Source organism: Colius striatus, chromosome 9 (assembly GCF_028858725.1).
Source record: "Colius striatus isolate bColStr4 chromosome 9, bColStr4.1.hap1, whole genome shotgun sequence".
NCBI lineage: Eukaryota > Metazoa > Chordata > Aves > Coliiformes > Coliidae > Colius > Colius striatus.
Window position 1 is genome coordinate 15,110,910 of NC_084767.1, and position 143,790 is coordinate 15,254,699.

General features: G+C 42.8%; 2 protein-coding genes across 8 annotated transcripts; both read left to right on the forward strand.

The window, feature by feature from the left end:
* The first annotated feature begins 75,884 nt into the window (after positions 1-75,884).
* On the forward strand, positions 75,885-117,675 carry RASGEF1C (RasGEF domain family member 1C). Of its 3 annotated transcripts, XR_009819296.1 has the most exons (15): positions 75,885-75,945; positions 82,021-82,203; positions 83,759-83,881; positions 86,452-86,589; positions 92,359-92,571; positions 94,951-95,025; positions 98,188-98,283; positions 99,367-99,469; positions 99,568-99,647; positions 100,284-100,379; positions 106,130-106,225; positions 107,530-107,653; positions 109,590-109,662; positions 110,074-111,249; positions 115,345-117,675. XR_009819296.1 is itself a non-coding variant. In XM_010204429.2 (14 exons), exons 2-14 carry the CDS (start codon positions 82,027-82,029, stop codon positions 110,096-110,098), a joined length of 1,419 nt encoding a protein of 472 aa, XP_010202731.2. In that variant the 5' UTR covers positions 75,885-75,945; positions 82,021-82,026; the 3' UTR covers positions 110,099-113,297. The 3 variants fall into 3 exon arrangements, 2 of the variants coding, with proteins under 2 accessions (XP_010202731.2, XP_061858792.1); XM_010204429.2 differs by lacking the exon at positions 115,345-117,675 and having other exon boundaries at positions 110,074-113,297; XM_062002808.1 differs by lacking the exons at positions 75,885-75,945; positions 115,345-117,675 and adding an exon at positions 78,929-78,972 and having other exon boundaries at positions 110,074-113,297.
* Positions 117,676-122,427: 4,752 nt separating this feature from the next.
* CLK4 (CDC like kinase 4) lies at positions 122,428-134,592 on the forward strand. 5 transcript variants are annotated; one of them, XM_062002147.1, is made up of 14 exons: positions 122,428-122,538; positions 124,510-124,569; positions 125,174-125,334; positions 126,388-126,613; positions 127,793-127,883; positions 128,283-128,349; positions 129,932-130,048; positions 130,155-130,321; positions 130,421-130,515; positions 131,538-131,667; positions 131,990-132,072; positions 132,488-132,567; positions 134,059-134,146; positions 134,234-134,592. In XM_062002147.1, the coding sequence occupies exons 2-14, from the start codon at positions 124,516-124,518 to the stop codon at positions 134,369-134,371; spliced, it is 1,497 nt and encodes a 498-aa protein (XP_061858131.1). In that variant the 5' UTR covers positions 122,428-122,538; positions 124,510-124,515; the 3' UTR covers positions 134,372-134,592. The 5 variants fall into 5 exon arrangements, with proteins under 5 accessions (XP_061858131.1, XP_061858132.1, XP_061858133.1 ...); XM_062002148.1 differs by lacking the exon at positions 124,510-124,569; XM_062002149.1 differs by lacking the exons at positions 124,510-124,569; positions 126,388-126,613; positions 127,793-127,883.
* The last annotated feature ends 9,198 nt before the right edge of the window (positions 134,593-143,790 follow it).

A 143,790-nucleotide genomic window follows, 5' to 3' on the forward strand; every position in this document is an offset into this window, starting at 1 on the left:
CTATAGTTGACCTGTGCATCTATAATCTTGGCCATTGCTTTCCCACTGTATTAATTGATTTAATGAAAGATATTACTTCTCCCTGCAGACTTTGCTCTTCTTCTAGTGTTATAATAGCTATGATACTTCTATGCTTGGCACTAGAGTAGAAGACTTGAAGTCTAGCTAAGAATACATTTATTTTGAGTGTGAGGAGGCTTACAAGTATGAGAGCTGAAGGGATCTGGGAAAGGCTTACAGTAAATATAATGTAGGCAAGGCAACTGAAAATGCCATAAATTGGCATTTGATTAGTATCTGAAGGATTGCATGACGTGGGAGCACATGATAGCATAATTGTTGTGGCAGGTTGAGAGATTGTCTGCAGTCCTAAGGGCATGTGAGCTGAAATAAACAGACTGTGTAACATCAGTGAAGTGGGAAAAATCTGCATGAGGAACATCAGCAGATTTACTATCCAATGGTTTCTATTTAATTATTGATAGTAATCCAAGTACTGCTTACTGTATCTTGTACTATTTTGCAGTGTTTTCCTCTGTGTATTGAATGTCTGAGTTACTAAGAAACTATATGCCTTGGAGTTGGTCTAGAACAATGAATGTATTCATCAGCTTTCATATAAAGCAGCTCTAAGATCTCACTGAGGGAAGGCTTCAGCAAAGACTTAAATTTGAGGATGAAGGAGGACATAATAGAATTGTACATTGATTGGCACATCCATCTAATGTACTACGTAGGCTGTGTCATAAGGTTGGTTGTTTTGTTCTGTCTATGTGCTTAGAACTTACAAAAGGATTTCAGAAATTTCATGTCCATACCTAGAGTAAGATTTTGTCTTGCACTTGGGCACTGTACAAAGGAGCCAAGGTCTTGAATGGAATGCTGTGCTTAACGCTTTCTCTTTAGTTCTTCCATGGAGAAAAGCCAGTCATTAGCCAGCCAAGTGGATGAGGCTGTGGCCCTCCTAGCTCTCTGATGCCTGCAGTGGGAGAGTGACTGGCTGGAGGCTTTTTGGGTAATTACAGTACTACCCAAAAATTACTAGGGAATGCAGTGTTTTGAATTCTGCAGCAGTTTCCTCAATGGGACTGGATGAGGGATGGCATAATGCAGGGTAATCTTGAAAAAAATTTATCTGAGTTGCCAGACTTTTGCTGATGATAAACAACCAGAGAACATTAAAATATTTCAGTAAGTTAACCTCTGCCAGTAGCATCACTGGAAGTACCAAACGGGAAAAGCCTTCATGATCCTGCTGCGCTGCATTGATCCTTGCTCTGTATTTTAAGAGGTAGATATCTTGTCTTAAGAAAGGATTTACTACAGAGCCTCAATTTGTATATGGTTTATTGTGATACAAAATACTTCCTGCACTTATAAATTTGCAGGTATAAATTCTTCTTTGAAATCTTCTCTGAAGGGGTGAGTGATGGAGGAGCTGACGAAATACTATGGAAGACCTCACTAACTAAGCCTCCCTGGAGGAGTACGTGTGCTCAGAAGAAAAAGCAAACAAAACCTCTTCCCACATATTGCATGAGCCTAAACTCTGAATGTGGGCTACTCTTTCTGATAGGTTGAATAGGCTTGGGATCAACCCATGTGAATGGGAATGTATTCCCACTAATTATACAGCAATACTCTTGCAAGCCACTGTTTAGCAATAGTAGTTACAGAGCCATTGCAAACAACTGGATGCGCACAGGATAATGTTCTACTCTGTCCTCGGTTATCATTCTTCTCTTGTTGTAAATGCATCTGAAGGGCGTGATTTCCATTTAGAGTGCATTATAGAACCAGGTCAAACATGAGGAATTCATTTTTTACCTGCCTAGTAACCTGACAGATCACGTAGTTTGATCCTTGTGAAATTATCTGACTAGACGCAGTGCTCTTTGAAAGCGGAGGATTAGGAACTCTTTAGACAAAGAATCAGACAGGTGTATTAAAACACAGTGCTAAGAATAGTTGCTTACTCTAGCCTTATAGGGAAAGTAAAATTAATGGGGAAAGTGTTACTTATTCGACTGTGAGTGGGGGAATTAGTAATAATTGCAATAGTAATTCCTAGATAATGACATTGTAATGATTCTTTCTATTACAAGTGATAATGCTGTCGTTACTACATTACTCAAACTCAGATCCGTGGGGAAGCTCTGTAGGGTGTGCAGTGATTGAAAGTTCCACATTAAAATAATTACCCTTGATCTTAAATTTAGAATGTGTGATAGATATCTAATGTTTGCTAGATTTCTTAAGGCTCCTCTTCCACAAAGATTTTTCCCTATCTGCACTGGATTCTGGGTATTTTTGTTCTTTTTACACTAGTTAATTGTTCAGGACATGTTTAAGGATGATATTCAAAAATGAAATAGTTTTAGCATTGTTACAGTGGTGACAATCAATGAGCAGCTTATTTCTTATCTAATGTTGTGAAGGGAAAAATGTATAATTCCTTATCCAGAGCTTTTCTGTTCCTGCTGCCTCTTTGAGATAGGATTTCAGCATCTCAGCTGAAACCTTCAGCGGCAATGTGAGAAATGTGACATAGGGAAGTGCAAGAAATGTTAATCTAGCCTCACTTTTGTTATGAAAGCCCTGTTGAAGAGGGCTGAGGATGTGAAGGACTGTGAAAGGGCCCTTCTGATGAGAGTGGAAGGAAGTTATGGACTTGGGCTTCCATGCAGACTCTGTGCTTTTGTGCCTGTCTAGCTAACCCAGGGGCACCTCCAGAACTTCCTAAAGAGGGCATGGCAAGCCCTTTCCCTGGGAAATATTGTTAACTTACTTTTCCTAGGGGCAAGAAGCCTTCTTGATCTGGTATTTTAACTGGTATCTTCCATGCTACTTAAGAGTCAGCCCTCTGATGACAGAATGAGGCACATGGTTGTCATATACAGATATGCCTCGGTGCAGCATAGAGCACAGAACATTGCTGAAATGCAGGGAGAAAATAAGATGCATTCCTCTTCTTACTTTTCAGTGGTATTGCTGGTAGCAATGGGAAACTGCGCCACTGCTACGCCTTGCCCTCAGCTTGTCTTTCAATGGAAGGCTGTGGTGACATAAATGCTAGATGCTGGTGGTTTAAGATTGCTATTAACTTGTAGGAATAATTCTGAAGTAGGGTTTTATTCTGGCTTTTTTTGTTATCAAATGAAGCAGAAGGAAGCCCGTAAAATAATATTTTGTAAATTAGTTAGGCATAGAGAAACACAACTTGCTTCAAATGGGACATGAAGGAATAGCAGGAGCTGGACCATCTGCTTTGGAAGCATTTGCACTTCATAACTCTACTTCTTCATGACACCCTGAACAGCAGCTGTTGGCTGGGACTGCTGAGAGGGCTTGGGTCCCACATGAGGGTGATGGTGTGCTCAGCTGTGAGCTCTGGGGATTTCTTGATCTTTCGCTGCTTTTAACCTCAGTGACAATCTTATTCCCTTACTGAGCTTGTCCCAGTTAACTGAAATTATCTTGTCAGGATTCTCCTCTGGCTGTGAATTTTAGTCTTTGCTCTTCATACATATTCTCCTTTGTAGAAGCCTTCAGAATCTGAATTCTTTTTAAGTATTTTTTTGAACATATTAATGATATTGGCAATTACTCAAAGAAAAACACATAATCAATGATTGTTAGTCTGAGGTGATACATTTTAAAAATACAGTCTGTGCTTGCCTGAAATTTATTGCTTCAGGCAAGGTGATAGCTTTAGCAGTAGCTTTAGCAGTGCCATTTCCAAAGGCTTGCGCTGTGCATTTATTTTCTCATTAGCATCTAGTTTCTATTGTATATTTTGAACAAAGGTAACCTTGGAGTGGGAACACATTCCTTTCTGTCAGGAAGAACTTGTGATGCTGTTTCAAAGGTGCATGCATGATTGAGCAGCAATACATCATAAGAAGCTCTGCAAAGAAGATAATTCTCCATGGGCTGTAGTAGAAGAAAAGAAAAATCCAATTTTTAGATTACTGTACTTTGGGGGGGGGGGTTAATTTATGTATGTTGTGACAAGCTCTCTCAGATGGTGAGTAGACTGTTTGTCAACTCATAACTATCATTCTCCAAAATAGCAAAAGATTCAATGATTTGCATTTTAGTAGGTTTTGGTAAAAAATTATATTCCTTTTTAAATGAAGGAGGCTGTTGTCAGTGCAAACTATTTCAAAAACACAAAAATCCAGACTGACTTTAGTATTTTGAGAGAAGAATTTGAAACAGTGACTCAGCTTTCCACTGCAGCATCCATTGTACAGTGTAAAACCTCTGGTATACCACTGGCATTTAAAACATGCTTAGGGTGTATACAGTCCACACAGAGGTGAAAGTTCATGGTAGATGTATTTCTGAGGATCGAGAAGACATGCTGAGGATGTAAGGGAGGGCAGTCCTGTGGCAAAGCACTGAACTGGAGGGAGGGGAGGCCTCCTGGAGGGTGAGGAAGTCTGTGGTGGAGGGAGAAGACCATGTGAACAAGAATGCCAATAAATATCAATGGGACACCTGGAAATGGCCTCTTAGATGTTCCTGTTCATGAAAGCATCTGTGTTCCAGCAGCCTCTCAGAATATTAGACCTCCACTCAAGAGGGTAACTAGGTTCCTTCTGTAGCTTGGACCTGAGCTGGGATAATAACCACTACCCTGCACAGAAAGGACCCAGAACGTTCCCAGAAACCACAGGGCACGGCTAGAACAGATAAAAGGTAAAAAACACTGGAGGCAGAGCCAAGTATCGACTGGGATGCTAATCCTAGTATTCTGATTTTACAAAACACAAGCTGAGATCTTTAACAAATCTGCCTAACCTCAGACCCATCTATGTCAGCAGAACTGTGCATCCACATCTGAGGTGAGTACTGGCACAGAAGAGTGACTTCTGCCAAAAATCCACTACTAGTTGTGAAACCTCTCATGTTTGGAGAGTTCATCAGTGGAGCAGCAGCTGCCCCTAATGCTGTCAGGATTCTGACTTAAAATGCCAGCGCTGCAGCTAACAGTACTGTCTGCACCAGCGCCCTGGGAGCACCCTCAATGGCCTCCTATAGATTAGCTGAGTTGTCCCAGGAAAACAGAAGTACAGATGATGAACTGTGTAAAGAAAATAGTATTTCTTCAGTTTGCTGGTTTTGGTCGTTTCAGTCACAATGGAGATAGCTCTATCTGTGCTGAGGATGCTGTGCACTGAGTGTTAGACTGAGTACAAACAAGTTGCTCGGGCTCATTCTGCTGCAAAGAGAACAGTACCTGGGGAATTTCAGATATTAAAAAAAGGGCTGCACAAGCCAAAGCAGCTGGATGGTGGCTTTCAGCTCTTGCTGCAAGTGAGCTGTAATGCTGGCCCTTGCTCTACTACTTTTATGATGATGAAGGTATAACAGGGAATGGATGCCCTAGAGTTTCTTGCTTTCATGATTTTCCTGTGATAGAAGGTTAGAATCCTCAGCCTTTCTAGGGCATGTGAGTCACAATAACTTGCTTCAATGGAAAATGTGGCTATTCAGTTTTGTTCTAGGTTGATCCTAAAGGGTAAACTTCCATCAGACAAGTTACTGGTTGAAGGATGAGCTTCTGGTGGGGAGGCACTGTATAATCACAACCCCAAAAGACAGCTCTTGGCTTGAAGTGTGTTAGCTCTGTAGCCAGCTACAGCTGTTCTGGCTTGAAACATCATATTAAATGCATTGTCTGTTTCTATTCATAAAACAATGTTTTATGAACAATAGGAACTTTAATGTATTTGAAAGTGCCTTAAGTTGGTAATAATGATGAAATGCAAAGAATCACCCAAAAATTTTGTGTTTACTTTTATAATGTAAACAGCTCTGTTCGGTAGTGCTGCATGGGGTAGTCAAGATTTTTTAGCTGACAACAGAAATCCACATATGGCTCAGAAAAGTGTTGGCATGCTTTTGTGTGAAGTTTGTTAAAACTGTATGATAGACATCTTGTTATTTATAAAATCATTTTCCTTTCAAACAAATTTATTCTGTGGTTTAAAAGCTGAGTTTTAAAAGCTAATTGGACAAGACCAAGGATATAATTAGATTTATACTTATGCAGAATAGCCTTCTGAGGCTATTGTGTAAAAGAACGCATCTGAAATTGAAGTTAATCAGAATATCACAACTGGAAAAAAAAAGAATTGCCATCATCTATAAGTGACAATCCCAATTGTATGAGATTACTGATCCCAGTATCGAAGGCAGAGGTGATCTGGTGCCATTATTTGCTATCCATCTTGTCAAGCCTTCTTCCTCTCTCTTCTCCTGGGAGTGATGCTGACTGCCAAAATCATCAGACCTGCTGGTGGTGTTTGGTTTAACCTTTTTATTGCTACCACATTTGATCACTCACTGAAGACTGATTCATAGCTGTTAACAAGTGCATTTAGTAGTCTTATTTTTTTCTGACCATCAAATCAATCACACTTTTAGAAGGAGCAGAACATAATTTATTTAGTAAATAAAAATCTTCAGAAGCAGCCTAAACATTTGTCAGGGTTTTTTAGTCTGTCCTTCCCTTACATTAGAAAAGTTTCAAAAGAACATCTTCCAGTCTGCTTGCAGTTACTTCCTTGTGAAGTCAAAGATAAACAAAAGCTTGCTGAAGGCATCCTACAAAAGTAAACCAATCAAATCAGGCCAAGTTGAGTGCTTTGACTTTGTTAGGTGAATAACAACAGTATGATTTCTACACAGCTTAATTTTTGCCATTCAAACATGTGCAGCATGCACAAACATGACTCCCCTTGTTATAAAAATCCAGCAACAATATATTTTCCTTAAAGAACAATAAATGTCAAATGGAGGGCAGAAAATTCATTTCATTTATTCAGTGATTTAATTTCTTTCTGAAATCTTTGTGCCATAGGCCTATGAGTGGAAAACATGTATGAACATTACACATTGCAGTGCCTCAAACTTCAAATATGGGTAACTCGGCAGAAAGATTCCCTTTCTAAAGCTTAATGAAGATTATTCAAGTCATGTCTTACAACTTTGGTAGCAAGAATTGTTTGTGCAAATTCCTGATTAGGACAAAGATTTATGAGAGAGAGAAAGAGGGTATGGGCTACACAGGACTGCTTGAAACCTCCAAAGTTCAGATGTGATCTGCAATGTTGATTAGGTAGTTCCAATAAAGAAATGGCCTCCAAATGCATTTTCTGTGGCCATTTCTTTGTTAGAAATGGCCTCTGAAAATCTAAATGGCTTACTAGATCTCTGTCATTAGGGAGACAGCTAATAGGATGCAAATATACTAAATTTCTAAGAAACACTGTGTTCACATCCATGATACTCCTGATACTGCAAACATTAGTGGAACCAGAAAAAAATTAGTGTCTTGAGGTTTACTGAGTCTGGTCAATAATGAGTTATATCTATTTAAATGTGCTCCCACCACATTGACATGAAGGAGCTGCTGTGATAAAGGCTGTTCTTTTCTGTGCATGAAAGGGATGGGTTTGCCTGTCCTTTAACCACCTCCTGATCTCCTGCACCAACTGCAACTATATCAGATCTCAGGTCACTCTTCTTATCTCCAAGTTTATTAACTGTCCACAGGTTTCCGGACCTTGTGCTTTTCTGCCTGTGCCTGGATCATTTCATGCCTGAGATACGTCTGGTCTCTCCTAGAAACGTACAATTCCTATTCAACTTACCCTGGACTTGTAACTGCCTTTCCCACCTATGCTATAACTTGTTGGGGCCTCTCCATATGCTTTTACCTGCCTTGCTGTTATCACACATCAAAGATATGTGCTGCGTCCTGACTAAACAGAAGGCATGCTCCAGCATATTTCTCTGTAAAGTGCCAGGGGCCAAGTTCTCCCCTCAGCCTCTGTGCACGGCTCTGCTTTGATCTGGCAAGAGCTGTGTGCACAGGCACCTGGGGGAGTGGATCAGCTTACCTGTGGTTTACCTCCTCTCCCTCCCAATTATTACAGGAAGCAGTAGCTTTTACAGTGTAAATGAGACATTTGAAAGAAGCTGTTGTTAAAAGGTTCCTCCTAATTCCATGATGTAAATCTCGTATATTAAAGAAGTCGGCCCCCATTAGGTACACACTATCATTTAGCACATGGACATATCAGCCAATGGCAGGTATCCTCTCTTGCTAATATTTATACCATTCTATGATTCTATGAATATCTATGCTTTTGGGTAATTAGAGCTCATCTCTATTCTGAACAACTTACAGTTGGAGCTTGTATGCAAGACCAGAGAACTTCATGAACAGGAATTTTCCAGTTGTCAAATCTGAGTGGTTTTGTGCAAATGACCTGACTTCCTAGATTCCTAACAGAGTACTGTTTCCTGCTATCCAAAATTCTGTACAAATTGAGTAAACATTTTAGGGTTTCAATTCCATGAAAAGGCTGCAGGTCTTTGACAAGAATGATCCTAGACATTTCAGGGGTTTTGCTGAAAACAAAGTTTACTTTACTATTAAGCTGTACTTATTGTAGAATAAAAAAGATGGAGGAAATATGCCCTAGACAGCAAATGGACAAATGGTCTTACATGTATCCCCCAGGGCAGAAGGTGAATTGAATTTACAGGTCCTGAACACTAGCAGGGCCCTAGCCACAGAATGATCTTTGTCTCGTTATGTTAACATAATCTCAGTTATATACTGACTGACAATAACCCCTGAACGCTCAAAAAAATGAAATCAAATGCTGGAATCCCTTCAGTACTACTGAATTATTAATATTCACCATTTAAAGAAAAAAATGTCACTGTTTTAGATTAATAGCTTTTTAAAAAGTGTTTTCAAAGGACAAATGTTTATATTCATGTGGATTTTTTTTCCTTATCCATTCAATAACCAGACTGCAGGGAATCATTTCTGAGAAAGCTGCTTTGACTCTTACTCTGAATCTTTTACCTGTAATTTGCTAATGAATTTCAGCTTAAGTGCAGTTAAAATGTAAGAGTTTGACTAGGGAATAGATTGAAAATAATAATTTTCTCTTTTCCTTTTTCCTCTCTAGGCATTTGTTAAGAAATGTTTGAACCCAGTGAAGTGTTAAGAGGCTGAGAGCTTGTTAAAATAGCAGAGGGGATGCTCTTTGAGGGGAGGCAAAGAAGAAAGTAAGGCAGGAATCTGAAGAAACTTCCTTTCCAAGGAAGATTAAAAGCATTTCAATTTGAAGAAAAATAAATGTCCTTTCAGATCTTCCTGTTACACACTTTAAAATCAAATGAGCCAGAAAATTTGTTTGGCTGCTTCTATAAGCATCAGCCTTTAATGTCTGCACTGGGACACTGGACCTGGTGTGCACGTGTCTAGGCTAATTGCTTTGGTAATGGTCTCGCTGCAGCAACTGGATCCAAAACTAGAGGGATATTTAGGAATAAAGGATGCATTCATAGGAACTGGGACTGGCTAAACCCAGGGTAGATGATTCAAATATCTAGGTGGCAGTTGGTGATTCATCCAATTTTGATAAGGACATTTTACATGAAAAAGGCTTCTCTTTTCTCAGTAGTTAATCAACTTCTCTACTTATTGTTCAATAGACATTGCTTAGCTCAGGTTAGGCACCTTCAGGGATGGCTTCTCCTGGCACTTTTGCTTTTTAATATCATGCATTCCTTTCTGTCTTCTCAAATGCTGTAACCTATGGGATCAAATCAACTTTAAATAAAGAGGGCCAAGTCAGCCAGCTCCAACACAACAGCAATATCTTTGCCCATGGTGCTTGCTGGCTTGAGTAGAGAATGAGTTTGTGATACATCTTTTTCTAGGAGCACACTGCCAGGCTTCACAAGGCACAGTCCTGAGATGAACCAATGCACAGGAATGCAGCCTGCAGTTGACATATTGGAGTAACTGCAGGGGTCAGGACAGACATCAGCTGTTTTCTGGTGCAAAGGCAATAAATGGGATGTCTAGATGTGTGTTTGCTACATACGAAGGGACTGAGGCCTCTTCATAGGTCCAACACACTGGTGCCAAATAGGAAAGAACTGCTTAACCTCTCCCCTGTTGCCTTCTGCTCTCTCTGTCTCCATCTGATGCTTCTTAGGCCCTGCATGGAGCTGAATCAATTTGTTAATCCAGCAGAAAATTAACCTCCCAAAACCAAAAAGGTTGGGTTTTTTCTGAATTGACAGAGTTGGCTCATCACAGGATCTGATGAGTGTCAGAGTTGAAGAAAGGCAGAAAGCAGGTCTTCTGACTTTGGTGCTGGCATCTCAGCTGTTGTTGCCTGCCCTGGAAAGTGAAGTTAACAAGGAAGATTTGATTACTGTGAAGTATCTTAGTTTTAGTGAGATGATAGGATAACAGGATGATCTGTGGAGAGAATATCTTGTGCTGGGAGCAGATCTGACCTGACTCTCTGGAAAGGTGGTAAAACAGGGCTTAATGTGTGTACAATGTTAGTTTGTTTAATGATTTACAGGCATGGTGATTGAAAGCATTCAATTAGATTGTATGTGATTAAAGACACTTTTGCTGTTAATCAATGTGGATTAGGAGGATAGGTTTAAGAGTTTAACACTGAAGGGGACTTAAAAATACTTGTGAAATACAGACAGGCATTCATTCAGCTGCAAGCTTTTAGGATCCTGAGAAGCCCATGTTTCATCTCAGAATAGCATACAGATGGGGAAACTTTGTTTACAGATGCATGATGTTGTGTGAAAAAGACTTAGTGGGAATATTTGCCATGGACTTTTAGTATTACTCAGATATAGTTCTGGTTTAGCTTGGATATTAAGCAAGTTTGCCCCAGATCTACTTTTTTGCATTTCAGGGTTTACTTGTACGAGTGTGGGTACAGATTGAGCTAATGCCACTGAAGTCCTGCACAGGATGTGGGGATGCAGCAGGCACAGGGGCTGATCCCATCTCAGCTGGTGTGAACATACCACATATAGGTACACTGAACTGTACTGGAGTATCCCATTGCTACCACCCTGTTACATCCAGCTGGTCAAAGGAGACACTTGGTAATGACTTTGAATCCAGACCTTCAAATGAAGATACCCTGAACACTTAACCAAACTCTACAAAGCCGTGATTGCTTGGCTGATGTGCAGTTTGATAGGCAGATTTCCAGAAATCCAGGGAATTAAACAATATCCTGTTACAGACAAGTGTTGCTGGCTTTGAAAATCATAGCTGTATATTTTAAGGGACTGAATTAAGCTGATTGAAATCATCCAGCCTGACATGCATAACATAGTTTTCCTGCCTTACATTCTAATTGAGATAAAATATAGCTTTTAGATATAAGGACCAATCTGTCACATTCCTCCAAACAGGCTGTTCACCCGCAAACTTTCCTTAGTCTTAAAAGTGTATGTAGTGGTGCTGATGCCTCTAAATAGTGTTGGCAAGTCCATGGAATTGGCTTTGATATTCAGTCCAATATGCAAATTTGAGCCTGGACACTGAGAAGCTGGATTGCCCAGGTAGGGTATATAGGTTCTTTGTCTTGTCACTAGAATATGTATTCTTCATCTTTAAAAAACAAACAAAAAAATAAGAACAACAAAACAAAAGCAACAAAAAACCCCAAACAAATAACACCAAAACCAAGCTGGCAAGACTAGGTTTACACAAGACCTCAGCCAGTCTCTATATGGTTGCTTTAGTGTTGCTAACACAAGTGTATGGATTAGAAGCAGTAATTTTCTGTTAATACTTTTCCAGTTGAGCAATAAAATAATCCATGTTGGTGTGCAAGCACATACTTTTTAGCACACAGCTGAAAATCAAAATTGTCAATTAAAACAAGCCCAACCCTAGCCTTAAATTTGAAAGCCTATTCATTGGCATAACTCGTTAGCTTGTCAGTTTGTTAAATATTCCCAGGATTAAACTCTCATCCCCAGAAAGGACAATGCAAAATGCAGAGTTTTAAGAAAGCTGTAAGAGGTTTGGAAGTCCTTCTTTCTCTTGCTAATGTATTTCCAGCACTGTTTTGCATTGTTATGACTCTGGGGAACATAGGCTGCAAAGTACATGATTAAGCATTATCATCATGATTTCAGAAGCCATTCTGTTATATCAAGTAATAATTCACTTTCCACCATTGTACCCAGCAGTATTACTGTCTGAGCTTATAAGCTAGACCCTGGCACTTGCACAATAGGGGAAGAGAAGCCATAAACTAGCAATAACCATTGTGTATACTTTTTTCTACTCATAGAATCACAGAATGGTAGGGGGTGGAAGGGACCTTTAGAGATCATCTAGTCCAACCCCCCTGCAGAAGCAGACTCACTTAGATCAGGTCGTGTAGGAACATGTCCAGGAGGGTCTTGAAGACCTCCAAGGAAGGAGACTCCACAACCCCTCTGGGCAGCCTGTGCCAGGGCTCCCTCACCTGAACAGTGAAATAGTTTTTTCTTATATTTAAGTGGAACTTTTTGTGTTCCAGTTTCATCCCATTACCCCTCGTACTGTTACTAGCTACTACAGAAAAAAGGGATGTCCCAACCTCCTGACACCCACCCTTTAGATATGTATAAATGTTAATAAGATCTCCCCTCAATCTCCTCCAGACTAAACAGCCCCAGTTTCTGCAGCCTTTCCTCATATGAAAGATGTTCCATTCTCCTGATCATCTTGGCAGCCCTGCGCTGGACTCTCTCCAGCAAGCTCGTGACTTTTGTACTCAGTAAAGCCAAACAGGCCCATGGACTAGTCCTGCCATAGGCTTGGCAGTCTGGGCAAAACAGAGCTGTTCTGTTACTCTAAGGCATTTCAGTTTATGAGTATAGTTTTCTGTGGGTTTGCAAGACAGGCTTATGTTTTCCTGGAGGCGCCATTTTAATTTTGAGGGCAAATCGTGACCAATGTTACATTCGTTTGTCTAATGAGATTGCTCCAGGTAAAAGTTGTTCTTTGTTAATTAAAACATTCACTTGAACTCAAGACTTGAAGTACCATTGGGAAGCAGGAGAGTAGCAGCCCCTGGGCATGGATGTGAGAGGAGGCTGAAGCTGGCAGGAAGGTGGAGCTTGGGGGCAGAAAAAGGTGCATGAACCTTTATTCTTTTAATCCTTACTTTTTCAGTTTCATTGTACATCCACCTCATGTGCACTGAAATGATAGCTGTGATGTCAACACAAGTGTATTACAAAAGACTCTCACTTAAAATCCCCAGACACAAAACTGGAGACCTAGCCCCCATTTCTCAAACAGCGAGGAATGTTTTCATTACTATGTTAATTCAATCTTTCCTATAATAGTGATACTTTAATTGCTCCTCTGTTTTCCTCCAACATAATCCAATTCCCTTTGGCCTCCTAGTTTATCTACACATTAATTGGGTTATTGCCTTGTAAAACAGAAGGGCAAATATATCACTTAAATTTTATCACAGACAATTAATAAACATGACTGAGATTTTTTAAGTGCCCTAATGCAATTAGGTACCAGGCTCCCAAGAATTTCAGAGGGATCTGGATGCCTTCCTGTATCACACCTACTTGGAAATCCCCATCCCAGACACATAAGGAAAACTATGTTTCTTTACTGTACCTCAAGCACTTCAGAGTTTCTCCTTTTCAACCTGAATTCCTGATTCTACAGTCTTTAATCTTGTAAATCTGCTTTTGATTTTATATAGTAAAATTCCTTTTGATTTTTCTTGATTAGGTATTGCAGGGTCAAAGCCTTTGAAGTACAGCTGAAAGCTTCAAAGTATAAAAACAGGCAGACAGGGCTTTCAGGACTGGTAAAGAGACATCTAGTTTATCACGTTCAGGACTGCAGTCCATAGTGACTCCACACTCGCTCAAGCTTGTGGCTGCAGGACTAGTGTCCTGTTCTGGTTTAGCAAGGAGCAGCTTTTGGCTTAGTAACAGGGGGAGCGGGTTGCAGTGAAGGACCTGGTAAAAAGTTTGCGGACTCTCCCCCGGCTCCTGGGTTCACACCCACCTCCGGCCCGGCTGGGCCAATCTGGCGCCTCTGCCATCACTATTTAGGGGACGGGAATTTGAAATGCGAGGCAGGAGGTGTATGAGTGATACAAGATGGAGGTGACCACGCGGACCCTTCAGCCAGAGGAGGAAGGAAGGAGAAGCAATAGACCAGAGACTCCTCTGCAAGCCGAGGCGAGAATGCAAGCTGTGCCCCTGAAACCTGTGGAGATCCGTGGCAGGACTGAGAGCCACCAGCAGCTCCATGTGAGTGAGCCCGGACGGGCGAGGGACTGTGTGGGGAGACGGCCATGGCCCAGGCCGTGTTGGAGAGCCTGCACGCCGCAGAGCAGCCCCACACGAGAGGCAGAGAGGAGCTGCTGCCTTTGGAATGGGTGCACGTCGGAGCAGCCCGTGCAGGGCTGCCGTGCGTGTGAGTTACCCCACGGACTTGCAGGGAGGACTGGTGTGGAGTTCACCCATCCTGAGGAGGGACAAACGGCAGAAGCTATAGGGAACAGACTTACTGAAACCCCCACTGCCTGCCCCCCCGAACTGTTCAGGAGGGGACAGGGTAAATACCCCAGGATCAGGGTTCTGAGCCCGGGAAGAGGGGAGGTGTGGCAAGAAGGTGTTCTTAAAAAGGCTGGTTGGACTCTTCATTGATGCATTACTCTGTGTTGTTTCATTTTGGTTATGTTTTGGGTTTTTGGGGGTATGTTTTAGTTGATGTTGCATTAAATTGTTTCTCTGTTTTCTTCCCCAAACCGAGTGGCCTGGTCTGTTTTGTCCTGAACCTTAAGGGGCAATTAAGCTCTCCCTGCCCTTGAGCAATTCTCAGCCTCTTCAGTACTCGAGGCTAATCGTGGTCTTTGTTCCCTGATGGGCCTAAACCACAGACATGTCCTTATCCCAAAGCCTGACAAGGTTTCTGATTAACAGCCTTGTTCAGCAAAAGCTTTCCCATTTACTCTCACCAGCCTGTTGAGGAAAGGAGCTTATGCTGGCGTAGCCAGATCTGTGCTAATTATCTGACAAGCAGACACCTCTGAGCTACTTCTGTTAGATGGGCACTTTTGTCCCGTGAATTTTTATTACCTATGTCAAGGAACACCAGTCTAAGACAGCAGCAATGAGAATTGTGAGGAAAAAAAACCCAAGTGGACCATCCAGAATGGCTCCAACTTCTTTTCACTTGAGCAGTGAAACACCAGGACTGAGCGGTCCATTGAGATCTTACCCTCTTCATGACTGTTTCAAGCACCATTCACACTGTCATGGTAAGAAATACCCTTCATTCATAATAAAACTGTGCTCCCTGCAACTTCTTCAGCTGATGTTTCTTGAAGGCAACAGGTTGCAACAGAAAGGGAGATGGCTACTACATCATAGAATCATAGAATGGTAGGGATTCCTCCCACAAGTTCCTAGTGATGGCAGTATTAAGTAACAATGAACAAATAGCCACCATGGTCAGAAAGCTTTCATAAAGGAACCACATATGCTGAACTGAGCCCTCTTTATTGTTACTTATTTGGAGTATGAAGCAACCAACATAAAAGCCAGTAGTGCATGATCAAAGGGTGAATACCAATGATAAGAATATTACATTAAGTCATGGGATATCTCTTCCATACCAGCACTGGTGTTACAGCCATGCCCTACCCACAACTCGATTGTGTAGTAGCAATAATCAATTTTCTTCAAACTAGCATGAGAGAAATAAGAATTGCTAAAGCAACACACGTTTTGTACTTTCTCTTCCTATAAAATGAAGTGAACAAAGTGTCAGGGATCATTTTGCCTTGAGTGGTTTTCAGATGAAAACACTTTCCACCCAACCTTACAAAGCATAGGAACTGGCCAGGGAAAAACACACTTCATGTAGACCATTGTAGGAGTTACTAAAATTGAAACTAGAAGTAAATTACAAATGGTGTGATTGAGCTGGGGGCAAACACTTCTCCCGTGTAACTCCAGCAGGGACTGAAGACCCAGGGCTGAGCTTAGCTGGAGCTCGTGAGCTCTGGTAAATGTGGGGCAAGATGTGTCATAAATGTATTGCTAGATTACTGTGATAGTTTCTCTTGAGCTCTACCATACTGTACATGGTAAACCTTCATGCATCAGGGAAGAAACAAGTCCCTTACACTAAGGGCTAAGGGATCTACTGGGAAGGTATACTCTGTCTGTCTCATGGAGGGTCTTAAACTCTCCTCCAGAGGAGGCTGATATTGGCTGCTACAGGATGTTGGTTTGATTAAACCAAGAAAACCCAAAGCAAAGAAAGAGAATTTGGTTTGGTGCAAAATTATTTTCCTTATTAGATTCTTTCTCATCTAAAGTAATTTCTGTATTTGGAATCAGTCTCAAGCAACTTTCACTGACATGTGAATTTGGATTTTTCAGGTAATAACATATTCCAGACTTCAATGGACAGAGAAACAATGATTCATTTGGGTGCTTCATGGAGCTAGGCAAAGAATTTACTTTTGCTTGTGACTGAGGAAAATTGGCCCTATTTTTATCTGGGTTTCCACATGCCTATTGAACAAAAATTACTTCTATCAGGGAAGTTTCTCATGTGAGAATGTAGAGATACACTACTTCACGTGGGTTCAGAGTCTCTGGAGGTACTGGATTCTCCATCTGTTAGAGACAAATCTACAACATATCAAAAGTAGAGTCATTCAAACAAGCTGAGAGCTTTATGTGGTGTCTCTGACCTGTTACACTAAGTTGGTTATGACTGTCATATACATCATCTTAAAAGCTACAGACAAATCTTGTTTCTGCAGTTCTTCCATTTCTAGGAAGCTCCTTTAAATAGAAAGTCTGGGTAATTAAAGGAAGCAAAATGCTATAGCAAGGAACGTGCCATCCAGCTGTGACTGTGCAAAGTACCGATGTTTCCTTTCTCCTTTCCAAAGAAATTGAAGGAGTTACAATCCTGTTTCAACTCAGTTAGGGTTCCCAAAGTTTGCTTTACCCACTTACCACCATTACTGCTGCTGGCTGTAGGCATTCAGCTGTATGCATATCTAGAGGAAAGCATTCAGCTGCTTGGGTCATGTTCACAGACGACAGCTTGTGAGCACCTGAACTAGCCTGGCCTCAGCACAATACCCGACCAAGTGGAGTTGTGCCAGTTTGTCTGTGAGCACAGGCTGAGCCTTTCATACACACTGCTGCTCCTGCTGGAGTCTTCACAGTGTTTTTGCTGCTATTGAGCTACATGCTGAACCAGACAGCTTGGAGGACCGAGCTGTGGGTTTTCCCTTGGGAAAACTTCCGTGCCATTTCATTTGGAAAATAATAAAAAGGAAACACGGAGATTTTCTCTGTAGCGATGGATTTGGAAGAGAGAGAAATGACAGCAGCAGTGCTCTGTTACATGCTAACTGCTATGGGGGAAGGGATGCTGCCGCTGCTAAATTTGGGGTGGATTAAGACTCCCTTGTAGTATAGGGCAGAGCATTTTCATTTGGTGCTTGGAGTCCATCCAAAACAGAAATACAGATCAAGCTGCAATTCTGACAACTGCTCAATCCTATCCTTCTCTCTGTATGAAAAACTGCCTAAATTTTAGTCTCAAGCCTTTGGTCTTACTTTTCTTTTTGGCTGAGCACTTGTATCAGATAAATACTGCCAGACAAGCTTGTTCTTTCTTGAAAACTTAGAAGTCTAGAGATTAATTTTATGAGACTTTTTCTTCATTGTAGGCCTCAGAGTTTATATGAAGAGACAGAATGTACTTGTTTGGTTTTTCAGTTACAAAAATATCTTAAGGTATTTAATAGCCCCATAATCGTTATTTGTTGTTGTGCTTTTAAATACTTTTCAGGATTTATTAGCTGTGTATATAGAAAACACTAAAATCGGATAATCTGTAATATCTTTACTCAGACTGTTGAGTTGATTGCACTTCATAAGACTTTGTGACATCTTAAGCACTTCATTGAAGCTACAGTTATGATAAGATTATTGCTAGGTTATTAGCATTAAATATAATTGTAGCCACAAAGTTTTAAAATTGTCCTATGTGTTAGACATAGGATAAAATGTATCGTCTATTACATTGAAATTGAAATTTAATTACAATTCTTTAAGACAGCATTGTGCCCAGATAAACAGGGGGATACCCTGATCTTTTTGCTGAAAGGAAGCTAAGTGTAAGTTAGTTTAACAGAATCAGGCTCACAGAAACAGCCTAAGACAGGGAGATCAAAATGTCATACAAGTTGGCAGCTGATCTGCTTCTCATGTAAGTGGAAGGTGGGCTCCAAATTCAAAGTAGCAGAGGGAAGTATAGCACTAATCTCCTCAAACTGTTTCTCAAATGACCAATGAGTCACAGGGGACTGGGCATTTACCCCCCCCAGTGATTTTCCTGATCTGCTCCTTGAGATACGTTAGCTTGGCCTGATTCCCAGTAGAAGAGCTATCTGGATTGAATGGTCTAAAACCTCTAAGATCAGCAAGAAATTAGCAAGCACAGATGTGAAATTGAGTCCTGTCACTATCTTTGAACGGGCAGTTTAAGATCTCAGGGATAAACAAGAAGGCTTAAGGGAAATGTGGTGCTTAAGGGACTTTATTACTTACATTCCATAGTACTGATTTTGATTACTATTGCTCTCATACTAGAAGCACCACATCTAGATCAGAGGAAGCTCCACACACTAGACCCTATGCAGAGACCCTAAAGCTTAGTCTAAGGAGCACCATCATAAGAGAATTCCTCTGGTTGTAAATAATGGGATGGCAGAAAGAGGGCAAAGGTATTGAAAATGCAGGTATCTATTATCTAATAGGTCTGTTTGGTTAGGATCAACCATGGTGCATGCTGTATTTTCAGAGGTGTTATTCCAGGTTGTTATCCTGCTATGTCTGAATGGAGTTAAGTCTGGGGTGCTGAAAATTGTAATGTGATGCAGATTGAGCCTCTGCTTTGTGTGCTGTGATACAATTTCCCTATCCCACAAGGACTGTCCAAGGTTGAGAGGTTATTTGACTCCTAGGGATGTACAGACTGTTACTTTGCTGTCTACACTTGCTCTGTCACTCTGAAAAATCATCCGTTTGGCTGGCAAGAGATGTGAATTTCCCATTCGTACCAGCTGGTGCAACACAAGTTTCAGGACTGTTTTAACTGGAGAGATCTGTGAAGGTGGCAACAGCAGTTGAAGATTTATGAGTTTTTTTCAGACTTCTAAGTGAATGAATTGTAACCTTTGTTTATGACCTTGAACTGAAGATGACCACTCTTTTTACAGCCTCAGCATAAATCTTACTAGCACCTCGTGAGAAAAGTGTTATCCCCCTTTGAAGCAGAGCAAGCTGAGGGCTGTGATCCTGAGGTGTAATGCAAGCCAAATCCAGCTCTACTTTCCCTGGCCACAACCAGCCCAACTCCTGAGAGATTAACGAGCCAAATTCTCACCTGAGTTAGATTTGTGGAGTTGTCCCATATTTGTCCCAAATAAATCAGTCTTACCCTGTCCAGGAAAGCCAGCTAGGTTTTGGTCCCAATTAAGTCAATGGGAATGCTGCCCTTGACTGCATTTAGAGTTGAGAGATTTCATTTTAATTTAACTATTTCCTACTGGAGAAAGCAGTACAGTTTCAAACCTAAAATTAAATATTTGGCATCCTCTAAACCAGGCAGCTCTCATCTAAAGGTGCATTGCATTTCCCATAAAGACTGCTGCAATATTTGGTTGGCCAGGATGCTTCCTTTTCATGCTGAATCAACGGCTCTAATTAAGCATGATGACAAAATATGAGGACTTCTATGTAATTATGGCAACGGCACCACCTGCCTCTAATTAAGCTGCCAAAACATTTGGTCTAAAATGGTGCAATGAATAAGAAAAAAAAATTATATCCAATATTTTGGCAACACAACAAGATGCTGGCTTTCCTCACATAATTAGCTATAACAAAGTGTTGTTGTTAATCTGATTTCTCATTAATAGACTAGTTAATCTTATAGCAGTCCGACAAGATTCTGAGACGCCTCTAGTGTATGTTTCCATCGAAAAAGCTAAGTTCTCTAACAGTTTTAGGGGATATACTTATATCAGAAACATTAGATTTTCTTATTATGTTCATTCTTCTTCACGAGAGCCCCAAAGGTTACATTCTCTGAATTCACTGAACTTTTAAGTCTTTCATTAAATTGAAAGCCAGAGGAAAAGCTAATTTTTTTCCCCCTCTTTTTAACTCCTTGTACAGAGAAGTCACTGGTATGACTAATTGGGGGGAGGAAAGGTGCCCAGAAACCTTACAAGCTCTGCACATTTTAAAGCCGCTGGTGGGCTGGCAGAAAGTATCAGCTCTACGGGCTGCTGTGATGCCCTGGGGTGTTTGGTGGCTAATGGTCTCTCCCTAGAAATGCTTCTTGGGTTGGATTTAGTGACAATGAGGAGAGGAATATAATGTGTAACAACAACAAAGCAGACCAACCGCTTTTTCAGGACTTGTGTGGCCATTTGGGTTTCAGAGCTGCTAATGTAACCTGGCATGTTAAATCAGACATGATCAACACTGTAAAAGAGCCAAGCGTACCAATAGTACAGATGGGTGTCAGATAATGAAAGCAGCCATGGCTGAGCAGTGCAAAACTGCTGATCAAACTATGTTAATATTACATTTATGAAAATCAGCATTTGAATATACCAGGATGAAAACAGGGAACTATGCATTCACTGTAGGTGCCAAACCTTTAAAAACAAGTTTTCAGCAGCTTTCTTGTGTCCTGCCCTGGCTGCCTTAAGTTTTATTTGGGTATGATTTTTCCACTGCCTTGTGCCTCTTGTAACAATTGGTGACTCCATAAAGTAAATGTGCATAGTTTCTCTCAGCCTCAGTGTTTTATGATCTCTTGCCCTGTTGAGTCTCTTTCCCATAGTAGTATCTGGGCTGGATTATCTACTACCACTCCAGCTGCAAAGTTTTAACTAGCTTTACAATTCAGAGGAGTTTCAAGAACGTCTAAGAACTTGGCAGCTCTTGTCTATTTGTAAATATGACTGTTCATTCAAAAGATTTGTTTCTATTTTCTCAGCCTAAGTAAGGATAACAGCATTGTTCCTATATCTGATATATCGTGAGGACAGTGGGGAGATTTTTGCGTTTGAGAAAGGGCTTCCTGGTGCAGTTCCCTGGTCTGGCAGCATAGATTTGATGGCACCAACAATACTCCCTTTGTAGGTTAGACAGCCTTTATATCTGTGTGCTCACATACCCTTCATATTTGGGTGCAGAAGTCCATTTGTTATCTCTGGGCTCCCTTTGTGCAAGCAGTAGATTGGTTATGTAGTAAACCTCAACAGATTTCTTAAATCTTGGTTGACTGATTGTACCACGACCCACTAGGTGAGAAACAGCAGTGTAAAACCACCTCCAGTTTCTACCTACTAAAAACACTTGAGGTGTGGAGCATCCTCAATAAATGCTTTCTGTACAGCTGTGTGAGAAGAAGAAAAGATGAGAGCCAGAGGTTTCATTTCACGCTGATAGAGTGTGTGGATCAAAACTCCAGCGTGGTGAGTATCCCACGTGATCTGCCGAAGCAGTGGCAATTACTCACCATGCACCAGGACTCCAGCCAACAAAAAAGTCGGGATCTTATTAATTCCCAAATCTTGTCAATACACTGCCCTGCTACTCCAAAACAACAGCAACAACCCTTAGGTGACCTCACCTCTCCTACAGACTGGTCTAGCAGATTAAATATTTATGACTTTTTTTTCCTCCACTACCTTATTTATAATATGTTGTCAGATGCAGATTTGGGAATACTCTGTGTTTGCTTTTAAGCGTGCTTGGTAAGATTTGTTTTCTCAAGAGCTGATCCAAGAACTGAACAAATGAACTCCTGAGCTGATCTATATAGAAGGGAATAGCTTGGGTCAGTTTAATGTTTTCCATGATTAAAGTACACACTGCTGAGTAAATACAGTGAGGAATTATATATTATTTGACTAGTTGCTAATTACGGTGAGCTCTTCCTGACTGCACTTCCTTTATAAAACATGAAAGTCAGATCCCTCAAAATTCTCATATTTATTTCTTTTGGAGAAAATGGTCTGGTAAATAAACCAAGTATTACTGCTCTAGTTTGTCTAATGCTTCTTTTGCATGCTAATCCAAAGTTCCCTTGAGATAATTTGGCAAGGGGGCCATTAATGCAAATTTAAGCGTGACCTAGAAAGGATTTATTTTTCATGTACCACATTGATTCTCTGCTATTGTTTTTTGGTTTTCTTTGTTTTAAACTGCATAGTGTTTAAGGGTTGCCTTTCTTTTTGTTTCTTCCCCCCTCTTTTTTTTTTTAATCTCATGACCATAGTAGTGCAATTCATCTCAAAAGAAATACGTTATTTTCAAATAAGATACTAAAATGTTGCATGTAAGGAATGGACTTTATCTGGCAAATACTAGGTATAGTTTGGAAAAAATTGTCTCTGTAGTGACTTTAATTTCTTTTATGTTACTGGAGAACTTGTGTGGAAATTTGTGTATTAGATACCTGAGCTTTCCCAATAGATGTGGTCTCAAAGATCTCCATTGTCCAAACATGCCAACTGGCCAGCAGATTTAAGTAAATACTAACAAACCCCAAACCATTGCAGATAGCAGGATTAAACACCCTTTCTGTGGCTGCTCAATTTTGTTCATGTAACTTCTAGGCATAACATAATTTTGAGGGGCTGTATCTCTGACATTCATGTGAGATATCTAATGCAGAAACAAGCAAGGAACAAAACTTGAGAATCTCAACACTTCTAGGTTTGGTTATACGTTTGAAAGAGTTAAAAGGTCACAGTTACTTGCCTCTCTTTAGCCCTTTGCAGGTCTCTTCAGAGCTCTTCCTATTTTGGTAATATAATATATATGGAAATAAAGTACATAACCTTTCCCAAAGGGATCTAAAAGCTCTGTGCTACCTTAGAATCATAGAATCATTTAAGCTAAAAAAGACCTGTAAGATCATAGAGTCCAACTGTTAACCTAACCACTGCCAAGTCAATCATTAAATCACGTCCCTTAGCGCCACGCTTCTTTCACTAGGCCCACAAAAAATATGCCATTGCTTATAGCCAGGTGAAATAAATCTAGCTGGCTTCCAGATAAGATGTGTCCTGTCAGTATGTGTCGGTGTATGTGTTTGAACCTGTGTGGTTTTTCCCCCTTGGACTGCTAATGGCAGAAGAAAACCAGTTACTTCCTTTTCAGCTCCTGAGTGTGGTGGGAGGTTATTGCTGATAGTGGTGCTGGGAATGCATACAAGGGCGTGCACACAATTCGCTTCTGGGTTAGTTAATATTTTTCCCTTTCAGGTCGATATGTCTGTTTTATATTTGGCTGAAAAGAATGCAAAACACTTCCTCATGTGGCGCAATGGGTATCAGCGAGCAGTCCTGAGGTGGAGGGAAGTTAAATGACTCAAGGCTACAGAGTAATTGAAGCAAAGGCAGATGGAGGTGCGAGTCCCGCTGGAGCCAGGGCTGTGCCGCCAGCACTCCTGCTCCTCCCTGCCCCAGGAGCAACGCCGCCAGGCAGCGAGCTCTTGCTGACACCCTGCCAGCTTCTGCTGCTGGAGAACACATCCAGTGTCCAGCCCGCTTGACCCTCTGTCTCAGTAACTTGTTTTGCCATTTGTCACTGCCAAATGTTTCTTTATTCTGCCTCAGTCACTTGGTTTGCCACTCATTTGACTCCCTGCATAATTAACTTTGCCAGCCAATTGACTCGCTGTGTAATTATCTTTGCCAGTCACTTTGGTCTCTGCTTATTAATCACGGTGTCTAACGGGCCTCGGGGCAGGCTGCAGCTTGGTGGGGTGGGCAGCAGGTGCCGGCCAGCCCTCGTGCCCACCGGGCAGTGCATGGCATGGGGGACAGACCGGGGGCCACTGGTGCAGACAAAACCTCCCTGGACTGGGACTGCAGCACAGCCAGGACAGCTGCAGAGACACGCTACCACTTGCTGCTTCTCTTCCCTGACCCAAATTTAACTCTGCTTCCCAGCAGTGCCCCCCTCCAGCCCTGCCCCTCCTCATTTAATTACTCTCAATTAATATTATATCTGTCTGTCTTTGTCGGCTTCTCTGACACGCTTCCCCTGTGTACTTTACCACACTTGGGTTGTGCAGACTAGCCCTTCACTCCCCAAATGACATGCAAGGCATCCACAAATTCTTTGTTCAGCTTCAACTGGAGGGCTGAGTTTTTTGCAGGATGCCTTGGAAAAATTATCTGACTTAGAGTGACAAGTGTGAAGAGCAGTTGCAGACAGTTTATACATCCTCCTCGGGGAAAATAAACCTGCTAGTGTACGCCATATGCTACAAAGACATGGCTCTTGGCCACACAGCTGAAACACCAGAGCCTTTCCTTGACTCTTTGTTTGCTTGTCTATTTGTCTTCAAAGCCGGAGCCCCTTACAGCTGACACTTCTCCTCTGTCCTGTTTGCCAAATAGCTGTGGATGTTGTAAATAACATAGATAGAAGTTCTGGATGTTGTCGGGAATAAATAACAACATGCCTAGCTTTATCATCTAATAGCAGATAATGTACTTAGGAAAATTATCTTGCCTGCCTGCCTATCATTCAGAGAGGCTGGGTTTTCTCTGTTGGTGCACTTTGCCTTTAAAATCTCTGTGCTTCATTCCTTCCCTTCTGCCTAACTTCAGTCTAGTCCCTGTATTGCTTAATCAAATTCTGTACAACTTTGTTCCCCTTTGGAAACACTTCAGCTCTACAAACACAATCTGGCACCAAAACCAAACAGACTTCCAATCTAATTTTCATTGATGATGTTTTCTAGTTTTTCTGGGTAGATGAAATCTATTACTAGGATTTTGGCCTCTCTGTATCCTTTTATATTGACTGGTTATTTCATAGTCCAGTTATTCTCCATATAGATGACCTAAAACAAATTATTGTAAAGGGCTTTTTAAAATCCTTTCCCAGTGCTCAGTATTCTGCATTTGTGTGTCTTGCAGAGCTTATTTTTCTGAAGTATCAAAGAAGATAAATCCCCAAATGCATTTCTGAGATACAAAGGTGTGAGTCTATACTGTGCAATCAAGTGTGATGTTGTTATCTCACCTAATTTTGGTTCACGTAGCTCCACAAACAGGAGCTTTCCAGCTTCTGCTGTTAGTATGGCACTAATGCGAGGTGCTTTTGCCCCACTGTTCAGCCCCACACGGGCAGGGCTGTGCTTAGCTCATGGAGCTCGACATGGTGCACCACTGGGGATGACTGATGTGAAAATCTCTCTCATGTCAAAGGGAAGCGAGTATTCCTCCTCCTCTCGACCTGTCTTTCAGCCTACAGCTTTTACATTCCCTGACAAGTTCCTTGGAGAAACTGAATTATTGTTGGTAGTGGTTTTGTTTTGCAAGAGTAGGAGTTCTTTGGCTGACTAATGCACAAACAAATCATCTGTCCTGGCTTGGTCTTCCCATAACTTCCTCAAAACAAAAGGAAAAGGAGTGATCACATCACAGCTGTCCTGCGCTCACATGCCTGTGCTTCAGTCTGGGGCAAAAAAGGGTACTCTTCTGGGAAGGGATCTAAAGTTCACAATCTGGAGTTTTTCTTCTGAGGTTTAACAGGTTTTTTTCTTTTTCAGAGAAAAAAAATAAGAAACAAGAGTTCACTTGTGAAGTATGAGTGCTGTTTATTTTTAATTCTTCTTTCCTGAAACGTCTCAGCTCTGCCTCTCCTGACAGCTTGGAGCTGCACTAAACCCACTCAGAAATGCACAGCACCAGTTCTGACTGGTGTGGACAGTGCGGCTGCTGAAACGCGATTTCGGCACGGGAAGTGACATGACTGGAGCAAATTCCTCAGCTTGACATTTAGGAGCAAATATAACATCATTGGTGGTTTGGCTGAGGCTGCTGTTGTTTTGGACTAGGCTTGGGGTCAGTGGGAAACATGGCAACAGGGGGGATGTACTAATGCAGCCTCATGTTGCCTGCTCAGCGGGGGAGAATGTGGGGGACAAGGGGATAGCTTTGCATTTTCCCCAGGTCAATCCCTGCCTTTGGAGATATACAGATTCAAGGCTCTATGCACAGGGAACTCCAGCAGAAAGAAGGAAAGAAATACAGTCCTTGCAACAAGCTTTAGCTAAAGATTAACCTTGCTGACTAATTGAATGCAGGGAATGAAAAATGTTAAAACAAATCTACTAAAGGACTAGGCTTTCCATCTGCTGATGAAGGGCTGTGTTGCTACCTGTCTGGGCCAGCGTCTTTAGATATTATATAAACCAAATCTCCTCCTGTGATACAGTACAAAGAAGTTAATTCAGATATATTAGAAAAGTCTACAGCATAAAACAAGCCAATAATAGCTTTGAGAGTGTGTCCTTCGAGTTAAACTTCACACCCACCTAGTTCATGGAGATAAGAAGGTTTACTCTCACTGTGTAAGTATAACCCTCTGGATGACTAAATCAGAAAGCAATGAAATGCAGCTGCCTGCTGTTATTTCTGTTTTCTCTTTTATGTATCCATTTTTCTGTAAAAGTGCCTAGGGTCTGTGATCCTCGTCTACGGGAAAAGCAGGAGTACGTTCCCCTCAGGGAAAAGCCTGGCATGTGGGTCTGCTGCCCTGCTGCAGCTGAGGAGATGTGGAGGCACAGACTACTGCTGCCAGGGCATTTCAGCTTCAGTGATGGAGAAGGTTTGGTTCAGGACTCTTAGCTTAGCACTAGTTTAGCTCTTTCACTGTTGTCTGAATCTCTAGAACATCATTCTAGGAAAAAATGTTACCTGGAGTGTTTTCATAGTGGGGATGTGAAACTGTAGGGAGGCTGTTACTAGCAGCTTGGGCCTGTTGTGTTGGGTTCTCCATTATGCAGCCAGAAGCAGCTGCTGTCATTGGTAAGAGAGCCTGCACCTGAGCACAGCACAAGTACCCCAGGACAGCCTGGGGAACCATGCTTGCAGAGGTCCTGGTGTGATAGTGAGGTGCTCTGGGGAGGCATCTTAGGAACTAACTTTACATTCAAGACCATTAACCAATATGGTGTTATAGAAGGTGCTGGTGGGATGTCATTTCAGACAGAGCTTGTTGGGAAGTGATCCTTTGGCTGCAGAACACATGCCACTAGAGGTCAAAATGATATCAAATCCTGACAGTCCCCAAACTCAGTGCAGGATCTCTGTCTTTACCATAGCTGACCTGTAGTGATGACTGATTGCCAGAAGTGAGGGAGAAAAAAAGAGACAATAATGGAAGAAGGGAGACAGGAATGCTGTTAGAAATCACTGGCCTTTTAAGACATCCTTTCAAGTCTCTCTATTACTGCAAAGATGAGCTTGCTATAAACTCCTGAATGGACAGACAGAGCCTGTGATGCAAGAGAATGGGCCTAAGACAGTTTTCTATTATCTAGGAGATTTCTGTCTTAATAGAAGCTTTCAGAGCCAGCATGAGATTTGAGCTCTAAAATTATTCCCCCCCAGGAACAGAGTGTGTTCTGATGGAAAAGGAAAATAAATTGTGTTTTGTGATATGATATGGGACACACAGAGTATTATCCTGATGGCTCTCAAGTCACACTGATTCCATTGCAGACAGAGAGCCTGCATGTCTCTGTGACAAAAATACAAATCACTTTCTCTTCTGAGTTAAAAAATACTTTTTTCCTATGGAGTAATACCTGGTCAAGGTAGCTGCTCTGTTCCTCTTGCAGAGAGTTTTCTTCTGTGCTGCTGAGCCCTTTCTACTCTTGTGCACATAATTTTATTTCAATTTTTCTCTTGACAGTATCTATTATCTCAACCTGTAAGTGTAAAATTAGTATTTACATAATTTGAACCAGGTAAAACTAATTAAACTGTCACCTTCCAGGCTGGGCTGAAATGGAGACCAGTCCTTGCCCCTACACACACACATGCAGCCACCTGCCTGTCCCACAGCAGGATTAAATGGCAACAAATCATAATGCCAAGTTAGCCCATGTTTTGCCACCCCGCTGCTACTACGTCCCGTGATTTCTGTCACAGGAACAGAACTCTCTCCATGTTCAAGAGAGAACCTGTGGTTTATGTAGTAGATCTTTTTACTTTCAGTCTTGCCACTACTTTATTTACTTTACTACTTTCTTTCCTCACCACTGCTGGATGGCGTCTCCTTCAGGGACACTAGCCACAGCTTCTATTATTGGCTGCACTCTTTATCATAATTCCACATTATTTCCTTTTCTGCCAATGACAATCACATAAGAGCAATAGATTCTTTACCGCCTTTCAGTTTAAATATGATCTATATGTTTCAGCCCATCTTAATAGCTCTTCATATTAACTGCATTTCCATTTGAAGATTTGAACTGGATGTATGTTCCAATGATTCCTACAACAATATTTTTTTTTCTGAACAAAAAAAAGGGATTCAATAAAGAACCTGCCTTCACATTTTAGAGGTTTTTAAAGAGAAAGAATGTAACGAACCGTTTTCTGTGTTATGCTTTTGGGGTTTTTTTAATCTGCAATTAAGGGAATGTAATTACTTTTCACCTTGTCTTCTGTTTGCTTTTTGCATTCCACTTCTGTGCTTGGCGTATGAATCATGCTTTATTTCATGACTGGAGAGCAGGCATGGGTGTGCTGATTCTGTGTCTGGTCTATGTTTTTGGTAGAGACACTCGGCTGCTACAAATCAACAAAGGAGTCACTGAAGCCAAGTTGGCTTAGATGAGCAAAGGATATAACCTTTGATCTGCAAGAGAAGGCCCTTGACCCTACCTCTTTAAGAAATCTAATTTAAAACAATAAGTACATGACTGTCAATCAAACACATACTATTCTCTTGGTGAGGCTTTGCTCTGGCAGGCTTTTTTTCTCCTCCTAGGAATGCAGTCAATTGAATTCAGATAAAAACCTGATACCTAAGAAAGACCCTTCAGCAAAATGTTTGTCCAGCAGTGTTAGAACTTGCCCCTGGATAATGAGTTAGATCCACCTTTATCATTCTCTTGCAACTCTCACGCAATTTGGCAGCCAATTCCGGTGTCTGAAACTTACTATTATCAGCCTGTGTCTGCTCCTGCTGACAATCAGTTTTACACTGGTGGAGCAGAGTCGGCTTAGGCCCATCTCTTGCAGGTTGCCTGCCTATGTTCAGTACTTACTTTCAAATCTCATCCTGGATCAATGATGCAATAACTTTGTAAGCTCAGCTGAGCTTTCCCTTGAACCTGCTCTCTAATTAACCACTACTTTAAGTTCTTATCAGCAGATTAACCTACTGCAGAAACATTCTGCATTTCCATAGCTTCCAAGCCACATAGGAACATCGCTTCTGTCATCTTGCCACAACCTTGGCATTACTCAATACGTCGGCTAAAGTCTTAGAAGTCTTCCAGACCTTTTAATCTTTACTCCTCAGTTAATGTTGTTTCCTTCAAATAGATGTCATTCCACCCACAGACACTTTGCCCCATGGGGATCTGAAGCAAGCTGAGTTGAGTAAAGACCCATTTCACACATGGAGGAAAACATAAGAATGATAAAGACTCTTTTGTCCTCCTAAATGGAGGCTGATATTTAAAGCCTGTGCTTAAATACATTCCTGTTATAATTATTAGGGTCATGGGAAATATAGAAACTACAACCTTATTTGTACTTGATGTTGTACAAATATGGAATGAGGAGGAAGTGTTGTGTCCTGAAAGACTGCCTAGCAATGTAAGAATAAAGTCAACAGGGAGAGCCAAACAAGAGACAGGAGTATGGGAAACTTGACAAAACCTTTATCTACAAACAGATTCACTGGCCAAAACAAATTACCTGTTGAACAGTGCTGTGATTTCTGTGGGTACTATGGCATATCCTCAGCCCAAAGCACATATTTAAGTCTAATTGAAGAAATTAAAGTTTAACATGTGCTTTGTTGAATCAGGGCCATAATGCTGCCACCAACCATTTTAATGCTGGATGGAGATGAGTTAAAAATGTGTCTGGAATCAGTGAAATTCCATAGTAGCTCCCAAATTGGGTACGTTGTGTCCAGCCAGAAGAACTGAAGCCCCTTTCTACACTGTGATTTTCAACTCTGATTAAATCATCTCAATATGCATTCCTGAGGCCACTGATGTAATAGATTCCTTCCAGAGAAAACACTGCGTAGAGCAATGCTGCCAGGAAATAGGAGCCCTGACACTTGGTCCCTGTATTTATTGTAAATATCCTGACTGAAGTCTTTTGTGCAGTAGTTTGAGAAGCAGCTTGTTGTTGCCACCATCCTCAACTGAATCATTGTCCAAGTCTGTAAAGAAATTGGGATTTCATCTACGGTGAAAAAAAATCCATCCTAGAAAAAGAGACAAAAACCAGCAAGGGTAAAAATAGCCTAGAAATGGGCTTGCAGTGAGAAAGTAAGTTTCCTGGAGGTCTGGTCAAAATAATCCTCATCAACAAAGACTCTTAAATGCTATGAGATTTCAGCTTTTTTTCCCCTGTAATAGTAGATTCAAGACATCAACACTCATTTCCCAAAAGTGACGTTCTCCCCGACCCTATGGTCGCAACATGACCCTATGGTCTCAACATGACCCTCAGCCCCTTGCTTCAAACAAATTCAGCAGCTTAGCAACTTTGTGTGGAAGGAGCCAGCTCACCTTGCTCTTAGGCATTTCCCAGAAGCAGCAAAATTCAAACGGAGTTTTGCAGCTGAGGTGGATAAAACTCTTGAGTGTTTGTGCTAGGCACTCTACCAGGGCTGTACCACAGGCTCAAGAGCTCTTCTGCTAGAATCAACAAGCCCCTTGTCTCAGTACTCCAAATGTGCAAAGCTCCCTTATGAATTGAGCAGCTAAAATACATAGAAAAGAAGCAGCAAGTTTGTTGGCATACTGATAGTATTCAATGTCATTATACTCTTAAGCATCAAAGATACTGAACTTGGACCAGAGATTGGGGAAGGGCAGCACTAACTGGAGGTGCATAACTGCTGTTTGTACCCAGCTGCAGGTACACAACTGTGGCCCTGTGTAAGAGTATCCACATTAGTTTCAAACTACTCGTGAAACTTGTGGGTCTTCGTAAAGATCTTATTGCTTGCCAGATTCTCATTAAGAAGTCAGAGCTACAGACAGAGATTTGTCATGTAAAATGAGGAGGAAGGATGGGGCTTAGTCTCTTCATAAGGAGCTCCAGCCATTATCCCTAGCATCAAGGGGAGATGCTGCTCCTGGAATAACCCCTGTGGTGGCTGTGCATCAGCTGCAGGACTCACCTGGTAAAAATTACCACAACACTAACAAAAGGCAAAGGTATTTAGCAAAACTGGGAGGAGAATATCTTAGGCAGTGAAATCACATGGCTTACTGGGTGTGCCTTTCAATTTTTGATAAAGTCCTCAGTGGAAAGCTAGGCAATGTGTCACCATAGGTACTTTTCTAATTAAACTAAGAACATACCACATCTATTTCTCAATGTCCAGCTCTCTTTCTCCTGGGTCCAATTGACGGTGCTGAGTTTGATCTATGAGCTCCTTGCGTGGCTTTGTTAACGGCTGCCTTGGAGCGTGCTCCTTTCTCCTCCAGTCACTACAGCAGCAGAGACTGATGGGATGCTCTGTTGATGAGTCCCTGAAGCCAAACTGCTGACAGAGATTGGGGCGGTTCTGTCTCACTGGAATTAACTCCCTTGTTGAGCCAATAAAATGTGCATGTGGAAGTGAGCACAGAGTATAACACTAAGCAGTACGAGTGAGAATCGAGAGGCTGTTTATCCATCTTAACTAAGAAAACCAAGCTGGTGACTGTCAGAGGACATCTTTCCATTCACAAAAAAAAGTATGGATTGAGTCAGCTGCTGATGAAGAAAATATAGCCCTTTGCCACCTTTTTTTCTTTCTATCTGAGAATCCCATCTACATGTCAAATAATGATGAGCAAGAAGCCGATCCTTCCTTCCCACAGCCTCCTGGCAACATAGGAAATGCGGCTTGGTTGCCTAGAGAGACAGAAGTGATGAAAGTGTGAAACGTCAGAGGACCGGAGGCCTCTTCTCTCTGGATTCCTTCCATGGTGTTCTATAGATTCTACCATCCTCTTCCCTTGCCCACAGGAAATGAATTACAGAGTGGCAGGGAATGATGCACTCACACAGAGGGGTAAAGCTAAGGGGCTGCACCTGTGTGTATTAATACCAAAAAGGCCTTTTGTAGGAAGGCAGAAATAAGGAGGGATTGGGAGACTAACTCAAAAATATTCTTGAGTTTTTGTGGGTTTGTGATGTTTCTTCATTCTCCCAGGTGTCTCATTAAAAATGAATCAAAATGAGACAATTAGCTGCTACTGAGAATTTACAGTGCTGCTGCATCAAAGCACTTTGGAGTACTTACTAAATAACAGCTGAGTAATTGGTACCTCTCTCTACTGTCTGTCACAAAGACAATGGACATGGCGAGGGTCCTGGAGAGATATGTCTTTATTGAAGACAGGAAATGACTGTTGAAACCGGTTAATTATAAACAACAGATATAAATTTATGTGATTAGTAGTAGCTTGACTGGTGGGGGGTTTTTCTGTCTTTTTTTTTTCCTGTTTCCTTTCACACAGTTTTCTTCTGGATGGCTGTAGAATGGGTTCTTTGGTGACCAAATAAGAAAAGACAGAAAGAATATTCCTCTTCATAAAGATCACAGTCAAATGGCCCTTGTGCATCTTAAAAATGGAAAATATGGATGCATGTAAACTGGAAATCACTGCCTGACAGTAATTGCAGGACAGTTGCAGCCTTCTTCCACACATCCCAACCAACCTTGCCTCTTCTCCTCTTACTTCTCAAGCAGAATTCAGGTCTCGACTACTGTCAGGACCAAAATTATCAAGTCCAACATTTCCCATGTCAAACTTACCATGCATGCACCCCACCAGTCTTTGTGTGTGTGGTGCACACACATTCAGGATGAGGTCCCCCTCGGGCACATGCATGTTTGATCCATGCAGGAATAGCCACCAGCCCAGACTGTAGGGAGCCTGCCAACCTTTTGCTTTGAGATGTGATTTACTGCTTCTCAACATCTGCAACATGGTATTGCTGCTTTCGCCTCCCCAGCTCTCTGCTTTTGGGTGGCAGGATTTCACCCCAGCAAAAGGAGGAAAGAAACTAGAAGAGCAGTAAGCTAAGGCAGTGGCAGAAGAGAACTTCAGATAATTCTTTTTCACAGACTACATTTTTATTTGAGACTATATCAATTCCAGTTTTTGTAACAATGCAATTTTTTTTGACAAGTGCTTATTTCATTTCATGTAGTTGTTTAGTTATCACAATGCTAATGTTTCCAGCCAGAAATTACTCCCCAATGTATGAGATCCAGACCTTCCAGTAATTGCGTATGTAAATTGAGATTATTATTACGTTCACATGTAATACTACAGGTAACAAAATGAAAGAGCAGATACAAATTATCTACATAAAAATCTGCATAAAATATTCACATATGGAAAGTTAATTTTTCTTGTTTGTGTAAATGTCTAAACATGTAAGACCTATCAATCAGTCTCAGTTGTACCCATACAGCCTGGGAGCATGTCATATTTATTGTGTCAGTCCTAACACCATCTTCCAGTAGTTCATAAAATATGATCACTGCTAAGAGCTGATTGGAATTCACAACTGTGTGATTATTTAGTTGCCATTGTGGGTCTCAAATGTCTTTTTTTTTTTCCTGCTATGAATTTTTCTCATAGTCAACTGAAGTATAGTGATCTGGGAATTAGCAGCTGAGGACTGTTCAGCACTGCAGGATGCTTAATGCAATTAGCAAAGTTAATAAAATGTTGGACAGGTGCCTTATACCTGGGGGGAAAAGGCGTTGTTCTTATTTGCTCAGGATCAAACAGCTATGTTACCTTGTTTCTTTTAAGAAAGCATTTATTCTTAAAATGGAATGAAATAAAGAACAAATCAGTGATTGACCTGTTACTGGCTGAATTTTACAGTAAGCTTCCCTGTTTTCTGCTTCAGGAAACAACACGTACTTACTTACAGAGGGGTACAGAAACAAAGGGTACACTGAAATGGGCAAAGCCTGGAGGAGATTACCCTGGCATATTGAAGGAAAAAGTTGAAGCCAGGTCTGAAACATCTACCTTTAATAACTTGTCAAGGATAAGAAATATAACAGAGGTCAGAGAGCATACAATTCCTCCTCTTTTTGACAAAGATGATGTTTGGAAATCACACACTTATCAGCTTAACACCTAGGAAGATGGCAGAAAAACTACCAACAAGAGACCATTGAAAACTACTGATCTGTAGAACTAGGGGAGGAGAAGACTCTTACTGAAAGGTCCATGAAACATATGAAAAACAAGGATGTTGCCAATAAGGTAAGCATGGGAATTTACTTGTATCTTCACTCAAGAGCTCACAAAGTGGGGGACTCCCCAATTCAGCGTGAATATTTTCCTGCATCTGTCCTTGAGGGAAAACTAAACTAAGTAATTCTCTGAAGTTATTTCTAAGTTGGTTTTAGAGGAAGATTGAGAAGTCTGACTGAGAGCCTCTAATTACGATGGGTGTTTAAAATAAAAAAGTTAACATTTAGAGAAAAGACCTTAAGAGAGAAATTGCAGTCAGTCTGTCAGGCTGCTTGTTCTCTGGTTCAGGCCATATTGTTCCAGGTTGTGTTGATTTTGTATTCTACATTGATATCCTAAGAAAGATTCTCCGGTGGCTCAAGTGAAACTGGAAGAAAGGATAGTCAGCTTACCCTGTCCCGCCTCCTAAGCCACTCACTGCAGTGACATCTGGGCTCAGGGAACATATAGAGATGCCTCTGACAATATACCTTCCCCAAACCTTAGCTCTCTGAGGACCCCAACCAAACCAAAACCAGGAAGTAGACATATGAAAAACAGTGGATGGAAAACACAGCATCCCTTATATCTCTGTAATGATGTAAGCATCTCTGTCTTCTGAGCAGCCACAGAGGGTGAGCAAAACCCTAAATGGACCCAACAAAAGGCAAACCAAGGATGTCTCATACCATGCACAGCTTGTGAACTCCCTCCCCATCTGCTTGTGACTCTTAGAAATATGCAGAGCACAGTTACAAAAACAAGGAGCATTTTACTAATCCTGCTGAGAGGGCGGCAGAGATTCTTGTGCAAAGGATGGGTGTCTGAGTATGCATTTCAGCATGGCTCTAGCTGTCTTTAAGCTGGCCCTGCAGAGCCAGCCTCTTGGAGCTGAGTGTGCCTGGCTGGAAGGCTAGTTTGTTCCAGAGGAAAAACCTGCATGGGGACAGGCTCGGAGCATAGGCTGGAAGCCAGGATAAATGCTGAGGTAGTTCTAGTCTCAGCAGAGCTACTCCTTTACCTAGGTACAAAATGATTCTCAGTCCATAGTTGTTATCTTAGTGACACTGGTAAATGTAAAATGGGAGACTGACTTCTTGTGAGCTTGGGCTGAGAAGTTGGTCATTGCTTGAAAGGACTGTACTCATTTGCCATCACTTAAAAAGAAGTTGACAGATGATGTCGGGCAAGAGGAGTGGGCAGGACACACTCTCTTTTGGGGGTAGCTCACTTCCAACCTGCATTTTGTATTAATATGCAGGAATGCCCAACCTCTTTGACACTGCCCAGCCTGACACATGGAAACAGATGTGCAGGCTGCCTGCTGCTCCCCTCTGAAACCCTGGGCTAGGAGAACTCCCTAATCCTGCTTATCTGAAGTATTTACACTCCCCGTAGTGCTCAAGTGTCACCACGTTTCAGCTTTGAGTCATCAGGTGAAAGAAGAATGGTCTGGGGCCTGTAATGACTAGAAATTATTACTATGAGTTGGCTGCTTATCCTCTGTAAGATGAATTTGTGGGCTTGATCCATTTTCCCCACATACGTGCATAAAACACCCACTCACCTGACTTGTATTATCGTGTCTTCATTGGCAATTTCTCTAAAGACACACCAATTTGGGCAGAACTGGAGGTCTCCTGGCTAGTTGAGAACATGGGTTCGTGGAGAAGCAGAGCCAGGTGATGCTGATCCTGCTCATCCAGCCAGGAAGGACATCCTCTGCTGCCATCCTAAAGCAATGCTATGCTCCTGCTAAGGTGGCCCTCCCCCAACGGTTTTTGTGATAACCGTTCGTTTGTATGGCTAGGATGGTTTTTGTTCTCCCTTCCTGTAAGTGGCCCAGTCATTTTGCTTAGGAAATGCACTTTAAGAAATAAGTAAATAAACATTGCTCCTTATTTTCACCTGCTGTGAGCCAAAAGCTTCTATTGAAATCACTGGTCTCTGAGTGCGGCGTTTGCAGGAGCAGAGTCACGGGTGCGCGAGAGCCTCTCCCGCAGTCGTGGGTCCGCGGGGCACGATCCGGCCGCGGTGTCGGCGGGAGACCCCGGCTCTCCGCTCCCCCGAGCGAGCGGGCGGGACCGCACAGCAGCCGCGCGAGGGGAATTTCGATCAGCACGACTGCCAAAGCCAATTATCAGGAAGAGGACGATATAATTATATTAGGGAACATCTGTACTTCATTAAAAGCTCTCGCGGGGCGGCTTCACACACGGCCACGTTCCGCACAGGCGCTTCCAGGCGCTCCCCCCTCCTTTCGGCGCGCGGCCGCCACCGCCCCGGGCGCCGCCGGCCCCGCTCCGGCAGCTGCGCCACCCCGGGGCCGCGCCCGGCTCCGCGCCGCGTCGCTCCCCCCGGGCGGCTGCACCTGCCCCCGCGCCCGGGCCGCCCCTCCCCTCTCCTCCCCTCCCGCCGCAGCCGGTCCCATCCCGGGCGCGGCGGGCAGGCGGCGCTCTGCGGCCGGGCTGCGCTGGGGCTCCGGGGCGGTGCGGCGCGGGCTCCTCTTCCTCCTTCTCCTCCTCCTCCGCGGCGGCGGTGGGCAGATGCGGCGGATCCCGAGGTGGCTCTCGCCCGCAGCGGGCTCTCGTCCCCCCGCTGCCCTCATGGACGGCAGCGGGGGCAGCAGGCGCGCGTAGCTCGGTGAGTCCCGCCGCGGCCGGTCTCGGTCCCGTCCCCTCCCCCAGCACCCTGCCCGCCGGCAGCTCGCACCGCGCTGCCGCAGCCGGGGATGCTGCCTCCTTCTCACGCGCTCCTGCCTTTCCTTCTCTCCGCGTACAAATCCCGCGGACTCCGGCGCCCCACGCGTGTTGGTGGCGGCGGTTTGGCTGGCGGCGGCGCCGGGCTGCGTTGGAGGGACCAGCTCGCCGCCCGGCTCTGCCACCTGCTCCCTGAGGCGCGGCTCGGCCCCGGCTCCGGCTCCGTCCGGGGCTGCGGGAGCTTCGCTTCTGCGGGCTGCTCCCTCCCGCCGGGATGGGGTTTGGGAGAGTGCTTTCTGCGAACGTCGTGTCCTTCTCTCAGATAGGAGTCCAGGGCTGGTGTGGGTTGCAGTTGGACTCTCAAACATTTGTTTCAGGATAGGACTTCACCAGTATCAATCTTGGGAGTTATTTTCTTTCAGCTAAATTCAATTTAAACTGACTCAGCAGTTGTAAGGAGCTCAGGGAAAAATATCCGTTTGAAGACTGTTTTCTTTACCTTGGATTTAAAGACCTCTCTCTATATCTTTGGTAAGGATTTCTTTTTGTAAATTAATTTTGATGGGCTTTATTTACTCCTGGAATTTAGCAGCCCTCTAAGACAGGCAGATTCCTTAGAGGCAGGGATTATCAGCTCGAAGGCACAGGTAGTGCCCTTGGTCGTAACAGGTGCAGTGTGCATATTCTCGTGAACAATGAAATGGTTTCAGCGTTCAGGTTTATTTGTATGCTCTGCATTTCTGTGGCTCTGAAGAAATTGTCATGCTGTGTTATGTCAAAGATGTGCTTACAGAGTCCACAGTACCAAATTAAGAGGACACGGGAGCAGCTGCACAGACCCCATCCGTCAGTGATGGCTTTAATGCCCAGAATATTCCTGGGTGGCATTGTATATAGCTTGGGGTGGCTTGTGTGAGGATCCACACTAGGCACTGGTCCCTCAATAATGCTCTGGCACAGCACGAAACACTGGGAGATGAGGAGGAAGAGAGAAGTGCAGAGGAGGAACCGTTTGTGCTTCTCTATACTTGATGGTCCTTTACTACAGTTCCCTGCCTCTATGTTTTTCGAGTAGGGTGGTGGTGGTGGCACATCTTGTGTTATTAATGAAACCAAAAATACTGACACATACTCCGCAAGAGAAATTTCCTGGATTTTTATCTACAACTATTGTTGTTGTTTTAGTAGCATTGTGGGCTCCTTATTTAAGGGACATCACCTTAGTAATTGACAGAATTCAGAAGTTAAAGCTATAGGTACGAGGGAAATTAGGCTGGAGTTTAATTATTGCTCTCAAGCCAGTATAGCACAAAAAAATGTATTCCAGCAGTCCTTACTCTTGTTCAGTGCCTGCTGTGGGATACCCACGCTCTGTGGTGCAGACAGTGGTACCTCCTGCCTAGAAGTGCCTCTGCCCTTCTTGGCACTGGACCATGCACCTTGTCGGTGCTGTGCTGTCCAGGGCTCTTTATATGTCAGGTATTTCATTAGGGATGAGAGGAGGAGCAGGCTGCATGTGTAGGATGGGGAAGAATGACTGGGTAAAGGGGTGAGGATGGGGGATGTGTTTGTTTGTTACCCTCTGGCTCTTTATAGATTACAACAAAAGAAATGGTAGAGCAAAGGAGGAGTAAGGCTGTAGCCAAGGGAAGGTGCTTGGCAATGAAGTCTGTTAGAGCTGTCCTCCTGGGTGATAGAAGTGGAGGCACTGAACAAAGCAAAGGCACCAGAGGTGTCTAAGAGGTCTTAGCTGATTGTCAGAGATGCTCCAAGACTGCACAGGCTTGGAGTTAGGCCTGTTAGCTTCCACCATCATGAGAGACAGCGCTTCTTCCTCCAGGAGAATGATGAGAAAGAAAGTCGTGGTGGTGTCTTCTAGGGCATTCAGCCTCTCCAGAGGATTTCCCCAGAGGTGGGGTCTGCCAGCTCATGCTAATGAGTTGAAATAGCAGTGAACTTTGTGGTAGCTACAAACCTCGGGACAGCAAAGTGTCTTACAAAGGAAGTGGAGAAGCGAAATTGGTGTTTGCACTGCTGTGTTAGCTTCCCTTGGACTTCTTAAAGCCTCAAAAGCGATGTAACTCCATCCCTCGTGTTCTTGGTTTACGGCAGGTGAAGGTAGGAAGACGCTTCTGCCTCCTCTGAGGCACAGCATTTTGTATAGTTCTAATTCAGCCAACCGAGGAAGGTAATTACCTTGTTAACCCTTTGTAAGATGTGACTGATACAGCTCCCTCTGGTTTATTAGAAGTGGTGTGTACTGTTAAAATACAGCATACTTTACAAAGAGCCATTAGTTGAGGGGGAAAAAACCATTTCTGCTATACTATCAAAGTCAGCTTTACCTAATGATGTTCACTTGAAAGGGTTCAAAGTGTTATTTAATAAAACTTGAGGACAATCATCTTAAAGGATTCTTTAGAAGTCTTTAGAAATAATTAGTAGCCCAGTTTAGCATCTTGGGTGATTTATGCTGGTGGGAGAATGATTTGTCCTTTCCACGTTGCTGGCGAAGTGTGATGTTGCTGTGAGTAAACTGGACAGTGTTTACAGATCTGCTAAAGCAGTCATGCTCTGAATAGTGGCCGTTTAATTGCCTCATGGTTTTTCTCACTATACATGCTTGTTTAACAGGGTTTTGAAAGCCATCTCTGGAAGCCAGTTATTTGTGTTTGCTGCAGATGCTGATCTGGTCAGGGATTATGTCCATGCTGCAGTCACGGATGTAGCTTGAAGCATTCTACTCTGCAGCAGTGTGCCTGTGACCACGTGGAGCTCAGGGCACCCTAATGCTGCAGGTACCTGCTCTTGCTGTGCAAAAGGAGCACTGTGTCCTTGCTCCACTGACTTGATGCTCCTGCAGGAAATAGATTAAGGTGGGATTGTTGAAAGAGCAAAGGATCCTGGACATTGTGGCCAGTGAGCACAGAGACTTGTAGCCTTAAGCCATTGGATAGGCCAGGAGTTCAGCAGGATGGAAAAACGAGTTAGATGTTTCAGAAAGCTAAGATGAGAGAGGGGGAGGAATTTGTGCTGAAAATGAACACGGCTTTAGGGGGTTCCAATGCCATTTGTGTAGTATTGTTGATCTTCAATACAGCATTTGGAGAAGATGCTTTCTAGGTTCTGCTGATGGCTTCTGCAAGACACATGGTGTTTGTGAGATCTGGGTAGCAGTGCTTGTCCTCTGAGGAAGACCTGTTCTCTCACAGTAAATAACTAATAAATGACAGAATGAATAGCAGCAAATGAATTCATTATCATAAATTTAAATCTGTGTACAGAGTTCCTTAGTAAACTATTCTCTTTTTTTTCTCAATTCCTTGCTCAAGGTTTGCCCTGCCTGTGGAATAGTAGTTCAAATACACTAGGATGCTTCTTTTTAATAGCATCACATTGGTTATGTTAGAAATGTTTTGTCTAAGCAAATGCACTCTGAATACTTTTTCCACTTGCTGGTTTTTTACGAAGCTTAGCAGGTGTGTGGTGAAGGCCTTTCCTTCGTTGGTCAAATGTTTGTTCATGTCCTAAATATAACTTGTGGGAATTTGTGTGTATTTTGGAGCTGGGGAACACTTTTCTCCTTTACTGTCTTTATAGATTCAGAGGATTGAAGTGTATGATTAACATTAAACATGTGAATATTCTCCCAGGGCTCATTTTTTGGATCAAAGGCAGAGTGCTCACTATATTGAGAGGATGGAGCCCACAACCATTAAATGCAGGGAGCTGATCTGCCACTTTGCTTGTCTAAAAAGAGCATGTGATATGAGTACTTTGGATTTATGTCTGTCTGTGCCCCAAATCCCTCTGCTAACTGCTGTCTTGATGTTCCTTATCTATAAAGTGCTTAGAAGCATTAACAAACCTTTGAGATGCTGCCGTTATCCCCATTTTCCAGAAGGAGATACTGAGAGAGTTTGGTGATCTGCTGAGGCTGTAGCAAGTTACGGACAAAGCTGAGCATTGAACTTGCAGCCTTTAATTCCCAGCTCCATAAGGCGAGGGCATAAGCGCAGCTCTCTGACAGTGCTTGTTTAAACATTGCCATCTTTCACACAAGCAGAATGCTCCTCAGATTTCCATCCCAATACAAAGGCTTCTTATATCATCTGCAGTATTAGACTCCAATCCAAAACGTTGTCTGTCTGTAGGAGTGAGCAGCAGCCTGTTAAGGGAGAGAATGTCAGAGAGAATTTTGTACTGTCCCAGCTCTTAGTCGTGAGATGTGTTGCGAGGAGAGCCGCTGTGTCAAGACATCTGTAACACAAAAGGTCACACCTTAGAAAACGTTTCTGTTTTCTTTCCTGTGAGTTCAGTGGTTCTTGATTTGTCACTGATTTAAAAATACTTAGAATGCCTCTACAGAGCCAGAGTCCACGCATAGAAATATAGACATGCAAAGTGTGTATGCCTATGAGCTGGCAAATGAATCAGTTTCCAAATCTGAAATTTGCGTAGTGTCACTTTTGGCATGAGTTAGTGGTTTGTGGGTTTTTTTCTGCCTGGTTTTGATTTGCTTCATTTCCTTAAGTTCAAAGAATTTCTCAAAACAGAATGGGCAAACTTCACGTGGGGAGGAACATGCACTGATCTTGCATGGCAGCACTTGTCACAGGCCGGCATGGAGGCGAGAGGCTGGCGCCCTCCTCCCTTGTGCTCTGCCCTTTGTCAGTAAGGCTCTCCTGGACTGATGCAGGGCCCCAAGGGAAGCTGCAGTGGCCAGGCACGCTCACACCGAATCAAATAACAGTGACAAAGGACAGCTTCTGTGTATTTTGAATTTTTTCTTCAAGAAATGCAGTTCATCAAAATCCAGTGTTTTGTCATAGAAGGCAAGTGACAAATTTGCAACAATTCCCAAGTTTCCCACAGGATTGCTGTGTGATGTACCTGCACGTACAAATGTGAGGGACAGACCTGTTCTAATTGGGAATTTACAACCTTTGTGTGCTTTGTGAATGAACCACAACCGTCCCGAGCTTTGCATGTATATAATGGCATCTTTTCCTCTTTCCTTTTATCCTCTGTAGGGAACCTGTGTTCTTCTGAACTAATGCTCTCTTCTATAAATGACCCAATCAGCCTTCATCACTGCTCGTTAGATCAGAAACTTCATTAGTTAATAGCACTGCTGTTCTTCCTTTTTGTCCCTACTACAGCAAAGCTCATGGCATTTACAGACAGAGTTGTTAGTCATTAATATTCTTTGTATTCTGCATCTTTGGCTGCAGAAAAGAAGGCCTTTCATCTTCTGCCTTGCTTTGTTTTTTAGAAGAAGCCAAGTTTGACTGGAGGAAAAAAGAAACCAAAAAAAACATTTCTCTCCTGCTTTCTTATAAGCTTCCAAGTAGTCTCCCCTGCTGACTTTGTACTTTCACAGTAGACAAACATTGACTTTGTTTCCACAGAATATAGCTGGTTTATTTTTTTTCTTGGTTTACCTTTTTGGTTATGCCTCAGCAACTTGACAGGATAGGATTAATTATCAGCAACTGTCTATTTTGCTGAAATTCTCATTCTTTCCACAATTTTTCTATCAGATTTATTGTGCCTAAAGTCAAATTGGTGTAATGAGAAAGTATGCATGTGTCTAACATGAGAAAAATGGTGAAGGACTTTCCTGTTTTGGAGCCTGGAAGATTGTTGTGACTGGTCTTTCGATTCTTCTTTTGTTTAAAAGAAATCAAAATGCTGATACCCTGGAATGTATTTTAACTGTACCTACCTTGAGTGAAATGTACATGGACAAGTGCAATAACCTACGTTCCTCAGTGGGGGAAGGCTTTCTTGCCATCACTAAATGCTCAGTAGTTGTAAGAGGTCCAATCTGGAGCCTTTGCTAATCTACAAGACGCAGAGGCACAGCATTCGATGTCTATGGAATCTCACAGCTTGTTTCTGATAAGCAGGTCCAAAAGCAAAAATCTTCTTGCCTGGGATGTGTGTTTTGGTACTAAAAAAATCACTTCATGTTTGTTAAATGCTTGTTTGAATGTGCAAGAAGTTCATATTGATTCTGCTCAGGTTTCATCACTCCTAGCTCTGAAGCAGTGCATATTGCAGTGTGATCATTAAGTGTGATTACTGCATTTTTGACCTATTTAAAAGTCTCTGGCTGTGAAATTCCAAAGATTCTAATTTAAGCTATAAAACAGATTATTAATGTACCATCACTTACACATTTCATGGCTCATTTCCTGATTACAGCAATTCCGAATGTGTACGTATAGTTTGTTCTAATGCATGTGTATAAACATATACCATGTGCAGCCTGGTCATTTGGGCTTGAGGCTCACGTTCCACCCAGCTTCCACAACTTGAAACAGATAGAAGAGAAAGCCGCAAATGCAAGAAGCTGTGACTTTCCACATGGGTGCTAGCAAAGGGCCTGATGCTTTCTGCAGTCCTGGAGCTCAGGAGAAGGTATAGGAATGAGGCTTATGCAGGAGTATAGAAGTTGGACAAGAGAGTAGACTTCAGGAAAGTCGTCACACAGTTCTTTGCTCTGCTCTGTGGACTGGAGAGGGTGTCCTCTGAAAGCACCATAGCTCAGTGGCCATCCCTGGATTGCTGCCAGGGTAATTTAGCTATATCAAAGCCATAACACCAGCAAGGTGCTACATGTACTCAGTGAGTCTGCAGAGAACAAAAATGGCTGTTGGTATCTGATGGGTTTTTTTTCCATCACTTCACTGAAATCTGTCATCTTGGTCAGAGTGGAAACTTTGCAGAGATTCATGATGCATATGCACAGAAACAAGTTTGGGGTTACAGTTACATAGGTCACTTATGATTTGGTCATTAGGATAACACAGTATGAAATAACTCTCTTAAGGTGGCAGGTGAAAGCGGATCCAACAGAGAAATTCAATTTGAATGATCAAGAGCATGTGAAAATGTTGTATAAATATCCTGTGACCTGCTCTCTGCATGAGGCCTGAATTGGTGAGGCACTTCTGTGCACACTTATATTGAATCTCTTCCTGGTAAAAATAGAGAAAAGCTTACATCCTACTAAGTTTCATAGGATTAATTACGTGCTCAAAACTGCATCTAGGGATTTCTTCCTGAGCTGGCAGCATGCTTAAAGCTAAGTGTCTGGCTGGCAGAGTTTAGTGCTATGTACCAGAGAGGTACATAGCAGTCCCAGTGTCTGTGATTCCCACTTTCATGCTTTCAGAAAGCAGCATCCCTTGGGTTTGGAGATGAAGCCTTAAAATCTTTGTGTTGGCTCTGCACTTACAGCCTGGGTGTGCTTGAATAGCAGCATGTTCCCATTCCCGTTCTGCAATCTAATAGCTGGTGCTGCTGGAGAGGTTTGGGTGATGTTGGAGGTGATTGGGGATCTCTAACATAACTCCCACTGTTACCTGGTCACGGAGTGTGGTCCTCTGTGTTTTTCTCAAAGGTCAGAGTAAGGTACAATACCTGTTGTCAGAAAAAGGAAGTGGAGGGGGTGGGGATAGGAAAAAAGAAGACAGATGAAAGAGTTAATTTGGCTTTTGAGTCATGGCACATGATCAAAGCATGACCTGACAGAGTCAAGTAGTTCTGTGCTGAAGGTTTTTTTTGGCTTTATTTAGAGTGGTTGTTATGTGGTTTGGTTTTGTTTGTTTGTGACTTTCTGGGTTTTTTAAAATCAGTTTGTCATTTTAATAATGGTTACTGTGTCGATCGCATCCAACACAGCCAAGTCGGGCAGCAAGCAAGGTTTGGAAGATCAGGGCGTGAACTCTCTTTACTTTGCTCTCTTTAAAATACATAGTGATGACAAATTGACACGTACATTAAACCTGTAATCTGGCAGAGACTTTAAATAGTTGAATAGTTTGGGGCATGTGAGTAGTTCCTTCAGAAGTCAATAGGGACAGTATCTGAGCCTAGGCATTTGCAGATTAAGGCTACAGGCTGTTAGCTATTTAGCTATTTCCTTACTGCCGTGTCAAGTACTGGGCCCTCTGATGTCTGCCTCTGAGATGAGCAGTGATTTTACACAAGACTGGGATGCAAGTTGAAAGCAAGATCTGGAGCAGAGCAAGGTGAGATGGGGGTCTTCTCTTTCAACATATGTAGGAGAACTGTGGCACAGCTGAACCCCTCATGCGTTCAACATGCAAGATGTGAGAAACAGGCAATAGGGCATGATATTTGTGCCTGCTAAGGAGCAGTGTCCCCTGGCATTTTCTGTCCTGCTCCAAGGAGAGGAGATGGAGGGAGAGGTGCAATTAGTGCTCCCCATCTCTGAGCGCTGCTAGAGGACAAGGCCAGCAGTTTCCTTCATGGCTACTGCTCTGCCAAGAGCTAGAGGGAGGAGAAATTTTTGGATCCTTTCAGCCTCCATGGAGGCTGCCAGCACAAGCCTTGTATACTCATTGTGTGTGTCAGGGATAGGACTTGTGCTTTTGTTCCTGCCTCGTGCTTATGTTAAACAGCATTTCAGACGTTCAGTGAGTATTGTTTTAAAGCACCCACAACAGAAGGTTTATAAAGGCAGAGTTGCTGTCATTTGTTACTTGGTTGATGGAGATGATTTGAATCCTTCTGTTTGCCTCACAAATGAGAAGTTGGTTGTGAGGCTGGCTAAGCCCTGGTAGAGGATGTCATTACATAGTGTACACAGCTGGGAGAGCATCAGCTTGTCGTTTGCAGTTGTCTTATTTCTTAATGTGGTGTAGTAAATTATAGATGTGTACACACACCTACAGAGCATTTCATTCATAAGCTGCAAGACGGCAGTGTGCATTTTGAAATTGCTGGTTTGGGGTTTGTTTTTGTTTCCTAGGTTAAGTTCATTAACTGGTAATAGCAATTTCTTAAAAATAAATAGATCACATAAGAACCATGTGTCCATTAGTGATTCTACTCATAAAAATCTTGTATTTTTTCATTTTATGGAAGACCTTCTGTGCAACAACCTTTTTGTTCTTTATGGTGGTTATTAGCTGTTATTAGATCACTTCAGGAAGGTCATTATTTGGAAACTGATGTGCTGTGAGTCTTGGAAGCACGTGCCACTGCATCACATAAGCCAACAGAAGTATATCAGAGTATAGGTTGTTAGGAAAATGTGCAAGACGTTTGTATAAATAGGGATGATTACGACTAAGTCCCTCTCGTCACATTACTCATATGCCTCTTTCTTCTGGGGTATAGCAGTGCTAACAGCTAGAGTTTGTGTATTAAAGCAAGTATCTTCCCAAGTGGAACCACAAGTGACAGCAGAATTATGAATAAAGAGCAGTCAGTACTGATGGTGAGGCCAGCATAACATCCAAGTCTGGCTGTGGTTAGTAGAATGTGCCCATCTATTAAGCAGCTTAACTTGGTGTATTACTGTGAAATAGAAAGAAGCATGAAATATGTGATGTGAATAGTAGGCTGGATTTCCTTGTCACTTTGTATTTTTGTTCCTGGGGCTGCCCTGGCTTCTGAATTACACCCAAGTGAATGAGAGGTGGATTTCTACTTCTCAACAACTTTCTTTTTTTCTTAATTTGCAAACAGCAGTTTAATTTTTCTCTTGTAGCCCTAGATTTGCAGCTTTCATATTGGATAAAATGCAGCCAGTAAGACTAATTGGTCCAAATGTTTTGTTTTTCCTGATCAGATGCTGACTGCTACAACCTCATTCAACTCCATTAAAGAAAATAGGTTTCTCATTAATGGGAGTTAGATTGGACCATTAAAGGCCAATTTCAGTAGAGGTATTAGCAAATACTAAGGCTTAATCCACAGCATTTTGCAGTCAGTAAATCGGCAATTGCTATCTACACAATACCAGGTCTAGTAGGGGTTTGAGTGTCTTTGAGATGGAGAGTGCTTCTCTCCTTCTAAAGTTTTCTGAAATTGGTCAAATTGAGATAAATCATGTCCATTGGAGTTGCTTAAAATTCTGTTCTTCACTGAGAACTGATGGTGGCTGGCTGTGCAGGGATAGGGGAGATCAGGAGCTTTTTCACTTGAACTACAAATAGCCTGCTGAATGTTTGTATTCTAACCCTGAAAGAGTATTACAAACTGCTTTAAAACACTTGCTAATCGTTTTTGTTACAGATAGCCAGATTTTACTTCTTCTGAGCATTTACATGCATTAAATTTCCTTTTAAGATTGTTGTGTCTCTCTCACCTCTCTTCCCGGCAGGATTCTTCTTTTACAAGCCATGTCCAAATGTCTCAGTGGTATATTTTGGAAAGAAATTACTGTTGTATAAAGACAATGTGTATGAGTGTTCTCGGCAAATAGCACAAGAAATCTGAGATTCTCTTGCGCACCTATCTTGATGTCTTGACATGTCCCATTTAAAAACTCTTATGGCATGTGATTTTTATGACCACATGTACAGGGGAATGTGTAAAGTGCTCAAGATGTTAGGGACTGGGAAGATGCATGACGACTGCTTTGTGTAAGATGATCTGTGTTCTGAGGAACAAATGGTGCATTGAGATGACAAATGGAGCAGCGGAGGTGCAGCTGGGCTGCATGGGCTGTTCAATAGTTGAGGTACTGCTGAGCAGAGTCTTCTGCAGTGCCAAGAATATTAAAAATGCATTTGCTCTTTGCAGATGAAAGGATTTTGTATGCTGGTCAATATAAACAAGTTCCTGTTTAGACCTGAGCATTCTCAAAATTAATGTTATAGTTCTAATTGATTTAATTAAATCAGGTTCCAGGATCTCAATTTGCAGAGTTTTCTGATAATGGTTTTATTACTTGAAGGTTTTCAGGCAAACAAATGTCTTCTGTTATCTCGCTTGCTGGATGGGGTATCTGGCAATAATTAGTGCATTAATCTTTCTTTGTTAGGACAGGCTGTTATCCACTTTTTGATAGACAGATACAGGGACAGTGAGATGATGAAAGTGCCACCATCTAGATTTAACACTATCAGTGTGCAAAGGACAAGTGCAAAGACTTAAGGTTTTGTTATCTTACCAGCTTGGGCTGGGAGTTGCTGAAATGATCCTCGCTGTTGGCACTGTGGGGAGCCCGGTGCTGGTTTGTTGGCTTTCCACTTGGTGAGATGCCATGTACTAATATTGCATCACTCTGATTAGTTTTGGTTCCTCTCACTTGAGTTTGAACATGTGTTGGCTTTCCTTGGTAGATCAAGAGGGAATTAATGCCACATTCTACTTAAATGTTTGTCAACAGCTAAAATCCTGACAAAAGTGCTCCACCCCAATTAGTAAAGCAGCAATTAGGAAGACTTAATTAGACTCAGACATCTGAAATCTTACTGCTTCATGGGCCTGGAAATGCTGTAGCAGAGTACTACGTGCAATGAACTTTGCTTAGTGTTAGCCCTGCACTAATGAGCAGAGTTGCTTGTTCCCTCATTTAGAAGTATTTGACCTCAAGATATGAAAGTGTGTCAAGGAGCTGACTTTTAGATCATGGAAACTTGTGTTTCAAGACTCCATCAATATCTGGATTTTATTTAGATGTATCTACTTATTTCTACTAATTAACCATGCCAAGTAACTAGCTTAGCAAGGCCAACTTAGAAGATAAATGACGGTAAAATCTTGGGAAGAGAATGTGTTGGGGTTTTTTCCCTACAACAGGACCAGAAGAATTTGTACCCATGAGTTAGATTTGCAGACCCTTTGACCCTCCCACCATTGGTGGTTTTTTCCTAAAAACAAGGATGCTGTCAGTACAAGCCACTGTTTTGCCAAAAGGGCCATTTACCTTTCATAACAAATAATGAAGAGCTATATAAATATTCTCCATATGCTGCTACTGGATTGCATTAGTGAAATATATCAGTGTTTGTGGCATGTGCATCCCCACGTTTTATGACACCACTTGAAAAATGTGAAACATTCACATGAGTTATTTGGAAGACGATGACAAGACCATTTGACATATCTATGTCTTAAACAGAGCATTTTGAAGCATAAAGTGGAAAGAGAAAAGCATATGTGACCAAGCATCACTAGCGCTGAGGTAGCAGACTTCAGCCCATGTGCTATGAGGAAGATAGCTGTGGGACTTTCCAGATTGATGCCTTTTTTTTTCCTTAGTGTGACTTGTGACACCAAGTGCTTACAGGGACCAAGGAGATAGTGACTTGACCTAGGTTGACCTACTTCTGCAGGGGATTGGACTAGATGATCTCTAAAGGTCCCTTCTGACCCCTACTATTCTATGATTCTAGAAAGAGCTGCTCTGGGTGCCCTTCAGAGATCTGAAAGGAGGTTTTTTGGCAGCTTATGTAGTGTTGGGTTTCTATCATACCTAGGTATTTCCAATCTGTAGCTTTACTGAGCTTCTTAGATCATCTATATGTTGCCAAAACTTACTGCAGAGCTCTATAGTAAGAAATGTAGACAAGAATCTGAGAGAAGTCTAAGCAACTTAGGCTTTCACTTGACAATGTTTGCTACAGCAGAGTGAACTGTTGTACCTCTGGTGCCTCACACAGCTGAATATAGCTGTTTTGTACTGGTGACCAGAGTGGGTTTTTTTCTGGGCCAGGAGAGTAGGAGTGATTAGGGACAATCTGGGTTTGGATTTGGGTCATAAGAGTATGCCATGGGCATCTAAGGAAAAAGTTACCCCAGGCACCTCTTCCTCTGAAGCAATCGTTTTGCTCTCCCCATCCAATGGAGCCAATTAATAGTACAAAAAAAAAAAACCAAACAAGGAAGAAGCAGCTTCTGCCTGAATTTTCATGATTAGATCTAGTCTCTGAGTCTTCACTGTATTATCTCCTTAAATCTGTGTACTTGACAATTTTGCTTTAGCACAGTTGAATGTATTACTGGCCTAGGTTGCAAAAGAAAAGCATGCACTTGCAAGCCTGCTACAGGCTTCCTGGGAAGATTTGGATGGAGTAAACCTCCCAACGTGCAACTGCCTGCTTCAATTCTCCCTTCTCACGTAGCTCTTCTTGGAAGAGTGAACTCTTGTGAGCAGAAGTTGCTGTATGCAAATCGGAGATGAAACCTTTTGTCTTTCCAGCATTTTCTATTTGTCTTGATCAAAAAGCAGCTGTAGGTTCCCAGCTTTGGCTATGAGAACACCTCAGCTGAAGGCTGGGAGTGTTGATGCATTGCCTGGTGTCTCCAGGTACAGCCTTCACAAAACAGCACGTGATGGGATTGACAGAAACCATGGACAGATGATTTGTGCTGCAGGCAACAGCTTAAAGTGGAGGCTCTTGGTTAATGAATATCGAACTTCTGTCTAACAGCAAGTTGTATCCTGCTCTGGAAATGAGCATCTTTGTGAGGGGCTGAGCTGCAGACAGGGGGGACTGCCTGCGAATTCATTAATTCATGTCTGGGTGATGAGTGTGCTCCAAACAGGGCTCTGCTGGTCAACCCAACAGTTGGTGTCATGCAATATGAAGTTTTTAGTTGTTAGGTTCTCATTATTTTCCTCTTGAAAGCTAAGAGTCTTTACTTAGTGATGGATGCTGCTTCTCTAGCTGCCCACATTGCATTTTGTACCCTCCTTTGGAAAGAACTGATATAATAAATTTGTGCACACAGCAGTTCCTAAATTCAGCCCTGTTTGTGGCAAGAGTTCCAAAGGGCACATACATCTCAGAAACATTGTGGCTGTTGCATGAAATGGTAATTTTAATGCATGGAAGATCAGCTTCTGATTTATTTTTATTAGTGCAGATGAAAATCACTATGATGTTTCAAGTAAGGCATAAAATAATATCTTTAATCTCATTCCATGAGGAGTATTAACTTCAAATTTTGTATTTCTTTCCTTTCCCAAACCACTGTAAAATGCTTACCGTGTGACTTGAGCCTCTCTTCTATCCTGTTTATGTAGGAAGGTTTCTCTTTTTTTCATGCTCATAATAGGAAAAATGTATTTTTTGTAGTGTTTTATGCAATATAGAAATCTCAGTTACTTTGATCAGGAAAAAGTCTCCATTTTTACCTGGAGCACAGAAGTGTGCATTTATCCCAATGGACAGAAGTGCATGAGGAAGTGCTTTCCCAAATAGGACACTGCAAGTGACTTGACTTTAAAAACCACCCAGACTTGAGAAGTCAAACATTTGCTACCTGCAAGCATACCCAGGCAGCCAAGGCTTGGGGAACAGACTATTTGTACTGTTGTTTTCTTTTTGTCATCAACAAGTGAGAACCAATATGGTCCTAAAGATTTCACAGATATACAAGTAGCTTCTTGGAAGACTGACTGTAAATTCAGGTTGTAGGGAACATCCCAGTGCTTGAGTCTACACTGTGTTTCCCCAGCTCTTTTGGCACAAGCTGCAGGGAGGAGTTAAACCCTTTGTAGATTTCAGCTGTATCCTGTCTGTGACAGGTTAATCTGCTCATGTCCACACCTCGAGGTTGCTGACAGTGTGAAACCAGGCCTGGAAATGGAAAGTAGTGCTCCTCCCTGTTACCATTTCAGGGATGGCATGTTACAGGAGATCAGGGGCAAGATGTGTCCCAGCTGCTAGAGCATACCTACCTGCTGTTGCCCAGTCCTAGTCATTCTGTTAGTGTGTGAAGTCTCTGTTAAACGATAGTACTGACCATGTCAAACTGATGACTGAAGAAAAAGTGATGGTTCTCATGGCATGGCTCAGCAGTTCTCCTCTGAACTACCAAAACAGACATGGGTAAGTGGAATAGTGAGTAACTAATACTGTTTTCATCCCCAGATAAGTTAGCAAAACCGTGATTATAGGCAAGCCAGGACTTTGTACCTGCGTATGAGAAGATGAATGCATGGTTCTGACATGGTCCTGTCTCTGAATCCTGTTAGAAGAGTGTTAGGCAACAGCGGTGATTCAATGGAGTTTAGCCTTGTGGGGAAGGAAGCCTTGAAGAAAATCTTAAAGGCTTCAGGTATCAATATTAACAGAGGATGCACATGTAGGTATGTGCATGCATGTATGTAACTGGCAGTGCAAAGCCTTAGAATTGGAAATCATTTGTTCAGAAATACAGTTGAAGTTTAGAATGGATTTAGTTCAAACAGACATAGGGGGAAGTCAGAGTATTATAGCGGTAAAAAGATGTACTGTAAGGCATTCACATCTTTATCAATCTATGGATTATCCTGTAGGTGGAGTGTGCCCATAGTTCGGCCTTCTGGTAGAAAAGGGAAACTTACTTTGTGAAATGGGAAAAATTGCTGAAAGTGCTGTAAGAAATTAATATTAATACTAGTGCAGAGAAGTGCAGACTAGTGCAGAGTCCTGCATCTGGGAAGGAACAACCCCGTGCACCAGTACAGGCTGGGAGTCGAACTGCTGGTGAGCAGCTCTGCAGAGAGAGACCTGGGAGTCCTGATTGATAATAAACTAACCATGAGCCAGCAATGTGCCCTCGTGGCCAAGAAGGCCAATGGCATCCTGGGATGCATCAAGAAGAGTGTGGCCAGCGGGTCGAGGGAGGTTCTTCTCCCCCTCTACTCTGCCCTGGTGAGGCCTCATCTGGAGTCCTGTGTCCAGTTCTGGGCTCCTCAGCTCAAGAGGGACAGGGAAGTGCTGGAGAGAGTCCAGTGCAGGGCCACCAAGTGATCAAGGGTATAGAACATCTTTCATATGAGGAAAGACTGCGGGAACTGGGACTGTTTAGTCTGGAGAAAATGAGATTGAGGGGTGATCTTATTAACATTTATAAATATCTAAAGGGTGGGTGTCAGGAGGTTGGGACATCCCTCTTTTCTATAGTAGATAATAACAGGATAAGGAGTAATGGGATGAAGCTGGAACACAAACAGTTCCACTTAAACATAAGAAAAAACTATTTCACCGTGAGAGTGACGGAGCCCTGGCACAGGCTGCCCAGAGGGGTTGTGGAGTCTCCTTCCTTGGAGGTCTTCAAGACCCGCCTGGACATGTTCCTATGAGACCTGATCTAGGTGAACCTGTTTCTGCAGGGAGGTTGGACTAGATGATCTCTAAAGGTCCCTTCCAACCCCTACCATTCTATGATTCTTTCAGAAGGTCTAAAAAAGGTTTTTGTGAGGCTTTGTTCTGTGTTTGAGTGAGTTGGGGACTGCCCTCTGTGTGGGAACAGATGTGCAGTCTAAAGGCAAAGAAACCTGTGTGGTCTAAGGCTCCACAGGTATAAGAGAAAGGAAAGTAATGATTTAAAAATATTTTAAATGACAAGCAATTTTACACTGCTGAAGTGACATTTCTGCTGTGAATAATTTACCATAATGGAAGTCAAGAGTTGGGCATCCTGGTGAGTTGACTTTGGCTGTTTGCAGTGAGAGCTCAGAGGGATGTTCCTGAGGAAGTACAGTTGATGCTTATTATTCCAGAAAATAAATAATCTTTCTGTGTCAGTAGCACATAGTCTGCTAAGGATTATCATCCACTGGCCTAGGGAATGGACAGCTGGGATGTGTGGTCAAGATGGTGTCTATTCCAAGTGTCTTACCTGCTGAGGAGCCCACTGTGTGAATCACTGGTGAGCAGCCTTTCTCTGGGATGAGCACCATGCTGACATAAAGCTTTTTGTAGACAAAGTCTTGGGGAGGGATTTGGAGGAGGTGGCTTTAGTAGTGTTAGAGTTGAGGAAGAGTCCTTATAAACCACACCGCTCTTGTGACTAGTCTGTCTTCTGTTGGCTTAGTTAGTGGCACCCCTGTCATCTCTCAGCAGGTTTAGGGTGTCATGGACTGGGAGACTGCCATGGGAAGCTGTTGTGTTTGCATCCTTCATGTGAAGTGGGAGCATATAACCTATTTGTGGTCTGCACCTCTGTCTTGCACTCAAGCTGTGCGCTCCCCCACATGATGGCAATGCCCAAGTCCACTGTGGACTTGTGCACAGTGCTAAGGATGCTCGCCCTGTCCATACCCCACAGTGTGTCCTGGTGCCTGAATGCTCCGCTAGCTCCAGACAAACCAGCTCACACTATAGTTCACTAGTTTAAGTAAAATAGCCAGTGGTCCCAGGGTACTGAGACAGGCTGAGACATGTGATGTCTGTGTGGTATAGTGCAGGGTACAAAGGCAGTTCATGACTTTATACTGCAGAGCATACACCTTCCCTGAGGGTCTTACATTCACAAGAGGCAGCTCATCCTTCTGTCTCCTGAGCATTTGTGTAAACCAACAGGCCCAGCTACTGTGTTTTCTTTGGCTACTAAGTGCTAAATCTTTAACTCTATTAATTCCTTTAAGAGCTGTCAGTGTATTTAAGGGTTGCTTGGTCTCCACTTGCAAATATGCTGCTTGTATTCCTGGATGAAGATATTCTTGGAATACTTATTTTATTGTGAACTCTCCAGTGGACAATCCTTTATTCCAGAATAATGGGCCTTTGTCCAATTTAACATAATGTACTTTGGAAGTGGAAACCTGTAGTTTGTTGTGCAGGAAATGCACTCATTTACCAAATCTCATTAATTAACTGGCACCTATTTAAAGGATGTTTCTTCTTTTTTTGTGATGTTCAAAACATCATCTGTCATGAAGAATAGCTCTTTAGTTTTTCAGAACTGATCTTTGATTTTTACAAGTGTTTCCTTCTGCATATTAAAAGTGAATTTTCTGCTGCTTCTTGTTATGAAAAAAGGACATCGGCTTTGAGAATTACAGTTTAAGCTGCTCAGAATTGGGTGGCAGCCCTGTGCTTGCTGCCAGGAAGCTGTTACTGTGCTCAGGACAGTGCGTCTCTGCCGTTCGATGTAATATTCTACGTGATGAAAAACTAAAGTAGCTTTTTTTCCTTCCGTATGTAGCCCCCACCGCTTCTGGGCGGCACAAGATTAATCTTCTGACTGCCAATCTACAGAGCTTTTGCCTAAACCAGAGACACCTAGAAATGCCTGCACTGCACCAACTGTATCAGACAACGCTCATCACCTTTCCTCTGCAAGCTTTATCAATATAACCATGCAAACGTTTCTTCTCAGCCATTTCATCTTTGCTCCTTGCCTTGCTTCACTTTGTCATTTCCAGGTCACTTCCCTTGCCTTTGTCAGCATGTTTAGCATTGCTTCGTGTAGGCGCTGCCCCCAGGAACACCGTCATGCATACTAAATTCACGTCTGGGACCACGGCATGAAGTGGCCTATCCACTTGAGAGGAAGATACAGCCGTAGGGAAGAAGAGACCAGACCTTCTAGAGGTCAGTTCTCTGCAGCTGCACAACCACCTTCCACTGTCCTGGAGTCAGGGTGCTCAAGGGGCCCTTGTACAGGTGGGTGCACCAGTTCTGCCATCCCTGGCTGCTGTGACTTGGTGGTGCCTCAGCCAGTCTATTTTAGTAATGCAATTATTCACATTGAGTGTAATCAGTGAGCCACAGAGCAATCTACCGATGGCTCCAATCAGTGGAATTACTCAGAAGGATCAAAATGAGCTGCTTTTTCTGTCATTCCTTGAACTCATTTCTACATGAAGCCCCATTCTTTGTACATAGCTATGCTGTGACTCTGGGTACCTGTTAAATTAAATCTTTGTCTTGCAGTAATGTAGGAGTTGGGGTTAGTGTATGTATGGCAAGACGTGGGTCCCAAAGGTGTTTGCTTGCAGAAGAGACCGAGTGATAACCTTACCAGAGAGAATATGAATGAAGGGCTGCAGAAAATACTGCAGCTTGCTTTGTTTCTTTTGATAGTCTCAGTGCAATGGGTAAAAGATGGCTTCAGTTGAGTGTCTCTCTAGGACAATGTGGACACAGCTTAGACTGTGGTAATCACCAGAGGAAGGCAGTGGAAGTTTGTCCAATAGTGAGCTGCTATGGCTGGTACCTGCTGGCAGGAAGATGCTGCTCCCATGCAAACTGTCCGCATACCCTCAGCATCTAACCATGAATGCATGCTGAGCAGGTGAGTCCTCTTGCCTCTCACATGTGCTCTATCCTTCCAAATTACAAAAACACATGGAAGGTTTCAGAGAGCATGGAGGGATTTAGTATGAAAAGCAGCACTCCTCTGTCTTTGGCAGGACTTTGTCCAGGCTACAGAGGAAAGGCCAAATGTGCAACCCTCCATTTGAGTCTGCCTCTCGGCACAGCTGTGGGAAAGCATCACACAGCCTGCCAGCCGCACGCTGTGATTTTTATGCGTGGGTCTCTGCGTGCTCTGGTTACGTATTATTCTGCAAACCTGTCTCTGTCTGCTGGCTGTCCCCAAAAACCCACAATGTTGTCTCCTCTCCCAGATGTGCTGGATACCACTTGCTCACCAAGAGCATAGCAAGAAGGTTTTATCCTACCCATGGACTGATGCCAAAAGGAACAGTCTCTTCTTTTGGAGTTGTGCATCTTCTCTCTCTCCCATGCTTCAGATTTGCAGGCTGTATGACTGACAGGAGCAGACTCCTGTGGGCAATGTTCAGTGTTGATACGGAGCAGAGCAGTCCTTGGAGGGTTTTTTTACCTCTTGGTGTGTTAATTTCCAGCTAAATCAGCAGACTGAACAAACTCACCCCACTAGTCTGCTAGTTGCTGTCTCTGTTGCAAGGAAAGCAACAGGCAGTGGTGGGAGAGCAGGATCTGCCCTGCACAGTGCATGGTCGCAGTGGATTATGTTGAACGTCCAACTTACTGCTTACCTTGGATGTGCCTGCAAATGGAAGCTGCTGAGCTTTTGTATGATTTGGTGTTGTGTTCTGAGTTTCAAAATGCAGCCACAAATAGCTGTTTGGCTTTAAAAAGCTAAAATGTTGTGTGTGTTAAGTCATTCATTTATTGTCGGGTTCTTAGGCTAGTTGGGATAAGCAACAGTCAGATGATGGGATCCAAATACTTCCACACTTTGAGACTATGGTTCCAAAGTCAGAGATTGGGTCCAAATGTTCATGGTGATCCTTCCCATAAACGCCTCAGCTCAAAGGGTGTAACAACCCCCTGCCTGTCTTTGGGCACTCGGCTCAAGTTCTTGAGTTCAGTTTCTGTCCCTGGTTATCCTGTGCTGTAGAGGTACATGGAGCCAAAGCTTGAAGATATTTTGCATTTTCAAAGTCCTCAGTATTTGGTGTATTTGAAATCTAGCTGAGGAGGAGGGTTTGTTCTACTCCATGTTAATGTTATGTTTAAGGTACTAGTTTTGGAGTTTGGAGGGTTTTCTTGCTTTAATTCTCACAATAGCTATTTGTGTGATACAGGAAGCCTAGTCCAGGACTTCTGCTGCTCAGAAAAAAAAAATAGAGAGACATTTGAAAAATGTTTAGTTGAGTCCAGTTTTTCAGCTTAGATCAGATCTCTGATTTGGGAGCCCAAAATATGAGAGAAAGGCGATATGGAGAAGAAACTGATGTCTCTAAGACACCAGGCTGTCTCAGAGCATGTCTCTGATCTTGTCCTTTGTCTCAATTTATAAGAATGTGTGGTAACACTATGATATTTGTTGGCAAAATGGTAATTTCCTTATGGTAAACTCCCTGCAGGTTTTAGACACCAGTTCATCACAACTATGCAAGCAGCTGATGGGACATTTATATGTTTACCAAATTTTGAGCACGAGTAGCCTTATTGGCTGTGCAGTCTGAAGCAACCATTGAAATGATTCACTAACCTGGGACCTGCATGCAGATGTAAATATTAAAAATGAGAATTTAGGCATCCAGTCTAGATTGTGAAGCTGAAATACTTCTTTTTCAAGGCAGTCTTGAGGATTTAAACTATTTTTTAATTAAGATTAATGGAAGATACATGCCTTCATTCCTGTAGACTGCTTTAAAAAACATCAGTCAGCCATTGTAGTATGAAGCCTAATGCTTGATGTCTTTGCATTGCAGTCTGCATTTGCAGCCCTGTTGGACCTTGTCACATCTGGTCCATTTTGTATCAGGACCCTAACTGCTTATAACGCTGTTGTCAACCCCTGCAATTTTATCTTTAGTTTCATGGTACTTAGTTTTCTCTTAAAATCATAGTTCCTAGTCCTGAGTCAAAAGGGTAAAGTCTCACTTTTTATTCTTATTCCTACTTAGTATGTGTGATGGGGGGAGATGGGCATTTACAGCCTTTAAATTCTTGAAGGAAGCACTTGAAACTCTTGGCAGCATTAACCATAAGTGCTTGGAATCCCAGAGGGAATATAAAGTTGATAGACTTGTGCGTGTGTTTTTAAATCTTGAGATTTTAACATCAATCTGCTGATCAGTGGAAAGTCTCTTTCGTTGCCGTGGAGCATTCAATGCCGGCAACGCGGCTTGTGCAGCCTTACAAGCTCCTGCATGGGCGTCAAGCAGACACGTGTGTTTGGAGAATGGTTCTGTCCTGCTGTGTTTTAGCGTGTTGCCACAGTTGAAAGACTCTCATTCCTGACTTTCTAGAAAATACTGTTGTTCCCAGCTCCTCACTTTTCTTAATGCTCTACCTTCTCTTTACTAGTGCTCCAGGCATCTCGGAGAGGTGTAGCAAGTATAATTTCCATGTGTTGTCTGTAGAACTGCTCTGATTTTTTGGAGGTGAAACCATGTTTTCCTTCAACTCTGCCTTTTGTTCGTAGGAATCAGTGCTTGAGGCAGAGCATTTCATTAAAGATTTATGTAAAGCAGGGGCTGGTCTCTGAGGCAGGAGGATAAAGCTGTGCTCTAGAATGCTAATGTGGAGCTGGAGCAGTTTGAGATGTGCGTAATGCAGCACTGGTTGGCACAACACAAGGTTTCATCCAGGAGATGGAAACTTGCACCATCTTTATGTTTGCCACCCTGTAACTTTCAGTTTCCTTCACATTTCAGTTTAGGTGAGGAAACAAACACCCTTCAGGCAAGCCCCGCTAGGCACCCAGAGCATGCAGGGGCTGGGAGGAGCAAAGTGGAGCTGGCTTTTGGCACTGGAATGGCTGTCAGCAGCCCAGCCTGGAGCCTGCCAGTACACTCAGCTGAAGTTGTTGGGAGAAAACCACAACCATGTGATTTTTGTTCTCTCTCTGCCTTAGCCTTCCTTTTCCAGCTGGCGCAAGCAGGATATGGAGGTAAAGCTCAGCTTACCTTTTCTTCACAGAGATCTCTCTGATAACTTTTGCAGTTGCTGGAATGTTGGAGGATGTGTCTTTTCTCTGTCCCTGGTTCTCCAGTGCCATCTTGATAGGGTCTTTGGGAACACAGAGTGTGTTAAACATGGAGACTGCTGTGAAAATTCACAAGTGCATCTGAAAGCATTAATGTGGGTAGCTTCATTGCATGCCTTGCAGTTGCAATGCTGCTGGAACTCTTGACTTGTGAAAGAGCACTAGTGTTTGCACAGAGCTGTAAGCAGGCACTGTCCCAGCCTCATCCTCAGCAGTTTGTGCAGAGCCTGAGCAACCACTCCCTGACAGCACTAAGTAGAAATCTAGCAGCATATGGAGTTTCCCCTGGGCTTCACAGCTGTGCACAGGAACCCACATGTACTTTTTTCAAAATGATGTTGTTTACTGTTTGTGGCAGGTGCAGCTCCTGTTCTCTACTTTGTGGGCAAAGCTCCATCCTGTAAGGATGCACCCAGAGCTCCCAGGGACTTGCTGTCCTTCAGGCACACTTGCCTTTATGCATTGCTGAGCTGTTTGTTTGAATGTAAAGGCACGACAGGAAATGGGGTTTGTATTCATGGAAATGTAATTATGTATGTTGTGTAAACTAACTAGTAAAAGTAATTCTGGAGCTCAAAACAGGACAAGATTTGAATACTTATTAACCAAAACAATGGTGGTTTCTGTGTACCTTGAAATAAACATCACTCTGCTATAGGAGAGGCTGTAAGTGCTGTCCTATCCTCTCTACAGCTCTGGCAACTGGAAATGACCATACTGCAGACCCAGCGTAGGAGGCTTTGGCTAATGTAGTCTTGAATTCTCTCTGTTGTATGGAGATCCTGCAAGTTACAGGGTAAAAGACTAAAAGAAGCTTGCCTGTGCAGGCAGTGCTCTTCTAGCTAATCTCCTGAAGATAGGATCTGTGTATTCCTTTAAAGTCATTCATGGAGAGACGCATTAATGCAGACTCTTGGACTGTCTCCCTCTGCCCAGCAACTCCAGCTGGGATCAGAGGCCAAACTGCTGCATTGAATGTGACAAGGAGATGCTACTGTGCAGAACCCTAGGCGTGCATAGGATGATGGGTGGCAAACAGCCTTGTCCATGGATGAGAAGGATAGGATTTGATTTTTGCAAACTGAAAGTCAGAGCAGTGTAATGGCATGAGCATGAAACAGCATTCTGAGTTGGAGAACCTAAAGGTAAGTGTGCATAGCAAATGCTTCCCATGGTGTGAACTCTCAGCTCGCATCAGCTGTACTAAGCAACTGCAGTCTTTGTTACTAAGGCATCAGATCCCAGGATGGGTTTCATTAATTTCAGAGTGTACTTGTACTGATAGAGCATACTGTGGCTGTCTCATTTGCAATTTGGTCAGGGCCTCCAGAAATTGAGAAGTCTGAGTCTTGGTCCTCTTGGATCAGTCATTTGCATGGAGGATGCCAACCACATGTGTGTGTTTTTAGCATGCACACACCTGGATAAACACCTTCAGCTGACTTTTGCTTATGTTTGCCAGATGGCTTTCGTAAGAGAAAGTTCTGAGAAACTTTGAATTATTCTGGTGCAAGTCAACTTAGTTGCTGTGCAAGTAGAGTTACAGGAAAAGATTGACTAGTGTTGTTATCCTAAGCAAGGAATAATTCTCCCATTCTCCTAAACTGTGGAATATTAATTGAAAAAAAAATCCACATCTATTTCTGCATTTTTGTAGTCTCCATTTTTGGCAGTGCAAGTGATGCAGGACAGCTAAATGTCACTCAGTTTATCTGCTGTGTCTTCAGCAATGAGTGCAGGCAACCATCAGCTTCCAGTCACTTTCATCAGTTCTGCAAACAAGCATTGGAAATGCCTTTGCTGATGCTACAGACAATGTCAGGTCTAGAAATAACAGGTTGGCAGTGATAAGTTGTTGTTTCCCAGCAGCTTTGGAGGACAGGGTATACTTGAAATAAATCTATCAGATAGAGTTTCAAATTGGCCAGGGCTGTAAACAACAGTTTATTGAGCTTATTTATGATGTTGCACCTAGGAAATGAAATGGAGAAATGTCAAGTGGTTTCAACACCAGCCAGCACAATTTAATGCCCCTTCCCCCTTGCTTGAAAGCTCTGTCTTGGCTTCATGCCGAAGGCATATTATTGTAATAAAACACATTCACGTTCTAGGTGGTAAATGGAATCTACCCAATAATTAAAACTACAAATAATATAAATTCATTCATCATCATTTTCATTCCCAGCGTAGCTTACATTCTTAGCACTATATATGGTATGAAAATGTGCACCTAAGGCTTTTTAGCTGTTAATGGTGGAATGACCAAGTCTATCTATGAGAGTCTGGGGAATCGAAGCTGAAGCAAAGCCACACAAAAGCTAGATCTAAGCAGTTCCTTTAAATGGTGTTTCCACAGTCTCTTCTCCTGTTTTTGGACTTTGGCCTAGTCTGAAGCCCATCTTCTCTCCAGACTGCTGGTTGTTACCATTGTACAAAACAGAACAGTCTCAAGTTCCTAAGCTGAGTAACCATCTGTCTGCCCTCCCACACGGACACCTGCAGATGAGTTAAATTATTTGTTTTCTTTACAACATTGAATAGTTTTTAAGCCTCAAATTCATCTTTCTACACTCTTGAAAGTTTCCAATGTGTTGTTTTTTTCAGTGTGTTGTTAGGATAGACATATTCTTAAGGGCAAAGTTTGCTTGTTAGATTAAAATGATGGCGTTCAGTTTGGCAGAGTTGCATCATAATTGTGCAAAGGATATTCTGATGCCTTGGTTATAATATGTGCACTGAACCTGGCGCATTGAACATGGGTCAATTGGACATGCATGGCTGGATGCTGTTCTGGGGGCCAATGGCCCTTTGCATACCTGGAGACAGGGAAGAGTGACACAAGATTTATGGTGTGGTTTTCAAATCATGTATTTTTCTGCAGTCTGAGTAAAGCCTTAGTAAGCAGTCATATGTACAAGTAGCACAATTGAGCACAGCACTTTCTCTTTAGAAGAGTGCTGGCTAATATTAGGATAAACAAAATAGAAAAATTGAAGACAACTTTGAAATACATCCTGAAACGCAGCTTAGAGGGATCTTGGATTAAAAACCTCTTGCATGCTGCTTTATGAACAAACAACTTCATCCATGATAGATTGTGTGCCCTGAGTGTACATAACAAGGCAATTAAGAGAAAGCCCAGTCAATGGAATAATATTGTATTATCTTTTTGTTTCACATAAGTCCTGAATCTCCTTTCCACTGCCAGTTTGCTGTAAATTGCACCTTGTCATTAATAGGATTATTGATAACTCTGCCAAACACAGCTTCTGCGGAATTTACTGTTTGCTAAAATGCCTCCTCTATCATTAAAAAGTGTGACTAATACGCTTTAAACATAAATCTTACACAGTGCTAACGCTCCAGGTTACAGCCAGCAGCAAGCAGAGCTTTGTAGATTGCTAAAGCCTGCTTTGGGCTACGGTGTCTCACTCTGCTTGAATTTATTTTTTAAGTGCCTAAACTGTTAAAAGGGAATTGGCCCTTCCTCCTGGGGCAAATTCAGGGGCGAATTCCACCCAGGGTAAATCAGCTTGTTCCATGATCAAATGTTCACCAGACAACTGCTTGCTTGGAGGCAGCAACTGTGGTGCAGGTGGCCCCAGGCTGTGCTGCTGGTGATGGCTCTCTGGAGCTCTGCACCTTGGGAGGTGGCAATGTGGGTGGTTTGCGCTGACCTTGGCCGTAGGGAGGTTCAAAGTCTGGTGGCCACTGGGAAGTCAGCTGATGGACATGGGTTCACATACAGCAACAAAAAGCTGTTTATCTCCTGCCAGCAGGGCTGTCAGCGGTGTGGCTATCATGTCAAATGTTGGTCCCTCTGCCTGGACCCAGGAGGGGTGTTTGCAGGGCATAGGCTCATTTGAGACTAAAAGAGGGCTTTGTGCTGAAGCTTTCTCCAAAACACTTTGCTGGGTAGCATCACATCTCTGAATTTTGGGTTCAGTTTTAGCCAGTTGCCTCCTGGCCCTTTATTGTCCTATCCTGTGTGCTGCATTGTCTTGGTACCTGCCTGTAGCAGTATGTCTGTAGGGCAAAGGGCAACCAGCACTGTTTTCTCTGTCTTCAGACAGCCTCTCAAATCCTCCTTCTATGTTGTGGTACCAGAGATGCTGGGTGGGATTCCAGAGCAGGGCTTGATAATGGAGATGCCGTTGCCCATCACTCCAATTGTTTAGGAAGAGCCTATGTCGCAGGGTTGTCCTCACCTACTTTGCTCCTGCTGGGTAGTGCTTTACTGTTGACAAGTCTGAAAGCTGCAGAAGGGTTTGGACAAATGGAAACGGATGATTCTCCCATCTCTGGTGAGACTCGAGAAATTATCTGTCATTGTTTCTTCAGTCTCAGCTCCAGCTTGAATTTGAATTGTCTAGAGCATTCATCTGGAGTATTGTGTCCAGTTTTGGGCTTCCCAGCTCAAGGGACAGGGAATTTTTAGAGTCCAGTACATGGCTACCAAGATGATCAGGTGACTGGAACATCTTCCTTACAAGGAAAGGCTGTGGGAACCTGGGACTCTTCAGCCTGGAAGAGACTGGGAAGGGACCTTATTAATATTTATAAGTATTTAAAAGATGTATGTCAACACAACACTTTTTTCTGCAGTGCTCAGTCATAGAACAAGGGGTAATTTACAAAAACTGGAACACAAAAAGTTCTGCTTAAATGTAGGGAGAAACTTCTTTGCTGTTCAGGTTAGGGAGCCCTTGCACAGGCTACTCACGGAGGTTGTGGAATCTCCTTCTCTGGAGGTTTTCAAAACCTGCCTGGACGTGTTCCTGAGTGACCTGACCTAGATGGACCTGCTTTGTAGCAGGGTGTTGGATGAGATGATTTATACAGATCCCTTCCTACCCCTAGCATTCTGGGATTCTGATTAGACTTGTTCAGATGATCACTGTTGTTCCTTGTATGCCCAGTCTGTGTAGTACTCTCTAGTCCTCAGACTTAAGTAACACAACAGGATTTAATAATATGTGAGCCACCATTTATTGTTATTTGATGGAGCTGTGTGGTATCAATCTGGAGTTGTAACAAGGCATGAACAGACTTGCCATGGTACCATGATAATGTTTCAGCACAGTAACCAAATTGAAGGAAAGATGATGCAGAGCAATTCCCTGGGATTTTCATTAGCAACACAGTGATGCTCAGATGTCTTTGAAGTCTGGGGCCTGTAGAGAGAGCAGTGACCGCTACGCATTCTTGCAGCCCCTTCTCTAGCTCATGTAACGCAATGATTTGAGACAGCCTGTCCAGTCATTTAGAAGAGGATCATTGCCTCAAAGCAGCAGTTTTTCAGACTGTAATTTTAAAATTATAATATGTTTTGCTAGAACTTGGCAGAACGTCTCCTAGGCCTAGACTTTTAAAATAGTCCAAAAAAAATCTCATTCCTGGTGCAATTAAAAATGAAAACAAAAGCATGGAGGAAGAGCAATTTGAAATCAACTGTCTGTTTGGGAGGTTTTTTTGAGAGAAGACTGTCTGCAACTCATGCTTTTGAAGATATATTCCCACGCTGAGTCACAGCCGAGGTTTGTACAGAAAAGCCTGGCTGGCATTTTAGAGGTCGATATTTGTTGACTACTTAAGAGACATTGCCAGTGCACAGCAGTGGTATCGTGCAGAGGAGGGCTGCAGGCGTGCCTTAAAATATATGGATTCAAAAAGTAGGCACTACCTCTTTGCTGCTTTAATTTTCCACCCCTGGGTTTACTGTGCTGATATGATTACAACACATGCTGGGCTGAGGTTGCCATCTTTCGATGGGTGACAAGGACAAATATTTTTGCCTTTAGAGAAACTAAAGGTTTCTCTGTTGTGTGCCATTGCTATCTGGGGAGCACATAATTTCGTGTCACCTGTGACAAACACAGCATTAGAAATAAGGCTGCTGTGGGTTAAGAGCCTCTATCTTGAGGTTATGTGACTGTTATGCTACTAAATGTCATTTTAGCTCGCAGAGTCTCACTGAAGCCTTATTTCTCAGTACTTCAGTTGGTGAGCATGCTGTTTTGTCACTGCTGCTCATGGAGTACATAACTCAGTGTGGGTAAAGAAACCCATCTGAAATCTTAAGGTACAACTACATTAAGTGCCATTAGTTAAGAGCTGGACCAGTTACGAGGGTAAAGCGCACACTATTACTGCATCTGTCTCTTCTCTCTGTGTGTTTAATTTCCTGAACAAAGGGGTGAGGAATTAAGAGACACCTCTTTGATACATTTGCTGCCATTTATAGACAGCCCAGATCTGGGAGAGCAATAGTATTTTAATCATCTCTGTGAATCATCACAAAACCCACCAGCTCAGGTTTGATTGTCAAGTTTGTATTGTTGCTGATGTGTGAGACATGAAGTTGAAAGAACACAACGTGGTATTTAGCTGCAAGACTGAGCTCAAGATGCTGACAATTTGAAAAAGCTTGGTTTTGACTTTGCATGCCAAACAAATTTACTGTAGGAAAAACACATTTGCCATACAATGATGTCATTTTCATAGAGTCACTTTACAGATAGTACCCACAGTTGAGCAGAAGGCTTGGTCTCAACACAAAGACCTCTTCGGGATTCTTCTACCTCTCCTGGTCGGAAGAATGCCAGTGTTGACATGATAACGAAATGCATACAGATAGCTAAACTACTCAGCTGGTGAAATTCCTGCCTGAACTCACTTGCAAATCAAAAGTTTCATTGAACTGCCTGGAGAAGGTGAAAATTATCCAAGATTTGCCAAGTGATGGAGAGAAAAAAAAATCACAGCATTCTAGAAAGGATGGAGACTTGATTTTGGACCAAAACCTTTCCTTGTAGGAGGGTCATTTGAAAGTTGAAAGCTCCTGGAGGCTTCTGCATAAGTGGGCATTCAGTAATGATAGACTGAGCTCTGGAATAACCTCTTGACTTAGGCTTCTCATAGTGTGCCGTGTGGCAGTGAAGCTGAATGAAGAGCTGATATAACATGAAAAAGGATACCTGAAAAGTGGAGGATTTGAAATTTCAGAGTTGAGTTCCCAATGAGAATGTAGTCCATTTTACCAGCAGAGTCAGCCCTTGAAAATGTTGGTGAGTTGAACGATGGAACTCTTTCTCTCCAGGTAGTTATGTGGCGGCCATCTAAATACTCACTATGTTAATAAAAATGACAAACAAGAAATCAATTATATGTTTATGAATGACAGGCACACACTTGAAAATGCCCTGGACAATAAAGTAGAACATTGATTATTAGTGTGGTAAAAGAGACATAATGGGCTAAATAACTTAATTTCCCACACATTTCTGGGCTTGGCCAACATGACAGATTTCACTGAAATGATCACAAAACAGGCTGAAATAATCTTGGCAAATATCCTCATTTTCAACAAAACAGGTTCTAATAATAAAATCCTGTGTTTGATTGCTTAGCCCTATGAAAGGCTTGTTAGTATTGCCAACCAGAGCAGGAAGGGAAGGAGAGGTTTGTGCTGCTGTTGGCAGGAAGGTCAGAGCACAGATCTGTCTGATGCGTGTTGGCGCTTGCAGGCACCAGCTGGGGGGATAATTAAATGTGCAGAATGGAAGCGAATGGGGCTGTTGGTGTGGAGGAGAGATCTTGAACAAAACGTTGGTTACAGTGTGGGAGAAACTCAGATATGGATGACATCCTTGTATTTCCCAAAAGATCTCCCATGCCAGTATTGAGGGAGGCTCTCAACCCTGCTGAGATGTAGAGGGATATCCAGGTGAGGTGGCAGATCTGGACATACACTGGTTCTGGTGTTTGGTTCCAGAGTAGATAAATGGACATTACAGCTGTGTTTTTGGACACTGCAGCTTCTTTGTAATTTAATCTGTTAAAACTCTTTGAAGAGCTTAAATACACAGCTGAATTACATCTTTTCCTATTCATGTAGCATAATGTGGTTTTGAGAGTAGTCTTTTTTTTCTTCACTGACCATTAAAAACCACCATTTTCCACCATGTTGTTTTAAAGCCTGAGTATTTCATTTTTGTGGATATTTTAAGCAGGAATACTTGAAGTCTAAAAAAACAGCTTGTTTCTCTGAGTCCCAGGCATGTCTGCTGAAAACACTGTAAATGTCATAAGCTATTTCACTGTACAGGCTGCCCAAAACAGACATTTATGTTATTTATCCTTCACTTGCCAAGTTGAGTGTTAGGATTGTGTTTTCACATGCAAAGAAGCTATCAGCTTTACAGATAGCCATATTCTCATAAGCTGCATTTGGCTGTCACACCTTCTCCTGTAGTCTCTTAATATGCAAACAAATCTCAATTATATATGCTCCTGACCTATAAACTGATATCCTTGAAGAGTTCCTGATTATCTTTCCATTAACTTTTACTCTCCTCCATCTCCCTCAGGGAGGTAACAAGTAGTCTTTCTTTCATGATGGGTTTCCAAATGGTTACCTCACCAGTTCCCTCCTAAATAGATTCCCTCAGTAGCTTTGTGTGTCACTAAAGGAAATACCAGTTGTGATATTTCAGCATCATCTAAAGGTACGATAGAGACTGCTGAAATGGGGATTGGAAAATTTGAAATATAAGGAAAGCATCCTGGGTCTTAAAGTGCCATCCCAAAGAATACGGTAACCGTATGCCATAGCTGAAGCACAGTGACATAGTACAGCCAGGAGAAAAGGAGCATTGCTGTTTGTATATGGCATTTCAGCTCGTCAACTGTACTGCTGAAAATCTTGACAAAGACTTGTGGGAGTCTCTGCTATTCTTGTATTTTCTTGTGTAATTAGTAGGGTTTACAGACCAATATTCAAACGCGCATCTTGGTTCCACTGAATGCTGCACACCTCACTACATTCCTCACTTCTGCAGTTTTTCCTTTGTGGAGTTCGGATTGTTTCTTACTCAGATTCTTACCTACTGTGTCCATCATAGCTGCAACTGTGGACATCCCAAGAAGGCATTTAGCACCGAAATCTTCATCTGCCAGGTATTCATCCTTCTGCCACCTCTTGCAACAGTAAATGTTTGTGAGTACAACCTGTTCCCAGACACTGGGTCACTGCAGGGGATTCTGCACTGGGAACCCATCTATGCAAGTTTTAGAAACACTGCTGTCTTGACCACTAGTTGCTAACAGTTGATTTCAATTCTAAGTAGTACTAAAATAGCCTTTGAGGCCTCTCTCTCTCCTATCACTTAATCCTACTTGTTTTATATGCAGTTGACAATGGTCTGTGTGTTTCTTCTAGGTAGTTATTGCCTTAAATTGAGCATAAACCAGTGTTTGCTCATTCCTGTCAATATTCTTTGTTTGAAACAGACTGCTGGCTCAGCTCCCTCAGAATTATTTAAACTGAAATGATTATTTAGCTGATTAAACGTTTCAAGACAAGCTGCACATTTCTGGTTTTGGTATTAGCACTCCTTGAAAATTTTCAAATACCAGAGACTGATTTTTTTTTTTTTTTTTTAACTCATTGTCTAACCTTGTAGCTGTAAATATTTACCTTAGCAATCAGTTGTATCTGCGGGACAGAGGTGAATCCCTTTATCCACATAAAGCAGAAGCATGCTTTTTGAATACTCACACTCATTTCAAGAGCTTGTTCCCTTTGTGGCTACTGAGCACAAATAAGATTGGTTAGACTATGGCCCCAGCTATATAACAATGACAGACCTATTCTGAGCAATGTGATTCATCCAGTTTCCCATGCAGAGTGGGAAGTCAAGGGTTTTCTTCAATTGCATATATAAATCTATGGGCTTGAGAGATTACAGGTGACATTAGACTCTTTTGCAAATCCTACACATTTGCATATCTGTACCTGCATAATTTTCTCAGAAATTCCCCTGCAGTGTTTAAAGTCCTGTTGTGTATGTCTGTCTGTGCAGGTCTGGAGTCTTAGAAGATTAAGTAAGGGTGAGACATTTAGCCCCAGGGTAACAACTCTGATATATGTTCAAATTTTGCATCAGGTAGTTTGTTGTATTATTAAAATAGTACAATTTCGCAACAATGACAGTTGCTGCTTTAAAAACCTCACTGTTGCTCAGGCAATATGCAAAATGAATGATTTAATGTAGCTCTTTATGTTGGACCCTATCTGTAGGCAAAAACTGGGCTTTTCACTGTCTCATACACCATAGCATGTCTTTTTTCAAGCACCCCAGGAAGGGGGTGGGGAGTGTCCCCAGTCTAAGTAGGCTGCTACCCTGCAAGTTGGGGGGAAGAAAAAACCATGTGTGTTGTTTGCAGCTTCTCATAGCACCAAAATAATGAATTTTAACAAGCTCTTTGCTTTCTGATGGGTCACATATCTTTCTGATCTATAGGATTTGCACCCTTGACACCCATCTTTTGAGGAGCACTTCCAAAAAGTATGGAATGAATGTAGATTATGTGGGAAATATGTCAGTAGCGTGCTCACACTGCTCAAGTCAGCAGTCTCCCACTGTTAACTGAACATGTCCTTTATGGAAATTGGCTTTGTAACCCACATTTCGACTGCTTAAGAGTTATGAGGTCAGCAAGTGCAGTTCAGAATTTAGCTCATTTTATGTGTATCTTGGACCATATTCAGCTCTGGGTTTTATACCACCAAAATCAGTGGAATGATGCCAAGAAAAAATTAATCTCCTAATATTTAAAGTCAGCTCCTCCAACCCACATATATTTCACCATTACTCTAGGAAGGCTTCTGCTGGTTCCCGAAGGTTAGAATTTTTACACAGGTACTGAGAATAGCTACCAATAGCAGATTTTGGATGAATGTTAAGTCTCAAGCTTCAGGTCGTGAACTGGTCTCTTAACTGCTCAAACAGAAAGAGCTTACCGTGGTGAGCAAACAGTTGTAATTCTGCTCTCTGGAGTGCTCTTGCCTCTTTCTGTGGTGTGTCTGATGATGGGCTGTGGGCAGCTTGACAGATGTGATTCCAGTATTTTTCCAAGAGCAGATTAGTGAGCCCAGAATCACATTGTCAATGCTTTGACAGGAAGCAAAGAACTAATGTCTGCAGTCCCTTTTAATGACAGATTTTTAGCAATGATCACAGAATTGTCTTGCAGAGTTAATTTTTGCTAATGAGCAATTAGTCAACTCCATGGTGACTCCCTCCTGCCCTTTGCATGCTACAGAAGAGCTGGTCAGACCTGAGCATGGTGCTTCCCCAGGGTGTGGGAAGCTCAGGAGGACCCATGTGGGCCCAGCACCCTCATTTGTGGTGGTGCTTGGACTGCAGCTGAAAATTCCTCTTTCTGAACTTGAGGGATTTATTTTCCAACTACAGGCTTGCTATGTTATCCTAAATGTCAGTAGAGTCTCTCATTTTTTCTTCTTCTTTTTTTTTTTAATACTTAATGTAGTCAGAGAAACTCTGTTAGCAGAAGACTCCTTGCATGCCCAAATGAAGGTTGAACTTGCGTGGGCTGAGCTTATCCCAGCGTGAATGTGTCTAAATTTGGGGACAGCTCCAGATGACGTTGCTGCTTTCTTGCTTTGTGCAAGAAGTGCGAGGCTGGCGAGTGCCCCAGCGCTGGCACGTGCCCGCTGCCTCGGGTCACACTGTGGTAGTGGGTGGTGGGACTGGGAGTGGGCGCAGATGGTGCTCCAGAAGGGGAAATCCAGAAGCTCACAAGCTCGTTTATTTTAGGGAGACATATCCATATGCCATCCGTAGAGCACAAGAGCCTGCTCGTCAGTCTGGAGTGCTCCAGGGATGCTAGGATGAAATAACCCAAATTTATAGTTAAGACTGGATCTTGATGCTGCCTGTACTGGTGGGGCTTCTGTGATCTGTTAGTCATCTCTGGTAGGGAGTGAAATCCTGTGTTTGTGGGTCATTTTCAGTGCCTCTCCAGCCACAGGCTGAGGGAATACTTGGAAGGGGTAAGATAGGGAGCCTGCATGGCTCAATCCATCACTGACAAGCTCAGCTCTGACATGTCAGTTTTCCCATACACAATCCTGTGCACATCTCTTGAAGGTGAGCCTAGGACAGGGGATGTGCTTGTTTGTCTTGCCCCCTTGGCTGGGCACTGCACAAGAAAGCAGAGAGATGCTAGCTGTAGAGGATGCCTGGCAGCAGATGCTTGCAGACCATGGCAATTAGGAGCAAAAATCAGAGACATTTATGACAATCTGGTAACTTAGCATTGCTCAAATACAGTGTAATAACAGTGGTAATAAATTTATATTGGTGACAGAGCTAAAGCTGCTCTTCAGAAGGCATTGGTGTTTGCTGAGATAAAGATTAGACCTTCTATTTAGTGTTTTAGCAAATTTAGGAAGAAAGAAAAGTCAAATGTAATGTTGTCTCACGCAAACTGGAGTATTGATGGGCAAATTACTTGATATATTTACATATTGGGGAAGGGGGCTGCATTGATATAAAAACCTTTATGCCTCTGTATAACTGCATATACATATGTAACACTGCAAAGACATCATTATGCATTCATATTTGTGTGTGTAGTCTGTCTGAGGATGTATGTGTATACATAAAAATATGACTTATAGGTTCTTAAACCTCCCTGACAGACTCTGGGACACCAATTTCTAAATGTATGCCAAGATTTCTGAGTAAGAGACAGGTAGCAGTAGGTGCTAATAAATGAAAGAACTGCGAGTGAAATGTTATGACATGCACCTCTCTGAAAAACCCGTGGAGCACTGGCAGAATCATCAAACCGAGCTGAAAGTAATCAGCAGGGACTGATAAAGCTGCTCTTGTAATTATTTGTTTGATATACAGCTTTCCTTCTTCCTTCTGCATAAATAGCAGAATTGCTTTGCTTAGTGTGGGAGGGTTTTTTTTATTCCTGTCAGGGCTTGTTCTCACCGAGATGTCATGAGAGGAGGACTGAGGTCTGCATTTTTGTTTTATTTACGGGCTTTCCATTGTAATTCTGACAGCATGCAGTGGAGACAGCATTCATTTAGATGGGGAGAGGCGTCCTTGCTCATGCAAAGCTGGTGGTGTTGCAGGGGCTAGACTCTACCATGCTGCTTTTAAGCCACTCTGATTCCTCTAGGTTTGGCCTGGCAGAAGCTATTCCTAAGAGGAGGTGGCTGCTGAGGGTTGGAGGCAGTCACAATGTCATGCCCCATGGATTTAGATATTAAATACAATTCCCCCAGCAGCTTTGTCATTTGTGAGTTTGATGTTGCTACAGCCCAGACTGCCCTACAAAACCACGCAGCCCTTCAGACTGACAACTGTTAGTTATCCTTAAATAACATCCTCTCCTCTCCGCTTCTGGTACCTAAGCTAGAAAATCCAAGCATTGACTGATTTCCAGGCAGTCACAGTGGTGGCCCGTCAGTGACAACTGAAGTGAGCCAAAAGGCTCCTGTTGATGACAGTGGTTTCTGGGAACTCTGCCTGCATGGTTTTGTTTCGGGATTCCCCTTTCGTCCATGCCTGGTTGAGCTCTGACTTCACTCAGGGCAAGTTGTGCAATTCTGTTTGGCAAAAGGTACAGTAATTCGTTCCCACTCCAAGCACTCACATTTTCCTTGTTCCATTCATGTTCTATTTATCCTTTTTCTTTCCTTGAGAAAAAGAGAAATTTCTTCCTTTTCCTTAAGGAAAGAAAAGGATAATTTTTTCTTAAAAAACAAAAGAAAATCCTATACTACAGAAAAGGTTTTATATTGTCTAAGGATTTTACCAAGGACTCAGGTGGAAGAGGGGAGGCATAAGGGGAAAGAGGCACATGAGAGCAGAAAATAGATTTCCTAGCCCAAAATGAAAAAAATCTAGGCTCCTGCCCTTAGCATACATCTGAATACTGTCAAAGGCATCTGGAATATATTGATAGGCTTTCTCCTTCTAATAATACTAAAAACCTGATAACGATGAGGCAGAGATATGCTACCAGCCCCGTACTTCACACACATGCATAATATTGGGAATGGGTCCAAGACATCTAAGGCTGCTGTGCATCAGTCCCAGGCCATGCTCAATGCCAACTCGCTCTTCCTCAGGAGGAATACTTCACGATTGAACCAGATTAATGACAGAGAAATTGTTCTGAGACTAAGAAAAAAAGCTTTGCACTCATTGCAGTTTTATGGGAGGTTGTTCCTGAGCAATTACAGTGCATCCTTTCAATGCTGGCTGATTCCAGGCAATGATGGCATTATAAGATAAATAACGTGTTCACAGCTCTGCTTGTTATTGAAAGGCTTTTATTATTGCTGATGTTACATGAAAAAGAAAGTTATTAAAAAATTGTGGCAATAACAAATTGAAGCCCCCAGGGAACTGTTGCCTGAATGGGATTTTGATTGGAGTTCAATTTAATTGGCCATAAATCGTCTCGTTTCTGATTTACATTCTACTTCAGACCAGTCTACCAAATTCATGATAATCAAGTTTTCATTTTTCTCTATCGAACAAAATACTCTGACATGAGCATAAACAAAAATATTCCTTCAGCAAGGTGACCTTGTTCCTGCTTGCGCTGTGCTGGTAATTGATTTAATGCCTCCTTACCTATCAACTGGGCCTCTTTCAGAGGCATGTCCATCAGATTTTGAGGTAATTGGTTGGTGTAGTTAGTTTTTCACTGTAGTAATTTGGCTGCAAGATATTTCTCATAAGCTTGTAGTACCAAAGTGGCTATGATCATTTTTTTCCTGACATGATGGAAAAAAAATCAGCTGGTAGATACAGACATGCCTCTCCCGTTGGCTGGCTTTGAAGGCAACTGTGTGGGTATCTTGGAGAACAAAAGCTCTTGTTCTAGCTTGGAGTAAATATGTGAGATGCAGAGCCCAGTAATTTCTGTGGGGTTTGAGTCAAATCTTTTTCCTGTCACATTGCAATGTCTTTAGTGGAATTAAGTTACAACACAGGTGTCATTCATGCCAGTAGCCAGGATTGATTTTGTGCCTGCCATAAGTTTTTGTGCTTGCTCCATGAGTTGCCCAGGTGCTAGCAAGGAGAGGATGAAGAACAAGGGCTTCTTTGCATGCTCGGGTCGTTCCTGATGTGATGTAAATTTTTGGAATTACTCTTTGGGATTAGAAGACTTTTTCATAGAGAAGTTGGAAGTCCATCAAGAATTGCTTACTGTGTATGTTTGTAGCTGCCTGTTAATGCAAATGTCGCTTTGGTTTCAGGTTTTCTTGGAAAAAATGGATGAAGAGGGTTTGTGCTTTAGGTGCTGTGCTAGTGTCATGTGAGAGCTGGAGCTCAGCTGCTTTTGTAGCCCATTCTTCCCAGGTCAGAACTTCCCGGCATGTCCCCTTGCCCATCTTGTGTTGGGGGCTGGGGTCTTGCCATGCCCTGTCCCTCCTCTCCAGCAATGGGGGTGGGCAATGGCGCTCACCCAAACTGTAGACTCCAGCAGCTCCCAGGACAGTTCAGAGTCCTTCAGTTTGGGCCAAACCAGGTATCAGACACTCAAGCCCTTTGTTTCTCTTGCCATCTTGGTAAAGTATCTTAGCTGCTCCAAGGAATGAGTGGGAAAAGAGAGGGAGCCAGCCCACTTTGAGCTGTACCTGTTGTTACTGAGTTTTGAGAACAGTGCAGTTAAATGCTTTTCCCCACCTGTGATTCTTTTCCCTGATGATTCTTTTGTGTTTCTAAGTTATGTATATTCATTATATTGCTTATTTAACCATTTCCAACAATATTAGGATTGACAGGTTGATTTTTTGTGCAATATCTCAACTTCATGGGCTGTAAATTGAATGGTTTATGGCCTGCTGAAAAGGTGCAAAAGAAAGCTACATCTGCTGCCAGTTTCCCAAGTACTTCAGCATCAAATACATTACGAGTTTGTTAATGACAGGTACTGACAAAAACCCATTTAGAACTATGGCCTTGACAACTGGAAGCAATTACTTTGCAGTGGTTTTACTTTTGTTTCTGAAACATGAGAATTCTCTCTTTCCTCATTGCCCTGCTTCCATCCATACAAAAGAAACAGAGAAAAATCTGACTTTTAACTCATTATGATTATCTTCTGAGATTCTTGTTTTGTCTGCAAAAATGAATAGCTGCAAAATTACTGAAAGTAATGTCAAGAAATATGAGCATCTGTTACTGAAGTTTCTGCTGAGCCCATTGGTATTTACTGCTTGTATAACAGTAGTGGGCAGGTACTGAGGCAGATGAGACTCAAGTGTGTCTCTTGCTGTCCTGGCTGAGAGCGCGGAGGAGGGTTTATTCTCCAGGGGATGGTGCAGAAAGCAAGTGCTTTAGGGGGAACAGCTGAAGGACTCGTGCTGTAGGGATCATGTGGCAGAGACAAGAAGGATCTTTGATAAAAGCGTCTTTATGCCAAATAATGCATCTATGAACAGCTAAATCCTCTGGCTCTAGTTTGCGTGTTCAGGCTATGAAGCTGTCAATGGGGAAGGTTTAAAACTTATTTTCACACTACACAGCCTGCTCCTTCAGTCATTACCTACTTGAGTCTCAGTTTAGGAGGCAAGGTCTTTCCCAAGCTACCTCTTGCTGTAGTTTGGACCCCAAAGCCCAAACGAACAGGACTAGGAGCTGTAGCATTAAGTAGATAACCTTTGGTTCTAGTTTCCTGTCCTATTGTTTTACCATCACAGTAGTGACATTTGTTTGGGGCAGGATTCACATGAATTAGATCAAATAGGGCCTTGGTTTTGGTGAGATTGCAACTAAATGTTGAAGGAACAGAGATCTGTATGTCTGTGCGGAGCTTCATCACTCAACAGTCCATTAGATTATTTGGGCCATCGTCCATCCAGAGAAGGTGCTGGCTGTGTATGATTCTTCCTCTTTTTCTGCTGTCCTATCCCTTAGTTACTGATGTTTTTGGAGCAGAGCAAGTCCTTCAGCAAAGCTCTTCCAATATCAGAGAGATTAGTGGTGGTTGGATAATAGATTTGGTTACAAAAACTGGCCAAGAATTCTCCAAGATGTTTTTTCCAAAATGTTTCAGTATGAACTATCTTCGCTTCCTTGAACTATGGTTTTGGTGAAAATTTGATCAACAACGACTTTTGCAGGATTGAGATGGGATGGAAAACATCTCCCACCTCTGTTCCCAGATGGCAGTAAGAGCCACTCCAACTCACTCTAGGTGAGTATATTTGCTAAAAGTCTGTGTCTTGCCTAATTATGCTTGACCTTGAGTCTCCCTTACCTTTGATTTATCCCCTGCTCATACTCACTAAGCACAGAGTTGCATGTCCTGAGTTCTTGTAAAGAGGAGGAGGAGGAGTCCACTATCACCTTCAGGATAGTGAGTGAAACTGAAGTCTCCCTCATGGCACAGTTTGACACACCAGCCTCCACACTTTCTTGCCTATCCTCTCTAGTTCCTGTAATTCTGGTGGGAGATTGACAAAAGCTTTTGCCTTTCATCCCTCAAGTGGGAAGGGTTTTATTTATTTTGTTAATCTGAAAGTTAAGTGGGTGGGAAGATAAGTCTGCAGTCCCACTCCATTCGTCACATGGTGGCAGCTCTTGTTTCCCTTTGAGAGAGGCAGAGCAGATGGAAGGCAGAGATGAAATGAAGATCAAAAGTAAACAGCACGATTAAGTTTTTGATAAGGGATAAAACACTTATCACATCAAAGCCTCTGAAAAACACAGTAAATGCTTCTTGAACATTTTGTGTCCACATAAACTGTACTTGCATGGGGACATTTGTAACAGTGAGCCACGGAGTTGGGGAGTTCTGGTGGGGTATTTACCCATGTGGATCTGCTGCAGGTCACCTGGCTGGAACCAAGAAGGCAGAGCTGGCAACCTGCTAGCCAACCTCCAGCACATGGAACTGCTCTTGCTGTAGACTGGTGGGCCCATATTATGGGCATAGTTAGGCCCTGCTTAGTTTTCCAGGTTTAGGTGCTGATTTCCCAGAGGTTTTAAGGCACTTGCAGATGTAGACAGATGCAGAGTTTGTGGGTGGCTTTTCTCCTAAGCACTGGGGATTCTGTGGTTCCATGCATTGGCTCAGTGAATCAAGTCCTTAAATATTTTAGCTGTGTGTGTAAGCAGTGTAGTGAGAAGTGTCTATGTATTGTCTGTTTTCACCACTGAGATTTCTGGCCAGTGGAGAAAGATTAAAAAGCAGTATATTTCCATTATTTTAAACTTTCTTTTTCAACCCTATGAATGTATGAAATTAAAGGAATGTAAAGAAAAGACACTTTGTAATAGCCAATAAAAGCCAAGAATGATGAATGATGAATCAGAAAAACAGCAAAAAAAATAGGAGAGTACAGATAGATATAAATACAGGAGAAGATTCCCTGTTCCAGTTGCTACCGTAATACCCCAGAGGTGCATTTCTTCTGCAGTGACTATGGACTCACTTCCAGCAAACCCAGCTTTATCATCTGAAAAAGCCACAGCTGAACAAGCTACTTTATTTCCCAGTCAGAGAATTCTTGGTTGAATGCACAACCTCAGAATCTGGGAGAGCATTGAGGAGCCCACTACTATCCAGTGTGACACTGTTCTTCTCCTAATTCTTGGAGATAGAGGGTCATGAGGACACCTTACTGCAAAATGTCCCAACAGGTGAAGGAAGGACCTTTCTTGTGCCTTCTCACTCAGCACAGAGTTGAGGCTATTGTGCCACTGCTGTGGACATAACATTTTGATAAAATTAATGCTAAATCCTATGGTACCAGCTCAGTTGCCTTTGTGCAGATGTCAGTGCTGAGTCCAATCTGCCTTTTTTTTTTCTCCACGCTTTATAACCTTGGTTATCTGTAGGCAAGGAAGGAGTCACATGCTTTGCCTTTTCCCACATGAGAGGTCATGCGCAAGAGACCAGAAACAGTCTGCCCTTGAATTTTCTCTTTTCTTTTTCCAACCAGTAGAGACATTTTCACATCTCCAGGTCTCAGTCCTTTAGAGCAAAGAGATAGTTTAAATGCTCTATGTGTGCCACTGTCTGTATAATTACTCATTCTGCGTGGTAGTGTGTGGCAGTCTGCCCTTCCCTAAGATCCTCTCACCAGCAGCACTCCCTCCAGAGCACCATTTAGCCATCCACACGTTAGATTTCACCCATGTCGCTGCCACCAGAGCAAAGCACCTCTGCTCCTTCTAAACTCAGAAGTATGAGTCTGGTTTTGGGCTAGTGTATAGCTGTATCTCTTTCCAAAGTCAGGGCACCAGTCCTCTGGTATGTTTACAGCTGGATTTCTAGGTCTTAGTAAGTATGCATAAGAGCAGCAGAACTTGGGGTTTGGCTTTTTCTTGCCTGGTTAAGTTTCCCTGTGGTTAGCAAGATTGGTAGATGCTATTCCTTCAGCTTATGTAAGGCCTCTCACATCTATAGAAGTCTTCTTGAGTCTAGTGGCAGGTCAGTTCACCTTGTTGCTCTCAGACCAGAAGGTCACTAAATTGAGTCTCCTCTACCAGCTGCTCAGCTCTATGGAACATGGAGGAAGTCAAGCTCTTCTGAGATCTCTGTCATCCCGCACATTTTGGTTGAAATTGACATCTGATTTCCTTCTGAAATAAGAGGAACACCAGAATGTTGTGTGTTTAATCAAATTAAAGTTCAGGGAAGCATTTACAGCTCAATTTTCACATGCTTAAATCTCACTGATTTCAATTTAAGTCCAAGTGGTCTCAAGTGAGATTTTGAGCCATTTTTACTACGAGCTGTTTTTTCCAGGAAAAGTGGAAAAAAGCTTTTGTGCTTAGCATGGACTTCTTTATCTGGACTTGATTGCTTGCCATGGTTTATTTTTAAAAGCCTAGAAATGGGGCAATACTGCAACAATTTGAGAAAGATGTAAGTATCACAGAAAAGTTAATCAGAAGAGACCTCTCATGGTCATTAGTCAAAGCTCCTGCTTGAAGCAGGACTAACCTATAAGTTTGCTCAGGTTGCTCAGGGCCTTGTCTAGTTGAGTTGTCAAAATCTCCCAGGGTGGAGATGACACATCTTTTCCAGGTCTCTCTTCCAATTTCATGCAGTGCTTGGGGGAGTATTTTCTCACACATTCAACTGGAATTTCCTTTCTGCAGCTCGGGATGTTGCCTCTGGTCCTGTCACTGTGCCCTTCTGAGAAGAGTTTGACTTTAGCTACACTGCCTGCCTTTTCCATCATCCAAACCACCATCAGTACAATTTCTTCAGGTTGTTTGCTTGTTTGTTTTTCCTCTCTCAGTGCTTCCCTTGTTGTTTCTGTATTCTGCAAGTAATTGATAGCATAACTTCATCTTCTGCCTGCTGCAGGCAGTCGTATATTTGGACTCTTTCAAAGCAATGGCTTGTTTCTATTTAGTGCTTTTGAAGAGTACTTTGCAAACTGCATGAACAGAAAAAGAAGTTATGTGGTGTGAGCAGACAAGTCCCTGTCCTAAATTCCTGCCTGCCAAATACTAATGTTAGTTAATATTAAGCTTAGTGTAGTGCAAGGGAGTTTTAATCTATGTACAGTTGGCCTTCATCCTGTTGTGAATGTGAAAGTGTCAGCATGGAGCAAAGAGACATGACGTTAAAATCTTCAGGTCTTCTTCAGTGACAAGTAAGGTGACAACCAAGCACCAGCTCAGATCTGACACTGGCTTTGCCTGGAAACTTGAGATTAGACGAGAAACTTCATAATAAAACATCAAATTTAATTTGTTCACAATACTCAAGAAGGATGTCTCGGTGACCGTTGCGTAACTGGTTTTATTCATTAAAAAAAAGGGATAACTTTTCCTTAATAAACATTACTATGTATTTCAGCAAAATGTCTCATGTAATGAGATACAGAAGTTCAGGCAATATCCTGTTTAGATATGTTTCTGTTTGATAATAAAAATGGCATTGACAGTGAGGGATTGCACTGAATACAGTATTACTTTGAGTCTTGTTTACACTGAAGCCAGGATGCGTCCTGTAAGTTCACAGCTGGTTCAACTTTCTCTTTTCCTCATCCAGACTGCTATATGTCGATGAGATTTATTTCTTGATCTATATGGACGTGTAATCCTTCTTGGGATTATTGCCATAGAAACAAGAAATAACATAGAGTGTGTTAGAAGCAACAAATGGGATTTGGCAGGCATTCCATTTACTACAGTGTCTGAGCTGTGTACAAAAAGCAGCAATTACTTGTTCTTGGAGCCTCATTAACAGGCACATCTGCACATTCATTAAAACTAGATATTTCAGCTTCCATCCCGGCTGGGGTGACATTCAGATATTCTGATTTTTAAACTAAACTGAAATCCCTGACGTCTATTTTATTTTTCAGTCAAGGAAGGAATTTGTTGAGCTTGATGTTTTTGATTCCTTTTTGTTTGATTGCAAATCTTGGAGGCAGCCCATGCTCTCAACCCGTGTGAGCCTTCCAGGAGGAGATAAGCTGCAGGAACTGAACCACTGGCTCCCAGGGAATGGTCCCTCCTTTGAAGGATGAAGTCACCCAAGTTCTGCTTGTAGAGCCTGATCTCCCACGGTGCTGAGACCCAGCTCCCAGCCTCTCCCAGTGCTTCACGCCCTGCCTGGCTTACGGGCACACTGCCCTTCTCAACCTCAGCAGCCCCAGGTTGCTCAGAGTTGGCAAGCTTGCAGCATCTTGAGCTTGGGGGAGTAGATAGGTTGTCTGGGAAGAGCTGCTTTTGCGGGAGTAAATACAGCACTCTGTACTTGTACCTAAAGCTGAGCTGACTAGGTCACAGCACATCTATTGACATAGGTGAGGGAGAAACAACAAATCTGTGCAACAGCTTTTGAAGAGATATAGCTGGTGAAGAGGCAGAAAAGCAGAGAGAACAGAATGCAGAGAAGGGCAGAGAAATAGATGAAGAAATGAGGTGTACGTGCTGTATGCCTGCACCTGGCAGCAGTGGGCTGAGGCTCGTTGGCAGCAGGCACTGCCAGCCCGTGGCCCTCTGCCTTCCTATGTGGGAGGTCAGTGCCGGCTCAGCAGCCTGCAGGGTGCAGATCTTGCAGTTCCAGCAGACAGAGGCTCTGCTCAGGAGGGAGGGCTGGTCTGGGAGAAGTTTCGTAGCTGCTTAAGGGAGTTAGAAGTAGTCTCTGGGAATCTTCCCTTCCGTCATCTTTTTCCCATCCTTACACCAACTAAAATCAATTTTAGAAGAAAATAGTCAGGTCACAGAGGGATCCCCTGCTCTGGGTGATGTATTTGCTGACCTGGGAGTGAGCATGCATCGTCCTTTTCCCAGGCCACATCCCATAGTGCTGTCTCTAGTGGAGAGCACAGCAGCTGGTGATGCTTTAAAGCTCTCAAGGCAAAATCTGTCATCTCCCTGCACCAATTCAGGAACAAAAAAACTTTTCTGAACAGAAAAAATGTTTAAAGCTTATTGTAAGGCATGAAATTGAGAGGGAACCTAGAATCCAACCCAAAGAACCCAGAGAACTGAAATACCAGGAGTTTGAAACTGGGCTACACTCTCAGAGTTTGCCTGGCCTCTTTTTCAAAGGTGCTGATGACTCTGCATCTCTAGTGAAGTCGATGAGTGCTCAGGGTCTTTTTGAAACATTTATTTAGTACCTAAGTATAGATCTAGGACTGACTAAACTTCAGACTCTAAAAATAGTGCTGATGCCTGCCTTCTCCCTTTCCCTCGTTTATCTTTTCCTTACTCTTTAATCTCTTCTTCAACCCTCATGTTCTCTGTTAGTTCTGACTCCATTTTTCCATCCTCCTCCAGTTGACTTCTGCTTCTACCCCCTTGCTCACTCTGACACCTCTCCTGTCTCATGGGAGCCATAGAGCATTTCTCAAAATCCATCCAGAGCAAGCCTGAAGTGACATCCCTTTTCACTCCTTTCTCACCCCAAATTCCTGCTGCCTCATTCTGTGAAGAAGAGAGGTTCCAACAGCTCTGTTCTGCTCAAAAACCAACCGCTCCTATGTGGGACTGGCCAGTGATGACAGCCAAGAGGGAGCCAGCACAGAAACTCTTGACAGGGGTGGGAGCTCAAAGTAGCTGCCATGACTTTCTGTCTAAAAAGCATAAATCAAAATGTCCCATTTTCCTGTGTATTTCCCATCCCAGGCATGATCTGCCAATGACAACAATAAAAGAGGTTATGAGGAAGTGATCATATTAATTCTGTGAACAGGAAACAGTAGTGGTTTGTGTTTTTCATATCAACCATCAGACAGATGTGGCTGTGAACCTGATATATCTTGTCCGTGATGTGAGTTTCTCTCTGTTGTAGGAAGGCATGCCCCAAACGCTGAGTTCTACCAGTATGTTTACCCCATGTGGCTTCAGCCCTCATCTACATACTTCAAAAGAAGATGAACAAGGAGGACTGATCTTCCAGGATGGAAACCTTACCTCAGCATCTCTTGATGCTCTAATCCAACATCTGATACCTACCACTGATTACTACCCTGAAGTAAGCAATTCACAGTATAATAAACAGTTTAATTGTGATAAATTGGGGCAGCACTCTATGCAAAACTGCAAATGTGTTAAATTTTGAATTAAGAGGGCTAATTTAAAAGCTGCATACAATTAAATCTTGGTAAATCGATGCATTGCTTTAAATGCTATTTCACTGCACTGTAATTGTTCCCATGAAAAAAGCAAATCCCAAACTTGATACCACCTTTAAGTAAGAGAGTAGGGTGAGGGGGGAAAGCTGTGATGGTGATGAATTAGTGATATAGCAGTTGGAGCACTTCAAAAATAGCAGTGCATCCCAGAGAGCTTTAGATGAAGACTGAAGCAAAAACTTTGACGTCTGAACTGGCATTAAATTAGCTGAATTTCTGTGACTGCTGAAATCCAGGTTTGTCTGCATGTACAAAGCATTCCCTCAGTTGACAACAAAGACATTCTTGTAGGTTCTTAATTTACCTGGGATTACATTCACACCACAGTCCAGATCCTAATCCTTGCTCTGTCGGTGAATTTTCAGTATTTCTTCACCAACAGTGTGAGGATCTAAACTGGAAACAGCTTTATGGTCTTGCAAGCCATTGGATTCACTGGATTTTGCACATCCTCAGTGGAATTCAACACAGAGTTTGACTGGAAGACTTTTAAATGCTAATATATCTCTATGGAAAGGCTTGTATTTCAAAGCACAGAGTAGCATTGACTTCTGGGCAGTTTAGAAGACTACAAAAGTTATCAATGCAGAGCAGATGGCACGTTTTAAATTATCCACAGCTCAGTTTCTGATCAGCTAAAAATAAGTAATAAAGAAGCATATAAAATTTTTAAAAGAACAGAAAAGCAATAAAACCAGGTAATGGACAGATTAGACAGTGAGATTTTCATTAAGCAACATGTGATATGTAATATTATACCTGCTGCTCAGGAGCATGGCTAGGTCTGGGGGAAAGAAGATAATTCAGGTGCCAGGAAAGGTCACAATGCAAACAACTGAGGATTCATGCATATATTTTAAATTCATTGCTGGAATACTTTAAATAATCAAAGGTTTTATCCAAAAGGCCTGCTTCCCACAGCTTCACAGATGTGAGACTGCATATGAAATGGCTTGGCTGATAGAAATGAATTTTGGGGAGTTAGTAGAAGAAATGAAATATTCCTTAAAATGGGCTGGATGAGATCTTCTGGGTTATCAAAATACACCTAATCTGAGACATCTGCAGCTCACAACACAGTAGAACAGAGAGATGCCCCAGTGTCTACACATTTAGCTTTCACGGACCCCTGTGCATGCCTGGTTGAGTTGTCTCTACCTGGACTTCTTCCTCTACTCACTGTCTTCACTGGATGCTGTTGAAGGAAGGAGATGCCCCTGCCTCCTGCACCTGCTGTAAGCAGTTCCATTTCCCAGGTCAGGAGTTCTTAAACCTTTTAGACCTAAAGGTCTGTCCCAGTGGAAATGCAAAAACCTATGGAGTTCAGGGGTTTTATGTTTAATATTGCTCACTGCGTGGCTGCTTACTACAGGTCTGTTTGTCTTTCTGCTGTAGAAAGCCTATATCTTTACATTTCTGCTGAGCTCCAGACTCTTCATCGAACCCCATGAGCTTTTGTCCCGAGTTTGTCACAAGTGCATTGAGCAGCAACGGCTGGATGACCCTGTATTGGACAAGGTTTGTTTATCTTTACAGCAGAAAAATGTGAAGTGTTTTTGACAGGGAGAGAATGCTGGGGCTGTGGTGTGTGTCCTTTGCCTCCCCTTGGATGGAATGAGTTTTTGTTATAAAGGATGGCAGTTGCTGCTTAGATCCTGACATTGAGGTACCCTAGGTCCATGTCTAAGAGCAATGCTCCAGGCGCTCATCACTTCAAATCTTGTAATTTTCCTTTTTCCCCTGTCTCAGTCTTCTCAGGTGACTTTTCTTCTTAACTTCTTTAAGATTCAGATGAAGCCTGTGGGATTCAAGGAGATAGGACATGAATCTCACACGCTGTCAATGGCAGATGTTGACACACCACTCTCTCATTTTTACTTAGTGTCTGCCCTTTTGCTTTCCTGCCTCTAGTACAAGAATATTTCCTCTCAGCCATACCTGTCACTTGGGACACCTTGTGACAGCACGCAGCTACCCACCAGCCTCCTATTGCTGGCACTGCCAGATGAGCAGCGCTGTCAGCCACACCAAGAATGAGGTGAAGCAGCAGTAAGGCTGTGATACACTAACAGAATGAGAAAATCCAAGCTGTTCCTGCATCAGCACTCCTTCTGTTTTCCCCTAGGGACTGTGCAGACTGATACAGTGTGGTGCAACACATGTGTATCCTCTGGCAATCCCACAGACGGTGCGGTGGAGATGGATCCCACTGGATCCTATTCAGTCCTGGAATCCATGCATGCTCTCCTCAGTGAATTGATGAAGACCCCCTTGGTACATCACCTGGAGCAGGAGATGCACCTTCATTTCAGTGGAGGGGAAAAGGACATGTATTTGTTGTAACTTTCAAAAATACCTCAATTCTGAAGTTATTCTTGAGATCAGCCTTTCCAGCTTTGAAACTTTTTTTGGCATCGAACACCAAATCACCAACATCTGAACACGTGTGCTTGTTTTTGCATAGGTGACTGGTTGCAAGAGTAACAGGAGCTCTGCCTTCCCTATAGAAAGCTATGAGCCAGACTGCTTAGAAGTCTGGTACTTGGGTTGCCCATACAGTTGGTGTTAACAGAAATAGCTGTATGAGCTGCACTGTACAGAACAATCGTTTCTAAGGTGTGATGGCTTCCGTTCCTCAATTCAATGACAGATGCAAGTTCAGGAAGATAAAAATGCAGGCATTGCAAAGTTTTTTTGCTCATTAAACTTTGCAAGAAAAGGAAAACTTGGTCTTATTAGGAAGACCTCTGTATCTGCCTGGAGTGCATCTGCACTTTGGACTGGCCTGTAGTAACGCAGAGCTGGTGGGGCACAGCTGATTTTGTGTTCCTCGGAGTGGAGCTGACTTTGAAACTCTGCACACAAGCGACCTCCCATCCCCTGTGTCCTGTGACTTCCACAAAGTCCTCTCCTTCAATTCATAAGAGCAGTTTACACAGCTGGAGCAAATGTCTCCCCAGACCTTTGTAGTTTCCAATAAAGCTTTCCCTTTAGCAGCCACCTGCTGGTCTTTGAGCCGGAGCTTAATGCTAGCTGACAGCAGTTATTTTTAGAGATGCGGTTCATTGAAACCTGTTGTTGGTGGAAAGCTGAAATACTCTTTTTAACCACCTTGGTTGAAAAGCAGAGAGCTGGGGAGCTCGAGAGTATAATTTTTCTTGATTACAGGGTACACTTGAGCTACAGTACGTAGGATGCTGAAGGAGGCTGTTTGTTTTGGTCTGTGTTTTCTGTAAATAAAAATGCAGTTTGTTGTTTAATGCAATTTCCTTTTCAACGTGTTCTTGCATAACAGAGGATGAAAGCTTTGGAAGCAGCCACGCTGCCCGTCTTTTGAGATAAGACTAACACACTATTTTGTGCCATTGCCCACATTTCCCTCCTTGCCCAGTATTCCTGACTATTGCCACTGCTGCATCCTCAGATAAATCTACACAAAAAGTAAAGCAGGCATCAGCTGTGTGTTATCTGAGTGAGCATCCTTGGCCTATCATGACCTTGAGCTCCTGTGGGAAGATAAACGTTATCAGTAGGCCAGGTAAAGTTACTGTAGTGCTGGTGTTTTTTCCATCTTTTTTTCCTCACGTTACATCCACTGCTGATTCCTAAGCAGTTTTTTTTCATACAGCTGGAAAGTAAAGAAGCAAAAACCCCTTCTTTGTTGGTCACGAAATCCATTCCAAACAGTTTTTCAGGGAAGAATGAAAATGTAGGAGGGTTGTAAGTAAAAAAGGGAAGAATGTATGGTTCAAATCGGCCAAAAGGCATGGGGCTTTTAAAAGAGGTACAAAGGTTGCACCAACAAAATGCCTAGCCAGTGGACAAACCAGCCAATTGCATGTGCAGAATACTTAAATCTGCATGTAAAATGGGCAGTTGTACATGCATCTAAGTTCTGGTATATTTTGTTTTCCAAAATGTGTCATTTGTGTACCACACTATGCTCAGGTCTGCAGATTTTGCAGGTGCAACCGTAAGTACCTCCTTTAAAAATCCAGCCCTGCACTCAGTGACGTGCAGATTTGCTGGGGGACTTCACTGAGTAAACACATTTCAGTCTCTATCCATAATTGTGTTTTCCATTGCAGGCTCGCATCAGAAAGTTTGGACCCAAAATCTTACAGCTGCTGACAGAGTGGACGGAGACATTCCCATATGACTTTCAGGAAGAGCGGATGATTGGCCATCTGAAAGACATGATTCACAGGATAGCCCCGTGTGATGAGGTCAGGATGTCTGTCCTGGGAGGTTGTGTGGAGGTGTTACTTTTCCCGCTTGGTTTCTTCTTTTGCCACATTCTATTCCATGCCTCTTCCTGGGAACTCTTACAGTTTTGTTCTCCTCTAATAGTTAAAACCTGTAGTAGCTTCCCCGAGAGCCAAATCTCTCAGTTTAGGTACCCCTGTAGCAGCGACGTGGGAACATGTTTGAGTGAACAGTGAAATCTATCCTCTGCACATCAAACTGCAAGAGAATGAGATTGCTATTTCACAGACAGAAGATCTGAGGAGTATCAGACTGAATGTGGTGGTCACAGTTCACATAGCAGCAGAGCTGTGATCTCTCAAGTCACAGACTAGCAGAGAAGAGCGGTGTTGTGACCTGAGACCAACCATCCTTGCCAAGCAGTGGCTCAGGGAGTGCCACAGGATATTTAGTTTGGTGATTGAGTGGAGCAAGCAGTCTGTCACTGAGGGATTGCATTGGGCAGCTAAATAAGATCTGAAGTTGCCTGAAGGTACCTGATGAAGGCTTCCTTTCTCTAAGGGCATTTATGGTCCCTTTTATCTCGCCTCCATTTACTTATGTCCTGTGCTGCAACCTTAACTTTCCATTCCTTACTTAACATGTTTTCAGTCTGGTAATTTTTTTGAAAAAGCAGTCTTTGCATTTTGTCTGGTTTTTTTCATTAGTGAATCTAACAAGGGCTTGTTTGACTTCTTGTCCTGCCTAAAAACGTTCACAGGCCCTGTGCTTGAGCAGGGACCCAGACAGGCAGTGAGCAGGCTCAGAGCAGCAGACCCTGGTCACAGTTTGACTAATGCCACCGCAATCCCCAGATAAGTTCACAGGATCTATGGGCTGAGAGAGCTTCTATTGAATCCAGCCTGTTTGGCTGATAACGATGATATAGCAGAGGACAGTCCTTAAATTTAAAGAAAATACAAATATTTACGGATGTGTAGCTTTACTGGGAGCATGAAGGTGGCAGAAGATGACAGTATGTGGCCTGCTGGGCAGAAGCTCAGGCTAGATGTCTGTATGGTCTTGGTGTTCAAACGCAAGCCATGTGTGTGGCAGAGTAGGACTAGGAATGGAATCTCTGGGAGACCTGCTTGCAAATTCAGGTGGGTGAACCTCATAAATTAATTCAGCAACATGAAAAATACCACAAGTCCATGAAAATAGTAGGGATAAGAGCGAATAGTATATAGAGAGTCTCTAATTACTCCTAGGTTAACCGTGGGATGTGGAAGAATTGAGTTCCATTGTCAACATTAAGGCCTGGCTTCAGACTGCAGATGAGTGCAATTCAGTATAGAAAAAAGCACAAACCCACGAGTCTGAGAAGGACAGGGGTGGAGAGAAAAGGAATTAGCAGGGCTGCAGCACAACGGAAATGAAATTGGACCCTCCTACACACGTGAAACATGAGAGAAGTGGAAACAGCTGCTCTAGGACTGAGCTGGCATCAGGGCTGGTGCTTTTGGGTGGCTGTAGGCTGGCATGGAGGGGGGGTGGGAAGGGGGAGCTGCGTGGCACTTGGACAGAGGCGAAGGGAGCACAAAGGACTTTCTTGAAAGAGCCAAGGTGCCCTCAATTCCAATGACCATAGCAGTAAAACTTTCAAGGGAAAGTGGCAATGAACTTGCTCCTGCCAACAACCGATAAGTTGCCTTGAAGCCCTTCCGCATTTGAAGCAAGAGAAATCCACACAGACCCACCAGCATCATGCCCACTGCAAAGGAGCCTGAGAGAAGGGCAAAGAACAGGGGCTTTGCAGATGCTCTGTAAAAGCAGTAGCTGTTCCAGTAAAGAGCCATAAATGCTAAAAATCAACTTTTTGCATTCAAAGCGATAGTTTATTTGCCTAACCTGAGCAGGTGCTGCACACCTTTCCTCTGGAGCATGCACAGCTGTGTACCAGTTTTTACAGGTGCTGTGGGGGACCTCAGGCTGGATTAGGTGCAAAGCATTGTTTTTCAAATATTTTTAGGCACTGTAGTGGCAAGTGATTGTTCCTTAACAAAATGAATAATTAATTTAAGCAGCAGCTCATATCCTACAAGTGCAAATTATGGTTTTTAAGAGGCAGCACAAAAGATTAGTGGTGCCCTTTAGTTGTTTGGAAAAAAGTAGTTCCCATTGTGAATCATAGAAATTAAAGACTGAAAGATTTGTGAGGCTCTCTAGCCCATGTAGGTCGATGCAGGATTTTCCCCTGCAGTGTATGCTCCTGTCCTTGCAGAGTCCACTTTCTAAAGGCTCTGTGATGTGCTTATGAAGGTGTCCATGCTGAGAAGCATTTCTTAGTAAGTACTGTGATTTGCATTTAGAGTTAGAAATTTTAATTAAAATTTGAGCTCCTAAGCCACCTGCTGAGGCTTGCTGCCTTCAGAGGAACTTTCTCAGTTAAGAATGAAACATTTTCTTTAAATATTAAACAGTAGTGTGCTTCTTTTGACTGTTAATGCGGCAATGAAGGGAAATCAGTTGATAAGAGTCCAGCATGCAGCCCCTGTACAATGGGGGGTCACTTTGTGGCAAGATAATTACCAGCATGTTGAAGGTAATGAACAATGCTGTTTTCACTTAGTGAACATACTTTAAAGAAAAGTAGTAAATGCTTTTAAAAGGGCAAAAAGCAGGATGATTGTGAAGTTTCCTTTTTGATTTCTCCCCCAACATACACAGAAAAGCTTTCTAGGCAATGGTGCACACAACTGATTTACAGTGAGTCTCTTCAAGAGCTCTGATTCCTGAATTTTTGTGGCCATTGTCTCTTTTATTTCATTCTTCGTTAGGTAGTTGGCTTACCCAAGTCTGTTTACTGTTGTCAAATGTTTTTGTGCTGTATTCCCTACAAAAATTAGATCTCTTGAGAAGGGTTTATTGAAAGACTGGCCAATCTGCATTTCTTTCAAGCAATTTTATGCTGCTTTTGAGCTTTTCATCCAAACAGTGAAGAATTTGATGCCGCCAGACATGACTGCTCCAAGATTCCTCATCCAAACTCCATTTTGAAGCAGAAGTGGGTTTTCAGCTCTAAGGTTTTTAGCCAAATGTTTTATGTTCAGTAAAAAACTTGGATTTCAGTACTGTGCCCACCTCTCCTCTGAAATGAATTCCCCTGTTTACAAAATATGTTCACAAAATACTAAATATGTCACTATTTTGCACTAGAAAATAACATTCTATTTCTGGAGCTTCATAAGCTAAGCTGAGATTTGCAAACACACCTGGATGTAAACCAGAGAAATATTTAGATGGTGGTCAGTAGTTTTGGTCCAGGACAGTCTTTGTAAATCAAAAATGTGACCATCTGCTTGAATGATGGTTTAAATGGAGAAGGCCAGCAGTCTCTCTTCCTGGGAGCTAGTATGCATCAGAAACAGAGGAACACTGAAAGGTGTTTTTCTTTATTTTGTAAAGATCACAAATCACAAAATGGTAGGAAGAGATCTCTAGAGATCATCCAGCCCAACCCCCTACTAAAGCAGGTTCATCTCAATCAGGTCACTCAGAAATGTGTCCAGGCAGGTTTGGAAACCTCCAGAGATGGAGACTCCACACCCTCCCTGGGCAGCCTGTGCCAGGGCTCCCTCACCTGAACAGCAAGGAAGTTTCTGTTCATGTTCCAGTGGAACTTCCCATGTTCCATCTTGTGTCTGTTACCCCTTGTGCTGTCACTGGGCACTGCAGAACAAAGACTGTCCCCATCCTCTCGACATCCACCCTCTAGGTATTTAGAAGTGTTGATAAAGTCCCCCTCAACCTTCTCCTCTCCAGACTAAACGGCCCCAGGTCTCACAGGCTTTCCTTATCAGAGAGATGTTGCAGTCCTCTCATCATCTTTGTAGCCCTGCACTGGACTCTCCAGAAGTTCTTTGTCCCCCTTGAACCGGGGTTAGATTATTTCAATTATTTTATTTTTACGTCTCCTCACTCCATTTTTGTTCCTCTATGTGATTTACTTCCAAATAGGACATGTGTTGTCATTCTGCAAGAGAAGTCCTTCCTGCTTTCTAAGTGCTTGCTTAATTTTGGACTTACCAGCTCTATTTTGAAAAAACACCTGACTGCATCCTGCTGATGTGGCTCATGTTCCAGCCCCGCTCATGAGAGAATCTCTCCAGTGAAATGAGAGGGTCCTCAGCAATCTTATGCTAGAAAAGCTATAGGAAAGTTACAAAGTTGCAGCAAAAGTTGAAGCACTTGGGATCTCCTCAAGGGTTCCAGCCTCAGACCGCAATTGAAGCGGGCTAGATGTAAGCATGTTCTTTTTCACTGTGAAGTAGTAGGAGATGCTATTTCCAGAGTGCAGCTGGAATCCTGTGTAGGTGAGAAGAGCACTGACTCTGGCTTCTGGTGCCTTGCACACCTAAAGCATAATTGCTGTCAATGCTTATTCAAGAGGAATGTGAAGACTATTCACAGTCTACAAAACTCCGAAGGTGAAGGCTGGATCTAAACCCTGGGATCCAGGAGTACTTCCCAAGACTTCACTTGGGCTGCGTACAGTTTGGGATGTGACACAGGTGTGTGTTGGCCTTCATGGGAAGGCACAATCCATCCAAGACCCTATGGTGATGATGAGTACTGTGTGGAGGGTGCCAGGATTTACATCTGCTGCTGTACAGATGTAACAGAAGAGAGCTCCTTGCCAGCTCTGGTTTCACACTGACAGACAGATTACAAACTGATGTTACTGGCAACCAGATGTTACTAAATGGTGTTTGGATGAGGAAAAAGGAATTATCCCACTTGTGAGCAGACAGAGGATCTCTCCACTCTGTGTCTTTGTGCTGGAAGAGGAGCTGATAGTAGGCCAGCTTGCAAACTGTGCTCCTTGAAACTGAGCAAGCACCCGTTGCACCCATGGCTGATGCTGCTTTCCCTGGCTGGGAAAGCTCATGAGGCTCTGCTTCTCAGCAGGGCACAGTTTATGCTTCATGAGAGACTTGTACCCAAGGACATTTCCAGCTAGTCTTCGTTTTTAGAGCCCATCTACCAGTTCTTTCAGTTATCTCAGTTTTATGATACCTGCATCTGTCAGTCGTGAAGAGTTGAAGGCATTTCCTTCTGCCCATCCTCCATGGCCAGCAGCTCCACTCATTGTCTGTAAAGAGCTGGTCTATCTCTGAGAACAACCTGAGCAATTTAGTAATGATGATCATGTTGAGCACATGGCTGTGCTTGGAATATGATATGAGCTTCCTTTATGAGTAGCAGTTAACATTTTGGATGTAACTACTCAAAGCTACACGGTGCTCTGACCACTCCAACTGAGCAGCAAGTAGCAGAATGCTTCTGCTGCTTTCAGATCAAAAGAATGGAGAGAATAGTGTTAGAAACATTTCTCACTCTTAATATTCAAGAGTTGACTAGGTACCACTACCAGGTAAAGTCCTTGGCATAGCCAACACAAAGGATGGGTGCTGAATGCTGCAGCACTCCAGAAAGCTGCAATAACTCATGTAGTAGCATTACCTCTCCTCTGATCCTGGTGTTGGCAAGAATATGTGAGTGTCAGTGCCAGCCCAACCCACCAGTCTTGCCTGCCTCTTCTCTTGACTGCAGTCTGTTTCTGTGGTCCAGAGCACAGAGCTGTAATTAAGCCAACTGGTTATTCTGAAATAGGCTTGTTGGAAATAAAATGGTAACCTGTTGCTGGCTTAGGAGTATTTTGCAGAAGGGAAAATGCAGGATAAAAACACTTCATTGTCAAGTTTTGTGGGTGGTTAATGTTTCTTTTTTTTTCCCTGTGTCTCCAGGCCTACTGGAAAAAGATGAATCAGCTTTTGCAAACCCTGAATCAGAAGCTTGCAGCCCTCAGCCATGGGCAAGAAGGGATCGTCAAGATCAGTGCTGCTGTCTCTGATAAGCTGGTGGCCTTTAAAAGTAAACCTCCATCAATTCAGAGAGAAATCCTGAGTGTCTGCAGTGACCCTTACACTCTGGCTCAGCAGCTGACACATGTGGAGCTGGTAAGTGGGAATGGTTCCCAACTTCTGCAGTCAGAGATAGTGTTTCAAGGCATCAGCTGCTAAGTATTCCAGACAGAACCAAAAAATGTCAGCACTGCTGCAGCATCCCTGTGCTGTATCAGCACTGCAGCAGGAGGCAGGGTTTGACAGGTTAAGAGATGCTTGGGAAGCAAGCTATATATCAGAGAGTTCCTGTGCATTTTAGGGTGGGTCACTTGATTTTTTTCAGCTTGTTTATTTGTGAAATGCAAGTCACAGTCCTAGGAGGGTCAAATGATTCTTACTTCTTTCTCTGAGCCCCTAAACCCAAAGTTGCTATTGCAGTGGCTGGTTATTAGCCCTTTTATATGGAAGAAATCTTAACACTTCAAATCCGTTCCTACAGATGCATAAAGCATCTGAGTTGTTTGATGTGGTTTTGATTCTTCCCTTTGGGACTTTGTGCATGGATGTACAAGGGTGTGCAAATACCACCTACACAGTCCTGCTGGTTTCCTTGTGGGGCTGCAGTTCACTCTCAAACAGGCTTTTGATGGTAATGGCTGCTGTTGCTGAGCCAAGATGTTGGACAGACCTTTGTGTTGCACGTCCTTCTCCTGGGTTCAGGCCCTCGATGTAGCCCTCCTGCATGTTCCTGGAAGAACATAAAACATTGCTGCCATCTGCAGATCTCTTGGTGCTGTAATGATTCCCTTCTGCCTGCCTTCCTGTGGACAGTGTTGATCCTTGAGAGGAAGGCTGGAAAAATAAACCATGAAATAGACTGTGGATGGAATTAGCCTTGGGAATTCTGAAGGCAATTGATATTTGTCAAGAAGTTAAATAGCTCAGAAACCCCAAATTTAGGATCATTGTCTGCACTTGGTTAGTTTTAAGAACATGCAGTTTTGGCTCTCTTTGCTTTATGTAGCTTAAGCCAGAGAGTAGAAGGCTTGGAGTTTTTTCTCTTGCTTTTTCTTTCCCTCCACCGTGCAACTGCCTTCTAAGGGGAGATTCCCTGTAACCAGGGTACTGCTGCACTTTCAAAACGATGCAGCCAGAGATTTTCATTCCACTTTACTGTAATCAGTCGTCTCTTTACTTCTTCTCTTTACTTACTGCATCTAGTATACCAACTGCCCTGCACTAGAACTGTCAAATGCTTATTTGTTAGTAAGAATTGTTTGCTACTTATTTCATAACAATTATTTGTTATTAAGAGTCCTGTACAATTATCAGTGGCAAGGTGAGAGCCAAGATAAACAGCATGAGTGTAGTCATAAGGTTTTCACTTAAGCAAGGCTACCATTGGTTTTATTGTTACCTGGATGCCCTAAGTTTGGCCTATAAGAATTCCAAAATACCTTTGTGACCTACAACTGGCTGAAAAGATTATTTTCTAATAAACATGTTTAAAGGAGTTTAAAAGCCTATTAAGAAGGCCAGTGGTGTGACTGGAACTGCTGGGTTTGTTCAGAAGCTGATGGAGATGGACTAAGAGAGGTCTGAATGCTTTACTCTAGTTTTGCTGAATGCCTTTACTGGAAGCACGTGCATCTCCACTGCCTTCCTTCCAGGGTGGTACAGAGCCACCACCTCAGGCATCACCTTAGCTTCACTGGGAGAGAGGGAGGGTCAGAGCACTTGTGTGTGCAGATGAGCAATGGATTGCTAGGATTACTAGATCACAGCGTTACTGCCATTTTAACAGCTGGGAAACAAAGCTGTTGAGTAATGCTGGACCACAGCAGGTCTGTGGCATTGCCAAGCACAGAACTGAGGTCTGCTGGCTCGCAGATGGGACCTTGTGCATCCAACACCTTTCTGCACAGCAGAGAGGGCTCTTACTGTGGCTTGTCAGCAATCAGACTGTTTACAAATACGTAAAGGGTGGGTGTCAGGAGGATGGAGTCAGGCTGTTCTCAGTGTTCCAATGGTAGGACAAGGGGCAGTGGGTACAAGCTGGAACATAAGCGGTTCCAAAGAAAGACAAGGAAGAATTTCTTCACTGTGAGAGTGACAGAGCACTGGAACAGGCTTCCAAGGTGGGTTGTGGAGTCTCCTTCTCTGGAGATACTCAAAACCCACCTGGATGAGTTCCTGTGTGACCTACTCTAGGTGGCCCTGCTCTGGCAGAGGCTTTGGACTGGATGATCTTTCGAGGTCCTTTCCAACCCTTAAGATTCTGTGATTCTGTGAGACATTTATTCTCATTTTCTTTTTTCTGCCAAAATAACTGTAATTGTTCTTATGAATTTTAATGTCTGATGCTAGTTGGCCGTCTACCAGTTCAGTAACACCATTCAGAACTGATAGACAATGGGGATGTCTTATCAAGAGAGAACAGATTCTGGGTTGATTTCTTATTTCTTCCTCTCTTTTTTTCCCTGCCTCTAATAGGAAAGGCTAAGTCACATTGGACCTGAGGAGTTTGTGCAGGCATTTGTACATAAAGACCCTCTGGATGGCACCAAGGTATGATCAGTCAGCTTGCAAAGTGTCTCCTGTGGTGACTATATGTTCTAGATGAACTGATGTGATGAGATCCATAAGAACAGGGCCTGTGGCAGGGGATGACTGTGGCCAGGCCAACTGATGACCTGTATTCTCATGGAAAGATGGGATCTGTTGGTAGAGCTCACACTGGCAGGTCATTGCCATTCCTTCCTGGTGAGACTACATCCTAGCCTGAGTCTGGCTAGCACCCTGATATTCTGCTTTCTGGCTTGTTCTTCCTAACCTGCTTTGTCATGGGCAGACGGGTTGTGGCCATACACAACCAGGGAATGTCTGTTCCCAGTGTTGAAGGCGTAAAGACTCTGGATGTGATGTAATGCCCATAGTGTCTGCCCAGACACCGCAGTAATGAGTGAATGCGTCATGAATCAACATACCCTTCTCTGTCTGCACAATAGCTTTTAACCCAAAGCACAGCAGGGAACAGAGTGCTTGGTCAGGGCTTCATCCAAGGTCTGTGGAAGCCAGCTGGAGGTTTTCCACTGATTCCAGTGGGGTTCAAAGCTGAATTTCAGGGAGTGCCTCAATAAGGAGAGAGACTTCCTGGCTGGAAAGGGATTGTCAGAGGTTTCATGTACTGCCAGAGAAGAAAGAGAGTGGAAAATCCTTCCCTAGAACTGCATATAGGCTACCACGGAGATCATACATCACCAGCAGAATTTCATCATTGGATGCCGAACATAACAGGAAGATTTCTGTTTATAGTGCTGCCCAAAGACTTCCAGAATAGCTGGGAGGGAGAGATAAAAAGTGCAACATTGGGCTCTTTCCTTCTCTTACTGGAGTTATGGAGATTCTGCAGTTGTTTTGGGGAGAAGGGAGAGAGCAGAGCTGGTGTCTCAAGTATTCTGAGCATTGATCACATCCTTCAGGAAAGAACCCCAAGGGAGCAAACGTGTCAAAAACATGAGATATCAAACCAGCCACAGTGAGATTTCAGCAACTTGCTGCAAATGTGAGGGACCAGACTGAAAAGGAACAGTTGTCATTATTAGTATTGAATATTTTATTGCCAGTATTGCCAGACAAGAAGCTATTTGGCAATTACAGATGTTCTTCAGATGCAAGTCTGAGCACTGACCTGCAGCCCAGTAACAGTTCTGTGAAGTGCCTAATAACAAGGCAATGTCCCCCCCTAAGGAGGATCTACTCAGTTAAAGCAAAACTATTGTAGCATTTTCATACAAGATGTGGCACTAACAAATTATTGGGCTTCAAGTCAGCGAGGCTAATGACAGCAGAGGTAGTCTGGAACTTTTCTCCACCCTTTGCCTGGTCTGCCCAGAGGTCTCAGTGATGATATAGAAGAGCCTCCACACCACAGTAAGATATAGAACAAGGAATCACGTGGGACCTGGCAGAACAATGTACAGTGTGGCACAAACCTTACGTGCAGTGAAGTATCGTTCCATGACCCGTGGAGGGCACCCCTGTTAACCACAGAGAATCAGCTCAGCTCTGAATCCCCTCCAGCAGGAGATTCCATTAAACATCATCTTTGTATGAGGGCTTCAAAAGGCCTCACTTAGAATGTTTATCAGGCACTTTTGAGTTGCAGATGGAAGATGCTAGGGAGGTGCTAAATATTGTTGCCATTTATAAAGCTTAACCTTTAAGAAGCACAGTCTGTTTCAGCTTTGACTGTTGCAGTTTTCACAAGTTTTGTGATATGAGCTGTGGTGGCTCTGCCCTGGCACAGGACAGCAGTGTTGAGATGGAAACACCACATTCAGAACAAAACCCAGATTCTGTGTATTTGTTACCACAGGGAACAAGAAACAGCGCAGAGTGCATGAAAAGCAGTTGCTGTGTGTAGACTGGGGCTGCCTTTATTACGGGCTACTTGCTGACATCTACTTTTGAGATGCTTTTAAAATACATTTGTTATTGTTTATGTGTTCTACTCATAAAGTAGTTGGGAATTTCAGGCTTGTTAAGATGTACTCCATAGGATGGTACTGTGATTTCTGTTCCGAAGTACCCCAGTATACAGAATCACAGGTGAATATTTTCTTACTTTTAATTACTTTGGGAATCATGTTAAGCCCCATTTCTTAAGGGGCTTTAGTCACTTGTTTAACTTACATAATACAGGTAAGCCCATTTACATTAATGGATATGTTTATGCATTGTAATTTCTTCTTAGTGCATTGTATTTATGGTAGTTCTTGGCAATTATCATCCTAATAAAACAAAAAAAATCGGTATTCTCTGATACCCTCTAGTGGATGTTAATGAATGTTCAGATTAATCCCCTGAACTCTGTGAAAGCAGTCTGTCCTGGATGGAGAGTCTAAGAATTCCGGGCTGGGAAAAGCACTTGAGTTCTTAAAATCCCAAGCAACATCTTTAGGCTGTGTGAACTGCTGAAGTAAAATTGTCTGTTGATGTCAAAGAAACTGGAAGAGTTCATCCAAATATCTGTTCCTACAGACTGTATCAGGAATTTATGTTAAGTTTCATAGAAAAAGGTGAAAAAATATACTTCTTGTAATGACTCTTATCAATTAAGTATGTCAGGTGTGTAAGAGACTTGTTCAAGGCAGACCTGATTGCTAGAGAACCTATTATCCTGAAAACTAATGTGGGAAATACTTCTTTTTTTCCATTAAAAAAAAAAGAAGAAAACTGAACTGGGTTTTTTCTTGCTTATCTCCTGTTCACTAAATGATGGTCTCTGAGGGCTGTCTCCAGAAAAGGACTGTAGTTGATTGCATTCACTGAGGTGAAGAGAATCCTAGAATCAAAGCCACAAACTGAGTGTGCTGTGGAAGACTATGCTTGACTTACTTTTTCTGCATATTGCTGTTGCTGTCTGAATCCTGCCGTGCCTCAGCTGTCAATATCCCAGTGTGTCGGTGAGCACTTGCTGCAGGCAAAACAGGGCTATTTTCTATACACTAGTACAGATTGTGGAGTGTGACACACTGAGCTGGACCCTGTGCATCTACCAGCCACCTGCCTACCCACTGACTTCTTGAAAGGGGCCCTTAATGCACAGCCTTCTGTGTGCGTGAGAGCTGTGGACAATAATCACCTCTGTGTAGGATTTATCTTAGTGATCAGACAGTTAACTGAAACACAGTTACATGTCCTTCTGTGGGTTCTTTTTCTCCCCAGACTTGTTTCAGTGAACAAAAGAAGACCACTAACCTTGAGGCCTATGTGAAATGGTTCAATAGACTCTGCTATCTTGTAGCAACAGAAATTTGCATGGTAAGTGAAATGTACATGGCATATTTTACCACATGCCTGAAGTGTACCAGTTTGAGATTTTACATTAATAGGCAAATGTGGGGATTTATTTCTTATGACCTAGCTAACCATCCAATTGTAAGTTTTAGTAATGTTGCACTCCCAGAAGTGACCTGATAAACGACAAACATATTGCAAAACAGAGCTGGCGACACACAGGGGATACGCTGCTCTCTTGATGTAGTAGGAGCACAGTGTGGAATAATGAACCCTGCAGGGGAAAAGGGAGGATAAAATGCCTTGAATTATCCTGTGAGATTTCTGCTGGAAAAGATTCTAGTGGAGCAGTATTTGTTATCTGTCATCTTAAAGCTCTGCTGTGCGTGTGAATTCCCATTGCATGGCTCTCTGCTGCTGGCTACTGCTGTGACTAGTCGGTTTTTAACTTGGTAGTGGATTTAGTTTGTTTAACTTGGCCCCATCAGAATGAAATGAATGTTTTCTCCTTTGAAAGGGTATGGAAAGGAGGAATAGTCTAAACAGCCTAAATAGCCTGTGACTCAAAAGCATTACTGTTTGAAGATAATCTTTGGAAAGGGTGGGATGATTCCAGTCCAATTAAAATGTGTATTTAAAATGCAGGCTACCATTTGGCCTGTCCATATTGCTGAAAGTGCCAGAAGAGGGGAATGCAATTAATGCAGTTAAACAAAGTCTTTCTGGAACAAAGATACTGCTGCTGGGTGTGAAATAATGCCCTTCAAAAAGCCAGTGCTGATGTGCCCACTGACTGGAGAGGGGCTGGCAGGGAGCTGAGGTTCTGCTTCAGAGCTACTTGGACTGCCTCCTCCAGTGCCAAGACATTAACTGGGGCCAGACTGGGAACTGCTGTCAATTTCTTCTGTGTCACTGCAATGAAAGTTTGATTTTAGAGACTGCCAGTCACCAGCATCCACTGGATCACTAGAACAGAATGAAGTCTACTGACTGATAGCAGATGGCCCAAGCCGTGCGTGGACCCATGCTGTGTATGGAACAAATGCCAAAGATGCCCTCCAATTCTGCAGATGCTCATTGCAGATATTGCTCTGTTTTGATTTGCAGCCTGCAAAAAAGAAACAGCGAGCACAAGTCATCGAATTCTTCATTGACGTTGCCCGAGAGTGCTTTAACATTGGCAATTTTAATTCACTGATGGCAATAATTTGTAAGTACAGCTTCTGACCAGGCCTCTCCCTCAGCTTTCATCAGCAGATGAAACCCAACTCTTAACCGTGGATCTGTTTTCTTCTTTCTCACTCATAGCTGGAATGAACATGAGTCCAGTTTCCAGGCTAAAGAAGACTTGGTCAAAAGTGAAAACAGCCAAATTTTTCATTCTTGAGGTAAAAAAACAACCAAAGTGTTGATACACTGCTTGAATTATATTCTGTATTTTTTTGTTTAGGAATTTTCACATTGTTATCCAGGTATGAAGTGTTTGCAGACATATTTTACAGGCAGAGCACCAGAGTCTATCTGAATTTCCCAGGTATAATGAGGAAGGTGCAAAGCTGCTGATATGTAGATGGGAATCAGAGCACTCAGATCAATAAGAGAAGGGGAAAAAAAACCCCACATATCAGTCTATATGCAAGCCATGTGCTTCCACTGATGCCAGTTTTGTCTGGCCAGGGACACAATGCTGAGTGTAAAGCTCCAAAGTTATTCCATGGATGTCAAGTGAACAAGGCCTAAGGTTGTTTTTTGTGTTGAGGATTCCAGTATTTGGCATAAATAAAATGTACAGGCCTTGTTCTTCACATGGAAGCTCAGTAAGCTATTACCAGGAAAATCAAAGGTACAAACAGATGTGATCCATAGGTCTTTCATTGTATCTTCAGTTTGTGAGGTTTTGTGTGCATGTGGATGTTGGAAGACGTAGGCTAGGCTCTTTCAGGGCTTGCTACAACTGAGGGCAAAGTTGTCTTCAGAGGATCCAGGTTGTTTTCTAACCGCTGTGTCTTTTTTTGTGTACCTAGCACCAGATGGACCCTACTGGTAACTTCTATAACTACAGAACAGCATTGCGGGGGGCTGCTCACAGATCCCTCACCGCACACAGCAACAGGGAGAAGGTGAGTGTGACCACATCACCTTCCAACCGGCTGGTGTGCGTGGCTGCTGAGTCAGGGGCTCAAAGGTTTTGATGCAAATGCTCTTTTTCCTTCCATGGGTCACCAGTTGCAGGCTCCAGCACTGCTAAATGCAATTGGAAATGTAAATCTGTGACTGAAAGGAGTCTGAAATGGATCCCAGGGCTTTTGTGGGCTTGCTCTCAGACATTGAGCTGGAAAGGGCAGGACGCACAGCGTGGAAGACTGTTGCAAGCGTTGCTATACCCCTGGAAAATTTGCATTGTTTACATGGGTAAACCTGATGGAACAGACATTTCAGACTAAAATGAGTTTTATTTTGGTACAGAGCATCAACCTGGCAGACCCAGGTGGAACTTTGCTGGCCAGGCCTCTCTGCAGACAGGCATGTGATTTGAGAGAGAGCAAAGGGCACAGCACTCGGAGATGAGGTCGTTCTCCAGTTACATTAGGGAAAGATGACTTACCACAAGCCCTGCAAAGGAGCCTGGTTTGAATTGATTGCAGCAAATTTGGGGTGAAATTCTGTCCTTGTGAATTTTCATTTCATTCAGTTATTGCTGCTGTCTCAGTGAGCAGGAATTGAAGTATTTTGTCAGTGTTCATGGCAGATATGTAGCTTTCTGAGATGTCACTGATGCTGCAGGAATCAGATTGACAAGATGTCAGTGCAGGATCCTCCTGGTTCGTGCTCCAGTGTGTTTCTTGTTAATTTTCTTATTTCGCTTTTTTTTATCTTTTGTGTGTATGTGTGAAAAGAGGTTTATCCTGACATTGCAATTGCACATGGTTGTAACTAGGTAATCTCTGCACAGAGCATGGCTAAGGTAGATACTGCATCAACCAGCAAAATAAGGAATTTAGTATTCATTCACTAGATGAGCCAGGCCAGATGCTAATCTCACATCCCTGTAAATTTGATGTAAATCTGCTGAAGCTAATGGAATCTCAGGGCATTTACAGTGAAATGAGCTCAGCATCTGGGTGCAGGCTAACTCAGCTTCAATGGGAGTACACTGAGTTGGTCTGAAAAGCACTTTTCTCTGCGAAGAAGAGACGATGGCTTTGGATGTTTGGAACTGGCAGAGAAAGTCTTTTACCACTCACACACTGCAGCAAGGACCTGAGAGTCTGAGGTGCTTCTGCAGTGTAGTTCTGCAACCATCACATATATTCAAACCAGTTCCTTTTTTTTTTTTTTACTTAATTTCCTGTGGAAGTTAATCTCTGTCATATTTCTACCCCTAGCTGGTTTAGACTGACGGCAGAAAGGCTATTACATAGTCACAGAATCTTAAGGGTTGGAAAGGACGTTGAAAGATCATCCAGTCCAACCCCCCTGCCAGAGCAGGACCACCTACAGTAGGTCACACAGGAACTCATCCAGGTGGGTTTTGAGTGTACCCAGAGAAGGAGACTCCACAACTCATCTGGGCAGCCTGTTCCAGTGCTCCCTCACCTGAATAGTGAAGAAGTTTTTCCTTATGTTTCTTTGCAACCTCTTATGTTTGAGCTTATACCCATTGCCCCTTGTCCTATCATTGGACATCACTGAGAACAGCCTGGCTCCATCCTCCTGACACCTGCCCTTTATGTATTTGTAAACATTAATGAGATCATCCCTCAGTCTCCCCTTCTCCAAGCTGAGGACCCCCAGCTCCCTCAGCTTTTCATCAGAAGGGAGATGCTCCACTCCATCATCTTTGTGGCCCTGTGCTGAACTCTCTCCAGCAGCTCCCTGTGCTTCTTGAACTGAGGGGCCCAGAACTGGACACAATATTCCAAATGTGGACATGTTCCTATGTGACCTGATCTAGGTGAACCTGCTTCTGCAAGGGGGTTGGACTAGATGATCTCTAAAGGTCTCTTCCAACCCCCACCATTCTATGATTCTATGTGGTCTCATGAAGGCAGAGTGGGAGGAGAACCTCTCTTGACTTACTGCCCACACCCCTTCTAATACAACCAAGCATACCATTAAAAGGAGTCTATTTCACATAAGAAAACACCCCTATTGTGTTTCCCTTGTGTAGATAACATTAGTTCAGGAAAATGCTTGAGCATTTGATTTGGTAGCTGCTCACACTGGATATTTTACAGTGCAGATCATGGAGTTCTTGCTGTAGGAATTAGAATTTAGTTTCTTTTTATAAGCAAGATTATCAGGTTTTTGTTTTAATGAGCTTGAATAAAACTGAAAGAGCACGATCACTTTTTGATAGAAAATATTGTGTGGTTTCTTGCAAACTTGTAGCAAAGCTCACTCTGAAGATTTGTCTCTTCAAAATGAATTGTGCTTACAATAGTTTTGAGATGCCAATTCCTTCCACCTCTCTTCTCCATGAGTGGAGATCTCAGGAGCAGAGCTGGAGTCTTCAAGCCTCAGTCCATCTGCTTGATGGGACAGTGCTCTGGAGGGAGCACCCTTTTGCAGACCATCAGTGTCTTGTGGGAAGAAAAACTACCTATAGGCTCAGAGCAGCTAATGCTTTACTGTCAGACTCACCAAAAATGTTACTTCCTTCTCTCCTCAAGGGAGTCCTGCCTGCTGAGCTTTGCACAGCACTTGAACAGAAACACAGCTCGGGGGCTAAATTATATCCTTGGAGGGAGATGGGGTGAGCCAGTGATCTGGGAAGCTCTCCCTCCTCTGTGCACACCTCATCCAAATCCCTCATGTGGCAGTGGCCTTGTGGCACTAAGAGCATGTGCCCATGTGAGACTGCAGCACAGGTTGCAGAAAGATCTCAGTATACCCATGGAGGATCCCCTGACCTCAGGCAGCACTGTGCTGATCCAGCCCCTCTCTCAGAGTGTAACCAGCACAGTTATAACACTTGGTAACTTGTTCAGGAGCAGGCTTATAAAAGGCACAGCAAGACAGTTCTCTGAAAGCTGAGATGCAATGCAGAGGCAGAAATTAGCCTGCCAAAGTGCAGGCTGGGAGAACTGGTAATGAAGAAGGGCTGCTGTTCATGCAGAATTCAGAGGGGTGTACTTGTTAGGCACTGAGTCTGGTTTTATCTACGCAGTCAGCTGCCCTACACCACCTCCAAGATTAAGTCATTCCACTGGGAAACTCTACATTGTGCTAATGACATGTCTGGCTTTGAAATGTTGGGCGTATGTAGAGTGTGGGACTATGTGTTGTTGCTGCCTGATACTGTGGAGGAAGAACATGTCTGATCTCATTAGCTTTCTTCTTTCTGCAGGAGGCAATTGTCCTTCAGCATGTGGGTGGGTCGGATGGCACAGGGAATATGAGGGGGATCAAAAGGGAGTGAAACAGGAGTTTCTGGCACTAACCCAGATTTTATGCTAGCAAAGTGCCTGGACTGAAGCCAACATTACAGTGTAACTGTATCCACTTTTGTTTTTCCTACAGAAATTTTGGAAAACAAATTATACAGGGTGACATATTTTTGTTGGGGAAACAAATTTTGACCCAAAGGCAAAAATCCCCTGGAAATGTGTAGAGAGTTGACATCATAGGGTATGTCTTTGACACCTTTTATATGCAGATGAGAACAAGCTCTAGCCATGCTCTGAGCTGACCACTGGCTCTGTGGCTGTGTTAGCATGGCATTGAGCCCACATTCATATACCTTCCCTCTCAGCAAGGCTCTTCATTTGTGTTTAGTACTATTAATGATGGTGACCTAGCTCCCAGGCAGTGGAGCAGGGCAGAACAAGCTCACATCTGCCTGCAAAAATATGTAGACAGAATCTGGCAGTGATTTCTAGCTGGGGAAGTGTCTGGCTCCATTTGTTTATACCTTTCTACCTTTGAAGTCCACGCTGGTTACTGGAGTTAACATTGGTTTTGGTAGAATATAAACTGAATTGTATTCTTTACCTCAGGTGGATTGATCTAGTTTGGGTGATATAAAAATGAATCCTGAAACACACTTGGCTCAATTTGGCTAGAAATTGTTCCACCTTCCCCCCTGATAGCGGGGCTCAGCGTTTTGGGGCGTTAGACTGTGCTTTGTTTCCATTCCTATCTTAAGTCAGTTGGATGTATCAGGATAATGCCAGGGGCACTTGGAGTGTCAGCCCAAGCTTTTTATGGCTATGCACTGACATTACAGAGTTTATCTATGGCTGTCTCATAAAAAGGCAGCAGAGATGCAGATCTTCAGCAGTTTACTGCATGTGGTAATTTAGACGGAACAGAAATTGGCTTCCATTTTCACAGCAAGAGCTGTGGTGGCTTGTAGACTCTTTGCCTCAGTAAGTGTTCTCACGTCTGTGACTTGCACTCGCTGTTGCATCATGAAGGCTGTAGACTGGAAAATAATAGCTGCTGTCCTGTTCTAGGTCCATTTCATATCCCATTATAGCTGATGTACAGCATGAGATGGAATAACAGTACGACATTAAATACTTAACTAAAGGATTGCTTTGTTGTCACCAGCTCCCTTGGCTGGTCTCGCGTGCCATGAAAGCACTTTCATTGGCACACACTTCACAACCTACAGTTCAGTTCGTTTACAAATAGGCCACTGGAAATATTGGGACACTGAACCATGCCATGTGCTTTCCTTTAAATTCATGGTGATTAAGTTTATACTTGATGACTTAAAAGACATGTTGCTGCCATGGGAAAATGCTCTCAGAGGTGCCTGCTGACCCCACAGCTCAGACCCTCCTAGTGACCTTTTCCTTTCACAATGCCACTGCTGGAGAGGTGGAGAGGCTCAGATTTGACTATCAAATCCCAGATCCCTGGGATCAGCTTTGTCACAGACTGGTCCTTTGTGTTATCTTTCATTTCCCTTTGAGATGTGACACAAGAGGACCTGGGGGAGACTCTACTGCACTCTGAGTCTCTGCTGAAGTGCTGGGGATGTGCTTCAGGAATGCTGTTGCTGCTTTTCTGCTGTAGAACATCTGACATCACACTTGTCCCTGCTCTGATTCCATGAATTTGAAGAGCCTCACCTAGGAGTAGACTTTTTCTACAACAAATTATGATCTGACTCTCATAGTCTAGAGAGAAGGCTTGGGTTACTACCGTATGCCCCAATGCCCTGGATGATGCTCAGGGCTTATTCTGAGTACCACAATGATCTCTTTGGCTACTATTGGCAGTTTCCTGTCAACTAACTTTATATTTTTAATCCTGCTATCTGCCAGGTTAATTTGGAGAAGCAGATTGTACTAATCAGGCACCAGGAAGGAAATTGCTTGCCTCAGAGGTAGCCATGCATGGAGCTGTTGAAAATTAAGCAGCTCCTGATGAACTGTTTATAGACAAGTCCTTGGTCATCAGATTTTATTCTGTCTGTCCTTGTTCAGGGACGATGCTGCTTCTTTGGTTCCCAGCTGTCTTTAAATTGCTCAGTTTGTGTATTCAGCATCTTTTCTTATAAGGATTCAAGAGCGAGGGAAAGAGTTCTGCAGTTTTATTTTGCTCTTTGCTGTCTGATCTTGTCATCAGACAGTGATGCTGTTGATAATAAACTGGGTTATTAGCATTTTCTTAGTCATGTTATTTTACTCAGTGAACGTTGTGTTCGGTTCATATTCACTTCAACGTACGTTCTGCTGACAGCTGAAGGCGTCTCTGTACCCCGCTGCCCTTTTGCTTTGCCTGTCACTGCACTGCTTTTTAAGTGCATGGCACACGGAGGAGTTGGTATTTCTTTTTTTCTCCTGATTGAGTTCCTCTTTCAGGCAGAGGAAATACTGAACTGAAAAAATAATAGTTTTCTCATTTCTCTTCACAGATTGTGATCCCTTTCTTCAGCCTGTTGATCAAAGACATTTATTTTTTGAATGAAGGATGTGCTAATCGCCTCCCAAATGGACATGTCAACTTTGAAGTAAGACCTGAAAAATGGTTTTATCTGTCCCATTCAGACAGCACTGTCTGAGACCTTTTGCTTGTAGTTTCAGTGCAGACCAGCAGAGTAGGCCAAAACGGATGCTCTCAAGGGACTGGGTGAAGGTTAAACCAGTCCCAGGATGGTTTTGGGTTTTTTTTAAGAAATTAATATGTACATTTTATGTAAATATTATGAGCAGATCATCCAAACTTGCTTGATTGTTGGTCACCTGTTAGAAATACAGTGTCAGCAGTGTAAATGACTACACTCGTGGCTTGGAGGGGGAGAAGACTTTTTCAGAAAACTATTTTACTTACACACATAAACAAGTTACTGTAAAATGCTTTATACTTTATTTTATCTGCCTGTTTATCCTTTACTCATTTTTAACAAAGAGAGTTGGCAGAGTAAGGCATAAATAGCTTGTGGTCATTAAAGAAAAATTAAGCAGAATCATACATAGAGTGTAAGGTCACTGTGTCCACGAGGTAAATGTCATGCTGATGATGAAGGGATTCACGTGTGTTGATCTCCTGCCTGTAGGTTTTACAAAGAAGAATTTCTGTTAAACACAGCAGAAGGATTTCTGTTCCCCACAGCCCTGGTACTAGGCAGTAACAGTCCCACATCCCACGTAGCCCCAGCTCTGTGCAGACTGACTCTGCAGGAGCAGAGGGTGTTGGCAGCGTGCAGGCAGTTGGCATTCAACACTGTGTGTCTGGTGGAAGGGCAGAGATGAGTTGCTTCTGAAAGAACTGCCCAGTGTCAATGAGAAAAGAGTTCTTGAGCTCTCAAATTCAATAAATCAATAAATTATTTTTTCAGTATCACTTTGGTTGCATTAAATTTCTCCTTCAGTTATTGACATTGTGAGATAGTGAGTAATGCCCAGAACACTGAGCCTGGCATCACCTTAAATCATATCAGAACTATTAGAAGGCCTGAAGAGTAGAGAGGCCTTGCAGTCACTCTGCTTTATGTAATTTATGTCTAATTTTGCTCCCTCCTGTTCCATCAGAGCCTGTCATCTGTCCTTAAGTATTTGTAACCTATACCTTTGTTCAGGTTTCATTTAAATACAAACTGAGCCAACTTGTAAGAAGAAGCTAGAGCACCCATTCTATCACCTGTAAATTAACTGTGAAAGTGTACCCATTTAAAACTTCCAAGGTTCTTTTCTCCTCTTGTGTTCTTTTCTCCTCCTTGTTGTTAGCAAGAGGGATCCTAGTCTTCTGCTTGGGTGTAGTTGGTGTAGTGGGATAATCTTGCGCTATTTGAGTGGAATGGTTTTATGTTTACAGAAATTTCTGGAACTGGCTAAGCAAGTAGGAGAATTTATAACATGGAAGCAAGTGGAATGTCCCTTTGAACAAGACCCAAACATCATCCACTACTTGCATACTGCTCCCATTTTTACTGAAGATGGTAAGATTCTGTACAATCTCTAGTCACTGAAAATGTCTCTTCTTCATTGTGAATTAACACCCTGATCCATGTGTCCGTGATCTCTCCTACTGACCAGTCCTGGTTTTTCGTAGCTTTTTTGTCACACAGCTTCTTTATGCCCAGTGTATCAACATATTTTTGCAAATACAACCTTCTGACTCATGAAGCTGCTGCCTGATGCTTTTCTCTTTCTGTTAACTTCTCTGTAACACACAAAAAAAGTCACCACTGTGGCCCTATTTTTGTAACCACAAAAAGAGGCCGCACAGCCATGTCGTGGACTGCTATGAATGTCAGCTGTCCCTTGGCCACTCTGTGATTGATGGAGCCAGAACTAATCTCTTCTGCAAACCAATGCTGACATCTCTTCAGTGAACACAGCCCAGGGCCTTGGTAGTCCTGCTGACCTCTTCCACTAAAGCAAAGACATATTTTATCTACAGACAAGAATATTTAGGAAAATCTTTTCTAGTAAGTAATTTAAGCTCTAGCTGTGAAAGTCCTGGTATGAAATTACTTCTGTGATTGTCTTTCTATACTTGTGTATTCTCTTCAATTCAATCCAGCATGTCAGACTGTCCTTTCACATTGTTTTTTGTCAGTTGCCTCTTGGTACACTGTCACACAGAGACTGTCTATAGCTATGTTCCCATAAGCTATACTGGTGGGGAGTTTATTTTTTCTTGATTCTATAGGCAATTTTCTGTACTAATCCAAATTAATCAGACCAGACAGTTTTTATTTCACAGACTACTTCAGCACACAAAGTACTGTTTCAGAAATCCTGCCTAAATCCCACGAATGACTGCCAAATTAGAATAATTAATGTGTTTAAAGCAATACACATTGAAAGGAGGTAGGATGATGGCATTTGTTCTGGTTTTAGGCTCTAAAGGGACAGAAAGTGAAAGTCCAGGGGTAAAAAGTACAGTTTTCAGGCTGCTGAACCACAAAAAGAGTGACCTCAACCCACTAATAGTTTGCAGATTTTCTCTCTTGTGGCCTCCCCTATATTCACACTGCTTTCATGAGGTGCCCTTTACCAAAGCCCCAGGAACCACAGACCTGACCTGAGAAGAAGGTGGGAGAATGGTCTAGTAAGATGCAGCAGTGGTATGTGAAGTGCAGCTGCAGTGTGCTTGCCACAGGAAGGGTGGGCCAACACTGCACAACTGAAAGGCAGTTGAACTGTAGTACAATTGAATAGTGAGGTGGTTCCAACGTTAAAGAATAAAGCATCCGCAAAGAGTCAAATGAGGAAATGTGTGTGAATGCAAATCACAGCCTACTTAAAAAAGAAACTGTGAAAACAGATATTAATGCACTGACAGCTTTTCAGAGGAGACTCTACACCTAGACAGGTGTCATAAAATGCATCCTACAGTACAAAGTTTTGCAGGAAAAAAAGATACCTATTTATTTTCCCTTACAGCACTTCTCCTCTGGTTTCTGGAGCTCATTCTTAACCTTAAGGATATGTTGTGTCCATTTACAATACCACGTTCCCCTAAGCTTTAAAAAGATTGAGGAAGACAAAGTTGTGTTAAGTGATGGGAATTTCCTTCATTGCTAAAAGTTTTTTTGTTGAGCTGTCAGCCCTTACTCTTTTTGTTAATGTTCATGTAACACTTCAATAGCAGTGCCATGATGGAGTAAATAGGCACAGATCTGTATATGCAAAACCAGAGACCATTTAATTGCTTAATAATGTTATAAGAAAGTTATGCAAAGATATTTTAACTCTGAGTTTCCTTTCTGGTCCATCAAAATTAACCTAACAGCTTTCCAAAGGCAGACATGTGAGCTAAATATCCCTGCCCTACTAATTGCCAGCTACTTGGTGGATCATGAAGTTTTAAAGTTTCTCCTGCTGTGTTGTACAAGATTGCTGGAATAACACATTTATTTTTTCCAGGTTTGTATCTGGCTTCTTATGAAAGCGAAAGTCCGGAAAACCAGACAGAAAAAGACAGGTGGAAATCCTTAAGGTAATCAGTCGTTTTATCAGCTCACCTCTGAAGTACTTCCAAAACTGATAGTCAAAGCTTGTGATGTGCTGGCATTTAAAATGTGACCTCTGTTGGAGGTCTTTTCCATTTAAGACTAATCTACAGAGCTGGAGCTGCACTGATAAAAGCTAATAGTTATCTCAAATTATCTACCATTTAACAGAATACCCTCCACTTGTGCATTTATGCACTGCTGTATTCCACAAGCCAGGCCTGGAATAGATGAGAAATGCCCCAGGTTAAGTGGATCTTCCTGCAGCTTGCATCACTTATAAGAGATGTGTGTAATAGTTTGGTATAAGTGAGAATCTGGAGAGATTTTTCTAAACTAAAACAATCCACCTTTTTTTTTTTTTTCCTTTTCATTGTTCTTATGTTTTAAATTTGCAGATCCACTATTTTAGGAAAGACTTGAAGATTACAAGATTACTGCAGTAGGTCAAAGAAAAGAAATCCGCAAACATTTTGCACTACTGATTCCAAAGATGCCTGTTTGGGATTTAGACTTTGTTTGTTTGTTTGAGTATTTTGTTGGGTTTTTTGACTGCCTAACACAATGGGTGAACTGGATTCATCCACTGCAATCAACAGAACTGTGTGCACAGTTGAAAGACGCTTTTCGAACTAGGAGACATAGAAGAGGAAGGACAAACAGACTGATTTGTGGCTGTGCCCAAACTGCATCAGGATCACTGTAATTTTTGCCTCCGAAGGAAAACATAAGAAAGTTGGGAGCACGGAGAACTGTGGTACTGCAAAGAGAATGGAAAAGTATAGGGGGGAAAAAAAAGGGGAAAGAAAAAGTACACATGAATATTTCAGAAGCAGGTGCTTCAGACAGCAGCTCTTTAAACCCTCTGAGACTGTAAAATTAAATTGAACAGACACAGCAGCAATCTGGTTAATTGCTGAACGAAGAAAGAATTTAATCTTACATTAGCAGTCCCCTGGCCTTGTTGAACAAAGCACTGACTGCTACAGGGATAAGCTTCCAGCGGATGAAAGCTGACAGCGCTCACTCGTACCTACGCGTGTACGTCACCTACAGACCACAGCAGCATGGGACAATCATACACACCCCATGAATTTTTACAGAGAACAATCCTGAAGTGTGACTGTTGCTTAGCTATTCTTCCCACCCCTGTCATCGCTCTTCTTACTGTGAATCTGGGCAGATCTGGGAGGGCACAGAGTGCTACAGATGGTGTGGCCTAACGACACCGCCTCTCCCCCCATCTCAAGTTGAACTTAAGAAGCAAATGACTCTGGACTCAACACACCTCTATTTAATCTATGTAGTGTATTCCCTAGTTTTGTGGATGCTGAGTTGCATCTTTTAGAGGGTTTTATCACACTTAAAAATATACTGCATTGTCATTTGAGAAAACAAATATTACCAAGTTCCAGTTAATACAGTAAAGTTTATTTTGCAACATCATACTAAGATGATAGGAAAGGAGTGGGGGGATAATTGTTCTGAATCTGGGAACTCCATGATGTGCTTTAAAAAGATAAAGGGTTTCAGACTAGAATGAACACACTGAGGAATTTGTCATTCATAAGCAGGTAACTATTCTTCTCTTATTTCTAGGTTCTAAACCATATTCACCATTTCTTTACAGATAACATGAAGTAGGGACTATGTTTTGTCTTTAAAGTTGTATAATAATCAAGGTGCTACTGTAATACATATATTAAATGAGAGTGAATTAGATGGATAATAGATTCCAAACTAAGCCCTAATGGTAGTCTGATTGTTTGTATGTGGAAGGAAGGTTCCTACATGCCGCAGGAAAGACCTCAGAAAGCTTAAATGAAACCTAAATGCCGCATGATATTGAACTTTGTGTTTTACTTACTGACTTGATGCTAACCTTTTCAGATGTTCCAGTCTTTGTCTACAACAGAAGGATGTAACCCTTTCTTTGAGATCAGTAATAGTTTTATTTCAATAGATAGTGATTCCAAGAGGCTGTAGTGCTTTGAAAAATTAGACTAATCACAAAACCTTTCTATGTTGGACTATACATTTAGCCAGAAAACTGGAACTATTCCTGCCCTCTGCCAGACCTCAAAATTTACCCTTGCCTGAGCAAGCTGTTGAAACGTGAGGCATGGGTGAGCTAATGTTTGAGGCCAAGTCTGACAATGGAGTTGATGGGGAGTGCAGCAGCTTGAGACATGCTCTGTGGGATATACTAGAGGTTAGTAGCTGCAGTGCAGTTCCTGTGTTGGGTTTTGGTCTGTGAAAACCTGTGACATCTGGATCACAGCCACCTGCAGTCCCCTGCTCCTGCCATTGCTGAGATAAGCAGAACAGACCTGCTTGGATGTGTCCCTGTGCACCTCAATCGAGGTGAACCTGCTTTAGTAGGAGGTTGGACTAGATGATCTCTAGAGGTCCCTTCCAACCCCTACCATTCTGTGATTCTGTGACAGCTTCTTCTAGATTTGCATATGTAGGGCTTGAGGCAGAACTTCCATTCTGCTTTTCGTATAGGTCTGTCAGCGTATGAACATAAAATGTCACGAGGAACATAAAAATGTCACGCTTTGTCATGTTTGAAACTTTGTATGGAAGACTAAGGATGGTCCAACATCATTCCAGCCAGGGAATGATCACTGTTCTGGTGATACTGTTAATATGCTGCTTGTTAATTTTTGTACATAAGCTGTACAGAGAAACACAGACACACAGACATTCCTTCAAGCAGAACCATTTCCAAAATGATGCCATTAAAAGCCTGTTAAATTCCAGCCAAATCCAGAGCAATAACCATAAACATATCTTCAACAATGCTAATCTTTAAGTATGTTTTCTAAATGATCTTTTTTTTCCTTAATGTCTGCATCCTTTTAACAGGCACAGTGTGACTTCATAGTGGAAACTGGTTTTTATTTATCTGAAACCCAATGTAGGCGGATGGGCCCTTTCTTAAAACTTGCTTTTTTAACATGCTAATGAGCCAATAGAGGCTGGCACAGCTGAGACTGTAACACCCTGAAAACGAATCAAGAAGTGATTTCTCATAAAAATACTTTATATTCTTGTGCACCTTCCATGAATTCAGGCAATTTTCTAAGTATGAGTTAAATTAGATGTCGTAAAATTTATCACTGTTGCAAGCTAAACTGCTTTCATAGTCCAAAACTTTCAAACCTTGGTGTTTAAAATGGAAACATAAAGGTCAGATTTAGGTGGGTATTAAGGATTTAATGAGTCTGTCAGAAGCACTAAATTATCTTTAAGCTTTTCTGTAGTAACACATTTAAAAGGTGGGGTTTTCTTCAAAGGTACTAAACATCCTCATCTCTTGCTGAATACTGAGGCACTTACTGCTTTGGAGAGGTGCATGGTGTTATCGATCTGTAGTGTAGACACTGGCTGCTCTTTGCAAAACAACTTGGAGATGAGAGTATGGAGCATCTTAAAATGAGAAGATGGTGCTTTTAAAAAACAGGCTTTAGGGAGTCGTAGCTTGTCTTCACCTAGTGTTGTAGACAAAATTCTATTGATTTAAATAGAAACAAAGTAAAGCCTTAAGTTACAACTGTCCATTGCGTTTGTAATTCACTTTTGGCCTAACCAGGGTGTACAATTCCAGGCAGGAGAGTGGGTAGAGCCTTGTTTCACCAACAGGTTTTACAAAGCATGAGTACAACTGAAAAGAAAGGATGACAATTTGGGGAATAGATTTCTTCCAAAAATGTATTAGCATGACACAAGAGTGAGAGAGAGGATCTTCAATAATGAATGTTTTCTTGCTACAGACATGTGAAGAACTCTTACCACTTTGAAAAGAAAGCAGTATCACTTAACACCAAGCACTAAGCCACTCTAGGGCATGTAGTCATTAGACTAACATCTAGACAAGTTACTAGTAGTAATGTCAGGGCTTTTTAATTCTTCTTTTATGTCAGCGAATTCACCTCCATGGCAGCTGCTTGAACTAATTAATACTAGACAGAGAACAGAGCAGAACTAGACCTATGGGTCTATAGTGTCAGTATCAAACCTCTAAGCTAGTAAGATGTGAGTATAAGTCTTTCCGAAACATTAACTTAGCTTCTGTGTATAAAGCAATATTTACTACATGAAATCACTTCTGCACCTCCTCTTGCATAATCAGAGAGGTAGCAAAAGTCCCATTTTTTCATTTCTCGAGTGTGCCATTCTGACACATGGGGCTGGATAAAAGGCCCAGTGAAAAACAATGAGGGAATTGTGTGCCTTCAGCTTCTGTTCAAGTCAGTAGCTGAACTTGCTCGATGCCTTTCAAAAGACATTTCATCGTACAATCTTGCTCTCAATTTCGCATCAGCGTCAATCACATTACCTAGTTAGAGGTGGATGGATTGTAAGTCTGCTGGGCAGGACTGAATTTTGAGGGCAAAAAACTTCAAATGAGTCTAGCACTCGAGAACCCTGTGCACCAGAGTACACTGAGTTTAGCATATTGTTATTCCCCAGTCCCTTACTGATACCTTGGTCAGTTTGTCATGTTTTTTTGCAATAGTTTATGCACCTTTTATTAAAGCACTTGAGCACTGGTTTGCACATGACTGTAAATCCAGTTTAGAACAGAGCTCAGATTACTGGATATGTAATTGGTGTTATCAAAAAGAAGACATGTTAGTAGATATCAGCCTAAAAATGTTACATAGTTAACAGTGTCTGGCTCTGCTGCGTAGAATGAGAGTGACCCCAACCACAGTGACGTGCCAGAGATAAAACTCCAAACAATTTTGATGGGCTTAGGGGCAGCGCTGCGATTAACAACTATAGTACAGTTTGAAGTTATTTGCATGGATGAAATTGCATTGACAGCTGCTATAGTCCCTGGCCTTTCTTCTGAGCCAGGTGCAACTCTCACATGGGCAGGTTGCACTTAATAGGGTGAAAGTCCAGCCTTAAGAAAAGTTTCCTTTGACATTGTCAAAGTTTCAGCAGCCACTTCAAGGACTAAATCTGATCCAATGAATTAATTCATGTCCGAGAGCAAAATTTTACTCTCTGGCTTTAAGAACCCTGTTTTTCTTTTTAGACTTGTAGAAATTAACCTTACTGCCTCAGGTATCTCTCACTGGGAATAAAAGCCCTTTTTATTGTGAACTGATTATTTCCTTTGTTGTAATTTGAGAGTGGGATTAGGAAGTGACAAGGAGAAAAAGGGAAAAGCTTCTTTGTCACTGCTCAGAGGCTCAACTTGTGGGCCAAAGACTTTCTTTCCTTTTGTTCTCTTTAACATTGTTGAGTGAAATGACCTTAGCCGTTGGTGCAGGGCATTACTGAAATGTGGCTGGGGAACAGCACATGCCTATGTTGTGTCCATAGGGCAGCACTGACTCCTGCCCGGGGGTGCAGGGGAGATTAGATGATCCTCTACAAAGCTGACATGCAGACCCATGTCTGAGCATGCTGACACTATGACACATCCCTTTTGAAAGGCAGGAAATTCGTGGAAGTTCACCTGGGGCAAAGCCTACTTCCTTATCCATCCAGCTGAACTAAAAGCAGTTCCTCTAGAGGACTTGAAACACTGAAGAATTTGTTACTTAGTTGAGAGAGATTTTAAGATCTAAGCAACATGGAAAAATAAGTACTTAAATAAAACCCCAGGAGAAATAACCTTGATAGTTGTGAACTTTTGTATTTTACAGCATGGCAGCAGAGCAGAACAAGATACCTATGCATAGCTTCCTAGTAACGTGAGTGGCAACAGGAGGGAGTGCAGTGGAATACTGGTGCCAAGAGCCATACCAATACTTGTTTTAATGCTGGGTATGTTGGAAAGTAAATCACACTGCCTTAGAGCGTGTCCCTGTCCTCGCAACCCCTGTCAGCTGCTCTGCAGAACAGCTGAGCAGAGGAGGCTGTGAAAATGTGACCCTTTTTTGATGGAACAGATCTGGAGGCTATTATGGGTTGTGTTACTTTCTTTTACAGTGCTTTTTGCATATTTGGGGGGAAAAAAAGGTACATAAAGTATATAAATATATAAAACAACTTTTTGTATGTTTGCAGAAAATACAGGACACATGAGGCATCCTACCTGCATTTATTTGTTCATTATACCAGACATAGATGAGAAGCTGATAGCTTGAATGGGTGGTATTTCATACACTCAGCATGGGTGCACGTCTTTGAAACTCAGGCTATAACCTCAGCTACAGGAAAAAAAGCTAAGTATGAGTAACTCCTGTCTAGATCCTTGCCTTGTACTGTGGCCAGATGCAGACTGTAATGCTGTAAATTCAGAGTGGCTTAGACTGCTCACTCTCCCTTTGCTGCCTTTCCCTCCACAGAAGCAGTATTCTGCCATCCAGAAACAGCTCCTGCAAAATGCCATAGGAACATTTTTCTAGTTTTCTGCCATCCAAGGGCTTGATAGTCGTACTCTAGAGCTGTCATCAGAGAGCAGGAGCCCTCCTCCCTTCATCCCTGGGGCTCTAAAACTGCCAACCTAGACTAAGGCTGCAGTACAGCAATGTCCCCAGGTCTTCTTGAATGTGGAAGATGTAGAGTTCAGAGTTCACAAGTCCTATAAGTCAAATGCCTGCTCAGGAAACTCCCTTTTAAAATGTGCAAAGCCCATTTAATGGAGTTCTGACTAGAGAATTCCACACTCCAGCTACCTTTCAGAGAAATGTGACTTTCTCAGTGAACTGTTTCTGGTCATTTCCATGTCACTGCTTCCATTATTTAATTATGTTTCTAAAATTCCAGTCTTTTTGAAACAACAAAGCATATGATGGTTTCTTGGTGTTTGGCCAACGGCTAAACAGAGTTAAGAAAATGGGGGCTGTAGTCTGGACAGCTCATGTCATATGTATTTCCATAACAGCCCAAGTTGGGTTATCACTTACAGTCTGTCCTCGCCTTGTACTAGAAAGAATTGTTCCAATAGAATTCTCCTAATTATTAAAAGTTAGTGAAAGATCCACACACAGAGCTATTAAATTTGCCTGTTTTGAGATACAAGTCATGCAAATGTAGAAGTACTTCCCTTAGGAGTTTGTAAAAGGAGCATTGCTAGTATGCAGCACAGACGGAAAACAGATTATCCCTTGGGTTTCAGAACTCCTAGCAGGTGTTCATAGTTTATAAATGTAAGAAGTCTGATTTAAAGATTTTTATTTCACTTTTGGTGGCAGCACTCGCTGTCTTAAACCTAAACTCTGAGATCATACTCTTGTAAAACATTTAGTCCCGGACCTAAAAGCCTAGAGTAGGAATGGGTAAGCAGAACTGTCTGTATTTTTAGACTGAGAAATTAAAAGGCTGAGTGACATGTCCAAGGTCACCTGGCAAGCACATTCTTTCAAACCATTGCCCCATAAAGAGATCCAAATTGTAGTTCTGCATTTCTTCTGGGGTAACTCCTTTTTACAGCTGTGCTTAGAAAAGTGCAACTGAACTATCCTTTCAGTTTTTAAAAATAATGAAGCTAGGAAATCAATCTGGATTAAAAGGCTGGTATACACCAATCTAGTGAGCGGTAGTAATGAGGAGCTGTGCTTTTCCTGTGTCTTTAGATGAAGCAATTTCATGTTATGATGAGCATTTTCAGGTCAAACTGAAATCCTGCAACCATCCATAGTACTCAAACCGGGGAGCTTTGTTAGAAGTCCTCAGAACAGATACCGACACTGTACGAGTTGCACGGGCAGGAAATAGTAAGGTTACTTGAAAGTGGCTGTTATGATTTTGTGACTGTACATAGATCTTGCAAAATGTTAATGGTAATAATGCCTACTGTACCCCCCACGAACACTGCAAGGATAGCATGGTCATTGTTATGCTTTATAGCTGTTGTGGAAAACGTCTTAACCTGCATTCATGATTATAGTGCCCATCCTATTCCCTCGCCTTTTTATACAGTTGTGGTAAGATTGTTATGAGATCCTTTTGTCAGTCATGTTCAAGCTAACTTACCTATGTATAGAATTTATATATTAAACCCCCTCTAATTTATACTGTGTTTTAACAGTTTGCCTGAACTGTCTATGGTTTCTAAATTTTGTAATGTGAGTGTCAAATAAGAATAAGAATTAAAAAAGAAAAAAGCTCAGCTTGTGTGGATTTTGTTCCTCAGCTTTATTTGAGTAGAGGTTTCAACAACTACAGAGCTACGGAACAGGCTGTAAAGAAACTAGGATTGCTTTGGAACCCCCAAAATACAGAGATGTCCCTAACTCTGCACAGCAGTTCATGAGTATTGTCGAAAACACGGTAGGATCCATGTTTTCTGCTCCTCCTCTTGTTTCCGCTTTACTGCCATTCTCTTCATCCTCACGTATTCAGAACATTGCAGTGCACATACACTGAGAGGAAAAGAGACAAAGTCTCTAAGTTCCCATAATCAAGTATTTTCCCCTAACAGGAGTCATAGGCTTCAAACTTCTTCATAATGAAAGGAAAAAGCCTGGAGTGAGATGGAGTATTTTTAGTCTGTTCCTATAAAACTCGGTGGTATAACTGATGTTTGAATCCGTTCTTTTATTTGTTATATTGCAGTAAACTGAGAGCTTCTACTGAGATGAGAGATCCGTTTCGGTCACAATGTACAGTAAGAGACATCCTTGCTTCAAGTAGCTTAAAATTCTTTGAAATAAGAAAGCAGTTCAGAGGTGAAACTCTTCTGTAGGTGTAAGTGGTGGAGTTTCCTTGATGTAACGTTAGGCATCTGCATGGCCTTGCTTCTGTGAGGAGAGGTTACATCTGTCCAGCACAGCCTGGCTCTGCCTGCTGTTACCAGCTAAGGACTCCTGCTCTAGGTTGTCTCAGTGACTCCAAAGCTCACACAACTGTGATGTGCCACTCCTTTGCTCAGCACAGTGTTCTCACTTGCAGTGTCACAGCTGCTGTCAAAAGGGACTGTTAAGAGACCTGTCTGACTTTCCTGTAAACTGTAGCTTATTCGGGCTTCTCAGTGTCAAGCCCTCAAGTTTTTATTAGGCTAAAACATTTCAGTCCTCAAAAGGCTCAGTTATGTCACAGAGTGAGAAGAAGTTTCAACTGTCCCTGTGAGCCTTCCAATAAAAGGGGATGGAACAGGTCAGCACAGCCCAAGGTGACCCCAGCTGCACATTCACACCCAAGGAACAACCAGCCCAAACCCTGGAAAGAAAACATCTTGCCTGAGTGGCAGCCTGCCAGCTCCTTCAGGCATGGCACTTTGATTGCCCTTAACATCTTAATACAATGTAGGAAGACGCTGAAGCCAGCGTAGGTAATTGCAGTCTGCCACTGGTCACAGCTCAGAGAGAACCATCACGTTATTTGGCCACAACTTTTCACCGCTGCATATGTGAATGAACACAAGTGCTCATGCCCACACTAAGTTTCTGGGTCACTGCTCTTCTAAGCAAAATTCTAATAACTCATGAACAAGGAAAACGTGCCCCTGAGCCATAACCATATCTTGTTCTTTTTGACCTGGCTGAATAACTGGGTTTTTTTCCTTCTTTTGTATAATGTGGAAAAAAAAAATAGTGATCCTTTTAAACTCTCCTGGAGTGGAAATCCTACTGTCAGTATGTTTCTGCTGATCCACTCCTCCAAGTGTTTTTTGGATCCCCATTTGGTTCCATCACTTATAAACAGACTGTATTGTCACTACTCTGCCCCTCAACTCCCAAGCAAAGCTGCAGCTGGTACCACCCCATCGAGGGGATCTAAGAAATTCTCTCCATCAGTATAAAACCCGAACGATGGAACTGCAGAAATGCATAAACAACTAAAGACAAAACACAACTACTACTCAACCACCCTCTGATGAAACAGGAGGAAAACCAAAACCAATGTGTCTTTAATGAAGAGAAAGCAAGCATGGCACTGGAAGTACTGAAACCCAGGATTTTTTGGCTGTGCTGTTCAATCTTTCTGAGGTTTTGGGCAATGAGAAAACTGAATGAGATTTACATTTCCTGAATAGCTGCTGTGAGGATGGAGCACCTCCTGTTGTAAAGTATTTGAAAGAGGGACCATACAGAATTGCATTTTCAAGCAAATGTTTTGAATGTAGCTTTTCATACACACATAAATGTGTCCCACCAGGATAATTACACTGAATTGTAACATATTCTGCTGTACAAAGCAATCTAAACCATGGGTGCACTGTGTGTTACTCTCTCCTCAAGTTGTGCATACGTTTGCTGTTGTAAAGTCTAATTATACACGGAAATATCTCATATAAACTACAGTAAATACCATAAGGGTTGACAGGACAGCAGAACCAGCTATAACTACACTCAAACAATTTTGCTTCCCAGATTTGTAGAGACTAAACGTATCTAATTTGATTCTTCACCATTAGATTATTCTTATCTTAAAAATGGCTATTTCTACAGGGGCAGTTGCTTTGTTTCCACTACATAACCTGGCCATGGCCAGTGAATTTCTCCTGATTTTATCCTTCTCTGAGACACCAAGTAAGTTCCAGCTGACATTAATCCTCTACTGCTGGGTCTCCACTGCCACCTCCTGAACAGGAAGGAAAATTAGCTGCTTCAAAACTGCTTTTCTATTTGGAATGGATATAGAGGCATTTTTGAAAGCACTTTGTTTGGATGAACAGCAATAGCTGAAACTGTTTTGCAATCTCTCTGTAGAAATTTCTTTAGTTTACCAAAGAAACATACTAGTATGTTTGATGTGAAGGTGGTACAGCCTTTATACACCAGTTTTCTTCTCCAAAAAGGTTCAAACTGACAAGTTAATTATTCATAAGTTTTCATAGAACTTATGAATAGAATAATAGAACCAAAATTTTCCTGCTTCAAGGTAGTCAGTTCTGATAGTCTCTTCAGCATTACCTGCTTTTTTCCCATTTAATGGGACTTCCACAAATTGTCCCTTAGTTGCTGTACCCTGTTGGAGGGCATAAAACCCTAGAAGAGGCAGTGAGGCAACAAGGCAGATATGATCCTGTCACATCCCATTTCTCTGCCCTGCCAGGGATACCAGCCACTGGTTTGTCATCAGCCTTTCAGCAAGAAGCTTTCCATAAAATCCAGATACCCTTCCTGGACATTGCTCTCGGAATAAGACCTTGGTGAGAGACCATAATTATCTGGTACAGTGGGATACTGTCAGGTCAATGGGTATTTCCTGCATGTTCACAACACTTCTGCATGCATGCCAATGTCTACATGCTCATTTTATCCCTTCTTTTTCCCCCTGCTTGCAATCTGAGAGACTTCCTCAAGCAGAGGCTGTATCAGTGGATGCTGGGAAAACTCTTTAACACTTTGCAGATATTATTGATGTTTTTATAAATAATAACCAATCATTTACATGCTAAATAAGAAACATGACACTACTGGCACCACAGCCGTGATTGGCATTGAGAGATTCGGTATTTGACAAGGACTATGAGGTTAAAAGATTTTTCAAAACCATGTGGCAATATACAACCACCAATACTCTGTAACTTTGTTTCTCTTTTCTTAAAAAAAAAAACACAGCAAGAAGGGAAAAAAGGATTTTCACTCTAGTGCAAATCACATTTAAATTCTTCACTGATAAATTTTTAAACCACAAAACCAAACTAGTGTCCTCATTTCAGTACTACTTGCTAATACTTTGAGGGACTGAAATTAAAAATACACCAATATTTGTTCCATAAAACAGGATACTTTGCCTCAGATATTCTGTTTTCCCCCTCAGTGGCACTATCTTGCTGTCTTAGAGGTGAAACTTGCCAAAATTACTCTGGCAGAGAATCACTGAGTTCAGAATTTTTTCAATTTCTCCAATAACCTTCAGAGATTTGCAATTTTCCCCAGATAAAGCACTGTGAGGTAATAAACATGAAGTTTGCACTTCAGCTCCACTTTCCCCTTGTCTTTGGTTTGCCTATCTTTAAACAATCCCTTTAGGTTTATTAAACTTAGTGACTGCTAGAGGAGTTGGTAATATTGTTCTTCCACTGTGCAATACTGTATTAGTTGTGTATTGTAATATTGTATTATTGTATTAGACCTGTGATACCAGGGTTTTGCTTTCCCAGGAGCAAGTGTTTGTCTCTGCCACATGCAGATGACTAAGCTTGAATCACCCTTGTCTGTGTATCGGGGTATGAATCAGGAGCTGCCCCGGCACTCTGTTTTCCTCAGACATCTCTCCCATGCACACGCTTGGACTGTGACTCCTCACAGGGGAGGGGGCAGCTGCAAGTTGATGACTTGGGCCGACAATGGGTTTTCTGAGGTTTTCGCTGCCTGTTGGCATCACACAGAAAGGCCTCTCCCAGGTCTTGCCTGTGAGCTCCTCTATACGGGTAAGCATGAAGCCAGGTCCAACAGTGAAACCAACCTGGACACCCAACTGCTTAAACACAGCGTGTGACGCGTTCATTGGGAGAAGTCAGGAGGTGCTGAAGAGTTCTGCACCGCTCCACCGGTCCGACCAGACCTCTCGTGCCCTCAGCGTTGGCTGGTTAAACGGGCGCAGCGGGGCCCTGCAGCTCGGGGGTAGCCTTTGAACCCGGACTCGCTGATTGAACCCCTGCGATCTTTAGCCCACACGGCCTCAGGCTGCTTAGAATTTCCCCCCGAGACGTTCGGGCAAAGGCCGGTGCGAGGCGCCCCGCGAGCGGCCGCCATGACGACCGCGCAGTCACAGAGGCGGCGCGCGGCTCCACCCTGCCCGTCTCTCCACCTCCACTAGGGGGCGGTTTTAGCCGCGCGCCCGCCCGCTGGCGTGTGACGTCACGGCGCAGCGGAGGCGCGCGAGGGAGAGCGAGGGCGGAGAAGAGGGAGCAGCAGCTTCTCCGAGCTCGGCTGCCGCCGCCATTTTGTTTGTGTGCGCAGGGCGGACGCGGGGCTCGCTCGCCTGGGGTTTTTTCAGCTGTAAGTGGGGCAGGCGGCCTTTTTCCTCAGTCTCTTTTCTTCTTCCCTTTTTCCTTTTCGTCTTCTGTTCTTCCCTTTTTCCTCTTCCTTTTAGCCTTTCCAGGGGGACGAAGAAACGGAAGGGGCGCAGAGGGTTGAGGGGAGGGCGGAGGGGCTGCTCGCGTTGCCTCGGCGGCCTGGGGAGTGGGATGAGCGTAGAGACTTGTGTGAGGGCTTGATCGAGGAGAGGTTGGGGCCAAGGAACGGACCCTCGGTCCAGGACCCCCCTGGCCAAGGTTTCGCGAGGCGAAGAGGGCCTGTGTGGCAGTACGTGTGGGGGCAGGGCCGGGCCGGGGCCTGGCGTGCGGCGCTGGCTGCCGTGATGGGGGCCGAACAGCTCGGGTCTAGAGCCCGCTGCGAACGGAGGTGCCAGGCGCCTGCCCAGACGGCGACGGGAACGAGCCCTTCCTCCCCCACACGGCTCCAGAGGCCTCCCGAGGGGAGACCGGCGTGGAAGTGGGCCTCGTGGCCGTGGGTGGGGGTGGTGTGTGCCTTCTCTAGGGCTTGCTGCTGCGTGTCTGCACCCCAGAGACGCAGGTCGGCCTGCCCGGCGGACTTTGGCCACCTCAAAGGAATAAGCTTTTGACCTCCTGCGATCCGTGTGCGGCCTGCCAAGTTTTCGAGAAGAGACATTTAGAAATTGCTGTGTCGGCAGCTCGTGGCAGGAGTCTGGTGGCCTTGCTGGGGCGCTCTGGGGACAAGCCTTTTACTAAAGCTCCGTGCCTCCCCTTTGAGAAACCTTATGGCACCGTGTGGGAGTGAAAACGGCCTGTGATACGAATTAGGACCACATGGTATAGGAATGCATATGTTCATGTCAGCTGTCGGTATTACATAAGTGATGTGCTTCGGTGCATAAATTTAGAGGGAGTGCATAATAGTAAAAGAAAAAAATTAAGGTGGCTCCTACAGTAAAATGGATCTTGGCCACTTTGGTCTTTGCACAGATTCTTTACTATTTCTTCCTCGTTTTCGTTTATTTAGCTCTTTTAGAGACAGGCTTTGCAACTTCCTCCTTAATTCCAGTAATTCTGCATGCAGTTGAGTGTAGTTAAGTAACCCTTAGTCTTCAACTATTTCATTTTCTTTATCAAATGTACATTCTTTACTCACAAGCCCACAGGACACTTTAATGATTATTTAGATAATTGTCCACTCTAGGGGCTTAATACATCCTGCCTTCTGCCAAATGAGGTGGAAAAAAAAGGCAAACATAAGTAAAATCTGTGACAATGGAATCGGTGAAAGTTGTTGTTTCATAATTTGAGTGAAGTAGATTCAAAGTAGAGAAAAATGACTTTGAAGATGGAGAAGGAGAAGAAATTCAAGTGTGTAAATGAAACATCGATTGGTTTAATTTTGTCTTTATCCTTCAGGCATTTTTTGTTAGTAAATTAGTATTTTTATTATTACTGTAGCATAAGTTAATAAGATTTTGTAAAACCTAGATCATGACTGATTCAAAGGATGTACAGTCACGTATTTTTGCCATTTATTGCTCCATCTGCATTGTATTTCTATTTTTAAAACAGATTTCCATTAAAAACTTTGGTGCAGGTGTCACAAATCTTGTGAAAGTATCAGAAAAGGCCTTTTCTCAGAATAGGCTCGCCATTTACATGTTCTAAAGGTTTCCTCCTTCATATCTCCAGTTGATATGGAGGCAACCAATATTGTTCTTGTGTAAATAGACAGAGTCATGGTGCCTTGTAGTACTCTCTTTATTTCTAAACTACTCTTTTTACTGTCAAAGCTCACTATGAAAACTTTTTCTTGATCTATGTTAGTTCATTCTTCAGAATATCCTGAAATAGATACACAAGTGTGTGGTTATTTTCAAAAACCTCTGTCAGAGAAGAATAAACAAATAATGGTCACTTTTGTTATATTCTTAATTCTACAGCTGTGCTTTGCTTTCCTTTTTTTTTCCAGTTGTGCATGTACCTGTTTGAACATAGAGTTCCTGCCTATAGCATCCAGCAACGGAAGCTGGTGGGTTTTGTCTTTGGTGAATCAGCTGAATTGTAAAACACCTGCATACTTGCATGCTGCCAGGGTTCAAAAATAGTACTACAGTTACATCTTCTCTGCTCTTCCTGCTGTTAAAACTTCAAAAAGCATTTGTTAACAGTGATCTTTAAATAGATCTTAGACCGATTGTACGCACTTGGCTTTCATGTAGTACCTCAGGTACAATATGCAATGAAGAACTAAATCCAGGTTTTGTCATAGAGGAAGGCTGAAGATTAAGGTCTCTCTCCAGCAGAAGACTCTAAGGAAATGATTCTGTTTAGTCACTTGAGAGTTTATTTAAAACAGGCTTTAATGACAAGTTTGAAGCTATTAGGTGAAGATGAGTCGGCCTATTTAGTCTTGATTTGTGTTTCATAACAGTCTCTCACTGTTAAGATGAGAAAGCTGTGTCTGCTTGCCAAACCAAAATAATATGTGGGGGAAGCTGAGGAAGGAAAATGATTTGAGGAAAATATTCTCTCTGCTTCTGTCATATTTGATCAAACTGCAGTAGTTGACTTGCATCTACAAATAGTAGTGTAATGCTTTTTGTCTTTTATGTGTTGATTTGGTTTTTTTTCAGTGTGAGATGCGGCATTCAAAGCAATCTCATTGTCCTGAATGGGAGGACAGGAAGAGCTGGGATGAAAGAAAGCACAGCAGCAGCAGCCGCAAACGCAGGAAGAGGTCCCAGAGCAGTGGACGAGAAAGCAAGCACTATAAACCAAATCACATTTCAGAAAGGTATAAGACTCTGATTTGAGTAGTGCTACTGTCTCTTAGCATGTCTGAAACAAACGCGTTGTCAGGGTGAGACTTTTTGAGTGCTTGAAGTTGTCGATTCTGTAAGGTTTGGCTTAAGAGGTAGTTGGTTTTGTTAACACAGTACCTGAACCATTAAATAGAAATTCTTTAATAAAAGTAAGTAAATGTTTCTAGTTTGTTCCACTGTTCTGAGTCGGGTATTGGCATTGAATACATTAAATATGGAATTTCTAGTCAAAAGTGTGTCTTTTAATTGACATAATGTGAACAAAAGCAAGAGAAGCTTAGTTTAATCACTTGATACAACGGTAAGTATGAGTTTCTTTTACTGATTTGGAGGTGATTTGCTTTGCCTTCCAATCTGCTTTCACTGGGAAGATGTGTTTTTGTGGTTGGTTTGGTTTTTTTTTTCTTTCCTTGAGAAGAAGATCCCATGGAATTGTTTTGAGGGCTCATCCTCATGCTTATAAAATGCTGGAAGGGGTAGGTGTGCGACAGTTTGGGGGCTCTGCCTCAGCAGCTTCCATAACAAGGATTTTACTCTTTGCGTTAAGATCCATGATCCTGATACTCTGAGGCTTTTAATGTTTAATGCAGAGCACTAAGAACAATGCTACTTCTTTCAGTCTCTAGGTTTTCTTTTTGGTTTTTAACACTTTGAGCTTTGAAAGCGTAGAAGGGGATTATTGCTGTATCGAGAGTGTTTTATCCTGTGACGCTGGAGGTTGTAATGAAGTTGCTCAATATATTTTCAGAAGCGTTTCTCCTTTTTGAGTCTGGGTTTCTTATTTACTGTGCACACTGTGGACAGATAATATATTGTTCATGTGGATGGCTGCTGTGTATCTGAGACTGACAATGTTAGGTCCCTAATAAAGTAACATCAAAAGCTCCACCACTTTTGGGGAGGGAGTCAATTAAAAAACATTCTTGGTGTAAAGACAGATACTATGTAACTCATCTCAAGTCACTTATCTTGTTGGAACCTCAAGTTTTTGAAGTGGAGAACATTCACTTAAAATATATTTTCAGTCATTATTTGGACGATAGAGCCATAAATGAAAGAGACCATCATGACCGGAGATATGTTGAGGAATACAGAAATGACTTCTGTGAAGTATATGACCACAGGCATTATCACAGAGACTATGAAAAGAGTCACCATCATCACTATAGCAAATCCTCTGGTCGGAGCAGGAAAAGTAGTCATAAAAGGAAGCATAAGAGACATCATTGCTCCAGTCACCAATCGCATTCGGTATGAGTAACTTTTAACTTTATTATTAATGAATTAGTGGTGATAGACTTCTTAAGTGAGTGCTAGAACTTCAGTTCCTGCTCACACTACTTTAAGAAAGACTTATTATTGAAAAAAAAAAAAAAGGAATTGTAGTTGAATCCATTTGTGAGCATTTGAGTATGTTCTTGAGACGTTTGGATCGGAGTGTTGGGCGGGGGTGGGATGATAGCCAGTACTAGTTATACCATGGGAACATGATCTCAAAAGTGAAAACGAGTAACCTATTTCAAAGTACAGTTGTCACTCTTTAGTTGTACAGCCTAGAGAACTATGTTTTTCCAAATAGACTTGAGAGTTGCTGTACATCCCACTACTAAAAGTAGTTAAAGTGATGTGCCTTCTTTCGTGTAAGCTTAGTTGGAACTGTGGAAGGTGCATGTGTCTTAAATTGATAAGAGCAAGCTGTGCAGTTCTAGACCCGATCCCAGAAAACTTTGAAAAGCCGCATGCCTGGCTAATGGCAGCTGATATCTTATTGGAGACGGGATAAGTTTGCTGCTTACTTTCTTTGAAGGCAAGATTTCTGAATTTCTCAGTATTGGCATGATGACCGATGAAACATCTTCAGCTAGAGGTGTTTTATGTCACTTTTCTGCAAAAGAAAACAGCAAGTTGTGTTAGATTATGCAGTGCCAATTAAGGACTTCAGAATAATTTTTCTTCTCTCTAAACATGAGGGAAGTAAAATTTCTTGGGTTTTTTATGTTTAGATTATATAATACATAGAAGTGTATGTTTTAAAAACAGGTATGTTTCACCTGACTGTAAGCTTAGATATGTAAATAAGTACTGGTTTTTGCTATTTGCTAGCAAAGTATTAGAAGTAGTGATGTTGCATTTTTAATCTGTCTTCAGTTAAGCCACTGTTTGAGAAACAAAATTGTGTTGTTTTTTTTCTGTTGCTTTATCACTTTAAGTATTTATCTGAAAATCTGTTCCTTGCCATGTTTTTCTTCTGTAACATAAACTGTGCCCTGTGAATTTCTGGGGACTGAATTTGAAATTGCTCCTGCCAACTGTTCGTGGCCTGGTGTGTAACTGAATGCCTGAATATCTCCCCGCTGAATGAATTGCGTATTCTGCCCTGAATTCACTCTGATATATTGATTGGCTGGACGATCTTGGTGCCGTTTCCAGAAGAGTCACCGAAGGAAAAGATCCAGGAGTGTAGAGGATGATGAGGAGGGTCACCTGATCTGTGAAAGTGGAGACGTTCTAAGAGCAAGATGTATAGAACATTTTTCAACACTTTTTAAAAACTTTTCAGCAAAAAAAAAATCTGTTTAGAATAGTATGTCAGAGGAGGGGGGCTAAAGAAATCTTCATTGCTCTTTTTGTTCTGTTTTTTTTGTGCTTTTTTGTTTTTTTGCATATCTTCTTTTCTGTAGAAGTTAAATACTGTGTTCAGAAAGTATCAATTAGTAAATGAACTTGAATCTTGAGATTAGAACAAGAGATAGTTTTTTGGCTAACTGTTTTTGTGACACCTGTCCAATAAAATAATGCATTCAGATGCTGATATTTAAAGTAATTATGCTTTTGTAATGGCACATATTAAAATCTACATTATAATATTCATTCCTGTTTAAGTAGTTTTATAATTCTAACTTGTGTTTATTCTTTTTAGATGAAATTGTTGCCACTTTAGGAGAAGGAGCTTTTGGAAAAGTGGTGGAATGCATTGATCATGATATGTAAGTGTTGATTGTCTTTATAAGTGGATCTTGGGCCAAAAGACAGTACTTAGCTCAGAAATTAAAGCTCGGGACATACTCTTTAAAAAGGTCACACTTAAATGGAGCATTGCAGTATATTTAAGAAAGAAGTCATACTTCTTTTGAGAGTTCCCTTGTAAGCTTATTTCTAAGAATTTCAGCTGAGACCACATCTGTCCCTGGTGGTTTTCAGGTTCTTCATTCGTTGCTTCCAATACTGTCAATGTTTTGGGGTTTTTTTCTTCTGTTGCACTGTGAAAGGCCCTTGGATGATATTGACTTTCTATGGGATGATTTATAAAGAAATACCTTGTTTTTCCTCCTAAGTTTTTGAAAGTTTGTCTTTAAACCTCCTTAGCCACATTTATCTTGGGAAACATCTACCTGGAGAGGGTTTATTTCAAAAACCTTTTTATAGTTTGCTTCTATACGAGCTGTGTATCCACCAAGTGCAAACTACTGATTATTAAGTAGGTGCCCTCCTCCCTTTTTAAGGAGGGAGAACTATGTTTTACTTCACTGCATTTTTTTATTGGTTGTACAAGTGCTATTGCCATAATTATAGAGAATGTGAAAGAACATAAGAGTACAGAATTGATTTGGGAGAAGACAAGCAACTGCTAGGAATTGACTGAACTGTAAATTTCTTTTCCTCAGTCAGCATGATGAGAATTGTCCTTTGTAGTTTTTCTGAATGTGCAGTACTCCAGTTCTTTTTCATGGAATGGTTACTTCTGTGTGCTAGCCTGTTTAGTGGAGGAAACAAAAACTGCTGTATTTCTACTACCTCTCTGTGTGCTAGGAGTTAAACAGTAAAACTGAGATTATTTTAACTGTGTTTTATATCTGGAGTTCTGTGACATGTTTCTAGTGTTTTTTCTTCTGCTTTTGCTTTGTTTGTTCTGTCATTTCACAGGTCTGTTAAGGAGCTTGAGATCGTGTTGTCAGGGCAGACTGTTCTGAAGTCATTAGAATGTGAATAGTTCTAGAGAGACAATTAAAATTGTCTAAGAGTGAATGGGGTAGAATGAACTGTGTGTATCAGTGTTCCAATTAAGTAATAGCCTTTTAGTTTAAACGTTACACTAAGTGTCGGTCAGTTTTCACTAGTAAAGAATACTCAGAATCTAAACTTCAGAACTTACTCAGTTCCCTTAATTTCACAGAAGCCCTGGAAAAGAGCCAGAGCAGGTTGTGCAAGTTGCAGGAAAAAAAAGTCAGATTTTTGCAGTACTTGCCTCAAGTGAGAACTTTGAAATTTTTTTTTTTTTATCTTAGGGGTTGATTCCTGATGTTTATTCTGCTTTAGATAAGACTGAGAAGTAGTTAAAGTAGCACATCCTATGAGTATTTGACAAAAGAAAGATTGGATTTGCATTTCTTTATAAAACCAGTTCTGGCCAAGTACAATGTGCTTATGTCAAATTCCCCTAATCCAACTTAATTATCTGTGATCTTTAATCTTCCTTTGTTTCTTTTTGTTAAAATCAAGCTGCTTTGAGGGTGTGGGTTTTTAAAAATGAATTGATTGCATTTGTGATGCTTTACTTTTCTTTCAAAGGAGAGGAATGCATGTAGCAGTTAAAATTGTGAAAAACGTTGGTAGATACCGGGAAGCAGCCCGTTCTGAAATACAGGTGTTGGAACACTTAAACACCATGGATCCAAGCAGCACTTTGTAAGTACAAAATTAGAGTAGTCAACACACTAAGGATTTGCAGAAGACATTATTCAATGAATTGAGATTTCATTTGGGTTTTGTGTTCTTTTTTTTCTTTGTTAAGCCGCTGTGTCCAGATGCTGGAGTGGTTTGATCATCATGGCCACGTTTGCATTGTTTTTGAGCTACTGGGACTTAGTACTTATGACTTCATTAAGGAGAACAGCTTTCTACCATTTCATATCAATGACATTAGAAATATGGCTTATCAAATTTGCCAGTCTATAAACTGTAAGTAAATCTCAATACTCTTCTCAAATGTTAGGGCTTAATTTCCTAAAAGGGGAAAAATGTGTTAATTATGGAATACTATGTCTTTTTTTCTTGCAGTTTTACACCATAATAAACTAACTCATACAGATTTAAAGCCTGAAAATATCTTGTTTGTGGAGTCTGACTACATAGTGAAGTACAATGCCAAAATGGTAAGTTTGTTCTTTGTTTCTCCCAAATTGACTTGGACTGCTTCTGTCTTCACCTGAGGTTTTCTTTAAAAGGGTGTGGAGAAAGGTCAGATGTTAATAGTTTCGTTTCCTAGATTATGGTTTTGCACTTTTTGAGATGTACAAAGTTCCTGCTGACAAACTTTGCTCTGATTCAAACTTGTGTCGTCTATTCACTAGTTCTTTGCTATTTCCAAAGTTCTGGCAGCTTAAACCATTGTGATAATGGCTTAGAATTTAACTAGGTTGTTTCCTTTGTATTTCTTAAGCTACTTGAATCCCTTTTCTGAAAGCATCCCTGTGTTTGGAGAGGAAAGTCAGATCTTGCGTTTTACAGTCCCTTGCCTTAATAGCTAAGATGAATTTTCTGTTTGTCATCAACATGTGCTGTCAATCACTGGGCATTGTTACAGTTGGCATGGGCCCTGACTAGGACTGTTCTTGAGCAGTGTTTTCCTTTTAAATCTAAGAAAACACTAAGACATAGCTTTAGAGTAAGACCTCATCTACACAAATCACTTCTGGCACTAGCAGAAAAGTAACTTTCATTGTATGTTGCTGCTTTTTTTTGTAGCATAAAAACTTCTTGGAGACAGAGAAGCAGGATGGACTTCCCAGGCTCTAGTTTATGCATAAGGCTTCATTACATTTTTTTTTTTACTTCAAAGCTAAAATGACGTAAATGAGTGAATGCACCAATGGGCAGAACAAAACAAGACACAAATAACTAATTGAATTTAACTTGAAGGTTAACAAAAGAGGGAAGGAGCTCTAATACTGTGGGGAAGGTCTTCACTCAGCTGGTCTGAGTATTCAGATTAAATCGCTTTGTTACCAGTTTCACTTTCTTCAAGCTTAAGATGAATAGGAATCAATGTGTTTCATTTTTATCATTTTATGTTAACTAGTACTTTGAAGATAAGCAAAGGTGATATGATGAATACTTTTTCCCTAAGCATGCTTTTCAAAAAATACTAACAAAGAGCATTTTGGCTTTCTTGCAGAAGCGAGATGAACGTACCTTAAAAAACACAGACATCAAAGTCGTTGATTTTGGAAGTGCAACTTTTGATGATGAGCATCACAGCACACTAGTGTCTACGAGACATTATCGAGCTCCTGAGGTTATTTTAGGTCAGTAAAGGCTTGTAAGATTTCCAGCAGTTGATTCCAGTTCATTCAAATGTCTTAATAAACTGGAGTAGTTGCTCATGGTTCTAGTAATTCAGTCATCATACATGGTGGCACTAGAATTCTTGAGAGTAAACAGTAAAAGAAATGCTCTAAAAACAGAAATCCAAATATGTTCCTTGCTCACTTCCTCCCACCAGGAGTCAGAGAGAAGTGTGGAGGGGGGAAAATGGGCATCAGCAAATGCATGGAAGCCGGATATACACTTTCTAAATTCCAGATGAGTATGTATCCACAATTAAAACAAACTTTGTCTGTTTTGCAGCACTGGGATGGTCACAGCCTTGTGATGTTTGGAGTATTGGTTGTATTCTAATTGAGTATTACCTTGGATTTACAGTGTTTCAGGTATGTATGTAAAGCTAAACAGAATGTTTTTCATTCAGTAGTCTTACAGAATACTGATTTTGATATTTGAATGACATGTACTTAACTGTTACTGTAAAAGGCATAACCTAATGGGCTTTTTAAGGATTATATAGATGAGATTATGAAGACAGCATGCATATATGAAGATGTCTTGAATATCTCCTTCAGACTTTAAGATGATCTATTCTGGCATTTTGGCTGATGAAGCCTGTCTAGAGTCTGAAGAAATTATTGGAAATAAGAGCAAAGAAAACATGCAAAAGTTGGTTTACGAAGCCTGTTCAGAAGCCATTTGAACTGTGGAAAGAGCTGTGTAACAAGCTACACTGTGTAATCTGCTTTTAATATTTTAAGCTATGTATGAAGATATTAATTTGTTGCTTTTTCCATGCAGACACATGATAGTAAAGAACACTTGGCCATGATGGAAAGAATACTAGGGCCTCTGCCAGCTCACATGATCAAGAAATCCAGGTAAGTTCATTATGGAAGAAGTAAGTTCTCGAAGTAATTTTCCTGTTGTAAGAGAAATTTTAAACTTCCCATTCTTAGATATGAATCAACAAGGTACTTCCAGGATTCTCATTATGTTTTCGTCTATTCCAAGAAATTGTGTCAGATTGAGGTGAATTAAATACCATAGTTTCTCTTCTGGTTTGAGTCGGAATTGCCAGTGGGCAAAACACCAGCCAGTAACTGCAAACATTAACACCAGAACATTAACTGCAAATCCTCTTGAGTCTTTAAGGCCAAGTTTGGTTATGGTCACCAGGAAAGTATTAGACGCTCATTTTTCTGTAATCTGTGAGAATTACCTGCATTCATCAGAAGATAGTACATAATGAGAGGAAAAAGTGGGTCCTGTCTTGCTCATAAGCTGCCAGCCTCTTCCAGTGTCTCTCACTAACTTCACTAATGTTTCTGTCTTCCTCAAACGTAACTGCATGTAGCAGAAGTTTCCCACTCCCTCTGCAAGGAGAGGCAGCAAGCATAGAGTTCTCCCCTAACCTCTCACATGCCCAAAATCCAGAGCCTGTAAGATGTGATGGTTGCCTAAAATCCAGAGCGTGTGAGGATGTTCTCTTTCTGGAATCAGTTGTCCTCTTGCCAGCTAATCTAGATAATCTGTAACTCCTGTTACAATAGAATTCCAATCATTCTGGCTTGGGGAGTGTTTTGGTTGCAGTTGCCCAGCTGATTTGTAATGTATTTTTGAAAACAAGACAAAACTTTGGAAAGTTGGAATTTTAATACATTCAGGTAGTTATTAAAAAATAAAACGCTTACCTAGCAGTGTGGTGGTGCAGCTGAGGTGTGGAATTCACACTTGTGTATTTTCAGTTTGCTTTAGAAGGACACTGGGGAGTAACTAATAATGCTAAATAGTTGCTCACCACTTAAACTCCACAGATTTTGTAAGAAATGTTTTAAACCAGAAGTTGGAGGGTGGGCAAGCTGTGGTTTTGTTATTGGCAGATGGAACACAGTTGGTTTGGGACACCTGAAAGCATCCGCTTCCATAGAATGGGAGGGGTTGGAAAAGACTTCTAGAGATCTTCTAGTCCAACCCCCCTACAAAAGCAGGTCCACCTAGATAGGGTCACACAGGAACACATCCAGGTGGATTTTGATAACCTCCAGAGAAGGAGACTCCACCCGCTCCCTGGGCAGCCTGTGCCAGGGCTCCCTCACCTTAACAGCAAACAAGTTTTTCCTTGTGTTTAAATGGAACTTTTTGTGTTCCAGCTTCTTTCTATTACTCCTTGTCCTGTCACTAGATACAACAGAAAAAAGGGATGCCCCAACTTCTTGACATCCACCACTTAAAGGAATAAATACTTGCTGAAAGAGATGTTAGCTCCCAAATGCAGAGGGATATGCAGGAACACTTTGAGACTTTTTAGAAAAGCATCCTCTGACATCATAGACTGACACGATCTTAAACTGATTTTTCTCATCGCACAGAAAACACTATTTTCACCACGACCAACTGGACTGGGATGAGCACAGCTCTGCAGGGCGATATGTTAGGAGACGCTGTAAGCCTTTAAAGGTAGGAGACAACATTTGTATTATTCTGTGTAGGTTAGCAGTTTTGAAAGATCTCGCTAACATTTTTTCTTTTCCCTTTTCCTTTCAGGAATTCATGCATTGCCAAGACACAGATCATCAGAATCTGTTTGACCTTGTTCGCAGGATGCTGGAATATGATCCAGCCAAAAGAATTACTCTTGATGAAGCCTTGCAGCATCCTTTTTTTGAGCCATTAAGCAAATGAACACATTCAAAGACCCTTTTATGCTTCTTCAAGGAGATTTCCTAGACTGTGTCAGTCAACAGAGGTTGCATGAAGCTTTTGTAAACTTTAAATTATTTTGTACAGTTAAGTCTGTAAATATTTACATATGTTTTGTATAACTGTTATGGTTACCTCGTTGAGCAGTTGTAGTCTTATGAGTATCAAAGTGAAAAATAAAAAGTAATTTTCATTTTTTGAAAGTTATTTTCTTTGAAACAGTGACCCCTCCTCTTCTGCAGCCCTCTTCTGGGCTCCTGCAGCATCTCACTTGAGGGGAGGAGCCTGGGCTAGCTGAAAGAGTTCTGAAAACATTGCACATTTTACTACCTTTTTTTTAATTAATCATAAAGGCCTGAAGGTTAAGGCCACCTCAAGGTGATGGCAGTCTGAAATGTGGATTATAAGCACATATCTTTTTGTGGGTCACCTCTTCCCCAGGTTTTCTGCTCAGCACACATCGTGCTCTGGCTGGATAGTTAGTCTGTGGAAACTTGTCTGATGCTTTCAGTGTGTAAAGTGTTTATAGGTTATTTTTTGTTAAGGTCTGAAAAGCAATGTTTCATGTTCTCGGTGTTGTTTTGATTCACTGAAGAATGATGGAGTTTTTAGTTATACTGCCTCTGGAGAAAAAGGGAGAGAAATGCTGCAGCTGACAGAACTGGGGCACGTTTACACCCTTCTCTTGCAATACTAAGATTGTTCTGAAGTCTTCAAGTATGTATTTCTGTGGAGCTTGATCTCTCATTACTGTTAAATTGGGTAACCTTAGCAACTGAGAAACACTCACGGGGAAGAGGATGGGTTCTCACTTTGCAACTCCTAAACTCAGGTGCCGAGCTGAGAAGAGGATGGAGGATGGCGTGCAGAGTTTGTTCAGGACGGCAGAGGAGGTGTAACAGGCAAGGTTGGGCCGTTTCAGTCAGTCCTGGCTTCTCTGTGCAAACCTTTCTAACTGAAGGAATTGATAAATTGTTTCAGCTCTGCAGGAGTCTGACTTAAGGTTTTGTGCTTGCCGACTAGGTCGTTAACGCAAAGTAAGATTGTCAAGTGGTGCCCTTGTCCCACTGATGAGGTTTAATTTGCAAGAAACTTCAGACATGCCTGTTTCTGCCTTTGGGTAGAAGGTAGATGGGAAAAGCTTTGAAGGCTTATCTTCTGCAACCACTGCCCCCTCCTGTGCTTGAGCATATCTTGGCATAGACACCCCACTTTCCTCAGGTTGTTCACATCATTGTTTCTTCTCTGCATGACAGAAAACCTTCCAGCTGCTATCCTCTGGGTCTGCTGGGGAGGACTGAGGAGCTCAGGAGTGAATTCCTTCCCTTGCTTCTGCCGTGAGTGCTTTCTAGAGGCAAAGCAGGGACTTGTGGACATATCAGCTAAGCAGTGCAAACCAAGGCAGATGGGAGGGGGGAGTTTATATGCTGCCAGAGGCCTAAACCAGTTCAGTGAACACTGGAAAGGGAAGGATTGTGTACTCTTGCTTAACGAGTACTGCCAGCCTTTGTTAATGTGTCTACTGAAGTACAGGGCACTTGCTAAAGGAGATATGGCTGGGAAAAAATAGATCTGTGTTTATAAGAAACTGTCTGAAATTTACTTTGCTTCTGCCAGTAAAGTTAATGCACTGTCAATATAAACATTGGGCCTCTGCAGGGAGGTGCCAAATCTCTTTGCAGGTCAGTGGAGGGAGTTTCTGTCCAAGGGAAGGTGTCCAAGGTGTGCAGCACTCAGCGAGGTGCCCCCGTGCTGTTTGTGCCAGGGGTTCTGTCTTGTAGGTCCTATTTCTCCTGTCCGCCAGGCTGCCCTTGAGCCCTTGTCTGTGCCAGGGAAGAGACTTTGACACACACACATACCCTCTTGTCTTAATACACCAATGTAAGTGGGGTGGATTTTAATCTTTGCATGTTGTGATCAAGCAAATGCTAACGGCCTATAGCTATTGGTAACAAATTGGAGGATGTGTTTGCATCTTTCTCTGCACTGCAGGTTTTTTTAGCTCTTGTACTGTGAAAATATGGTCTGTAAATGAGGGAGCAGTTGAGGCAGACAGACCAGCAGTATGTTTCCATGACAGGTCAGGTCTGTGCTTCACTAAACATAAGCTGCCAAGACAAAATAAAGCTCTCTAAGTTGAGCTGAGCAGACTGCGAAGATCAAGAGCTTCAGGGGCTGAGCAGGGCTGGGGAAGTGTTGAGCTGGGGTTTAAACTTGTTGGAGGTGGGACTTGTGAGACAGAAAGGTGCAGTCCTGATGGTCCTTTCTCTCCTTACAGGCTCTCTGTATGTCAGTTGTAAGGAGAGCTTGACCTACCTGGACATAATTTAGGACAAGGTGCTTTGCACCCTTGCAGCCCCCTTAAGTGCAGGTGCTGTGGGCATGCAACCATCTCCCAACGGTCACCAGTCTTAGTGAGCTCCCAGAAACGGGAGAAGGGGGTAGGGAAGAGATGGCTTGTGGAAAGCTGGAATTTTCCTTGTCTCTTCAGGCAGGTGAAGGTGAGCAGGAACTAGTTGTTAGCAAATGATACAGAGCTGCCTGGTCAACTGATTTGGAAAGAGGGGCTACAAAAAGTGGTGTGTGTAAGCAACAGGGTAGTCAAGCTCTGTGCAGGTGTGTGTTCCTACTAGTAACATTCTTCCCAGCCACTGACACCACTGATAGCGGCATCTCCTAACTGGCCTGGGCTGCACTCATCTCTTCTAAAGTCAGAATCACTGCTAGGAGCACAGGGGCTGTGGCCAGGAGGCAGAGTACGTTTGGGTTTGTAAGCTGTGCACTTGGAATTCCAGACGGGCATTGAGTTACCTGAGGATGTTTCAAAGGTGAGTTAAGAGTTGATGTGAGCAAATGTGTAAAGGCAAGGAAAAGGCAAGGATATCTGGCAAAGCCTGAGGGCACTTGGTGATTATACCTGAGCATCGTTTCCTTCATTTGAAGGCTCCCTAAAGCAGTCGGGCCCTTGCCCGTAAGTAACGTTAGGAGACCGACGGGCTTCGTATCCGGCCTCTTCCCTAAAACAGATCGCCGTTTCAACAGCGCTGAGCCTGACTCTTCTTACTGTGCCCTAGCCCTTGATGCTTCTGAGAGGTCTCGCTCGCGGGGCGAGGAGCGCCCGTTTCCCAGACTCGTGACCCTAGGAGGCTGCCCGCTGTCCCGGCAGCCTGTCCCCCTGGCCGGGGCCCGCTCCGGCCGCCCCGGGCCCGCTGGAGGGCGCCCGGCCCGCCCCTCCCCGCTGCTGCCCCGCGCGGATACTGCCGCCGCGGCGGGTGGAGCGGGGCCGGCCCCGGAGCGCCCCGCGCCCCGAGCGGCTTCTCGCCCTGCCCGGAGAGAGAGGAGAGGGAGGGGGCGTGTGGGCGAGGAGACGGGAGTGTGGGGGGAGCGGTCCTCGCAGGGGGCCGGGCAGCGGGGGTGGGATCTGCTCCGCGTAATCCCCCATGGGGGGCGGCGGACCGCGCTCGGAGCATCCCCCCTTCCCCGGCGTGGGGGAGGCGGCGGGGGCAGCCGCCACCCCCCGCTTCCTTCGTTTAAGACCCGGGCCGGCGGGGACGAGCGGAGGAGAGCGGCCGCTCCGCAGCTGCCGGCCCCACTTCCGCGGCGGGGCGCGCAGCGCGCAGGGCGGGCGCTGGATGCGCCGGCAGGGGCAGGCGCGCGGCAGCAGAGCGGGACCCCGCGCAGCGGCGCGGAGCGCGGCGCGATGAGCGCGGGCAGCGGCGCCGGCTCCGCGGCGGGCACCGCCACCTCCGCCCTCTGCTTGCTCCTCTCCCTCACCGCCGTGGCCATTTGCCTGCTGCTGGGCGCCAAGACTGCCGAGCTGCAGGGCCGGCTGGCCGCGCTGGAGGAGCGGGGAGCCGCCGGCCCCGGGCCGCTGCTGGACGCGCTGCAGCCCCGCGTGGAGCAGCTCTTCCGCGAGGTGAGTGGCGGCGCGGCGCCCACGGGCGGGCATAGCACCGGTGGGCGAGCGGCACCCAGGGGCTGGCAGCACCCAAAGGCGGTCACAGCGCCCACGGGTGTCACAGCACCTACCGCCCCGCAGCATCTACAGGCGGGCACAGCACCCACGGCCCCGCAGCATCTATGAGCGGGTGCAGCGCCTACGGGCGGCAGCGCCCACGGCCCCGCACATCTACGGGCAGGCGCGCAGGACCGGTCGCGTCGGGACCAGGCGCTTGGCCCTCGCTCTGCGCGGGCAGCTCGCGGTTCGCTCCGCATGTCACCGCTTTCTCTCTCCCTTTGGAGAAACTTGCTCTCCGCTACCAGACTTGTCCCGCATTGCTGCCGTGGCCGTTGATCCGGCAGCGGGGTGAGGCGTGGCGGAACCCTTCTGATGGAGCAGAGAACATGGCCCAGGTGGAAAGCTGAGCCATTTAGTGTTTGAGAACAGGAGGCTTTTTCCTTCGTTTTATTCACTGGCAAAGGTAACCCGAGTACGTAAATACTATTTATCTTTGGGTGTAATGGACTATAATTTCCTTGTTAGAAAGTTACGAACATGATCCGTGTTATCTGGACTGTGTATCACAGAGAATTGTGTGGTCCATCAGTGCTGAACTGATTTATGGCGGGTAGAGCAGACTAGTGACTAGTTACTTCACTTTCAATACCAGGGTTTGCTGAAGTTACTCAACAAATATTTCTGTGCTGAAAGATTTCTCCTACTTGGAGAACAATTGCCCACACTGTTACCCCTCTCTATAACTAGACCAAATCTCTGGGAGAAGTTACACTTTATCCCAGGGTTGTATTTGTCCCCAGACCCTGGTGTTTAGGTTCGGGGCTTCTTACAGGCCAGGGAGATGAGGAAGGCTCCCATCACTCAGAGGATAGGCTCGAAAGTCTCACAGTAGGTTCGCTGGATTTGTGTAAACAGAAGTTCATGAAGTGCAGCAAGATTCAACACGGCTTAGGGGGCTGCCGTGGGACGCTCCTGAGCGATCGATTCTCACATCTGGGGAAGGTTTTATACCGGGACAGGGTGCTGCTTTAAAATCGGTAGAGCCGTGAAGCCTCAGCCGTGCCAAACCGTATTTTGTGTTCAGTGCCTTCCAGCTGTGCGCGGCTCTGTGACGCGAGGGGGGGATGGAGGCAGCGCGGCGGGGAGCGGGAGGCGGCTCCTCCTGCTGCGTGTTGCTGCTGGAGTTACGGTGAGGGCACTGCTGGCACCGCCGCACCGTGGCCATTCTCTTGGAAACTTGGTTGTATTGATGTGCCTCGATAAAAGGGAAACGCTACCAAATATCTGGGTGAAAACCCTGAATACCAGACCGGATAGATGCCCGCGAGGCGTCATCACAAAATCTAGTTAACGTCTTTTCTCCAGGCAGGAATTAGCCTGCCGGTCGTGGCTGTGGTTCTGTTCCAATTACTCCAATAAATGTGCTTAGCAATGGGAATGGTTTCTGTGGCACTGCCTAAGATCATGTGCAACCTCTTGCTGAGATTTAGTTAAGTGTGGAAAGCTTGTTTTGTACTGGGAATGCTCAGATGGAGATTGTACAGGGGAAAATAAAGCAAAACCACATAATTGGGTTTCTAATGCAAGAGCGAGCTTGTTGAAACATTTAGTATCACCAAACTTTTGTCAATACCAAAAGCAAACTTTGAAACCAGTAACAGACTCAAGGAATGCGTGGTAGTGATTGTGCTACCTATTAATAGTCATTTGTAACAAACTTAATAATTTCTGTTAGTTTGAGAAAGTGGCTGTTTGTTGACCCAACTCCTCTCCCTTACATAAGACCGCTTGCTCGTCGGGCAACTTCTGCCCTTTCGGTGCTCAAGAGTGTCTGGAGAGAATATTTCCATCATCATGAACATCAACTGCAGCCTGGGGTCAGGGTTTTTTTTTGTTAAATTCTGTGTTGGTCCTCCTTTGAAGTTTACCACAAGATTTCAGAAGTGAAACCAAAGCTCCATACCCTCTCTGGGTACAACCCGCAGACTTTGTTCTCTGCCACTACCCAAAAAGCATTACCCCACATACTGACCCAGGGGCTTGCTGGCGTAATTTATGGCGGAGCTGTGTATAAAGAGCAGCAAACACAACACCAACATGCTGGCTCTGTTCCTTTCAGCGCTGTTCCAATGTTTGGCAAATAAAAGAGGATAGGAAATAATAAAGGAAGGGTGAGTGTGTAGCTAAGGCAATGAAAGCCAATCTGGACAAGTAGGATTTTGTTTCTGGCCCTGTGACAGGTATCCATCTAACTTAGGAGAAATTGCTGATTTTAAGATGGCAGGACCTTGCCCTTCCCTTGGCTGTTCCTTCCATGGGGTGTGCTTCAGGCTTCTGCTTTGATGCCCCCCAAACCATTTCCCACAGAGTGGTCCCAACCTGGAAGTGTCTCCACTTGCTCTGCATCAAAAACCCCAACTTGAAGTGTTTAGTTTTCATACTGGAGGGAAAATATTAACCAGAGGATTTTAGAAGCATCCAGTTGTTGTAAACAAAACTGAACTGTTTGGTTCACAAAGGAGTTATTGTCTGCAGTAGGCAGAGTGTCCTGATTAATCAGTTTCATGACAGGAACAATTCAATGGGAGAACAGAGGACTCACTCCAGGATTCAGATCAACTCTGCTCTTCCCAGTGATGCCTGCTGATCTTAAAGGACGGAAGATCTCACCCTCATTTCCTTGAGCATCCTTCTTATCCAGATATCTTCAAAAGTAAACACATGAAAATCGGGCATCTCTAACATTTAGACTGCAAGTTACTATCAGAAAAGGCTCTTCAGATCCTTTCTTGCCACTTTTTCTCAAGGGAAGAATATAATTTGCAGAAGGAAACCAGATGATTCTGCTATTTATACTTCCCTAGGACAACTTCTCCATCAGGTGCTATGATACTTTCAGGATACCTGTTGATACATTTAGGAGCTGTTAACATCACATCCAAGCAGCTAGAGATGAATGCGTAGGATTTCAAACAACAGATAAAACTGGGTAATCCCCAGAATAAAAGGAGAATAATCTAATTCACAGGTAGTCTAATTCCTGAATAGCCCCCAGCCTTCAAATACTTGAACTAGTCTGGGTTGTCAGCTATATAAATTTCAAGGCTGAACACCCTGGATCCAATAAGTACTTTGAATTTTCTCTCTTTGAGGTGCAAGGAGGCCAGTTATCACGTTATTGTTTTCTGTCCTGGTAAATACTTCAGGTGAGACAGGGCATTCCTGAAGGACTGAGAGTGCAACAATTGCAGGTAAAGATGAGGTGTTCCCATCCTTACTGTGCTGCCCCAGCCACGAAGCACAATGCCTGAGCTAATACAGCTTACCTGTCATCAGGGCTTATTCACTTGGGCTTGGCAGCATGCTAAATGCAGGCATGAACATTTTGGTTGGCTTAGAGTGCAGGCAGAGAATACTGACATCTGTCTGCAATATGCCATGTAGCCATTGCTTTAGTTTTGTGAATTTTTACATGTTCTAGTTGTCCCACTGATGAGTTTTCCACCTTGGAAGTGCAAATGCCAGGCTTTGGGTGGACCTGGGGCTTGGTGAGAACCCCAGTCTTGCTGGCAGCAGGAACCTGTACCACTCCAGATAGCATGAATTTTAAGTACCAAATTGGCCAAACTGGGTCACATCTGCTAAGACACATAATAGTTTGTGTGCTACCAGAGCATGTGGTGTTACCCAAAGAGGTTGAACCTGTTGCCTCTGTCTGGAAGGCAGCGCGCTGGAGGGCTCGGCTGCTGGCGTGCACCCGCAGCCCACTTTGGGATATCGTGCGTTCTCTAAATGACTCTTTGTATTCCTCCCCCAAACAGAAACTGGGTGAAGGACTGGCAAAGCTGCGGACAGCAAGAGAGGCCCCATCAGACTGCATGTGCCCCCCAGGTAGGTGCAAACGTGCCCACATGGCCAATGCCAGACTGCCCAGGAGCCACCTGCCCGCTGGACCGATGTTGCTGAACTCCTCCTCTTCTATTTTATTTCTTCCTCTATATCAAGAAAAGTGTGTTAAGAAGTGTTGTTTTTTGGGTTTTTTTTTCCAAGCTGAGGCACTCTGTTGTGCTTGAGACTGTTAACTTCTTCTATTGCCATGCTTTGGCCTGTTTACAGATAAAGGAGTTTGAGGTTTGGACAAAAGCAACATTTGGCTATAAAAATAAAAGAGCGAGTAGCTTTACTGGGTTGTGAGCGCTGAGTGTTGGGCCAAACCAATTTAGAAGTAGTAACAAAATCACTGGGGCTTAATGCAAGTGTGATAATTAAAAGCTGCAGCCTCTGTGCCGTTTTGGAGGGCAGGGACGTCTCCAGTGCTGCCTTGCTGTATGAAAGCTGCCACTGATTGTTTAAATTTCCTCTCAGAGTTTAATGAACTTCTTAAACTGTCAAAACTTCCTGTTCTGCTGTGGAAGTGCATGCTCCTTGGAAACAATAAACAGCTTAGATTAGTTTGTAAAGGAATCTCATTTTCAGAAATGCTCCATTTAATCCTCTGCTGCCATACTGGACTGTGTGAGTGATTTTAGGCCGAGTTACTTCAAGCCTCTTCCCTTTTCCCTTTGCCAAGTAGTGAAAGGTGGGGGAAAGATGTACAGTGTTTTGATGGGGGAGAGTGCTTCTGCATGTTACACGGCCTTGCAAGCAGCAGACAGAAAAAAACCCCAAACCTTAATGTAGATGCATAACAGGCAAATGGCCAGTGTCAGTTCTTCCTGTCCTCCTGGATATGAATCCTACCAGAACACACAGTGCTAGTACACACATACTTGCAGACTGAACAAGATGGACTTGGTTTTTTTCCTGCAAGATGATGTGTAATAATCTCAGAAACATTTCTGTAACAATGCTCTTAAACATGCTGCTGCAATTGTACTCACTGATTTTCAAGTGGAAGGCTCCTCTGGGCATCTCATATGCCTTGCTGCCTCATAACCAGACCCCATCACCTGAGACACAAGTCATGCGTACTTTCAGCCCTTCAGACACCAGTGGTCAAATTAGTTTTCTTTGTTCTGATGCACAGAGCCAGCCAAGTCCAGCAGCCTCCTGTGGCTCTGTGGGCTGCATCCTGCTCTAGCTGTGCAACTGCAGCACTTTTGGTGCAAGAAAGTGGTCAAGAGGCTTTTCTTTTGCTCCACAGAAAGCAATTGAGGTTGAAGAGGTTCCTTTGTGGCCAGGAACATCCCAATTCTGTTCCGGGTCACTGAGTTTGCTGGTTGCTGTGTTTGCGAGACTGGGGGGAAGAAAGGAGAGGAGGGGGAAAGTTTTCCCATGTGCTACTGAAATACTTGTTACAATCATTTGTAACAAATGTCACAGTAGTTTGTGCACCAAAGGAAGGAGAAGGGATTTCCTGGTGAATACGAAATGAGGTGGCATCAAGTGACTGCTCCTGGTTACCAACAGTGAGGGAGCTGAGCGCTGTGTAAGGAGGGGATGT

Coding starts and splice junctions, on each gene's coding strand:
- RASGEF1C (XM_010204429.2), top strand. CDS start 82,027: ATGCCCCAAACGCTGAGTTCTACCAGTATGTTTACCCCATGTGGCTTC. Junction 99,470..99,567: donor TTCACTGATGGCAATAATTT/GTAAGTACAGCT, acceptor TCTCACTCATAG/CTGGAATGAACATGAGTCCA. Junction 106,226..107,529: donor ATGGACATGTCAACTTTGAA/GTAAGACCTGAA, acceptor TTATGTTTACAG/AAATTTCTGGAACTGGCTAA.
- CLK4 (XM_062002147.1), top strand. CDS start 124,516: ATGTACCTGTTTGAACATAGAGTTCCTGCCTATAGCATCCAGCAACGG. Junction 124,570..125,173: donor GCATCCAGCAACGGAAGCTG/GTGGGTTTTGTC, acceptor GTTTTTTTTCAG/TGTGAGATGCGGCATTCAAA. Junction 126,614..127,792: donor CCAGTCACCAATCGCATTCG/GTATGAGTAACT, acceptor TGCCGTTTCCAG/AAGAGTCACCGAAGGAAAAG.